The 115,451-nt window shown below is 43.8% G+C and overlaps 5 protein-coding genes and 3 long non-coding RNA genes across 28 annotated transcripts; 3 read left to right on the top strand and 5 right to left on the bottom strand.

Moving 5' to 3' along the window:
* Window positions 1-1,217: 1,217 nt before the first annotated feature.
* Window positions 1,218-21,232, bottom strand: LOC125184832 (uncharacterized). Its single transcript, XR_010827550.1, has 3 exons — window positions 21,182-21,232; window positions 1,592-2,346; window positions 1,218-1,354 (listed from the first exon to the last, which is right to left on the bottom strand). It is a non-coding gene; the product is annotated as an uncharacterized lncRNA (long non-coding RNA).
* A 918-nt stretch (window positions 21,233-22,150) lies between these two features.
* On the bottom strand, window positions 22,151-33,500 carry LOC106044894 (uncharacterized). The gene is given in 10 exon segments (NM_001371812.1): window positions 22,151-22,535; window positions 22,831-22,980; window positions 23,609-23,722; window positions 23,901-24,010; window positions 24,711-24,864; window positions 25,555-25,788; window positions 26,232-26,438; window positions 27,715-27,939; window positions 29,701-29,802; window positions 33,451-33,500. Coding segments are annotated over 9 exon segments (1,386 nt in total). The 5' UTR covers window positions 29,779-29,802; window positions 33,451-33,500; the 3' UTR covers window positions 22,151-22,421.
* Window positions 33,501-34,125: 625 nt separating this feature from the next.
* On the bottom strand, window positions 34,126-42,337 carry CZH18orf54 (chromosome Z C18orf54 homolog). Of its 7 annotated transcripts, none has more exons than XM_066988996.1 (8): window positions 42,133-42,335; window positions 40,951-41,272; window positions 39,720-40,493; window positions 38,428-38,578; window positions 37,559-37,667; window positions 36,096-36,227; window positions 35,165-35,238; window positions 34,126-34,502 (listed from the first exon to the last, which is right to left on the bottom strand). In XM_066988996.1, the coding sequence occupies exons 2-8, from the start codon at window positions 41,258-41,260 to the stop codon at window positions 34,400-34,402; spliced, it is 1,653 nt and encodes a 550-aa protein (XP_066845097.1). In that variant the 5' UTR covers window positions 41,261-41,272; window positions 42,133-42,335; the 3' UTR covers window positions 34,126-34,399. The 7 variants fall into 7 exon arrangements, 5 of the variants coding, with proteins under 5 accessions (XP_066845097.1, XP_066845095.1, XP_066845099.1 ...); XM_066988994.1 differs by having other exon boundaries at window positions 40,936-41,272; window positions 42,133-42,334; XM_066988998.1 differs by having other exon boundaries at window positions 40,317-40,493; window positions 40,936-41,272; window positions 42,133-42,334.
* Window positions 42,338-42,392: 55 nt separating this feature from the next.
* Window positions 42,393-50,129, top strand: STARD6 (StAR related lipid transfer domain containing 6). Of its 6 annotated transcripts, none has more exons than XM_048079778.2 (7): window positions 42,393-42,448; window positions 42,888-42,981; window positions 43,134-43,183; window positions 45,957-46,083; window positions 47,436-47,553; window positions 48,967-49,060; window positions 49,439-50,129. In XM_048079778.2, exons 2-7 carry the CDS (start codon window positions 42,892-42,894, stop codon window positions 49,590-49,592), a joined length of 633 nt encoding a protein of 210 aa, XP_047935735.1. In that variant the 5' UTR covers window positions 42,393-42,448; window positions 42,888-42,891; the 3' UTR covers window positions 49,593-50,129. The 6 variants fall into 6 exon arrangements, with proteins under 6 accessions (XP_047935735.1, XP_013050608.2, XP_066845101.1 ...); XM_013195154.3 differs by lacking the exon at window positions 42,393-42,448 and adding an exon at window positions 42,449-42,561; XM_066989000.1 differs by lacking the exon at window positions 42,393-42,448 and adding an exon at window positions 42,449-42,561 and having other exon boundaries at window positions 49,218-50,129.
* Window positions 43,190-45,916, top strand: LOC136789146 (uncharacterized). Its single transcript, XR_010827968.1, has 2 exons — window positions 43,190-44,010; window positions 44,376-45,916. It is a non-coding gene; the product is annotated as an uncharacterized lncRNA (long non-coding RNA).
* On the bottom strand, window positions 44,095-62,014 carry POLI (DNA polymerase iota). 10 transcript variants are annotated; one of them, XR_010827961.1, is made up of 13 exons: window positions 60,538-60,838; window positions 59,670-59,795; window positions 58,819-58,983; window positions 57,923-58,075; window positions 57,065-57,301; window positions 55,963-56,141; window positions 55,567-55,658; window positions 53,972-54,105; window positions 52,679-52,881; window positions 50,733-51,535; window positions 50,131-50,403; window positions 48,025-48,101; window positions 44,095-45,549 (listed from the first exon to the last, which is right to left on the bottom strand). XR_010827961.1 is itself a non-coding variant. In XM_013195152.3 (11 exons), exons 2-11 carry the CDS (start codon window positions 59,704-59,706, stop codon window positions 50,268-50,270), a joined length of 2,139 nt encoding a protein of 712 aa, XP_013050606.3. In that variant the 5' UTR covers window positions 59,707-59,795; window positions 61,999-62,014; the 3' UTR covers window positions 49,998-50,267. The 10 variants fall into 10 exon arrangements, 6 of the variants coding, with proteins under 6 accessions (XP_013050606.3, XP_047935727.2, XP_047935729.2 ...); XR_010827962.1 differs by having other exon boundaries at window positions 44,095-48,101; window positions 50,131-50,276; window positions 60,538-60,837; XR_010827963.1 differs by lacking the exon at window positions 48,025-48,101 and having other exon boundaries at window positions 50,131-50,276; window positions 60,538-60,837.
* MBD2 (methyl-CpG binding domain protein 2) lies at window positions 60,946-93,734 on the top strand. The gene is made up of 7 exons (XM_066988999.1): window positions 60,946-61,272; window positions 71,240-71,399; window positions 77,578-77,715; window positions 86,144-86,234; window positions 86,973-87,150; window positions 91,653-91,793; window positions 93,252-93,734. The coding sequence occupies exons 1-6, from the start codon at window positions 61,160-61,162 to the stop codon at window positions 91,780-91,782; spliced, it is 810 nt and encodes a 269-aa protein (XP_066845100.1). The 5' UTR covers window positions 60,946-61,159; the 3' UTR covers window positions 91,783-91,793; window positions 93,252-93,734.
* On the bottom strand, window positions 93,554-106,508 carry LOC106044925 (uncharacterized). Its single transcript, XR_010827969.1, has 5 exons — window positions 102,617-106,508; window positions 102,055-102,195; window positions 99,923-100,028; window positions 97,179-98,040; window positions 93,554-94,412 (listed from the first exon to the last, which is right to left on the bottom strand). It is a non-coding gene; the product is annotated as an uncharacterized lncRNA (long non-coding RNA).
* Window positions 106,509-115,451: the final 8,943 nt, after the last annotated feature.

The raw sequence follows: 115,451 nt of genomic DNA, 5'->3' as shown, positions 1-115,451 counted from the left end.
GTCCGTGGGGTCGGACACCCGCCTGCCTCCAAGACACCGGTACCTAGTACTAGCATATTTTAGCTCTCAAATCTCTGCCTTAAAAATAGAAACGCAACAGGTGGGAGAGGCAAACAGGTGGCCAGCGTGGCACCTGGGCTTGTCGGCTCTGCGCTGCTGCTGCCAGCGATGCTCCTGGTGCCCGTCCCGCTGATTCGCAGCACTGCACAGCCCGGGTGCTGCCCCGATGGGCAGAGACATGCAGGAGCTCCCGCAGGAGGAAAATCCCGCATTTAAACCCTGACAGGGCCGAGATAGGTCGTGTTCAGGGGAGGTAGGGAATTTCTGCAGGGCTCAACGTCCTTCAGAAGCGGTAGTGCTGGTCTTCAGAAGGGCACATGCTGTAATACAGACCCAAAAAAGAATTGGAAACGATTCTTGGAAACTGGAATTTGAGGTTCTTGTCCTGCTCAAATACATAGGAATGCTCCGCCATTATCTTTCTCTTTCAAATTTTGTCTTTTCAGAGATAGCTGCAGGACTTGGGTGGCTGCCTCTAACCTTTCATGATCCTGGGAGGATGTTCCAGCTGCAGTTCCCTGCACCCCGGACCAGTTTCCAGCACTTGCAGCCACTCATAAATCTGTTTAAATGGTTGCTACCATTTGCTGGGATTTGTTACTGGCAACGTTTCAAGATAGTGCTGTCGCTACCAAGAGAAAAAGGGTTTTTTCTGAACAGCTTTGTTCTTTGGGCAGCACAAATCAAATAACCCATCTCACCGATGGCACGCACATCCGTTTAGAGAGGACCTTCCTGCAGCTCAGCTGGGCACGCCGGTCACTCCGTTTAGGATCAGTCACATCGGTGCCAGCACTGGCTGCTGTGATGCTCACAGACGGCTCGTGGCTGCTCGGTTTGCCACTTTCCCCGCTGGTAAATACCCAGTGCTCGCAGAAAGGGGAGATGGAGGCGCTGGCAAGCACCTCCTCGAGGCCTCGCGTCGCAGAACTTCGCACCCACGCGGCGTCCTACAGCCTGGCCTGCGATCAGCGGCGGTGCGGTTTGGGCACACGAGCCATTAGGAGCTGCGCGCTGGCAGCTCTCTTTATGTCACTGGAAACATTGTGCAGTGACGGAAGGTTTCGGACAGAAGCATTTCGCCGAAGCAGTTGCAGTTTCTAGATAGGCTCTCTCTTCATCCCCACTAGGCTGCTAAATGGCAAACCAAAGGATTTTGGTTGCGTTTCTTTTGGGTTCCTGAAATTAAAGGCGAGTGTCTTGCTCAGTAACCTCAGCTTCCTGCTTGTTCTTCTAACAATTCAAGCTCAGCACGATTCGCAAGAACAGGAAACGTGCCTAGATTCTGTTCTTCCTAGATAGAGAAATTTCATGTGAAACAGCAGTGGCTAAACAAGTACTTTGAGTTATTAGAATAAACCATACAAAATTAATAACGAAGCGGTGGTATTTCCTGAATCAACCTCTTTTAAAAGAGGGCTGGGTCTCCTTTGGAAATAGCAGCAGGATGTGGTATGTAGGCTCGCCGTGACAAGCATATTTGCCTTAGCTGCTATATTGCACCACAAAGAGAGCAAATATTTTATCTCACCTGTTCTCCCTGTGCCCACAGAGGGGACGAGCAGCAGCTGGCAGCGGCCACCCAGCCCTGCATAGCCTTGGTGTGCTCCAGGAATAAGGAAGAGGCTGCAGCCAACTCTCTCCCCCCTGCTTTTTCTTTAATTATCCCACAGAGTTATTACTTATTCAAGTTTCTTCTTCAAGGCCTGCTCTGCTTTGGGAAAAAAAAAATAATAACGTAATAAAATCATTTTAACTAACAAAACTGGTGCATGCCTTTAAGTAAGCTGTCTGAAACCAGTTCTTGCGGCTCAGTTGTGGTTTTTCACAAAGTATAAGCAGCATTTTTCCTTTTACTAACGCAAGCTATGTTTATGTATACTCGACCTAATTAAACCGCGACAAGCTTCTCATGCAAATGCCCTCAGCCTGCTTTATTCTCGCTCAGCCCCCTCGCGTGGGGCTGGAAGGACAGAGGCACGCCGCTCCCTAACGGGGCCGGAGGACAGCCCTGGGACACCAGATGTGTCCTGTCACCTTGTGTGCGACCCGTGGGGAGCCTTGATGTACACGAGGCTGTCCAGCGGTCCCCAAAAGAGCTGTCAGTGCAAGCACTGGTAATTAGTGAATGCAATCAGGCAGGGGTATGTCCAAACCGAGTAACTGCTGCAAGCATATTTCATATTTTCTCGTCCTGCCCTTGACCAAAGTACTGCCTGAGTTGTCCAGGTTCTCCGAGAAGAAACTTGCTGTGTTTTAAGTAGTATCAAGCCTCCTCTAGCTCGCCTACATTAAGAAAATAAAAAAAAAATGCCAGTCTAAACTGACAAGTACTGCTCTAAGCCATTTTTAAAACGCCTGTTTAATTACAACGGAGAAGTGAGATACACGACCAAGGCGAATCTGGAGCAAAGAGTTGACTTAACAACACAACGGCAACAAGTTAATTAGATAAGGCGTACGTTGCAGATTTATTTAATGACTAAGCCCTGTATATCCTGCTTCCTCCCCCATTGCCCTGCCACCCACGTCCCCTCCCAGCTGCGCCCCGTCCCTGCAGGCACACCGGCCTCCTGCTGCTGCCCGCCTGGCTCCTCCGAGCCCATCTGACCTCGAGTGTTTTACCCTAACCGCACATTTAATCCACTGTATCCATTTTCTGTTTGTAGTAAGTCAGCAGGATATGCTCATATTTTCTGCCCCCTGAATGGGTGGCCAGGGATTAATTAGTTAAGAGTAAGAGGAAAGAGCGAGGCCGGTCAGAAACCAATATCCTCTTCTGCTTGAAATGGTGTTAGAAAGAAAGGCCTTAAGTGTTATTTTATTATTATTATTGCTACCAAGGTTTTGGATTAAGATTCATTTTTCATCTAGAAAGTTGCCCCGTATTTTTTCAGACCCAGAACATTTTATTTTCCCGTAACATCGTTACGGCCAGCGGACGAATACTTCGATTTCTGCCAATCTCCAGTGGAAGTAATCCACATTGCTTTTTAAAAAAATCAGATCTCTCATTTAACTTTAAAACGCACGCAATGTTATTAATTCCCCGTGTTACAATGTTTTAAATATTTCGTGTGCCTGGACGTTTAGAAGCAAGCCAAGATCGCTTCGGTGTTGCAGACGCTGGGTATCGGTGCCTAAATAATCGCGTGCATCTGCACTGAGGTATTGGTGGTGAGAAAAGCCACGTAATAACAAGGCTCGTGCTGGACTTCATCAGGCCCTGGACTCGGATTTCACCTTCCACTTGCTGCAGAAGCAGCGATCGCTAAGTGCTGACCACTCTGAGACGCCTCGTGTCCCTTGCCAGTACCTGGGGTGGCTCAGATAGGGGAAAAATGCTCCGAGTTGGGCAGAACTGCCTCGGTATCCTACCTTCATTTGCGCCGATTTATTACAGCTGTATAATCACACGCTATCCGCAGGGGTTTCTTTTCCCCGGCTTTCCTCTGGACATTTTCACGTTATCTACAGAAACTTGCAAGAACAGAACAAAACGTGACAGCAAAATGTTTCACGCAGGCATGAAGCGCATCTCTTTTGAGCAAGCAGATCCTTTCTTCCAATGGCACTAGCTGCAAACTGGCTTTAAAATTTGGTGGCATCCCTTTGTAAGCTCAGAAAACAGGCTGGTGGAGAGCACGCTGCGTTGTGCGCGGCCCCCTTTGGATCACATACAAACTTCCTTCGCCCCAAAGGCTCTCCTCCTCTCGTTACGTGCAGCACAGAGAGGGCCGAAGAGCTCCGAATGAAATTAATCTGTAAAAACCTAGCAGCCGAGCGCTGCTTAATGCGCTGAGCAAATCTAATTTGCCGGGCGCTGCAAAACAGCGTGGAACGCTGAGAAGGAGGAGTGAGTGCTTTATCCCTGCTGAAAAAAAAATCAGCATTTTGTTTTCCATAAAACCGTCACAACCTTGAGAAAAGCTCCTGGCTGCGCCCTGCCGAGCGCGCGCACGGCTGCAGAGCCCAGGAGGTGCACCCAGAGCCCCTTCTCCTGCCCAGCCTGGGCCCTCCTGTGCCACAAATCCTGTCTGAAGATAAAAGTGCTGCTTCTTGCACAAATGTCGTGCTGGCAGCTCAGCATCCCCCTGGAAGGAAGAGCATGCCCAGGTCGGGGATACGTGGTGAAGGGAGGCATGAAAATAAAGCGTGGGCCATGCAGAAGCAGCGCTGCTCGTTATTTCCCCTCCGGCCACAGGCATCGTTACAGGGAGGATGTAACAAATCCCGGTTGTTCCACTTTCCTCCACTGTTGGCCTCGATTTTGAGTACAAAAAACCGATCCCCCCAGCCTGCAGATATCGCTGGTGCTCCCGCTGCGTCGCCGCACGGAGCTCATAGCCCCACGAGCAGCACAGCGAGAGCAGCAGGCACTTCTAACTACTCCGCTGCTGCCTCGCGAAATCCATTTTCTAATATTTCAGCAGCTGTCCCAACCTTTTATTAGTTATTTCCCATTTCTCTGCCCTCTCCTTTTCGTTTTCTATCCACAGGTTTTCACGTCCCAGCGTTCTTGCTGCCAGCACCTGGAGCACAGACAGCGTTCAAGGCTCTACGCGGGGTGATCCCGTTCCCTTCAGACGGCGAACATCTCTTATTTCCCATGGAAACATCGCTTCCAGTTGTTCCTATCCAGATGCCATCGCAGGCTCACTCCGCAGCCCGGGGGGCAGCCCCGCGCCCCCAGGCCGGGTGGAGGAATAACGCCCGTCCGTGCCCTCTGCACGGGCTCCGGCACAAAAGCACATTTCTTCCATGCAGAAACCAAACACGGGGAAAACAAACAAACACACTCAACTACCTTGTTCCTTGATCTGGGGGTGCGATTATACGTTGACATCTTCCTCCTCGCACCTGCCCAGCAGGAGATGGAGGGAAGAGAAACTGGGAATGAACGCGCACGCCGATATCTGGCTCCCGCTGCTACCCCAAATTTTCCTGCTGCAAAACAAGGCTCGTGGCACAGCTCAAGCCTCCTCTCTGCGAGAACCCGTAGCTGCAGACACACGATTTTCTTCTCATCTCTGGTGCCCTCACAGCTTGGCACATGCTTTTTTGTTTGTTTGTTTTTTTTGTTTTGTTTTTACCAGTAGACATTTCTTTTTGTTGCTCCTCTGCTTAGGGGATCTAATTCTCAGCGTTATGCTGTATGCATGCTTCAAATCCCTGAGATCAAGGATATATCTAATAGACTCCACCTGCTTGCTGTATCAGTCCATTGTGGAGGACCTCAGCTCCATGTGCATTTAGTACATAAATCACCATTTATTATTTATATGTATTTTTTTCCACATTCTCACCACAGTCAGCAGAGCACCAAGGAACTCCATGTTAGGGCCTTTTTGACTCTTCGCATCCTTATCTCACCACCCTTTTCTTCGAGATGCCTTCTGTTTAATTTAAAGACGCTTTCCGAGTTAATCTCAGAGCTTCGCATCTCGTTTGACTCTTTTTTGTTGTGATTAACAGCCCCGAACCTGCTGCTCCCAGCGGCTCAGTCACGCTGGTCTGCTGGACGGTTGGGCTTGCTCGCTTCTTTTAAAGACCACCAGTGAGGAACTCCTGGGTATATCCTTTGGGATTTGGGCAATTTCCCTGGGTATTCTTTGGGATTTGGGAAAATTTTATGACTTGTGAGCAGAGGGAAACCCTCAGCCTCCAGGTATCAGACTTTTCTGCGTCCTCAGTGCAGCTCTGCGCTGGTTTTCCCTCTGTAACCGCTGACCTGCTGGGGGGAGGCCAAGGACTCTTTCTAGGGGACCACAAAGGGTAACTCCAAACCCAGTCTAGTGGAAGGAAGCAGGAGGTAACGAAGTGATCTGTTCCCCAGGGAGACCCTGGGCTGAACAGGCTGGATTCACCCAGGCAGGGGAGCCACGTACCTCCTCCCGTCCTCGTCACCTGAGCCTCAAAGCAGACTGAAAACAAACACGGCAAGCTGAAAGCGGGTCATTCAAAATGCCAAATTATTCTTAAGAGTTACTCATAGTGCTTACAGAGTGGTACAATACTACCTTATTGTACGATGTAATTCTTACAGTAAATATGATAAAATAGGAAAAAAATGATTTCATAATCAAAAAGAGGAAGATATTTCACTGATGACATTAAAATGATGGAGGAGTTCTGGAAAGAGAACAGTTTGCAAATTCAGTGAATGTTTCAGGCAGCTAACGCGCGGTGCCGGCTTCTTAACCACAAATCAGCCTAAATAATAGCCTACACATTGCCATCATACACTTACACACCCCTAACATTAAAATCATCTTGTCTAAGCAGGGGGTATTATCTTTTGCACACCATAGGGCATGCATTAAATTAAGAAATCAATGCTTGCTCTGATGGCACCGACTTCTCTTAGCTACATTGTGAAATGCTATCTGGAGCACACCGCGTAGAATAGACCGAGGATGCAAACAGGGGTGGGCATTTGTATCCAAGAGAATATGGGAGCTAATTAAACTAAAGGCTGTATAACAGGGAACGTATATAATAGCGCTGTCTGAAGGAGAAAGTGATCATCTCAAACCAAGTTTTCCAGTTCCACCACCTGTACCTGTTGCTATTCATCTGCTTCCAGAGGCTGGAGATGAAAGCTGTGTTTGTTTCGGTGTTAAGCAGGTTGCCCAGTCTGCCGAACTGTCTGGATTATTTTTACATTTTATACTTGTGAGAATGAGCGACCGAACTGCAACGAAACAGGTTTCATGCTGCCTCTGCCTTGCTGACACTTTCCCAGGGATCTGCTCCTCCTCCTCGTTCCCATGAAAAGCCAGGGATGTGCTTCGGGTATCGCATCAGTGGTTCCTCCCTGTAACCTAAACCTGGCGGTTTGTGTACAATTATCGGCCGTTTCCAGCACAAACGTCTCGTTTCAGACCTATAACGAAGCAACGAAGTCCTGCAGGGGGAAGAGCGCTTAGCACCTTTGGGAGGGAGCTGCAGCGAGCATCTTCAAGTCGAGGTGCCAATGGCAGGACTGACAGTGCTGCACACAAGGAATTGCAATTAGAGGAAGATTTCCTCAATTTTTTGACATACCTTGGATATAAAGACCCCCCCGTGTCCCCCTGTTAGCACGAGGGATAGGGCAGGTGGCAGAAGCCCCGGGTACAGTTTGGGATCACAGGCTGTACACCCCTGCAGGACAGGGGATGTTTTTCAAGGGGTACAGAGCTCTCGCTGCCTGTTTTTACGCGCACACACCCAAATAAGGCCACGGCCTTAGCAAGAAGAGCAGCCTGATGGCACGCTGGTGCTGACCCCAAAGCAGGTAACATTTATAAGGCATCGATTTGCAGCCTGGTTTTAAGCAGAGGAGCATTTCATTGACAAGGAAGAAATTAAGAGCAGTTCAGCAGGCAATGAAAAGCCGTATGCAGTAGTCTGAGAAGCAGAAAGCTCGGTGATTTATCTCCAAACCAAATGAGCATTCGTTATCCAGAAATATAAGCATCTGTTTGCAGTGTAAGTAATTCCTCCCTCCCACTCAAGTGACAACCGGGTGCCCCCAGAGCAGGATGGATGGCCCCGAACAGATCCCTTTATTGCTTTCCCCCAGTTTCTGCCTGGGAAGCGATGGGGAGGAAGTTATGAGGCAGAAGGCGCTTGGAAACAAAGCCCGATCGGAGCAATCCCGTAAGATAAATGAGCATTTATCTACCGTTTAGCTTTCTGACACGCAATATATGTCTGCCTACATTACTCCAGACAATCATTTTACCAGTCTGATCCCCTCCTATAAATCTGCCGGGATGAGAAAAGTTTATTTGCCGTCTGCCACCCCGGCAGCCCTCGCTAACGGGGACGAGAGCGGCCGCTCACTTCTCCCACAGGAACCCAAACTGGGGCCAGGGTCCCTGTGGCAGGGCTCCCCCGCGCTCCTTTGGTGGGAGACAGGTGGAAAAGCCCCATGTGGGTACGGGTAAGGGACGGTGGAGCCGTGCCTGGGGGTTCCCATTCATCAATAAGGCCACAGGTATGGTCCTACCCCTGGGTTGGGGCAATCCCCTATATATCGGCAATCCCCTATATGTCAGGGCAGGCTGGGCCGGAGGGGGTTTGGGCAGCCTGGTCTGGTGGGAAGCCTCCCTGCCTACATCAGGGGGACGGATCTGATGATCTTCAAGGCCTGTTCCAAGCCCTAACCATTCAGGAACCCGCGATCCTGTGGGAACAGAGCTTTGTATGGGAACAGAGCCCGGGAGAGCCCTGTAACCGGCGCTGAGCACTCCTGAAAAGCCTCCGCTTCGGCACGAGGCGTACCGGGGAGGTGACCGAGGGGCTCTTCAGCGGCGGCCTGCTCACGGCTCAGATGGGATTTGTAGAATAACCGCTATTAACGGAGCCGCGCTCAAAAGCGGCGCGTGAAACCCCGGGCTTTGGGGAAAATGTTGCCTTAGCAACAAGTTCGCAGCCTGCTCGCGCCCAGGAGGAGGCCGCCGCTGTGTTTACACGCAGGTTCCCTTCGCCGGGCCACAAACACCGAGCCTGACGTCCCCCTGAAACGCATACCCACGTGTTTCGACCACCACGCGCAGCTTGGCACAACCGCAGCCCCCTGCAGGAGGGCTCCTGAGGGGCTCCGGCGATGGTGACCGGACCCAGAGCGGCCTGGGGAAGGGGCGCAGAGCCCCAGGAATATTTTGGGAACCGGGGCTGCATTTCCCGGGCACGTTTTGAAACTTGTTTAAACCTCCTTTTACATACCTTACTGTGACGGAGCTCCCTCGAACGCTTAAAGACCAGACCCTCGCTCATCTGATCTGCGATCGCACCGTGGTTCAGCTAAGCTACGGCGTGAAATACGCTCTGGGAACCGGCTCACAGGAGCAAAACGCAGCCTCGAACACCTCCTGCGAGGACTGCCGGTGAAACCTGGGCTGCAGCCCCTGCAGGCGCGCAGGAGCAGGGCTCTATTTCACACCCAGCCTGCGTGGGCTGCCCGCATCACAGCACCGATTTCAGGGGACACCGAGCTCCCGGCAGCACCGTTTCGTGCTGGCATGGAAAACAACGTGAGTCAGCCTCTAAATCACAACTACTTCAATATTAACTCGGCCGTGGATAAGCAGGGCCCCTGGCTAAAGCACCCCCTGCAGCAGCGGGGCTCAGCGGTGCCCTCGCCAGCCCCGCAGGCATTGCTGCGCCCCCTCGCCGTGCCATCCGCTCGGGTAATAACTGAGTGTATGAAGTGCTGAATCCCAGTAGCTGTGATATAATAAAAGGCTCTGTAATGATAAATTTAGTGAAGAAAGTCTGAGAAATAAAGGTTTCAAGAATGCCCCCCTCCCATTTCTTAATTTTAATTAAGTTCAAACACTATTTAAAAAAAACCCTCTTATTAACTTTCAAAATTAATTCTTCGTAGCTTTATTTCTTTCCATTGACCTTATGAAACCCAGAACATTAACGAAGCCCCAGGAAAGATGCTGAGCATCCTCGGAGCCCCCTCAGCTGGCATCCAGAGGGTGGCATCACCCGCGGAGGCAGCAGGAAGGGAAGGAGCCCCGGGGGTTATTCCAGCAGAGATGGAGCCACGCTTCCTGCTGCTCAGCACCACGCTGAGCCCACCCGGTGCTTCCTGTGGGCACTCACACCGGGGCAGCATCCAGCCCCCAATCCACCAGCACCAGCTCACCGGCGGTCTGTAACACAGCCACACTGGGAACGTGGGATCCACGGCACAAAAATCTCCGCTTTTGAGGTTTTTGCTGCTTGAAAAGCAGCCTACTGGAGACGCAGCCGCGGTGCTCGTCTGCCACGGTTTGGGTCAGAAGGGACCTTAAAACCCACCCAGCTCCAACCCCATCCCACTAGAGCAGCTTCCCAAACCCCGTCACCCTGCAGGTGCCATCCCCAGCCCTGAGAGGCCACAGCAAGCCAGGGCTCCTTCTGTTGCCCCCTGCTGGGTACCTCTGTGCTCTTACAGCTGAGGCTGGTTCAATATCTAGAAGCATTTTAATGAAAAAAAGCCCAGTTCCTCACGCTCGGGTGACTTCAGGATCTGGGGCTTCAAGTAACTTCTGAGATCCGTGCCAAAATCGGGATTCGGGATCACATTTACCGGTTCAGGTGAAAGCCTCCGTCAGATAAGCTCATTTTTAGCCCGGTGCTTCTGCAGCAGCCTGAGAACACGATTTATTTTCCCTCTTTCTCTCCCGTTTCCTTACAAAGCCCAGAATTTGGGCTGGAAGGGATTGAAGCCCGTGCGGTCCGAATCCCTGAACCTAAAGCTCAAAAAGAGGAGCCTGCTCGTGGAGAGATGTGCAAACAGACCCGAAGGGCACACCTCCTCTGAAAGCCAAGTTCATGGCCCCTCTCACTGCCTGCCTGCAGCCTGTCACCCTGTTTACCCAAGCACCCACTCCTCTGTATCTCATAAACATTTCTACATAAGAAAATCCCATTTAAAATTACCTTCCACACAGCGGAATAGAAGCACGGGTTAAACACCGCACGGCAGTGAATCGATTTCTTTTCCCCCTCGTATCTTTCTCAGATGAGAAACTTCGTATTAATCCGAGCTAATAAAATAATGTTAAAGCATTCCTTCAGGAAGCAAAATAAACTTAGCAGAGATGTAGCTAAAATTCAGATTTTCTGCTGCCTTCTGCTGTTTTTCCAAGCTCTAAGCGATAATTTATTGTGACTATATAAAACATTAAAGCCAGCACATGCAGCACTGCCCCGTTCCTAAGGTCTCAAGTCTGCCAGCCCCTAATTCCCACCCCATTGCGAGTCCCCCCCAGGGCTGCTCCCCTGGCACAGGGTGGCTTTGGGTGCACCAGGGGAGGTGCACCCAAAAGGCAACGCCTTTTACTACTTTCTGCCCATGAAAAATTAATCCCAAGGGGAATTTCTCTTCAACTTCTTTATTATTTAGTAAAACGCCTTAAAGACACAATTCCGGGTGCTGTAATTTCCCAACTTGGTGGCTCCTCCCCGCTTTCCCGACTCACGTTACGGGTGCCAGAAATTCCCATCCCAAACCCAGCGACGTCTTTTTGGCATTGCCGATAAAGAGAGGCAGCTTCTGGAAAGCGTGTGAACAAGCAGGCATGGTGACAAACAAGACCTACATTTAGCTCAGTCCCTGGGCAATGCCACGGGGCCCAGATATTTCACCTGTGCGTGCGGTGTGAGCACAGACGCCCTGCAGGCATCTCCCCAGCACGGCTGGGACCGTGTAGGGCCCGGCCCCACTGCACGGGGCTGCTGCCAGAGCTCGGCAGGGCCCAGATGTGGGTCCCTGCAGCTCCCAGCTGGCCCCCTGCACTCGGCCACCAGCCCGCTGTCACAGCTCGCCACTCACCCGCGGCTCGCCAGCAGCTTCGGAGCCCTCCTGGCATCCATCCCGAGGCACCGCCTTCCTCTTCAGCACCAAGATCCCCCGCCGGCCCTCCACATCACAGCAAAACAGCCCTGATTTGTAGCTAAACACCTTCACCCAGTGAGTCAGAAGGCCACATTGCAGCGTGCCCTGCCAAACAGCCCTCCCGTCTCCGCACTCAGCGGGCCGGGGCTGACAGCATCGCCCAGCCAAAGGATCCCTTTAATTAGCCGATGCGCAGTGAAGAGGGTGGCATGTGACATCTCTTAGGGACTTTCTGACATTTCTGGAGGATTAGCAGCACCTTAATTATTTAAAGCCTGCCATTTACTCCCTGCCCTACATCGCCCCAGTCAATTAAAACGCACCGAAATGCCAGCAAGGGCATTTCAAACCGCTCCTGCGCATCGGGTCCCGAAGGATGATCACAGGCAAGCGAGGGCACATACCCAGGGCTATGCCGGGCCACAGGAGGGGCCCCAGGACCCATGTTTAAAGTAAAGGGCCCCAATTTCCAGCCTGGGCTGCAGGATGCATCCTATATTGCAGCAGCAACCATCGCTTCTGGCTGGGCTCGGGCAGGTTTTGGTGGCCAGGAGCAGAGAGATTCACAAAACCATCGGGTTTGGGGCAGAGGAGCAGAGCTACAGCTCGCTGCCTCCCCGTCGATCTGCATTTGAAACACCAAAAACTTCAGGAGCTTTTTATGAGGAAAGAGCTGCCCAAGGGCTGCGTGCAGGTATCACTCACCCCACGGACTGAATAATAAAAGCATTCAAGAGCATTGCATTGTTTCACCTTGTTTAAGCGAAAGAAAGGAAAGATCTGGGGAAATCCAGGAGTAACGATCACACCGGGCTGTCAGCTCCACTTAAGGAAGGGGAAAACATTAATTTTTTGGAAAACCATCCCAGTGCTGGGAAACTCCCAAACAGGATGCCCAGAAGGGCTGGGGGACCTCAGGGTCCCAACCTAATGACATCGTGGACAAATGTGAAACAGCCCTAAGGATATTCCAAAGTAACGCACCCCAGATAAATCACTCACCCACCTTTGTGGCTTTCTAGCCATCAATATGCGGGGGGAAAAAAAAGATTGGGCATGATGTTACGGTGTTTGTAACCGCAAGAAGAGATGTTACTCTGAGAAATGTTAACATTTTTTGCCCTTTTTTTTTTTCCCCCTCTGGTGTGAGGACACCCGTTTATGTTGTTTATTTCCAAACCAGGGCAGAAGGATGCCGAATGGTCCCTCGGGATATGGGGGCTGCATGCTGGCTGTGGGGTCCCAGGTGGGAAGCCCAGCCCCATTTTCAGCCCTTTTCCCTGGGAGGAACCCAGCCTCAATACAACTGTGCTCGTGTTCTGCTCTGCCAAGACACGAAGCGCCTTCCCCATGCTAGGGCAAACACAGATTGCTCCTCAAAGCTGCTCTTATCTCGCTGCGATTGGCTTTTTTCAGGGGGAAAAAAAAATGCAGGACCTGATCCAAAGCTTGAAAGCAGCGTTCGCTGCCTGCTTGATGAGAGAGGAGCCCTGGGGTCCCGCTTTCCCTCTTCCTTTCTGCTGCTGTGTGTAAAGGATTTGTGGCAGGAAGAGGGCTCCAGGCAATATTTCGATCCCGGAGGGTGCGCCCTGTCGGTGCTGGAAGGGCCACAAGGGCTCAGCAGAGCCCTTTGCCTGCAGCTTCCTCCGCAGCCATCGCCACCTCCCCGAGCTCGATCGGCTCCAGACCTGGCACAGCCAGACCCGAGGCTCCCAAACACCTGAAGATACAAAATCTTCCACAAAAATTCAGAATCTGGGCCTGGAAAGCGATGAGTAAAAAAATAGGCGCACAGTTTTTCCACTAATTACTCGAGAGAAGCCTTTATCCTGGTGGGTTTGGCTGCCGTCGCTCGGGCCCTGCAGCAAGGCCGCAGCACCAGCCTTTGAGGACCCAGCGGCTCGTCGTGGGTGGCAGCTGCAATTAACGTCCAGCTAATTACCAGCATGAAGGAGGAGCAAGGAAACCTTGCTGCATCCAGTTTCAAACCCTGCGCGGACGTGATCAGAGGGAGGGTTGGGACGGATAAACGCCGCGCGCGCTATTTCGGGTCGCGCAGCTTCAAACGCCGCTCTTCTCCAGCCACATCGAAGGCACCGTGAGCTTCTGGCAGGTGAACCCACAGCCGGTGCCCGCTGTCAGGGGGCTGACACTTGTCACAAATTCCCCCACACGACACAGACAATGGATGCTGTAAAAAGCTGGACAAAAAAAATCTGTTTTCTAATACCTCTTCCCTGTGTACCTAGGGGATACGTGGCAGCACGCGGCATCTGCTGCTCGTTTTCTCAGTCTGCCTCTCCGGGGAGCTGTGCCGGGTCAGCTTTATGCCTGCTGAGAGCATAAAGGTGGGGAGAGGAGGGAGAAAGGGAAATGCAGCCACTTCAACAGCGATTGTCAGCTGAATTACTTCCTTTTGTACACTGCTGTGTGCTCTCAGCTGAGGAGGAGAATGGAGAGCAGCTGAGAATAACTCGCAGCACTTGTGACTGACAGACAAATTAATAGAAAAATGGTCTTTGTAAAGCAGTTTCGTCCTCAGAGGGGACCTCCTTCACCACACTGAACAGGGAACGAGCTGCCCAGGCCACGTGCTGGGTGTGAGCAAAGCAGCACCCACCCAAACTCTCCCTGTGGCTGCACCAGAGCTCACAGCCCAGAATAATCCTGGAGCTCTCACGGAGAGCAAGGTTTGCTTTTAGAAGGCTAGTCCTGAGCAGCACCGTTCGGAAAACACCTACGAAATGGTGGAAGTGAGCTTCGTCAGGTATTTATGAAGCAGAAGGTTTGCGTGCCCTGCCAGCCCCTCGCTCCTCGGTGCCAGTGAGAGCAACCAGAATGCCTGCTGCATGCAGGGCAAAGCTGGTTTGGGCAAAAAATATGCACCTCTCACAGAGAAAGCCCAGTCCCCAGTGCCCTCCCCTGCCCTGCAATTCTCTCATCATTCATAAAACTAAGCCATTAGCCTCAAAACAAAAATCCCCTCTTTGCAATCCCCTCTGGTGTCATCTCTCCCAGAGGTTTGCACTGAGCTAGGAGCACAAAACCAACAACTTCATTAAATAAATATGAAAGCTAGAAGTATTAAATGTTAAATATTTTGAGTATTTTTTTTCTTTTAAAAAAGACCAATCTCTGAATTCAATTCATCAGCAAGGAAAGGCCAAACTCGTGGGACTAAGAGACTGAAGAGGATTTTGCATTATTACATCCCTACAGCACCAGGGAAATCATTCTGATTTCACCGTACCCTCTCTGCACAAAGTGTTGTCTCATGAATTTTTATTACCAAGTAGCACACTCTAATCTGAATTTTACCTAGCCATTAAATTAACATGGAAACTTATTCACTGTGTTTAATCGGGGGTTAAAGTATATCAGAAAAGCCATAAATTCTCCAGTCTGTGTACCCCAATCCTACTGATATTCTGCTCAAAATTAGGAATTATATACTTGTGTCGTAACACATACAAACAAAATTTGGTGGAGTACTGATGGTGTCCAGGAAAACGAGCCAATTGATTTTTCTATATGCAGAAGGTGCCATTACTTATACATTGCCCAAATGAAATCATAACACATGTTGCTGATTAGTGAACAAGATTACCACCAGTTTCCTGCTTTATCACGAGCTTTAGTCTTTAAAAATCGACATTTCAAACCAATCACTTAATAAAATTAGATTTCCTCCGTGCTCGCAACTGCAGACTTCAAGCCACTGTGCTGTTTCTGGGCAGCCGCGCATCCCCCGGACCTGGCCTGGAGCTGAGCTGTGCCCCCAACAGCACGTTTTCCCCTGCGGAAACCCAAAACCACAGCCAAAAAGAGGGCCAAGAAACATCTCAGCTGCCGGCACACCACACAGCCCCACGCTCTGCCTGCGCCAAGCAGGCAAAGGGAAATTGCAACCATCTATAAAAAAAATGCCAGCAAGGTGCAGCAGGAGATGAGCACATCTCCGTGGCTCAGCAGGGACTGCACAGGGAAGGCTTTGCTCCTGCCTCATCCCCACAGAATGAGGAACATGGCTTTGTTTCATTGTGCTTGATATATATATATATCTTTTTTCCCCAGTATCATTACATTTCTCTCAAAGCTACTGCTCTATTTTTAGAAAAGGCAGCACAAATGTTCATCCTGGAGTCTTCTCTTTCTCTTCTTCAATATGCTTGAATTTCAAAGAATAAGTGCGGAAAGGTGACCGTAGCTAACCGGTGCCCTTGAGAAAAGGCAATCCTCCCAGCAGGGCTGAGACCTGCCCCGGAGGCAGCTCCATCTCCTGGCTGCAGGACCCTCACACCAGCACCGCAAGCCACTGGGGCTTGACACAGCCCATGCTATGAAAAAGCAGTTTGGTTTTATTTTTATTTTTTTTAAATACCCGACATTCATTTAAAAGCAGCTGCAAATGCTTCTCTCTCCAAAAGGGAGCAAGCACCAGATCTCATTATTTTTAAGTCATCTTTTCTATAGCTTTGCAATTAAACTGTTTACCTGAAAATCTACATGAAACCCTGCCAGCTGTGCCTCCCTCAGGTGGGACATGCTCACCCTGCCCATGGCAGCCAGCTGAGGACTATCAGAAGCTTTTTGTTTTAAACTTCATTAGGTTGCAAGTTTAAATTCAAAATATTTCAGTGCCTTTCTAATCAACACACGAAAAAAAGCTGCAAAGAAAGATTTTGCCCTAGAAACTGATGTGTTCGTAAAAAGTAAAGTATTGTAAGGTCTCTTAACGGGCAGAAAACTGGGTGGTACCTGCAGCAAGCTCCCTCTCCCAAAATACAGGCACACCTGCAGGCTGTCCGGGTGGTTTGCACAACAGGCTGGAGCAGAAGTGTTTCAGCTGAGGTGGCCCCGTTAGCTGGCACCTGCAGAGCCAGGCTCCAGCTCGGCTTCACAGCCTCCCCAGCTGCTCAGCTTCTGAATAACGAGAAGAAAATAGACAGGCCAGTCTCCAAAACAATGTATTTCTGCAGAGAAGTTTACTATTTCAACATTTTCTTTGATCTAGAGTGAATAAAACCCCAAACTTCTAGCTTGCCTGCCACAGAGATGGGCTCATTTTAACATCCATTCTTCACAGCGGCATTTCTGTGATGTACGCTCACGTGGTCATCCGCAGGCAGGTTTTTCCTCGTATTTGGGTGCTGTTGCCACCCCCGGGGCTCCTGCCCTTGACTCACCCTTCCTGGAAGGGTGGAAGTGGCAGCAGGGGAAGGGGAAACAGCTCGGGGCAGCCCCAGCAGTGCACGCCCGGGCCACATCCACCGCCTGCTTCTCCAGGAAAGCAGCGGGTGACACCAAGGAAGACCTCACCTAGAACAAGGTCAGTGCGGATTTTATGATGGACTCGGTCAGGATTTCACCCAAGAAGGAGACAGATGCAGGCAACGGTGCTGCATCCCTTCTGCACGTAAAGCATCCCACCGAACCAAGGCCAGGAATTGCAGAGAACAGTGACTGTCCTGAAGGCCGTGAAATGCCTCCTTCAGTTACCGAGTCCTTGAAATATCTGCTGATTTTTTGACATGTAAAACCCTCACAATTTTCTCTCGGCATTTTTCAGGCGAACAGCTCTGAAGCAGCCACTGATTACAGGCTTTAATGATTGAGGAGTCTCATTAAGGCAGATCCATAAGGACCAAGCTTCACCTCAAGGTTTATTTGGCAGTAGCACTTGAACACCCTCTTTCCACTCAGAAAACACAAAAACCAGCATGTTTCTGAACCAGTAAAAACAGCTGGATTTTTTTATACACAATCCAGACGTTTTACGTACACACATCCTTAAAAACACACCACGAGGAGGAGCACGCAGGACTGAGATTTACAGAGCAGGGTAAGTTATTAAACCATCACATATCGAGGCCTCTCGAGATCCTACCAGGCTGCCGAGGGATTTTAGCTGGTGGGATCTCAACAGAAACATTGCAGGTGTTTGGATGTGTTCATGTGGGCTCACAGAAACGGCACAGGTCACTCGTTATAAAGGCAATATTTGTAAACTGAGACTATTTAGGTGCGAAACATCGGAAAACAAGCACAGGAGTGGGGCTACAGCACCACTGTGTGAATACACACGAACTCTGAAACTTGCTCAGAGGATTATTAAAAAAAACGTGATATATTTCACGTGCTGCACGAAGCAGCGGCTGGTTTACGGCCGCTGGAGGTTTATGACCACGGGCTGCAGCAGTGCTATTGCACCCTTGGCTGTAAAACCCAGCCAGCCCCGGCAGGACAGCTCAGGAGGAAGACAGAGGGAGAGGGGATTTCCCCAAAGGGGCGGCCCAGATGCCAAACCCTCCAGACCTCACATCCCCCAGATAGCCACGAGCCCCGTCCCAGCCATGCCGGGGACTGCTGTCACCTCTGGGAAGGTCTGAAGCCAGTCAGAAAACCTCAAAAAGAAAGCAGTTTGAGGAAGGGGGTTACATTTGGGGAAACTGGAAGGAAGCCCAGCTGCCCTGGGCTGTGTTTTCCGCACGGGGCAGAGCAGACAGCCCTGAAATAAGGATGTGAATCAGGCTTCTCCTGTGACCCCGGCACCGCAAGACCCTGAGTCAGGGAATTGGCGTCATCGCCTCCCGGCGGATTTTAAGCTTTCTTCTCAAGGGCAGAAGTGGCTGTGCAGTGCAGTCCTGCTGCCCCCGCCCTGCCCTGGGCTCCAGCTCTCGAGAGCACCCTCGGGTTGCCCACGCCTCCATATATCACATCAGTCGTCCCCAGCGTGAGGCTCTCCCTGTCAAGTCCAACCGCACCACCTCTTCTCTGGACCCTGCCCTTAGGGTTGCTTAGAGCTTACCGCTGGTTACCACATGATGATTTGTCTTAAATGAGCCACGGGATGACTTACTCTGAATGAATTTCACTCACACACTACCAACCACTCAAGTGTCACACCCATTGTAGTAGTGTTCCTGATTATCACCCAAACACGACAAGACCTATTCTATTTCATATACCCACACAGTTTCTGTACAAGAAATATTTGCCATAATTCCTATTTCTCCCAGGGGCAGGATAACACAGCCTTTATTCTTCAGGTATTGCTGTTCCAATCAATGCTTTACCCGTTATTTTCAGGGGACACGTAAGGACGGACTTACGGCGCCTGAACAGCACCTCTAGTTTCAAGTGAATCGCTGCAGGGATATTCTGAGAAAGTCAGAGCTGCCAAGTTCCCTTTCTCCCAGCAGCTAAACCAAGATATCTCCCCGGGTTTCGGTCCGGCAGGACAAGGTGCATTGCACTGCTGTGCTGGAGATCCCAGAGCAGCCCACGTGCTCAGCAAGCCCGCTGTTTTCCTCTCTGCAGCGAGCACACCTCCAGCACCCGTGTCCTCAGCACAGGGTGCCCTCACTGTTCCCATCCGTCACTCCTTATGTGCAGGACACGTCCCGATGGGTAAGTGGCAAAGCCATACCACAAACAAAAAGCAGGCACCGAAACTAAAGGACTGAGCAGAACGCTCTGTCTGCTTGTGTATCTTTTTGTTGATTAAAGCAAAGCCCTCAGGCAAACAGGAGTTCGAGCTAACGGAAACCAGAACCAACAGCGAGGAGCTCCCTGTATCACAGGCAGTCTCGTGAACTTCTGCAATTCCTATTGCTTCCAGCCTTTTTAGTCTTCAGAGCCGAGCTAAGAAGCTTGGTCCTAATCTCTTTTGATAAAGCTCATCACAGATGGTTAGATGCGTTTCAAGCCCAGCTCTACCACGTCAATCCAAGAACCTCTCGCTGCCATGACTGGAAGTTTTTTTTGGACAGCATCTAGCTGATTGTCCTCTGGGTAAATAGGGAAAAGATTTCAAAGAGATGAAGAGAGTTCTGAGGTAAAGCTCGTATTTAGGAACCAGACCTCACTGCATTTTGGTTAAATCATCTCAGGCCTGTAGTATTTGGGGAGGGAATCTAGATAGTTTGCTAGTCAAAGAGAAAGCAGGAGAGGAGAGTATGTTCTGTCACCCACTGAATACATCACTCTATCCAAGCATTATCTGCAGAGCTGTGATATTAACAGCCTGGAACGATAACAAGAATTATAGAGCTGACAGCTGGCCAGCACTCCACAACGCACAGTAACAATTTTATATTCTGTCAGACAGAGCTACCTTATAACCTCAAACATCTCAGCAGCATCTCATTGTGCTCCTTTCTCTGAGCACCTAACGCTCCACCTTGCGCTCGTATCTCAAATATTGTACGAGCAGCAGTTTCAGACCCTAAGGGCAGGATGAAACTAGCAGGCGCCTGGATCTTTACGAGGTCTGTAGAGAAGGCTCTCGGCTCAACGTTAATGAACGCTCCCCGGTTTAGGCAACTTAACGCAAAATGGGGATCTGATGCTTCTGCTCTGACCCTTTCTTTGGATTCTGATTCCAAGAGGAAAGACGAGAAGTGTAATTTAACATCGTACTGACTCCGCCACAGTCAGCTGAAAAATGGCTGGATGTCGACCTAAAGGTTGACTGACTGATACCTAAAGAAGCTATGGAGACAGAAATTGGGTTATGAGTCTTTGTAAAAATTGATAAATAATTAAAAACAGTCCATCAGTAAGACAACTGGTGAAGTAAGTCCACCTGCATACACACTCACAGCAAAAACCACTTCACTCTGCTGGAGGACTGGTCTGCAATTAGTTGACCAAAACTTAATCAAAGTTGAAAATAAGCCTGAAAACATGCTAATTATTTAGTAAAACAAACAAAACCGTAGCATTCCTCAATGCTAGCCTGCCTACGAAGCACAAGGGCACTGCTACAGCAGCTGACTGGGCAGTAATCACTGCCGGAAAATGCATTTCACAGGCCGTTAACCTGATGGATTTGGACATGCAAAGCAATGATCGCTTCATTACGGCATGATAAATGACAGCCATGCATTTCCCTTCACGGTCCTTCCAAGAGATTCTCCAGAGAGCATTCGCTGCACTACGGAGCGCGGCGTTTCAGGCGGACTGGCACGAAGCAAGGGAGATCGAGTAAGAGGTTCGCATCCAAACAGGAAAACACCGGGAGAGAACCAAATTTCCCACAGGGCTCCAGACACATGCCTACAGAAGCACTGATACCTGAACACACTACTTGCGTTTCTTAATGGAGTAGTTAGAGCTAAATAAGTTGATGAAGCACATGAAATAAGCACTTCCTTCAGTTTGGATACGTGGCACACACCCTAAACCCAGTCTTCAGAGGCCTTCTAGGATTTGAGGACTCACAAAGACCAGTTTACAAGATACAAATAGGAAAAAAAAAAAGTCACATCTTTCAACACTTAAATGTTTTTTCTGTAACTAACATTATGACCCTCTCCTATTGAGGGGTCACAGTCTTGCTCTACATCGGGAATAACAACAAGCAAAGGGCCTGAATCTATCAAAATAGTATTTTAAGGAGCAGCTTGTAGCCAAACGCATGAAATAACACCAACAGGCAAGCCAAACCACTCCAACAGCAGGTCAAACCCAGCCCAAGGAGCACAGAGCTGAGAAGACAGACAGAAACCGGGCACTGAAATAATTAGGGGGTGCCTGTAAGCAGCATCTGAAAACCACGCGTTGGGACTGCAGGGCTTGTGCAGGCAGAGGTACAGCAGACACCACAGCCATTGTGATAAGAGACCTCAGCTTTCAGCCTCTCAGAACAGCAAAAAAAAAAACACGACAAGAGCCACATCCCTGTTCCTTAGCAGGTTACATTCCCCCACCCGCCAAGCAGAGCATCTCCCCTACCTGGTGAGGACATGAAGAACTTCCCAAGGAGCAGCTGAACTAAGAAGCAAGCATCCATCTAAACCTTTTTCTTTTCAGCTGAATTGCTTTAAACCAGAGCCCTGGGCGGATTGATTGGTGGCACCTGAATGACATTATTCGTAATGAGCAGAGCCTGTTGCTCTCCTAATGCCTGAAAGCAGTTAATGCTCTAATAATTAGCCAGGTCCTTGTCTCCTTGGGTGCAACGTAACTCAGAGTGTTTGGGGCCTCATCTTGGGGAAAGTGTAGCAATGTCTGCAATAATAACTTAGTAAACCACCTTAATCCTGATTTGATTTGAGCCCCAAGAACTAGGCGAGTATTTCCTGAGACAGGGACCGTTTCCCTGAAAAAAGCCCACACCCTAAACCCCAAGAAATGGAGAAAGATAGCTCTGTCTCCCTGCTGCAGCCATCTCCTTGGCTATAATTACCTAAATACTTACAGATGGAGAGCGATCCCGAGGGTTACAACACAACGGCATAGCTGCCAATCTGAAAAGTCACCCTTGCTTCTTTTTGGCCTGCCTGCTTTTTGTGGGGCTCAACTATCCCCAGCCTTTGTGCGGGATGCATGGGTGTCTAGCACGGAGCTTGGCTGCTGCTGGGTCCGTGTTTCTGCTAAGAACCTGTCCTCAAATATCCCACGAATCAATCCTCAGAAAGCAGATTGGTGGCAAAGTGGGGAAAATAAACTAGTTGTCTTAAACGCTAACACAGAGCTCAACCGAGGGGGCTGAGAGGGAATGTGAGGTGAACGCACGATGAGCTCCTTCCTGCAGCCGCTTCTAGACGCAGGGCTTACAGCGATGCCTGGTGTCCCGCGGGGCAGACAGAGTTGGGTAAATGTGCTGTATTTGTGCAGATGCTGGTAGATAAAGTGCTGTCAACGTGACAGAAAATCAACGTAAACTTCGGTAATGCGAGGAAAGAGATAAAGCGGGATAATGGGTTATGTACAGAACAAGAGGCAATTGCAGAGGTAGAAGTTAATTTAATACACGCTCAAAATACATCGCACTATAAATAATACATGATAAAAAAATACAAAGAGGAAAAAAAATTAAAAAAATTAGTAACCATAAATTCCGTTTTCTGAACATCTCTTCTGGATAAACAGTGAGAAAGGTGCTGTACACCTCAGAAGGTACTGCCAGAAACACAGCAATTGTACAAAACATCCTTGGAGCCGTTAACTGCTGAGACCACTTGTTGGCAGTCTATTTTTTAGACTTTGGGAACTTCTGAAACTCGTCCTGTTCCTTGAAAAAAATCTGAGCGAGGATATGGTCTGCTGTCGCATGGAAGTAGTCAGTCATACGAAGAGTTTCCAGCTATAAGAAAAAAAAACCACAGTGTTTGAGAGAGAATAATCATAGCTACCGGGCTATTTTTACAACATTCATGATATGAAATATTAAAGTGCATCTCAAATGGAAGATGAAAACCAATGACTATGAAAGTATACAGCTAACAATAAGCCTTACACTGAGCTGTTAATATCACTGGATGCCTAGGTTAGAAAAATACAGCCTTGCTCTGGCTCCTCGGATGCAGAGCTGCTTAAAGCGTAACATTACGTACAGTTGGGCTCTTCTGACTCCTCCTGCCCTTATGAAGTTTTCTCACCTGGTCGCCTGTGCTGTAGGCTAGAATCAGAAGCAAGTCCTCATCACAAATGCTTTTAAGGTAATGTTGGGTTCCAACGGGGAAAAATATAACATCTCCGATGCCGATGTTGAAACTGCTGACGGCCCCAGAGGAGGTGATAACTCCAGCCTATTGCAAGGAAAGCGGCAATGTTCAACAGCTACATTCAGTGCACTGTTAGTGGATAAGCACGCAGCGACGTCCTAGCACTGTGCTGCAATCAGCTCGCGCAGTGTCGGTGCTTTCACTGAGACTCTAGAAAGGTAGAATAGGCCAAGGCGAATTCCCAAGTACAAACGCCTTGCGTTATGGGGTCTCGTCATTCTGTCTCAGTTGCATTTGCACTTCAGATTTAAATTGAGTGAAAAACAAATAATAAAATCCTACACTCTAGTAAGCTTTCTCTTTTTTCTCAGAGGAGCTAATTCAAAAGTATGGTTTTGTTTTGTTTTGTTTTACTATTACTTTCTTCTCCCACTATTCGGTTTGAATTCTTTTCAATAGCATGTATGACTTCTGAAGAATTAGCAAGGACAAATTCTGCTCTTTGTTCAGCTCCACTTTGACTAGACAGGCTGCCACAAATGTAACCGAGAGCAAAATTTATATTGAAAAGGAATGTGTGGACGCTGAAAGTTTTGTAATAATACTGATTGGAGTATTATTAATAATCGGGGATGGGAATCCGTTATAAGATCCGTAATTGTTATACAGCCAGAACTCCACTGCCTTGCCCCTTACTGAGGTAAGGAATTACCTGTCCGCAGCCGCTGATGACATAACCCATCTCGTTAGCATTGAAGTGGAAATGAGGCTGTCCCAGCTGATTGCTGAATATCCTGAGAGTTGCTAAGGTGAGGGTATTTTCATGCTGAAAAGCAGAACACAAATGTTCAGAGTCAGTTACATCCCTGTTATACATCACATAGCAGTGACGAACCTACACAAAATGCATTCCGTGCCTTATTTTTAGGTAGCTAAGTGCCCTATTTATAAATACCTTATTCAATGCCTTATTTTTAGGTAGCTATTCAGCTGAAAGCACGTACCTTGTTCAGTGACTCACTGAAAATTTTCTCTGTTTCATTCAGCCCGGTGCTGTTTCTGCGGTAGCGAGCCCACTGGAAGATTCCTCCCGGAAAATGATATTCTCTGGACCCTTAAGACAAAGACAACTAAATGAGCACTTACAGCAAGGTTTTGTTAACATTGTTAGGGAACTTCAGGGAATTACTACGTGCTAAACTCGAGGCCGCGAATCTTGTGAGCCTCTAGAACAAAAAAGAAAGCCCGCTTAGCTTATCTACCTGTCATGCACTAGGCACTATGCAATCTCCTTTATTGTATGTTTGAGTAGTTAGATCACCACAACGGAAACCGCAGACTAGAACTTTTCCACCCCAAATTGCTACCAATACCAACACATTAACTTCCAGTATATTTACATGTTACCTTTCTGACTGCGTATCGCTGTATTTCGTAAGGTGCTGCTAACGCAGGGGAACGTTTTGGCCCACGTGCGAAGAGCTTTGTCACACATCTCTTTCTCATGATCCACCCAGTTGTGTGTAGACTTATGGACCTAGATTTGATTTTTAGGCCTTCTTGAACAGACTGTGCTACTTGCAACTAACTTTTGCCATCCATGTTCGTTAGGTGCTCCCTGGTAATCGCTACACCCGGGTTGCACAGAGGGATGTTTAACAAATTATTATGACTCCCTATTCTTTCAATCTCCTTAAATTATCATTTCTCTATACGCTTTTAAGTCACATTTCGGTGAAATGTTTACAGATCCCCTTCTCTCCCCTGTCTATAAAGGCAGAGAGCTCTTCCGTACCAGGTTCTTGGGTGCGTACCTTTGAGGTTATAGAAGTACTGCCACACCAGGTGGTCCGGAGACTGCACGTAGTCGGCACTTTTCACGAGCTCATCCAGGTTTGGAGGGAGGTTAACTGCTTGATCTTCCACTTGTTTCTTGAACGTTCTGATGAAGTTCACTCCACCTCGTGGCTGCGGGACACGAAGTGCATATAGAGTTGACGGATGCACAAAAGCAAACTGAGGAATTAGAAATGTATTTCTCCAGATATTTCTTCACCTCCTTGACTGCCTAGTCCTGCCAATGCTTTGTTTTGCCCCTGTGCTCTGCCCTTCCTTCTCAGGTGCCACAGAGATTTGGAGCAGAAGAGTAACTCGGTCCATCTCCCATCAAATTCTTTCTGTGTGGGAAGATTTATCACAGTTTTGTGGTTTGAACACAGAGATTCCTCAGACCCAGAAGAAGTTCTGAGGCTGTATTCCTGATGAAGGAACACTACCAACTAGTTAGTTCAGATGACCTCCGTTTTAACAAGGAGGTGGACTTATCTATACTGTCTTATGAGACGTTATTTTACCACAAGATTCATCAAGGGGCTGTTGGGAAGTGAGCTTTGGGCTTCAGTACGTCATTTTCCCTGCCATCTTTGTAAATGTGGAGGCTCCCCCGTGAACTGGGAAGACGTGAAAAGTTTATTTCTCCTTGCGTGTAAAGGAGCACACAGGGTGGCACAACGTTGGGCAAAGGACAAGCGTACGTCCCTCCACACTGGGGGAACTGAGGAGATGAACTGAGATAAGGGGAATTCTCCCCCAAAAAAAAGGACTGCCGTGCTGAGCGCAAGAAGACTAGACAGAGGCTGGTTATCCCGGCGTACAGACCTTTAATGCTCTTGCTGCTATATCCTCTGGGGTAGAGAAGAATGCATCGTCTACATCCAAGGTCTGAAGTTCCTCGTGTGTCGTGAAAAACAGCAAGAACAGGCAGTCTTCTGTGCCTACGTTCTTTATCCAGTGCACGGTGTTCCTGGGGAAGAAGATCACCTGGCCAGCTGTGACATTGTAGGTGGTAACCGTGCTGTCGTCCGCACCAATGACTCCAATCCAGGCAGTGCCCTGTAGCACAGTTGGAATTTAACAATAGGAATGAAAACTTGCTCATTTAATCGACATGATCCAAAATTCAAATAGGCTCTTAGGAGAAAACAGAACCTGACGCACTCGCCTGCAAGCTTTTGTGAAATTAAATCATAGGATCACAGAATGGGTTGGGCTGGAAGAGACCTTAAAGCCGGGTTACGTGCTAACTATTAGCATTAACTAAGAATCATTGTTCTTAGAAATACAACTAATAATTGAGATATATATAAATACATATACTTCCAATGAAAGATGATTTTGCATTCAAATAAAGTTTGTATCTTGAATTTTTCCTCACTGTGAGTTTCTATTTATCTTTTTTAATTTTTTTTTTATTTATTTTTACAGCTATGAAATTTGACACTAAGGTGAAATAGAGCAAACAAAGATTTCAAAGATGCAGAAATAATCAGGAGTACCTGCTGCAGGTAGCCGTGTTCGTTGGCATTGAAGTGCCAGTGGGGAACCCGGAGCCCTTTGCTTTTGATCCGCAAGGTTCCAAAAGTCATTGAAGAGCGATGGTTATTGATACTTTTTCCAAATTCCATTTCTTCATCGTTTTCGTATTCATTTACGTCATTCCTGAATCTTGCCCACTGAATTTCGCCACCGGCGAAATTAAACACCTGTAAAGTGAGTCAAAGTGGATAGTTTTATCAGTTGTGGACCGTGGTAACCAAACAGTCCAAATGTATTTTAGGAAATACTTGATTTGAGCAATACTGATGAGACCCGTTCCTTTTCTCAGTGAGGGTCCTTGCAGTATGTATTTTAGTCACTTCTCACAATCACTTACATGCTTTCTCATGTCATGACGGGATAGTAATGTTTGTACAAATGAGAGATACATAGAAATATCAAGGACAAAATTATCTGCTCATCTTCTTATGTCATTCTGGAGTCAGATTTAGGAAACCAGTTGCATACATGCTTAAACTTTTACATTCAAAAGGCTTAGAAAATTTCCTGAGTAAGATATTTTTCCTGCATTTCTACATTCGCAAACTATTTACGCAAGAAAATATTCCCTTCCCAACATTTGTACTGCCTCTAGGATGTGTTTTGTATTTGAAAGAATCATCTTGCACTGGGGAAAGGCATATTGAAAAGGGTTGCTCTCCTCTTAAACACATTGTTTGTCCTTTTGTTTGCATTCTTAAACACATTTTTGTTTGCAAATATATTACATAGTTAAATATAACGTATAGGAGTACCAGAATGGCTGTCATCAGTTTAAAGTGTCCAGCTACCTAATTTATCCTTTTCACTCTTTGCTGAGCAAAATTAAATTAAATTTTTAAATTTAAATTAATTAAATTTTTAATCAATCAGAAATTATTTTTATATAACAATACAAGATGGATCTTGTCTTTAGTGTTTGCTCAAAGGAGACCTTTCGATAAATATCAAAATACACTTGCAAAAAGAACTGTATAATTCCTATAGCTTTGTGACATTGTAAAATTAACGTGTTAGCTCACTGAAACAAGACCACGGAATCCATTTTTCTTGCAACATAAGAATTTGTTTGAATCCAGTCATAAGAACTAAAGAGTTACTGTGCTACTCAGGTTACATTAAGATTTGATCTTTCTGTTTATGCTTCACCCAATTTCACACTCTGTAGTTTGGGAATCGCACTTAAAACAGTTGCCTTCTCTTGCAAGCCTTATCTATTGGAGCAACTATTTAGCTCTCCAAGAGATGCTCCAGAGATGCAAAGCACCTCCGAAAGCTGTTGTATAAAGCAGTGAACCGCTGTTAGGAAGTCTGGGTCTCTCCTCACCGATTCTAGACTGGTCCCCTATTACTTAAATAAGTAAATTTTTTAGATAAGTAAATAGGTGACATGAATTCACTAAACTTCTACATACGATGCTAGAATATTATTGACCAGTTTACCTTTGATTTCGTCAGATGATTCAGGAACTGGAATTTGACATCCACGCTCTTCTCATCTGGTTTTGTGGAGCTTGCCCCATCATCTTTCATGCTGACCTCTTTCACGATGCCGGTGGTGCTCGTGTAGACCAAGGACAAGACCAGCACTCCTATCGCGGTGGTGATAACGCAGGCCAGCAGACAAACTAGAAAGATTTTCATCAGCGACCAGCTGCCTTTTCTTTCCTGGCATCAGCAAAAAGCCCACCGAAACAAAACAAAAGCAAAGCAAAACAAGAAGCTTTATTAGATCGAACACAGGGGAGAAAAAAATGTGATAATTTCTTCGTAATCGTAACAGCATGCCTTGCAGAACCACGCTTACAGCCAAATCTCTGGGCCCAGTGCAGGGAAACCTCACAGCACATGTTACAGGGCTGCTTCTTTCTGTCCCTCCATTGTTTCACCAAGTGAAAACACGTCTTCATCAGCCGGGGGTTTTACAAGCACCTGAAGTTTTTTTCCCATTGCTGTTTCTGTTCTGTCCCTCAAAACACTGACACCCGTAGGATCACCCCACAGCAACCCTTCGTCCGTGGGGTGTGGGAGGAGAAATGCTCGTGGCATCGTTTATTTGCTGTAAATTACCTCCGGACACACAGGCCTTGGGAGGGGAATGACAAGGAGAAAGAAGCAGCTGGGCACACACAAGCACAGGAGCTTATGGAAGGCCAAAAAAACACTAAAAATTGCTCTTAAAAAAGAAGCCACAACTGTGTGCTGTCCTACTGGAGGAGTTCTGGCACCACAAAGCATCTCCTCGATGAGGATTTTCAGTTTCCTGCCCCTTACCGTTTTTTCTTACAAGCTGCAGGTTCAGATGAATAAAAAACCACATTCCCTGACCCAGATTTTTAACCTCCAGCGATTCTGGGTGCACAGGTTGATCGACCTTTAAAAGATTGATTTTCAGATGGTGAGGGCCTGAAAATGAGCTCTGAAAGCTGATTCTTTCAGCTGGACACTCAGAAGTGAAAAATCTGAAGGTTGCCCTCTGATTTTAACAGAATGACCTCTTTCATGAATCTATTTGACAAAAGCTCTGTACTAATAAATTTCCCTTACCAGTGGAAAAGTGCTCAAAATACCAATGTATTTTACTCAGTAATAATCCTTTCTTCAGTTTAAATTACCCCTTTTTTCAAGCTTGTATTCAATTAAATATTACAACAGTAGTACACAGACCACAGAGTTTCATCAGAGAACAAGGCTTTAGACCTAAATGCATTCAAAATCCTCATTTTCCAGGCTGGAACGACCTTTAATTTACGGCATTTTCACAGCAGTGGCACCGATACAATAATTACTTTTAATGTAGAAAGAATGGCGAGCGCAGAGCATTCAGCCTCAGCCCAAGTGTGTGGAATGAGTTATGTTGCGAGGAAATCACTGGTTTTGCTGTATTTACAGCCGGGAGGCAGCGCTGGGCGGGCTGCAAACAAACGCAACGCCTTTAGGAGCAATACGCCAGCTCCTTCTCCACGAAGTTCATTCAAATCCCAAGAAGCAAAAGGTTTAATGAGAAAATCACAGAGAGTGAATTTTCTCAAGGGCAAGAAAAAAAAAAATGAAATAGTACTCAAATGTGTAACTCGGAAGAGATACTAAAGACCACCACGAGATGTGCTTTTAAGTAGCTGTTTTGGTTAAAATCAAGGGGGAATCCTCCAAAGCTAATTACTGTGTCACAGGATAAAGAATTTAGCTATTAACTTCAGTGAGGCCAGGGAATTTTGTCTCGCTGTCCAGCTCCTGGCACGTGCACGTGAGATAGGACATCGTAAAACCTTGGCAGCAGAAGCCCTTGGGAGCTTTTGGTTTCCCCAGGACCTTCTTAATGGTATAGGATGGGGTCGTATGGTGAACTAATAAAAAGTAAGGGCTAAACCTTCAAACCGTCTCTGCTAATAACGTTTTGATAAGACTGCAAAAGAAACGGACTGGTACCTCTTTCCTGGGCCATTCTTTCCCTTTTGAAGGGCTTTGTATTCTCTCTCCGTGCATTTCGAATGCCTGGTTATCCATTCCGTGAAGCCGAGACAGATCAATCTACAAAGGACGAGAGACACATTGACACGAAAGGCTGTTAATTCCGACGTGTGCTCGTTTAGGTTGCGTTAAGGCCGGGGAAGGGACCCATTGCCTCTGCACGGCGGCAGCGGCGGCACTGAGCGCAGCGCCCTTGTGCAGCGATGCGCGGCAACACAGGGACGCCTCGCCGAGCTACGGCAGAAAGGCCTGACACAACGTGGCGGCGAGATGAGGCTGAACCACCAAATACGTGGAAAAAAAAAAAAAAAAAGCAGAAAGGAATCATCAGAGGTCATCTGGTGCCCTCGCTCAAGGACCGAACGCGGCGCTGGGTGGTTGCGTAACCTACTTTTGCAACAACAAAAACGGCCGAGGTCCCCAAACTCCTTTGGCAATCCACTTCGCTGCTTCCATATTCTTATAATTGAGAAGTTTTTCACAAGGCTAAGTCACTCTTGCTGCAATTGCAGCCCGTTACGGTTACCCTCCCACCGCGGGCCCGACCGCGCAGGAAGCGCAGCAGTGCGTCCAGCCCCGAAATCTCCCTCCGACAGGGCTTTAGGAGATGATAAGGGAGGGTGTAGCTGGGCTACTACTCCTGGGTTACGCCTCTCCCGCTTTACTAGCACCCGTAACTGTTGGGTGAGAGATGCTAGAGGGAATAGCCTCTTTCCTTTGGATTTCGTTCTGTGAAAACCCATGACTTTAAGTCTTTCCTGAACCCGTTTACATTCCCTGACTTAATAGATAGGCTGCTTGCTGGGTAAGGGAAAAAAATAATAGTAATAATAATAATAATAAATCACACTTCTCTGTTCTAAACAGACCACTTAATAGCTCCATTAAGTCCTCCTACATTTCTGTATCGTGGGTTTGGAGCAATATCACCATGACACACGCATTCACCTCTCCAAGCTGGAGTCCCAGCCTTTTTAGTCTCTCCCTTTTAGGCAGTTCTTCCCTCTCCTTCATCGTTTCAGCATTTCTCCTTCAGACCTTCTCCAACTGCACCCCATTTATGAAAATCATGAATAGCAACAGACAAACCTTGTTAACCCCAAGTACTGTTCTCCAACCATCTCAATGATTCCTTAAAAATAATTTAATATAGACCATGATTCTTTGTTTTGAGACACATAAGTGCTAAATGCTGTTAGCCTGTCATAAAAGGAAACTAGGTTTGTGTGATACATTGTGTTTATAAACACTCTTCTCTTCTCTTCTCTTCTCTTCTCTTCTCTTCTCTTCTCTTCTCTTCTCTTCTCTTCTCTTCTCTTCTCTTCTCTTCTCTTCTCTCTCTTCTCTTCTCTTCTCTTCTCTTCTCTTCTCTTCTCTTCTCTTCTCTTCTCTTCTCTTCTCTTCTCTTCTCTTCTCTTCTCTTCTCTTCTCTTCTCTTCTCTCTTCTCTTCTCTTCTCTTCTCTTCTCTTCTCTTCTCTTCTCTTCTCTTCTTTCTTCTCTTCTCTTCTCTTCTCTTCTCTTCTCTTCTCTTCTCTTCTCTTCTCTTCTCTTCTCTTCTCTTCCTTCTCTTCTCTTCTCTTCTCTTCTCTCTTCTCTTTTTCCTTTCCTTTTTCCTTTCCTTTCCTTTTTCCTTTCCTTTCCTTTCCTTTCCTTTCCTTTCCTTTCCTTTCCTTTCCTTTCCTTTCCTTTCCTTTCCTTTCCTTTCCTTTCCTTTCCTTTCCTTTCCTTTCCTTTCCTTTCCTTTCCTTTCCTTTCCTTTCCTTTCCTTTCCTTTCCTTTCCTTTCCTTTCCTTTCCTTTCCCTTTCCTTTCCTTTCCTTTCCTTTCCTTTCCTTTCCTTTCCTTTCCTTTCCTTTCCTTTCCTTTCCTTTCCTTTCCTTTCCTTTCCTTCTTATTATTCTTCTTGGCATTAATGCCAAAAGGGACAGTCCACTGACCACAGGCAACTTGCGTAAGACCTCTTGGCCATGGTTTCTCTTTTCTAATCTGGACTTTATTCACCGCCCCTCGGTGGTATTGCTAGCTGTTTGATTGCTGTTAATGATTTAAGTAAACACTGTATCTTCACGGACATAATTTATTAATCTCTGCAGGAAACTCATGGACCAGGATTTTCCCAGGTCCTCCTTTCCGTCAGTAAGGGACAAATAAGGCGAACAATAAGGAACTTCGGTGCCACTTTATTATCTTTGACAGTTCTTCCTCCTCGTCTCTCCTCTTTATGCTCTGGACATTCCCAAAAGCACAAAAGTCAAAGATGACTCATGGTTAGGTACAATTCCACCTATTTCCTTGGTGCTTCCTTCTTGGAGACCATTGCAGACTACAAGCCAAATTATATTTATTTTCATTGCTCCGTGTAATGATGTCCTACAATTATATTCCGAATATCTGTACCTTTACGAACATCCGAATTCCTGAGCACCTTTTTCCTAGACTGTTTTCACGGGATTTTGCAAACAGCCCTCTGAATTTATCGAAGTTGCTTTTTCCTATTCTTCCTCCCTTCCATTCTAAAAACCTTTAAATCCTTTAAATCTTTAAAACTTGTACTTATCTTCACATTCTGATCAAAACCTGACATCATCATAGCCTAAAAATATCCTGGATACTCTGTGATCAACTTATTTTCTTCCCAACAGGTATTTGGTTAAATAACATCTCCTCAAGGCAAATTATTCAATTAGTTGTTTACAACAATGTTCTTTCCATCTTATCTTCTTGGTTTGGTGGTCTTAATGGCGGGAGCTCAATGTAACAGATTTTTTCTCCCTTTATTGTCATCAAGAGACTTTCAACAGATTAGCTCCTTTTATTTTCTAAACTTTGATAAAAAGGCGAACACCCGTAGAGAAATGTATTTTCCCTCCCCTTTTCTTTGCACTGATAACACATTCTTTTGCTGTCATTCCTCGTTAGCTCTAGTTTCAAGCCGTCCCTCCTAAGTTCGTAATCCTAAATTTAAAGAGGCATTTCTTTTTCTGTCTGCCTGTCTCTCCTCAGCAGTCCTTTCTATTCCGTTCTGTGAAAAGCTCAGCCATTCGCGTTGTTAGCAGCAGGATAGAGTGAACTGGAATTAACGAAAAGCTTTTCTCCTTTCTCTGTGAACACCAAGTCCCTCGGCACAGATTTTTTCCAGCTGTAAACCTGACCGAATATTTTGAGTAAGGAAAGAAAAATGAAAAAACGTGGCAGATCACGGAATCCGTGATCAACAAGAAAGAAAATACATACTACGATTTTCAAGGGTTTCACAGTTCCAGATATGTATATATATGTGAGATTTCATAAACATATTTTGACAAACAAATACAAACGCTTGATAGTGTAGGAGTTCACCTGGTTACACAGGAAAAGAATTAATAGTGACAACTATTATTATGCTGTTGGTAATGAGTGACTGCAGGGTTCGCAGTTTTTCAGATCCTTCTTTTCAGACCAGAAGGGGTATAAACTAACCAGACTACCCCTCAGCTGGCAGTCTTCATGATATCTGGACCCTGAAAATAAGTTTTCCTATACCAGCATCCTTCCGAATCAGTGTGAACTGATGCAGAGAGGTGCCCTAATGCGAATGGGCTGTTCCAGAGGAGAACACAACTGCAGCATACAGCTGTTCCATCTAAAGACCTTCCCTTGGAAGGACAAAAATCCCAGAGACAAAATTCCCATCCGTCTTCCTCCCACCGTGCCAACCCGCTGTCTTACCGCCGCTGGGATCTTCGCAAGGTCTCAGGGCACAATACTTGTCCTCATCAAAGCCTCTGCTGCCCTAGCTCGGTTTTACTCATGTATATATATACACTGTAATTCAGGAAGTGCCTTCTGCAGAAAAGATTTCCTGTGTATGCAAATACATACGGTCACGGACACTTGTGTACATCTTCATCAAACACTTCTTGTAACTTGCTGAGAAACGGTAACATTCCTTCTAACAAGCCCTGCTAATTTATTATTTCCTCCAAGTGCCGGACTCGGGCTTTCTGCCTGCCTTCCCCACCCCGCCACTATCGAAACAAAGATTATAGTTCAATAAAATGCCTTTTCCCTGATGTAGCCTCCAGGAAACAAACACCTCTGACAACTTGGAAATGGCAATTACTCTTGTTTGGTACTTGATTTACAGATTCATTTATTGTTCCTGAGTGGTAACTTCGTTTTAGCTTAGAAGAAAACAAAATTCCAGCTATAATTGCAAGTGCATCGTGTATATATCCTAAAAGTTACTTTTTCTGTTGATATATAAGCAATCAAATCCCTCTTTAAAATACTCTTTAGTGGCCATAAAGTTCTGATAAGAAAATAAGAAAAAATTGAATAGGCTGTGTAACAATGATAACCAGAACTGGACAAACAGTTTATTTATTGTATTATTTTTTAAAAAAATATAAACACGCAGGGCTTCTTCCATGAAATGTTAACATTGTTTTAATTCCGTATTCTTTTAAAAGTGGTGTCTTATCACATGTTGTTAGATCCTGCTGGAAGCACTAATAACTCAAGGTTTGAAATAACTCATGAAAGTAACGAACATGTACAGAAATAATGAATAAAATATTGTTTCAGAACAGGCACTGGTCCACCTTTCAAAAAAAAAAGAACAACGTACAGGCCGACAAATTATTTAAATTATACAGTATTAAACTATTCGTAGATATCAGCTTTTTTCTTCTTTATTTTCTTGACGATCATCACTTTGCTCTTGTTTCATATTGGTATCTTCAAGAAGACTCTTAAGACGTGACACATGGTGTAAAGCCCTAAATTATGAATTATGAAGACTTTAATAACAGTGTGTAAGTATTTACATTCAACACAAAATTATGTTTTACTAACAGGTTGCTTACTAACAGGTTGCTTACTAACAGTTTATCAGTTTGAATTGTTTAGAAACAGTTCACATCATCTTGTCTAACTGTCCATTCATTCTGTTTTAGAAATTATAAAACATATTAAGATTTTCTTTAAGAAAAAGATGAAATACTTTTTGGAACTGGAATTTTAAACACGTCTTCTCAAATATGGCCACTCATGCACACCCAGTTTCTATTAAATTATTACGGAATAGGTATTTAACACGGTGATAAACGCTAACATCATGTTACCAAAGAGCATACCCGCACTAAAAGTTACTGTATTTTTACATAAACCTTTTAATTTCACATTACAGTAGAAAACTACACTGCAACACTGACTTTTGTTGAAACAAATGCTCTGCGTAATCAAAACCTGTTTTCCATTCTGCCTTTTCCCAAAGTTATTTCTTTAGTTACTTACGACGTCCCAGTAAGATTGTTGTTAATTATTCATAATTTGCTTATTCTTAACAGTTTTCAGATCACACAACAACTCTCAGCTAATTTGTCATTCTTTTTCTCTACTTTCTGAAAACAGTGAAAAGTCAGAAAATCAGGTCACTTACTTCCGTATAGAATTAGTAAGAGGGATTATCTCGCTGTCACAGAGTTTTAATTCAGCGTCTGCTTTTTCAAAAAGCTTAAAACAAAAAAAAAAAAAGAAATTGTAAACTGAGGAACACACCCGAATGTGACAAAACATTTTTATAGCGCATTTCATCGGAAAGGATTACCAACAACTTTACAGAAACACGGAGTAATTCAGGAGGGGTTTAATCCAAGTTTCCTATGCAGCTATGATGTTACAGAAGGTTGCTCCCCCCGGCCCATTCCTTCAGCCTGCCTTAGCCATATGCACGGAGAATTCACTCCCTACCGAGTATAGGACATAAACTTTAAGCACTGTATATAAGAAGCATTATGAAAACGTTACGAAGAAATAAATCTGTGAAATCATTTTGAAACGAAAGGGACACAGAATACTGAATCCCTGATGCCAAAGCAGGCGAGGATAACGCATTTGAGAATGACCTTTTTTAAAATGTGGCCCGTCCCACTGAAAGCCTGATATTAACTGGGACATAACCAGAAGACAGCGTGACCAGAGCACAGCAAGTGGCTGCTCTAGCTGTTGCTGGAGCAGCAGGTGAGCGGGATGTGCTCCCTTCGGGCAGGATGCTCTGGAATGTCGCCATCTCCTGGATAACCAGAGCTTTCTGCAGCTCTGTTGAAGCCAACTTGCTCAGTCGAGTTGCTGGTCAGCCACAGGTTGCCCCAGCGGAACAGGACGCAGAGACTCTGATTCACAACGGCAGCAGCAACAGCAAAAAAAAAACCAAACACGGGGCTTTAGGGCACAGCAGTTTGGATCTTGATGCAACCTGGATGGAATCTGCTGGCAGCGTTCTTTTGAAACTGACTGGAAACCTAGGCCATAAAAGAATGTAAACAGCACATCAATACCGGCAAGACAGTACAAGGAAACTGACTACTTACTTTTGCAAACTCTTCCTTCTGCCCAGCCGTTTCGTTCGGGTTTAAACTTCCCTGAGCTGCTTGAAGCTTAAACAACATTAGCTTCAAGGCTTCCAGGGGTCTGTGATTATGGTCTCCAGAAAAGAAGTTTTCCTAAACCAAAATCCAAAGAATTTGTTGACTGTGCACTTAACAGTAACATTTGTTGATCAGTACGCATCAAAATTCAAAAAAGTTTTGAAGTTTCCCTCAAACAGCTTAAAGGCAAATTTGTGAGTGTTTCTCTCTGCTTGTTCTTTACAGATCTATTAATAAATTGCACATATATGACACTGGATCATCTTAATTTATGCCACTGTAGAGTTAGTGAAGTCACTGTAAATACGTACATTGTTAGGAAGACCTGAAGCAACACAGAAAGGTCTCAGCCCTGGCTTGTGTAAAATCATCCAAGAATATGATGACTGTCAGTGTCAAGTCCTTTTAACGCTACGGCAGCAATGCTAAAACATCTTCTAACATAACTGACAGAGCAAGTAAGCATCATTAATGATAAGCATAGATTTATTCATATAATTAGCACCTACGTGATATCTGCTCATTCAATAATAAAAAAACAAAACAAGCAAGCAAAATAGTTCAAGGTGACAAACTTTGGGGGTAATCTAGAAATACTCGTGCCCAGAAATGAAGCCAAATTCATTAGACAGAATCATTTGAATTACCCATGCGGATTGTTAGGTTCTGTGTCAAAAAACCCCATAGCGAAATAGACGTATGTGCCACTGTGGAATAAGTTAAAGGATGATGCTTTGTTTACTGCAGGATGGGAAAACAGAATATCAGAGCAGTTAAGATTCAAGGACAGAGGGCAGAAAGTAAAAGAAACATACCACGACATAAATTAACGTTATGCCTTTGAACTAGAACAGCGGGCTCGGGGCTCATCTCCCTAGCTGAGTAAAGGATAATAGAAATGGAGAGGGTTCATATAATTAAAATGAAAGACTGAACAATATTAAGACTGCCAAGAAGGTGATTAACATGTAAGAATGGGATTAAAATAATGAATAATCTAAAGAGAGCAAATTCAATCCGAAACCCAATTCCAGTGCAACAGCATGAATAATAATATATTAATTTACCCCTTGAACTTGACTCATACCCAGCACAACATCAGCAAGGTTCTTAAACTGGAAGCATTTAATAAATCAATAACAAAACCCTTTCTTCTTTTACTTGAGGCAGGAAAATTACTATTTAAACAAAATATGGAACGTAAAAGTAAAACTAAGTGTTAGACTATAGGATTTAATAACTTTAAGAATTCATCATGCCGAAATGTGACTAAATTACGTCAGTTTGACTTTCTACTTTGTACATTTTGGAAGAAGGAAACCAATTTATAGGTATCTCCCCTTCTAATATGTACCAGCCTTACACATTTTGGGCACTCTAAGCAGTAAACACTCAATTTTACTGACCTTGTTTTTGTCATCTAAACAGTCTTCCAAGAATTTATGAATGATGTCCGCCTTGGGGAACGGTAGAGGATTGTTTTTGTCCTCCCAGCGTGCAGGCGCTGGTGATTTGCTGCACCGACATGAAACATGCAATGAATAACAACAGGTTTATAATCTGAGAGAATTATACAGTCCGTTTGATGAAAACAGACATACCGCATAAATGCAACACTGAAGGGCACTGAATAGTCCTGTCAGTGCTGTGGTGACCGTGAGAGAACCACACTACTACTTTTTCCAGTTTTGCCAGTTTAATCGAATCCTGAGTAGCCATAAAAAGCGACTAACTAAACAATAATGATAATAAATTAAAAAAAAAACAACTAATTTTTAGCTATAATATAGTATACGGGGGTGTTTTTCTTACATCTGCAATTCCAGCATTAATATTCAACACCTGACGAAAAATAGTTATTTTAATAATATTTTTAGTAATAGGGATGCTGCAGATTGAGACTGTTGCTCACCTGTTAAATATAGCTAAAATTATTTCATTTTTCATTTACTGTTAAATTTACCAATTTAAATTCCACTGAATAATTGTTCTCTTAAAGTAAATATCTTTGTGTATCAATGATATATAAAATATATTCTTAAAAGGCAACAATAAGTAATATTGACAGCACTCTTTGCAAGACAGCGCAAAAGGGAAAGAAGTGCACTAATCTCCTGACCTCAGAATATCAAATATTTAGCACTACAAAGGAAATCTAACAATAAAGCCTTTATGCACATACCGTATTACCATTATTTATAAACTATACACAAAAGCAATTAAATACATAACGCATTTTCCCGAACAAAGTATTTCGTAATCTGTATTTACTTACAAAGCACCCGGAACATTTTCCCATGATCTTTCTGCTCCGAGTATATCGGTTGTAGAAGGACTGCCATCATTTTCCAGAGCATTTGACGAGCCTTCATTTAAGCTCTCCAGATCTCTGTCAGCCTTCCAGGTAAGCAGCTCAAGTTGGTCTTCTAAAAAGCAAGGACAGAAAGCCCTTGAAGAGGATTAGACACATTATTTCCACACTACTTTTAATTTTATGTAATACTCAAAATTACTATAGATAAATTATCACTGGAAAAATCTCACAGATTGTGTAGCCGCAGCACAACACCTTTGCTTATGTTGGTATGGCAATATAAAATATGCATCAGCAGTACCAAAAAATTGTTTCTAGGTGGGAGAATGTTTAAAGTAATCAAGTGTTTCTCTTCCTACATAAAACAAGTATCACATGCTGCATTCAAGATTATTTAATGTTTATATGCTTTCATGCTGTAGAAAATATAATTAAAATTTCTGTAGAAATTTAATTAATTCACCAAACAAATATTATTTATTAATCCTGCAAAAACTTAAGTTACTTTTCTTATTTGTTTGTACAGGTTCTTCTAACAGCTGTTTTTACAGACACCTGGGAGAAGAAACACAAACATATACGTGCGTATCACATACACAATCACATACACAACTCACATTTTAAAGTAAGTTGAGACAAGCACTAATCACGACAGAGACATTCTCATATATTTTTATGCCCAACTTTTTCATGATTGGTAGAAAAATTCTGTGTGGGAAAAAAAAAGGATATATGCATGTATTCGAAGTCCATCATGCATATGTATTGGAAAGGTGTTTGCAGATATTTGCATTATCTGGCATTTTGTGACTTTGAATTCACAACATTAATAACATTTTAACTTAGCTTTTCCATCTCACCTCCTGGAAAAAGGAAGAGATCAATATTTGCGCTTTGCATAACGAATAAAAAGCATACACATCATATAATTTAATTTCACGCTAAAATTCTATTCAAATATTTATGGAATTACTGTTTTTATCTTGCAGTAAGGGACCAAATATGCCACTGTAATAAATACTCTTTGCTGTAAAAGGAATGCTTAAATACTCATTAATATATGAGAATTTACAGTATAAAAGCTGTTCGGCTTGGTCATCTACTAATAAATGCTTTGAACCACTTGTCAAAGATGGAAGTAAATAAATCTGCTGTACAGTTCAGACTAGCATAACTAGAGCTTTTGTTTTAAAATGAACATGTCTTTATTAGCTCACCCTCAAAATTCAAAACCAATTGTGAACGATAGTTACCTCCGAATGACTGTTTCGTGTGCCTTAAAAAGGAGTTACCAGATTGGAAGAGTGCATCTGGGCTGTCATATTTGCAACTTTCTGCTACTTCGTTATCACCTGTCAGATCCAGGCAACCATTTTTTTTAAGAAAACCAGAACTGTCTTTATCTACGGAGCATTGTTCTTTCAGGATCTCAAAAACCTGTGAAGAGGAAGCTTTGCCTTGTATATTAGAATTGTGTCCATCACTTTCTTTAGTCGCAGCAGAGAAAAGGTTATGACTCTTAAGCCAGACTGGGTAGTGAAAACTGGGAATACTGCTTATCCCTGATACGCTTAAGTCAGACTTCTGACTGGTAAGCCACCTCGGATAGTTCTCAGCAGGAAGAGAGGCAGAGTTCTCAACAGATAAGGCTCTGGAACTTCCTTTAGAGGAGACAGAGTTGTACCTGTTACGTGTAAACGCATTGTATTTCCTTTTACTGAAGTGTTTGTGTACATTTTCATTAGCATCAGCCTTGCCGTTCTCCTGAAGACAGAAACCCCTTTCAGCACCAAGTGACACGGTGTGGTAAGGGCAGACAGGTTTCTTAAGTGACCATCTGTTCCACTCACTATTTTGATGTCTTGATTTAAAAGGACTACTCGGGACGCAGGGCAGCGATCCGTCTGCTGGAAACGCTAAGAGATCATCTGTCGCAAGACTAATCAAGTCTGGGTCACATTCCGTCTCCCTTCTACGGGGTGAAGCAAGAGAACTTAATCCTATGGGCTCATTACAGTCATCCAACGCTGAAAAACAAAGACAGTTTACATGAATCGCAGAACTTCAAGCATACCAGAATGACACATTTGTAAGATCTAATAAATTAAAACTGAATATATTATTAACCAAAGGGTACTGAATTCTAGTTCTTGCAAGAATGGTTCCATTTCTAATCAGAATATTGATAAAAAAAACTAGCAGTCAAAAGTTACCCCACCTTTCATACTACACATTTACAGTTTGGAACATTTTCTGAATTCAATTATGTGCACCACAGAGAACGACAAATATCACGAGCCATGAACAAGCATCATTTATTATACCACAAAGACTTGCAGGCAGTTGTACAGGGAATACTCCTTCACCAAAACATAGCTGGTATGAGACAAGGAGTTGCAAAACCACTGACAATGGAGGAAAAAAAAAACAAACAAAACAGCAAACTCCGAGACTTGTTAAAAGACGTACTTGCAGAAAACACACCGTATTTTTCTTTGACATGATGCTTCGAAAACTCAGCTTGTTTGGGAGTACTTTGGCACAGGCAGATTTTTCCAGTGGTTATTTCTGAAGACGTGAGACTTAGATCAAAATCTTCAATATAAGCTTCTAGAGCCTCAGATGCAGAGCTGTAAAGCTTGTCCTTGTATTGAATCAAACTGTTTGAGCACGAATTGCTGCTGCCAGTGCTTGTTAGAAGAAAAGATACTGTTGAATCAGGAGAGGAGACGCTGTGTTTTTTATTAAGCTGGTCATGGTTTTTATCCAGATTTCTATTAGAATCTTCACTCATTTTTTAATCAGTCTAAATGGAAAAAGAAAGCCCAAGTGACCATCTGCACTGAAACACGTTCTCAAACCGTAATGGATCTAAGATTTTCTTTTTTTAGTTATGTAAAATGTCAGTAATTTTTAGGAAAATAATATTTAGCTATTCAACTTCCTGCTTTTCAAGTAAGTTAGTCGTACATATGCGTCACGCCTAGAAAAGCAAAAGGCAGAAAATAAAGCCTCGGGGGAAAAAAAAAAAAAAGATAATAGGGAAAACTTCTTGTATACTGAAGCTTTAGCGGAACATAGAGCTAAGAGGATGGCAAGGAAATCCAGCTCCTCGCTAGTTCCCAAGGGCCCTCAGCATCCAGCTTTTGCAAGAACTGTGCTTCATGTTGCTGACATTCAGCAAAGAAATGCAGGAATATCATAACCTTTTATTTCAGAACCAGCACAACGGTGGTACTCATGGAAAACAATAGAAGTAGCCTAGTATAAAGAAGAAAAAAAGCTGAATGTAACTGAAGTAGAAATGTATTACTCCTATAGATTGTTTCACACAGCCAGATGTACACATATACTGATATAATTTTACAGGCCACAACAGGAACTGACAGAGCATCGGAGTGCTTAAGATTTCCCCAATCTACACCATTTAGTCACTGCTATCCAAGCTGACTTTGTAACCCCCCAAACCATGGACTGAAGTGCAGGCTGGTTCCAAACCCCGCAACCAAGACCGAAACTTCCTTGTAAGTATCATTCCTGCGAGCAAAAGCCCGTTTGAAAAGCACGTTAGCGTGTTAGAAGGAAACAGACGCTGCGACAAGGCACAGGAATTAGTAACTTTATTACGCAGAGCACCACAAGCACACGCCGATCACCAAGATTTACACGGAAAGGAGTAGCGGGGCCCTGCAGCAGGGCCGGTGGAGGCCTCCCGGGGCTTCTTCCCCAAAAAATACCGCCGGTGCCCCTGCCAAGCCCGGGACAAGCAGCCCCGCCGGCCGGAGCCGAGCCCCTCGCACACCGCGGGGCCGCGCAGCCCCCTCAGCGCCGAGCGCACCCGCACAAAATGGCGGCGGGCAGGCGCGGCCCCATGGGAGTTGTAGTCCGAGGCGGGCGGCGGGGCGGCGGGGCGGGGCGGGCTGGGACTACAGCTCCCGGCATGCCCCGGGGCGGGGCCGAGCGCGGCCGTGAGGCGGGTGAGGTGAGGCGTGAGGAGAGCCCGGGGGGGACGGGTGTGAGGAGGGAAGGAGGCGAGGGAAGGAGGCGAGGCGGAGCGGGCTGCGAGGCGTCCTGGCAGCTCCGGATCCCCGTGTGGTGAGCTCCGTGACGAGGGGGACACCCGACCTGTGGTGACAACGGGTTTGGTGGCAGCGAGGTGCGGGCTGGGCGCTGGAATTGATGCGAAAGTCCCACCCCGAGCCCCGGTCATCAGGAGTCCGGGCTGGGAAACGGTTGTATGATGTCGTTTTAATAAACGACTGGCTTCGTTTCTGAATTGGAATACGATGGCCAAGAAGTTCATCTGATAGGAACGCTCAAGGTTTATTAAAGCCTTCGGAAAGAATAGACAAGCGAGCCCTTACTGCCCTTCAGGGAATGCTTTTATTGCATGCCAACAAGTTGCTTTTACGTTTTTGCAGATAAATGGACTATAAGAAAATCACGGATGAAATTTCAGAAAAAATCTTATCGTACAGCCAGGATACTTCAGGATGGAGGGTGATAAAAGTTTCGGTAAGTGAATACTAGTTAATACTGTTTATGAAGTTATCCTTATTAAACACATTTTGTTGCAGAAAGTGTTTAAAACTTTGTTTTGCTTTAAAAAACTAGCAACTGATGGAAGGTAGTCTACTAACTTTTTATTTTCTTTTTCTCATTTTGAGAAAAATGTTACAGTTTCTTCAAAGCCTTCAAAAGAGTATGCGGGAAATATGTAAGTATTTGCATTTTGTTTGTCATTGTAACGAACGCCAACATCTGTCTCGAGCAGTGACGCCCAGATCTAAACAGTGACACCCAAGATCTAAATGGAAAAACTGATCGTGTTCTGTCCCTCAGGGATGTGTTTAGTCTTGTTAACTGCAGAGATTTTGCACTATAGTTGCCCTGAGTCAGCAGTAGCGCTGGAATAGAAGAGATGCATTTCCCAAACGATTTTAAATGTGCTATGGAAATTAAATATTCTATAGCAGTAATTAATATAGGATAAGTAGACACCTATTACTACCTTTTAGCCTGAAGTTGGAAGCTGTTCCTGGTGGAATATCCTGTTCATGCCGTTATACCTATCAGCAGGAGTTCCCTTTTCTCATCTTCACACTCGTGAAATCACTGATACACATGTAAACACACTAAAGCTCTCACGCTGCTTTACCTGTGCCTTTTTCTTTCTGGCACTTGAAAAGGAGTTTGCTGTACTGGGAAGAAGAGGGTCTTTTAGTCTCTGAAGCAGCAGCAGCATCTGTCCATCCTTCTTTTGAGCTATGACTTCAGTGCTGTTGTTGAGCTGGATTTGGCCCAGAGGGTGGAATTAGGGGAGGTGGAGTAACCTGATCATATAACTTGCTGACGCTGATGGAGTAGACTGTGCTTTTTTACATTCATCCTTTCTGCTTCCTTACCCCTCTCCAAGCTCTGCAGTCCTTCCCATTTATGCTGGCTGTGGCACTCAACTGATGGCTGAGACAGATCATTGAAACAGGGAGAAAAGAAATCTCACTGAAGAGAAGCATGCGAAAGGGGAGTAAAAGGACACTTACGGTGTGTCCTTAGCTTTTTTTTTAATGCCTAATGGGTATTAAATTATATTAAATGTCAGTTTAGACAAAGAAGCAGTAGGGACAATATGAATCCAATTATTTTTATTCAAATTTGTAAGTTCTCAGTATGATGAGATGTTTCTGATTAATGGCATTCTAAATCCAAAGATTGTGCTTGGCTTTTTAACTCCTTCTGAAGCATAGAAGGTATTCACTAGAGAATGCAATGCTGTATTAATAGTATTACAAAAGAATTACATTATAGTATTATAATGGAAAGTAATATGTCATTAGAGTATCTTAAGAGTACTATTATCTTAATAAGAAATTGAATAGTTTGGAAGTGGCATTATTCTTGTGTTTCAGATCTTATTCCAGTGCAGGTGGATGTGAAGGACTGAGAATATGGTAGCTTGGAACTCAGAAGGATGCGCCTGACTTGTATCTTTCGGATGAAAAAGGCATCCTGCAGTCCCAATCAGGCATGTAGGCAGGCAGGAGAAGCAGCGTGGTATGCTTTCTGCCACTCGGGCAGGGAGCCAGGATCTCTTCCGTTTATTTTCGTAAATATCTTTGTCACGTTAACAAGCTGTATTGATCTCTGGCATGTCCTTTTAGGAAGGAATACCAGCTGTTTCTAGAAGCAAAAATAGAGCTGTTCCCATTTCCAGTTTGACATTCAATATTTATTAACCGCGTATCACAAATGCCAGTTTCTTTTCTAAGTGGCGGGAGTAGGAACAGTTTGCTTTACTTGCAAAGAGAAGGCAGCATGGAATCTGGTAGCGAAAATGCAGATTCTTGCTTTTCACATGGGTGAAATATTTTCAGCAGAGTTCAGGGTAGCATTAAGGCGACTGCGCAAGGGTGAATGGGGTCTCTCTTGATGTTTTGTCTCCTTTGTCTCCTAATCAAACTTTGTAGTTGTTTGATTAACGACTACAGAGCTTAGGAGAGAAGATATTACAGGATGCAGGCGAGAGTTGCTTAGGATACCGGTAAACATCAATTCCTGGCAGCTATGGAAATAAAGGGTGTATTCAAATACTAAATACGATTTCAACTGGCCCCGCCATGGTTTACATTCCCTGTTTTTGAGTAGACATTAAAATGTTTTCCATCCCCGTCAGACCTGTTGTAGTTAGCGGAGAGGCAAGTTTCCGCAGCAGTCCTTCACACCCACGCTGTGCACTCGCTTCACCGAGGCAGTAAGTGGTGCTGAAATGTCCGTTCGTTCTTTCTCGCTTCCAGTCGTGTGTTGTCAGGGGCCGCAAATCTGATAACCGCGTTTCTTAAACTCTTTGCCAGCAGTATCCTTTGAGCTCCTTTGTCTCTGTGCAGCATCCTTAACCTTTGCGCTCGATTGCTGTCTGTTAGTGATTATCAGAGTGATTCACCGTTTCCCAGAAACCAGGTGTGTGAACTACCCGTGCTAGGGAGCGTTTCCCAGCATTAGAGGAGTTTCCTATTTCCTTGTAAGAGGCCGCTCTTCCCCGCTCCGAACTTTCCCTTGAACTTCCCAGAGTACTAGGAACAAAAGCTGGAGAAACACCAGTGTACTGGTTCATAAGCAGTAAGATTTGCAGTATCAAAACGGTTTGAAAGTATTTATGTAGAAAAATATAAATTAATAGATAAATCACATTTAAATTAGCATGTTCTTACCTAATAGCTGACAATAAATGATGCATTTGAGATGTGTGATATTAATTTGAGATGTGTGGTATTAAGAATGTGATGGTCTCAAAAATCAGCTACAAATAATAATAATCTTTTTACTACTTGCATTTTAATCAAGCGCAATCACGTTTGTTGTCTTTACCCTCATTATAGGCTGGTGTTCCCACCTTCTAGACGTTTATTATTGTGTAACCTATTTTTCTAATAAATGTGAATTTAAAAACCTGTTTTTTTTTGTTTTGTTTTTGTTTGTTTTACGAAATGTAGATACCGTGGAGAAGGGATAATTGAGGAAGTCCCTAGTAAAATTATTCCTTTTATGTATCTTCCTGAATATCGAAACAAATGGGACAAAGCATTAAAATCTTACAGTCTGTTAGAAAGCGTTGACCAGGTAATGCAATTGTTTAAAATACACAGCTTTTATTTTAACTATTTTTGCCTGAATTGTGGTGACTAAAAAGATCTCTTTTGGGATGAAGAAAGCTCTTAATATGAAATCCGTTCTGAGTTGGTCAGAACTTTTTCTAAACCTGCTGCTTATGTGAAATGGATGTGTACATCGCTCCCCTTAAGATTTAAATATTTATTATGAAGTAAGAGGCCAAGAATTAAGCGGATGGAAAACATCAGAAGTCTCCACCAAGAGCAGGGTGAGACAGAATCATAACAAAATTTAGGGAACGCTTCTCTCTAAGCATAGTTTACACAGATTTAAAAGAAACAAAACAACAAAAAAACAACTAAAACTCAAAAACCTCTTCTGGCCACTGTACAAGCTAGTGTGCTTCTCAGGTAGCACACAGAAATTTGGGAAGGGGTGTAAAATAGGGGGATTTAAAAGGTAGGTTACAGTTACTTACATGCTGCTGTAGGAAGTATGAATGAAATCACACCAGGGAATCTGCAAATCAAATCCTTAATTTATGCTAGCGGTAACAGAAATTATCAGAAAGCATTTCTTGGATTTGACTGGGTGCTGTGCTTATTTGGGTACACGAGTTGAGGGCAGAACGTAATGATGCTGTACTAGTGCTGCGAACTCCTCTGTGTTCTGAATTCCAGTTGTCTGGGGCTTTGTCCCAAGCACTCTGGAAACCAGGAGCTTGAAATTCCTCTGGAAAATCTCAGTTCTGTACTAGGGGACCTCTGTAACAACTTGAGAGAGATGGCCCTGCGCATCACGGAGGGTTCTCGCGGCCGATGAATGAATGACTCGAGTACATGAAAGTACTCACTAAGCTGAACAAAAACATTTTAGCTTTTATCTAACCCCACTTCCCTCTGCCTGTATCTGCCGGAGCTGATCAGGATTGGGATGCAGTGATACAGCCATCCGTTCTCCTTCGCTTTTTTCTTTGGAACTGCATTACTGGCTTACCTTACCAAATAAATTACACCTTAAAATGCATTGTACCATCTAGCACGTGTATTTTAATGCAAATAGGTATGCTAGCTCCACAGATACTAAACGTGCATGTTTTGAGTTTTTCACGCAGTGATTTTCCTGCTCAGATCCAGGCCTCAAGGACGGGTAGCGAATCCCCCCACCTCTTCTTACTGGAAGATCCCTTTTGGGGCTGTGGTGTTAGTTCACCGTTAACTAGCTAGAACTGCCTGCTTACACTAACAAGTAGAAATACATTTTTGCCATCCTCTCATTATTCATGTAATGCTTGTCAATCGAATAAAGCTTAGCTTTTTACGTATTAACGCACACAAAAAATTACATGTACTTACTTTTAGGACACGGGTATATACCACAGCGTAACGCACAGTTACGGCATGGGCCTGATTTCATCGAGAGATTTTGTTGACCTGCTGCATGTCAAAGCCTACCCTGGCGGTATCCTTACAACTAACTGTGAGTTACGTGGGACTGCTGCGTGTTTACGGATTTTGGCTGCATTTTGGAAAACCTCCTGTGAATTGCTAAGTCTAATCACAGTATACGTACTGCTCGCATATGGTCTTACTGATGGTAACAGTTCCCTCTCGTTTGTTCCAAAACGGTGTTTCCTTAATACTGAAACTATTCACAGAATCTCCTGAGCTGGAATAGACCCAGGAGGATCATCAAGTCCAACTCCTGACTCTGCCCAGGGCAAGCTAGGAGTTAAACCATTTATTATATAGCTAAAGGCGTTGAGTACTTGACAGCCCTCTCAGTGAGGAACTGTTTCCTGATCTGGAAGTCCAACCTGGACTTTCCCCGATGCAGCTTTAAGCTGTTTTCTTGCGGTCACCAGAGAGCTCAGCACCGCCCTCTCTGCTCCCCGCTCACAAGGAAGCTGTGGCTGGTGAGGAGGTCACCTCTCCTCCAGGATGAACAAACCTGGTGGCCTCAGCTGCTCCTCGCAACTCCTCCTCACATGCCCTCTAGTCCTTTCACTGTCTCTGTTGCCCTCCTGCCTTAAAAAAAAAATAGTAGCAGTAACGAGAAAGAATTTATTTCAATATAGAAGTTCAGTCTTTGTTAAACTCTTTTCTGTACTTGGGGGTCTTCCTGACCAAATACTACTTGCCTAATACAGAATTCTCAGACTGAACTTTGCTAATTCGTTCTGTAGTTGATCCTGAGTTTAGCTTTGTATACATATACAAAATGTAAAATGATTGATATTACACGATAAACAAGGAAATTATCTCACTTATTTCTGTGCTGAGCTTTTCCTTTTGTGGGAGGTCTTAGAACATGGCAGAAAACGCCCTTATTCATCTTGGATCTTTAGTGACCTACGACCATTTTTCAAGCCATGTCACAATACTTTATTACGCAAAACTAATGGAGAGTTAAACAAAACAACCCCTCCTAACTACTACTATTAGCTAAACAAAACAACCCCTCCCAACTACTACTGTGCATGTACGCAGCCAACAGTTTCCTCGTCTTCTTTGCAACTGCGTTAACTAATTAAAGACATCTGCTAACAAACTGACTACTTTGCCCTGAACTAAACCACAATTCAACACTTAAGTATGTGTAATCACGTCTCAAGGATAATCCTGCTGGTTACGCTTGCCCAAACATCCACGGAGATTTCGATGCATATTGAATTACTTGCACAAATATTTGATGTCCTTTAGGTATCTCGCTTACAGAATAAAACGATTAAACACATCAGTGAGCATATTGTGGGATCTTGCGCTATCCCATAGCGGTGGGAGTTGTTTGATGTTTCCAGAAGTTATTTTTGAGTCTTATGATTCACACGTATAAAAATAGGTTAATTTGCCTTTTTTTTTTTTTTTTTTTTGTGTGTGTGGCAACTTGTAGCTATCAGTGTGGAATATTCCAACTGCCCTCCAACTCCCTCTTGTGTCCGAGGCCGTAACAATCCCTGTGGGTACGTGTGTTCTCCCTTGCCTGAGTAAGTATTTAAGTGGCATCTTCAGTTACTCAGTTGTCCTCTAAATACAAAGCTTAAATCTACTGAACCCAAACAGCTTTATTTATTTATTTATTTATTTATTATTATTATTATTTAGACGGTTTTATTTTGGGCAAACTTTTAGATTTTTGTGCAGATCAGTTTCGTGACTCACGCTACCTCCTGAAACAACTGAGGGAACCTCGTTAGACTCGATAGCTGAATTTAATCTTCTAGGACCATTCGTGTATCCTCCGTTTCTTATAGGAGTAATTTCAACAGAGACTGACTGTAACTTGTAAACATTCGCACAGCTCAGTAAGTTTCAGAGCAGCAGTAACAACTGTTAACTGAAGGATTTCGCTCCCTTCATCACAGGAATCCAGAGCACTCTAAGCTAGTCGTATTTATTCAGCCAGAACTAGGAGGAATGCTTCCTTGCTCTGTGGTGGAGACAGCGTTACCTACGACTCTCATAAACTTAATCACTGAAACAAGGGCTGGACTGAAAAGCTTTAAAGACCGTAATTAAACGGAAGTGGAAAATAATATGTGCTTAAGTCATGTGCATTTTTTACTTCGATTCATATTTAAAATGGAAGGTGAAGTTTATTTTAATGGTTTATGTGGAAACGTGTAAAGCTCAACTTCTCTGTTAAAATAGTGAATGCTAGTTTTCTCTGCTTTTGGGGAATGGTGCAAGAATCTACCCTGAAGTGCCATCGAAGTAGACGATGTAGCTTTCACTGTTATCAGGCGATGTCTTGTAATATTTTTGCACTTCTGTTTGCAGTCACATGAAAACTTGGTGATGTAAATTACAGCAATGTTAAAATGCCAAATGTCAAATATTTTGCTATAGCTTTGAACACTTTGATAAATTCTTACCTCAATTACGCACTCCTGACTGAAACAAGCGAAGATCTTGTGTACTAGAGACTTTAAACATGTTTATTAAGTGTGCAAGTGTAATTAACAACTATATCACTGTTTTGGAATTAAATATTTGAAGGAAAGACTGATGAATATGATTATACAGCATCTCATTAAAAGCTGCTCTTTATACTCACTCAGAGTTGTCTGTCATCCTCTGAATCCCGAGCTCCAAAACCCACCGTGAGTTTTTGAATGCTGCCTGAAGTCCAGGAATGAGCTGGTTTATGTGGAAGTAGCATTTCCCGTTACTCCTGTAGATTTTCCAGTACTTCTACATAAGCTTAAATGGCAGGAAAGGGTGGCAGCTAGGACAAGAGCAATTTCTTTTACAAATCATCACAGAAGCAGCGGTGCAAATTAAAAGAAGAGTGTGAACATAGCTTTCATCTTCACTGCGTGGTCTCCTCCTGAGTTGTTAGAAAAAATTAATAGCGTGCATAATACAAATCACTGACAAGTAAATTCAAAATTTCTCCCTCTGGTCAGCGTGTTAAGGTATTGATAGTGAATATTAAAATAAGTTAGCATAAAGTAACATCTTAGGACAATTTGAGATTCATCATATAAATGAACAGAGAAGAAAAATAAGACTAACTACTACTTAAGCAGTCAGCAGCAGGTTTTATGTCAAAATACATTTTTAATACTCACATCTTTACAGTAACTAAAGTGCCTTCCAGTGCTGAATCCTACAGCGTTACTATTATGAAAAATGTTTCACTGTGGCTTAAAATACCTTAGCAAACTGTTAGACTGTGAGGAACTCGACGCCGCATTCTTTCTTCCTCTATTTGTTTTAGGCCTTTCTGGAGGTTTCTCTATACAAGATTTGGACACAGGTTCCCGACTCTTCCATTCAGCTAGTAGTTCTTCTTGCACATCCGTAGGCAGTTCATAAAAAGTCTTTGGATCGACACTAGGAGGAAGGACAATTCCTACTTTCTTGCTGTCGTTTTTACCCTCGGAAGTTATTTCAAAGGCCTGCTCATCTTCATCCAAGGCAGGGACACGCGGAACAGTTTGGCTGGCAGCAGCTTCGACAACTGACAAGTCCCTGAAGCTGTGAGAGTCAGCAGGGTTTTCTTCCATACTGCTGCCTGTGAGCACGCTTCGAGGATACTCGACAGAGCACCTGGTGCTGGAGCTGTGTGTCCAAGCTGATTCTGATTCACGAGCTGATGAGAGGTGTGCACTGTACCCTGCAGAGTGCTCATCGCTGTTCAGCCCCTTAGAATTCGGGGAAGCGCTCTGTACCTCCTCTGTAAAACGTACTGGTGGCTGACCCAAGACATTCTCAGCAGAGATCACTTCTCCTGCTTTTTCAGACATAATTTCTTTTTTAATATCCTCTGGAAGTTCCCTGAAGACTTCCTGGTCAATACCACCAGGAGACAAATGACAGGGAAAGTCAGGAATTCTTGCTTTTTTTGTATTGCTTTTCTTTTCCTCTGAAAGTCTCTTCGTTTTTGTAGTGCCAGTTCTGTTCCAGGTCTGGTTCCAAGAAGCACTTCCTTCACCTTGTGAGCCATCTTCCATCTCCTGTGACATAAGACGTACATAAAACCACAAGCCTACTAACCACTGAGCGCTATGTTACTAACGGCAACTCCTTCAAATTATTCCTTAATAGACAGTAATAATAATAATCAGTAATGCTTTTTTCTAATCTTATTTTCAAACACAGATCTAAACAGGTAGATTCAGGTAGGAATCCTTTTCTTAATTTAAAGGAGCAACCCTGAAGCTGTATTTTATTGCTTTATTCCTGAGCAGTCAAGAAACAGATGAGTATCAATATGCAAAATTGCTATGTCAGGACAGAAACAGTAAATTCAGGGCACAATGTCATTTTGAAGTCACTGTTTCTATTATGTATGGAAAACATCTTGTGGAATTACTTCGCAGTGTTTCCATAGTCTGCACAGTCCAGCACGTGTGACTGGGGGCTAGATGCGTTCGATTTCAAGTGGGCATTAAAAGCTCAGCAGAGCAGAAGCTGGTGCTAAAGGCCAACACAGAACCACATCTTTGTTTAATTTCTAGTCTGAACAGGGAGATTTAAGAATGCATAGTAAGTTAAATAATCACTGTGAAAGTATCTTAGTAAAAGCAACAAGGTAAACGATAAGCAACTTCAAGGAGATTTTAATCTAAGATAAAAGTTACAAGTTCTATCCCTGGCTTTATCTTAAATGAAGCTGAGATTATTTCCACCAGAATCTGTCGTACAGGAGTATGAACTCTACAATTTTCAGATGTAAAACATGAAAACGTGCTTCGGTGTAACGATACCTAAGTGGCTTATTGTTTCACAAGTGCTAAATAATGGCACATCTTACTGAAACTAAAAGCAAAAATCAGGAATTGTTTTCAGAAGATGTACATCTGGATTTCTCCCTTAGCGAATTCTGTCCTCTTCAAGTCTAGAGGGCTGATAAGCTACGTGGCTGTTCCACTCAAAACAGATTGCTTAAAACAAATTTCGTGCTATCTAATGAAAGAAAGCAAACGAGTAGCACCTGCTCTGAAGATTCCAAATAAATCTTCATTTTTATTTGATGAATACAATTTATGATCCAAAAACTTCCAAGCAGTTAAAGTTTAAATCTATAACAATAAAGACAGAAATATCTCAGAACTTTCTTATCTGCAAAGATAATTTTTCAGCATCTTTCAGCTTACCTGGACGCTTTTACCAGAGCTTGATGTTGGTGGCATCTGCTTTAGATAAAAACCTATTGATCCTTTCTTGCTGCTAGGAACATCCTTGAGATTAGAGAAGCAAACGCTCAGAAGGGTAAGATGAAATGGTAGGTCTACATTTACCATCTTTCGAAAGAGTTTCATTAGTATAGCAATCAATGGAGATATAATGTTGCTGCTTTCTGAAACAAACAAACAGTAATTGAAAAAAAAAAAGCTATGTATATAATCAAAAGTAGGTGACTGAAGATTGATTTAAATAGCAAAGTACAAGGCAATGTACGAGGCACTTCCAACTTTATATTGTGAACTTTCACCATTTTGCATGTACAGGAACAGAGACATCAATGACAATCTAAAAAGCTTAATACACGCTGCTATTCGTAGTATATAACTCCATAAATCCACTAAGGAAACCTTTATTCATCTCAAAAGATGAATTCCTGAAGTGTCAGGCTCTAAACACTGCTATAGGCTTCCAAAATTATTCATCAATATAGTCATTAAGATGTTTGTTCTGCCCTGTCAGGTATGCCACGAACTGAATTAAAAAGTTCAGGGAAATAAATTATAAATAAATTCAGGGAATAGCAATTCTGCATGCTAACGCAGCAGCGATTCAGATTTATTTCCTCTTCCTCAGTTCGGAATGAAGCGTCAAATGCATGTTATTAATTTTCTGAGATAGAGCAAAAAGGCATTTTATTACAAAATAAAATAAATAAATAAATAAGCCATTCATCTAAGAACACAATTCAAATCCATAAACCAAGCAGATTATTAATCCAGGAGGCAGACCTCCCCCAGCCCAGGACGTTTACTGCCACGAATCCAGCCAGGCCGGGTTAGAACTTGGCAGTACCCTAGATATTATCCCTGAAGTGAAGTTCTACACGTCTTTAACATATCTCACCACGATACATCCACGACAAGTAATGGAAAAGCTTGTAAGTATTAAATATAGGGAATATCATCATGAAATAAAGTAATTGAGTTTAGCAGAAAAAACAGACCAGGTATCTCAGTTTTTTCTTCTTAATCCAGTTAGCACTAGCCACTCTGACAGTCAAAAAGCACCAGACTAGCTCTTTTCAAAACATTTTTTAACTCCTGGGTTTGTTCTAATACGCATCTTCTGACTGTAGCATCAGTCAGCTAACATTTAATATCTTTGGACAACATACAGTGCTCAGAGAAGTTAAGGACCAATTTTGTGCTGCTACCATTTTCAAAAATTCTAAGCGTTGCCACTTTCAAAAATTCTAAGCGCACCTTTTCCGAATTTCTGAACGAGATGAGGTGGAATGGCACACTGACGGCTTTCCCGATTAAACCACCTATCGGTCGCAGAGAAGTGGCGGATAGTCAGTCGCACGGTGTGTGGCTGTCTTCCATCTTTGGATACCCTGCGGAACATGAATGTGTGCAAAGTGATAAGCTCTCCCAACTCCCTATTTTCCTCCGCTGATTACGTGGGGAACTTTAGGTCCTACCTGCTTCTCTTAATTACCCACAAGTTAGAATTCCAAAACCGTGTGAGTACTGTCTCTGCGAGTCTTAAAAAAAGACTCAAAAAAAAAAATGTGAAAATTAAGTGGGTTAGTCTGCAATACTGCCACATTTCAGCATTTAATACATTTAAATACATTTAGCGTAGTCTTTGCAGTTCCACACTACGTAATCCTCAGCTTCTAGTTTTTAGCTTTTCAAGAAGACTTCCCCAATTCAGGGGCAAAAAAAAATAGCTAGCTTTTGGAAGAAAGGGAAGAAACGAAGTATGATGTACTCATTTCTCTTTCCCCCTCCAAAAGCCATGGAGGTATTTTCCCTACAAAATAAATAAATAAATAAATAAAAAGATAACAAGATAGGACACAGTAATTAAAAACTCTAAAGACAGAGACTGTTCTGAGAAACATCTAAGATGCAGAGAAAAGATTCCCTGTCCAGAATGCTAATGTAACTAAATTTGCTGTGTCTGTTGTGAGACTTGCATAGATGTAGGGGGAAAAAAAGCTTTCATGACTTACAGATTATTTTAAGGCTTAGAGAGGCATGGGGAGAATAGGAAAACTATTTCTCAAGAAAAAATATCGAAAGCAACTGCGGGACACAAGGGGTTTTAAAAGTCAGAAGAAATCAAAGCATAGCAGAAGAGAAACAATCCAGTGTTGTAAGGCTATTTATCCTTGTAATTAACTGGTTTTAAACAGTTACAGGATAAAAAGGGAGGATAGGAAAGTCATAGTAGTTAAGAAATGAGTAGTGGAATCCACCTGCTATGCTGTTTTGCCTTTTCAAATATTTTGGGTTTGGATAGTGCCTGGATTCTTGAGGCAAAGGAAGGGGAAGAAGTGAAACTATTCTTTCAGTCCAACAGAAGAGTAAGTTGTGGAGTAGGAGACAAATATAAACAGTGATAACCAAGGGTCTGAAAGTAGCAACAGACACTCACCTACAGAAAGCGAAAGAAAAACCAGGGATCTTCACAGGAAATGAGAGACATTAGTGACGACGCAGTAAGAACTGCAGTGCCCGACCGCAGCAACAGAGAACAATCAGCAAGCGGAACGATGCGGAGACCTTTGTCAGAAAAGCTGGACGGCAACGGAAGGGCTGGCAGCCAGCTCGGGGGGAGGTAGGGGTGAGCCAAAAGACCAGGGGGAGAGAGGAAAATACAGAAAGACGATTCATGGATTAAGAAAAAAAAAAAAAAGAAGAAAGAGAAATTGGAAAGGCGGGTGCTGTTCCTAAAAATGCATTTTGCTCGGAGAAGAAATGTCGAGTATGAGACAAACCTAACACATGCTCCGAGTCCCTTCAACTCACAAATTCAGTCATCAGAAAGAGCTACGGAGGGCAGTCACCTGTCTAAGAGGCTACGAAGCAGTTCTTCAATTTTCTCTTTAACTTCCACTTCTGAGGAACATTTTTTAAAGGAATCTTCATCACTAAAGGACTGAAAAAACACAATAATCCCTTCAATTTTATATTCATTTCAAAATTCTGAAGAGGAAAAAAAAAAAACCACACCATAGTTCTGTAGAATTGCCTCCAAGATAACTGTGACAGAGCTCAACTGAATTTCAGAACTATATTTTATTATGCGTTATGCTAGGGAACGCATACGAAAATGCAGGAATTGTTATATAAAGTTAGCAAAATAATTGGAGTAATTTCAGTTAGCTAGCCCAGCTAAGCCTTACAGAACTCAAAGCAATTTTTTTTGCTCTCTGCTAAGTATCTCAGAACAATACTTGTACCTGAGGAGGGCCTGAGGGAGTCACAGGGGAGTCATCTTCTCCGTAGCTGAGTTTTTGGATGCGCTGAGCAGCGGAAGCCCCTAGTTCCTTCTCTAACACAGCAGATGGAAACGCCTGGAGATCACACACACTTCTAACACCCAGCGTTTCGAGACGCTTGGCGGTTTTGTAGCCAATGCCTAAGTAAAATGTGTATTAAAAATACATAGAAAAAAATGAAAATCAAAAAATATACACACGTATTCACACGCTTTCACTTTTCTGTGAATGTTTGTATGTACGCAATAAAAATATTGCCCACCCACGTAGAAATCAGCGCTGACAGTTACTTTCGCTAATGCAGTGAAGGCTTCTCAGCAACATTTTTGGTGAGAAGCTCTGGACACCCGTCCCTGGAAGTGTTCAAGGCCAGGCCGGATGGGGCTTGGAGCAACCTGGTCTAGCGGGAGGTGCCCCTGCCCACGGCGGGGGGCTGGAACTGGGGGATCTTTAAGGTCCCTTCCAAGCCCAACCATTCTATGATTCCATGAGTTTCCATTCCAGTTTTAGGATCTGTCATTAGAAAAGCCATACTGGGACAAAGCAAAGGTCCTGCTGTGCCTGTAGCCTGCAACAATGCTTGCTGGCCAACAACATAGCGGCAGCGTAGAATAATTAGGCAGAGGACTTCCCCAGAATATTCGACCAGGCTCCAAGAGACTGTTTAAATAACTCTCAATAGGTTCCCAGACAGAAAATTAAAGGCAAACAAACAAACAAAAAAACACAACCAAAAAAACTTTTGCATGTAAAACCTAGCGTCAGTCAACGTTCAAGCTTCGGTAAACTAGGATTTAAGTATTTTGAAGGTATCTTGTAAAGCGCAGCAACACATTCATGTCACAATCAAAAACGAAGAAGACCAAAGTCGTTTTGTTCCTTCTGCTAAACAAAACAGCTTATTAAAAAAAAAAAAAAAAGCACCCTAAACATACACCTCTACATCCCCCTGCCCACTTAGAGGAGATAGATTTAAAATTATTCCATTTATCATCTTTGCATTACTTTTTCTTATTATTTTAAGGGCTGTCAATATGCTCGCCACCTATAGCACCACACTTACCAGGCACTTTTTGGATGTGATCAAGGTTGCGCATCAGATCTTGACAGCTTTCAGGCAGCAGAACTGTTTGCTGGTTTGGTTTGAAGGTCCCAGACACCAGCTTAGACAGTAACTTGTTACAGGCCACTCCTGCGCAGCCTGTGAGGCCGAGTCGAGCGTGCATGGCTTCCCTGAACTCTTCTGCGATCTGCGATCCAATAACCAGTCTTACGTGCGTTGTATCACGTAAATCGATAGCTGCAAAAGGCAAGCAAGCTGCGTTCAGTGTCTAAACGGTCCCTTAGTTGGTTCTCTAATAAGATTTGGGCATTTTTTACATTCTGTTACAGCTGTACAAGTGCTATCACTATGATTTCAGCATCCAAGTTTAACCACACTCCTCCCCAAAGTCCCGGTAAAAGACGTTGCCACTGTCTAAACCAAGAGCATGCGGTCAAGGATAAAGAATGTTAAGGGAGCATTTTAGACATTAAATACAATATATTAATAGGTGCAAAAGTATTTAACGTTGCAGATTCTTGTATCAATGTAATAAAATGAGAGATTTCAGAATCTTTGATTTAGAGGGCTGCCCTGACTTCGCTAAGAATAGCTTCAAGAACAAGAAAAAAAAAACAATATAAGGAAAATCAGTTCTTTATAATGATTGTACGTGCTTCTCTGCCGCGGAGATTTATTTTATGTACAGTCTAATTGGCACACCGATTCACACTTGTGATATGTCAACTCTCAAATACAAAGCGCAGAGCAAGACACTTTTCCAGCTGCTCAGCTTTGGACAATACTTAGAGGCAGAAAGATTCTTTTCCCGAATGTCACAAACGTTGTATTTTTCAGCATGCAGAACGTTATACTCACCTTGGTTGTTGTACACGTGGCCAGACACACACACTCTGGAACATCCACTTTGTTGTAGCTGGCTTAGCCTTTTCTCGACAATCTCTGTGATATCTACAAAATTTTCGTCAAACCCGAGCCTTTCCACTAGAGGACAAAATTCTTCCAACAATCCTAGGAGGAAGAGATACCCAAATTTAACATACAGAATGCTTGCAAGAAGACAGACCCCATTCTCTTCTGGACAATAAGGCACTGAATATACATTTATTTATCTATGTATTTACTGAATAAATGAAGAGCAGGTGAAGAAGAAAAATATTTCTCCATCCCACAATTGTCTCCGTCACCTGCTTTTCTTCTCCTCAAATTTCTTTCCTCATTTCTTTACAAAATGATAGCTCTTAACCTCTGCAGTACCTTCTTCAAAGAAAATCTGCTTCTCAGTCAGACTGGCTTTCACATTTATCACTATTTCACCTGTTAAAGCTGCTAGTAATAAAAAGCAGTAATAAGTGACAACGCAGACATACCATATAATTAAGAGATTCTGAAGAAGTTTACCAACTTGAAGGTTTCAGGATTCCGTTCTCCATCATTTTACATTCGGAAATATGTTAATGAAATCAGTATTTAAGTAAGAAAAAATGTTCCTCAAGAACTACACGGCTATAAACCCAATGCAGCATACAGATCCCATAAAACATCAGTATGATATAATGCCTGACCCAGACTGCAACCAAGTTTAGCATCTTATTTTATGAAATATTGACATTGATGACCATAATTATCACCATAGTAGGAGGCTCAAGAACTTTTAGAGCAGCATATAGCGGTAATATTGCATACATGTGCATGCGCACACAGGATTTAACCGGATGTGTTTGTCCTGTACCGAAAAATTGTTAATTTTGTACCTGTAACCTTGTATGACATTTCCCTGTATGGAGTTAGATCTTCTCCGTTAACCAGTATCAGCTGAGGACACTTTTCTTTAGCATCTTTCACAGACATCAGTTTCTTAACTCCAAGTCTTCTGGCTTCATAGTTAGAGGTTACTACTAGGGATTTCTGCTGCACACCTGAAAATAAGGGTTAAATGTTTTTCAAAGTCTCGGTTTCTTGGTACTTCACAGAAGGCCGGAGTACTTTCATGCCACTGCGAAGACTACAAAGCACAGATTTTGATCAGAACACGACATTATAGAATAAGCAAACAATCCCAAAAGTTTTACTTCACTAGACTGCAAGGACAGATCTGTTGATTTAGATTAGCAGCTGGTAAGAACATGTTAAAACCTCACGTTTTCCTCTTACCCTTGTCCCTTTTCAGGCAATTTTACCCATGAAAGTGACCTTTATGTATGAGTTAATTTAAGATGTGCACCCTCCACCGATCGTAGCCATTACTGACTGCCTTGCATTCAGGCTCAGCTTCTGGATGGAATAAAGCGTGCTTTGAGCATGACTGTGTCAAACGGCTCACCCGTGGAGCTCAGCCCTCTCTGTGCCCACATGCGTTATGAACCAGCCTCAATCCCCAGAACTGTTCGGACGTGTTGGCGAGTGCCCACGCTTGCGCTCCCGAGGATTTATTAATCTCGTAGTCACCCGGCTGCACGGAGCCGAGCCCGCACCTTGCTCACTGCGGATGTGGTTACAGCTGCTGGGTGACTGCCTGCGTGTCACCGTGCAGCCCTACCTCCTCGGTTTGTCCTGCCTGAACGCAGACATTCCCCAGATTAATCAGCAGCAAAGTAACTCCTACCTAGAGGCTTGTCTCTTAGCTCAGGATTACGGACCATCTCTACTTGGGCATAGAAGCAGTCCAAGTCCACGTGCACAACTACTCTGCACGCCGCGTTTCTTGCTGGTGCCCACTTGCCGTGGCCTGCTGCAAGGAGAGTAAACAAACAGATTAAATATTACTAGCCGCCTTCAACGCGATGAAAGGTTTTAGATCAGTTTATGCTACTAAACATATGACGAGAATATAAAATCGATGAGATTTATATTAATTCTAGCACCGTGTTAACTCTGGGGTCAGTTAGGAGGGTAAGTCATCCACAGCAGCTCAGCTTACTGCTGGGCGTCTTCCTGTTTTCAGGTGGCCACTTGGATTTCTTTTTTCACTGGACTACATTAGTACATAGTTTAAGCGATGCAGTAGCTGTTCCCAGTGGAATATTGAAGTTATTTTGGTATATTTCTGTCAAGTCATCTGCCTTTAGCTCAGTTCTAAGCACAGTAGCAGTGACTCCAAACCCTTGTGGAGAGTAACCCTTGTCAGTTCCACAAAATTTGGGGTTAAGGATGAGGCTAAGCGAGCTGTTCCGAGAAGCCTGGGGGACTCGGACGTTGAAGCCTTTCCAGGGGAAGGCAAAGAGGGAGGCAAATCTCCACCTGACAGGCAGCAAGCCCAAAGCCGCCGGGTTAATCAGTCCCTCAGGCGGTCCGTCAACCAATTAATCAATCGATCAGCCAACTAATCAATCGAACAGTCAATCAGCCAACCCATCAGTCAATTAATCAATCCATCGGTCAATCAGTCGAGCAATTAGTCAATCAGACCGCGCCAGCCCCTCACGCCACCTCACACCGCCCCCCCTCAGCCCCCGCTCCGGGCCCCCTCTCACTCGGGGCGGGCGGAGCGGCCTCGCGGCCCGGCTGCGGGCACCGCCACTCTTCCTCCTCCTCCTCCTCCTCCTCCTCCTTCTCCTCGTCGCCCTGCCCGGCCCCGCCGCCGCCCCGGGGCCGCGCCATGGCCCGGCGGCTCCGCGCAGGCCCTAGAAGCGGCCGGGCGGCGCTCAGCGGCGGCGGCCCCGTCCCGCGGAGCCGGAGCAGGCGGCGGTGCCCGCGCGGGGGCGGGGAGGGCGGCGGCGGCTCCCTGGGCTCGGCTCCCGGCCCGCTCCCGGCGCTGCCCGCGTGAGGGCGGCGCTGTCCGGCCCCCCCCCCCCCCCCCCCCCCCCCTTCACCCCGGGCCGGGCTCCGAGGCCGCGCCCCGCCCGCGGGGCCGCTCCCACCGCCCGCGGGGCCCGGCCGCGGAAGCGGGCGCCGGGCGAGCGCCCCGCCGGCTGCGCGCGCAGCCCGCGCTCCTGGCGCCCAGCAGCCGCCGCCGCCATCGCCAGGGGGTCCCGGCCCCGCTCCCGGCACCGGCCCCGGACCCGCTCCCGGTCCCGGTTCCGGTCCCGGTCCCGGCTCCAGCCGCTGGGCTCCGGGCGAGCCCCGTCCCCCCCGGCCGGGGCCGCGGCGCGGTGCATGGAGCGGCAGGGCAGGATGGACTGCCCCGCGCTGCCCCCCGGCTGGAAGAAGGAGGAGGTGATCCGCAAGTCGGGCCTCAGCGCCGGCAAGAGCGATGTCTACTACTTCAGGTAGGCGCCGGCACCGGGCACCCCCGCGGCTGCAGCACCCCCCACCTCCAACCCCCCCCCGGCCCCGCCACCTGCCGGGGAACCGGGCTCGGGGGGGGCTCGGTCCCTGCCCGCAGCCCCTCAGAGGCCGCCGACCGGGGGGGGTCGGGCCCTGGCCGGGCCCGGAGCGGCGGCTGGAGGCCGGGTTCCCTTCAGAGCAGCCGGCCCCGGGGTTTGGGGCACCTCCCGGGGTTTGTGGGCACCCCCCCGGGCCCGGTGTCCCCTCAGGACCGGCACCGGCCCCTGCCCGAGCCCCTCAGGCTGTCAGCGTGCCAGGAGCCCCTCGCCTCACCCCGACCCTGAGCTGCTGTGGTGCCCAAACTGTGGGGCAGAAGCAGGGGGGAGCCTCCCTCAGCCGCCTGTGGGGAGCAGGAGCCGTAATTTTATTAAAGTTGAACGCGTGCGAGAGCCGCCAGCCTTCCCGCTGCAAGCGCGCCTCGTAGGGAAAGCAGGAGAAGCGCCAGCACCCTCGGTTCGTTCCCCCCTCCCGCCTGCTTTTAGAAATGTTATACGGATAGTTGTTTTCTCGAGGCGGCGATAAAAGAATCAGGTCTGAAAGCGTGCTCTTAGGCCGTGCTCGAGTAGGTCCAGCCCGCTGCAGAGCGGAGGAAACCGCCCTGTGCACAGGCTGGCCTGCTGGCCGCAGCTCCTCTATTTATAGCTCGGTGAGCATCTGACGAACCGCACCTGAAACCTCTCGCTAACGCTGCTGCCTCTGAGCAGCCTCAGCAGTCTCCTTTTGTTGCAGTGAATGGACTCGAGGCTTCCTCCGGCCAGCTGGAGGAGGGAGAAGGCAGCCTTGCTCCCTCGCGCATCCCGGCTGATGGAGAAGTCGGCTCCTGCCAGTGCCGAGGGTGGCATCACTTGACCCATCACGTGTTGCTGCGAAACACCGTGAAATGTCCGACAGAGGCGTCCCCGCGTGCGGAGGAGGAGTAGTGCTTTTCCTCGAGCCCTTTGAACAAATCCAGCCGAGAACTTTTTAAAGCAAATTCTGCCGTCTCGCTGCCTTTGTCTTCCGGCCTCGCTGTCTGCCTCTCTGCGTCTGCTTGGCCTTCCTTCGGCGCTGCCTCGTGAAGCCTGGCTCAGAGGTTGAACCCGAGTCCTGCCGCGGGAATCCCGTTTTCTGGATGGCTCCTGGCTTCCTGCAGACCGTTGACCTGAACTCGCTGCGTAGGGCCGCTCTTTCCAGAGTTAAACGGCAGGCTTTTCTCGGGCTGGGCACTCGCTGCTGACTCTGCTAGAGTACATTTAATGTAGAAAGCCCAAATAACTTCAGTTATTTGCTCAAAGTGGGCTGTTGGAAAAACACTTGGCTTCAGTCATGTGTCCGTCCCGCTACAACGCGGGGGTGTCAGTTTTATACGCCCCAGATTCTTGACCAAAATATACGGAAAATACGTCCTGGCAGTTCCAGGTTTTAGTTCTTGCTTCGCAAAGAATGATAATGGAACCTCATTAAGTTCATTAAGGCACTAATGTTAGCTGCTTAGAACTAGTTAGCTGACTAAAAACCTGAGGTTTATGGTTTTATGACTTCTTAAGGCTAGAGGAAAAAAAAAAAGGCACAATAAAAAGGGATTGGACGAAGCTTCATTTACGGTGATGGTCTAAATAATGGCAGTAATTAAGAAGAGCTCTTGCGAGGCTAATACATGTTGCAATCTACCTGATTTGCATTTCGAAACTCGCTTGTTTCGGGACTGCTTTACGGTGCTTTAAGCTGACACGCGTTAGGAAGAGGTGAATCAGTCGCTCGGACAGACTGAAACGCTTTCAGTCGGTTCTGCTCGGATGGTTTTTGCCCCTCGTTCACGTACAGCCTTGAGTCGTACTGACCTTGCCGATTATCATAAAAAAGCTATTAAAGGAGGGGTGTGGTGGAAGTAGCTCACAAGTACTGTGCGAGATCAAACCGCGGCTTTTAGGGTTAGCGTTAGCCCCTTCTGTGACGATCTGAGCCTTCAGATTCTGCCGCTGCTGAAAATCCTGCTAAGGAGCTCTTTAACACTCTTCGGTTTAAGATGCAGGGCTGTAATCTGCTCATCACTGACTCCGGAATTCTGTCTTTTTAATGTGGGAAAGCGGGAGGAATAAATGCTTCGCATTTTAGGACGCCTTCCAGCATGGTTAGCAGTGATGCAGATCTTCTGCCAAACAACCGCAAAATTGAAACTAAAAACTTACCAGGCAGCTCAGAGCTCAGAGCTTGTTGATTTCACTACAGATTACAGGTTTGGAAAAAGAAGTAGTCATTTATGTCTGGAGAAATAACTTCTGTTCAGCAACAGGCCTACTTCTACACAACCAAAGCGAAACAAATAAAAAATGTTTTTATGGCTGCAGGCAGGACTGGCATAGGAAATTTATCTTCTTTTTTTTTTTTCCATTCTGTTATAGCTATGAGGCAGATTTCGGCATCGCTGTGTTTAAAACAAATGAAAACCTGTTTTGATCCAGTAAAAGCAGAGCAGGCCAAATACATTCGAAAGGGCTATGTCACTCCAGCTCCTTTTAAAAAAAAAAAGAAGTGAATGTTAATAAACACTGTGATGCTGAAGTACGTAGGTGGGCATACAGCGGGCTTTGCCTGGCGTGCCTCAGAGGGACTAATATTCCCTAAAAGCCTGCGCAGCCAGGATTTGGCACGGCCGCTCGAAGTTTAATATTACACTTTTTTGGCAGTCGCAGGAAGCGGTGAAAATATACGTTGCGTTTGGAGCGTGGCATCGCCAGGGTGATTTGATCGAGGGTCCAGTTGCTTAATTATACGCGGCAGTCCAGCCAGGTAGATTTCTGTGTGTGCTGGGCAAATTTCTGTGTGTGCCGGGTAAATTTCTGTGGGTTTCTTCCCAGGAGGCTTGCAGGGGTGACGCCGGAGGCCTAGGATGGCTCGGGCAATCCTCGCTAAGGGCGAGGCAGGAAAACCGAATTCTGCTGGAGCTGAGCGTAATGGGGAGCTTCTATATTTAGCGCTACAAACTTATTTGATCTAGGCGACGCCGCATGAAAAATCGCGGTGCTGAATGTAGGGCACATGCAAGCGGCGCGGTGTTCTCGGAATAAACGCTCCCGTTAGGCTTCCATCTAGCTGGAAGAAGGTAGGAGTTCCCTTACTGACTGTCTTTTTTTTGTGATAAAGTGACCCAGCAGCAGCAGAGGCGAGCTGGAAGGTAGCTTTTCTTCTTCATCCTCAGGAAGAGTGAGTCCCCTCTCCGAGCAGCTCGCCTCTCCGTGTCATTTATGACATCCTGCCCGTATCTGCGGCGCGATAATCTGCGTGTTCTCGCTTTGCCTGCAGACAGGATATTGCCTTGAAGGCTCCACATCAGATTTTTTTTTTAAATCAAGCCTCCGTGCTTGTGTGAGCCGCGCTGCCAATTTGTCGTAACCGTCGTTATCTTCTTGCAATCGAAATTAGCCGAGAAACTCCATCCACAAATAACATTTTTGTACCTGCCTCTCCTTCGTTCTCCAGGTCCTAATGCTGAATTGAAATTGGCACCACGATTTTTTTTTTGAATTATTTATTCAGAGTACCGTGAGGTAGGGGGTGCTGCTGTCCTGTCGAATACTCAGAGCTGCTTCCTGAGTCCTGCCAAAGTGGGAATTTTGAACAGGGTGTCTCAGCTTCTGCTTTAACGACCCCTTCTTTCTGCCGGCGAAGTCTCCGTAAAGTGTGTAACCCCCTCGGGCATTTACCTGTCGAAAAAGGGTTCTTAAACTTGGCACGGAATGACTTCTTTCACAGCGCGTTAGTATTCTGGTTTGGTGCATTTGTTCTTCGTGGGAAAAAAGCAAGCAAGAGCTACCCTTCTTTTTTTTTTTTTTCCCTAGTTGAGATTAAAAAAGCTGAGTAGTTTGACACGGCTTTCAGTGGGTTCTAACAGGCTCTTACGCTTAACTACAAAAGCTTTTCCAGCCTAGGTGTACCCGTGGGGCAAACAGACATCCCTTTGAAGTTTGTCTTGTGGTTTGACAGGAAGATAAACGCCGGAGAGTTTCCAGTGACAGCGGGATTAGTTTAATTCGGTGCTGGTTTTTTGAGGGCAGACCTTTATCTTTAAAAGCGAGCAAGACGTAACTTCCTGAGTGATGCTCTTGGCTGCTGAATTACGCTTACGTTATGTGTAGGTTTACTGTTTATTTTGCTGCTTCCAGAGGTAGTTAGGACGTAGAACAAGTCCTAAGAGTGAGGTCTAAATCTTGAGACCGTGCTTTGCCTTCTGTGCAAGAAAAAAGTTGCTGGCGTTAGCAGTTTATTGATTTCTCAGTGCTTTTCCTGTGTCGTCTTCTCTCTGCAGAGCATCCCCGTCATGGGATGGGCTTCATCGAGGAGAGCTCTCAGTTGCTTTCTTGTTCTTCTGACCTCTTTGGAAACTCTGCATCTTTGCTCGTAATCAAAACGAGGCCAATGGTGGTAGCAAACACGTTAGCTCAGCCTTCGGTCTTCGTGTTTTCTCTGATCATCTGCAGGTTTTAGCGTGAAATATTACGGTGACAATCTCCCCTACTTAAATTTGGCGTAGCTGTTCGAACCGCGCTGCCTAAGCGGGTCTTAGTATGTAAAACAAGTTTATTTTCTCAGTGGGGTGAATCCGTCCCCGGACGGAACAATACCGATGGTTATTACCAAGCCGTCGTGGTAACTGACTTCATTTTACGAGGGCACGATGAGTCAGGCCTCGGCAAAGCAGCCGGTCAAGTTGTTCAGGAAACGTAGGAAGGGAGTCTGAAAAACGAAGCCAAAATGTTTTCAGGAATAGAAAATTGAACAGCCATCTAGAAAATAATCTTTTAAAGCTCGTCGCCATCGATTGCTGTTGGTGATTTCGTGTGGCAATGTAAACTGTAAGGACGAGTGTGTTTAAAAAAAAAAAGTGTTTTCTTGCAAGGAAGATTAGATCCCAAGTTCTGAACTCCCTGAAGGCATGAGAATGTGTTTTACTTCACCGTTCATATAGTGACTTCTTTACCCAATCTTTGAACGTCTAGGAGTGCGTGTTTGAGCATTTGCACTCAAATCCTCGAGGCGAGGTATCTTCCAAGGATCGCAGAGCAGTTTTTATACGCTGGTGGGACAAATCTTTCACGTTCCCTTTAGAGGTCAGCTACCTAGGAGGCTCTAACGAGCAGCTGTCCAATATTAGGTTCCCTTGAACGTAAGATCAAACGACTGATTTTACTGAGGGATTTCTGTGGTCTTATTTACTATTACACCGTGAAACGCTCAGATATACTCCCAGTCTCCTTCCTTTCCTGGGCTTCATTCCCATCCCGCAAGGAGTGACTGGGAGAAATGCTGCGCTTTGCTTTACCTCTGTTAGGTAGCCAAATTAAAACATCATTAATCTGAATCTGAAAAGCGTTTTGGCGTTTTTGTTCTTCTTCTTTGGTGCCCGGCCGCTCCGTGCTCCTCCAGGTCGGACTGCAGGATGTCAGAGTGGATCCTGAAAAGCAGGAGCCCTTTAGTTTATGGCTACTTGGGGTAGCTCCAAAAAAAACGAGACTTTTAAACCCCAAGAAGACGACGTGTTTTCCCCGTTACCATCTGGTGTTGGAGCATCGAGCTTGCTCCGGTTGAAATTTTCCTCTAAAATCTGTTGGATGGGGAGGGCTGGCGTGTAAAAGCTCAAAAAAATGAGGAAGTCTGCCAGCACTCTTTTTTTTTTTGAAAGCGACTGAAAACAGAACTGTCTGCCAAGTTTAAGGTTATTGTTTTAATATACAGCACTGCTATCTTGCCTGTAAACTTGCTGTGCGTTTTGAACTGTGGGGGTGGCCGGGGAGAGTAGCATCAAGTAGGCTTTGCTGTACAATAAAATCCAAGGTAACTTCCTTGTATGCGAATTAACTTGTTCTGCTGCTTCACAGGAAACATCTGTAAAGTGCCTTTTTCTAATAAAGTTCCTTGCAAGCTCATTGTTGAAGTTAATCGCCGTCAGCCCGCTAAGAACTTCAATTTGTCTAGCATGTAAATTTGCACAAGCGCGTAGCTGTAGGTGAGGTGTAGCGTGCTTCATTTAATCTCGTAGAGAGCGATCTGAGTCCTGATAACGTCACCGAAGGAGTAGTTCATAGATGTTCCGCATCACCTCTTTAGAGATGTGCTTTTAGTCGTTAACCGATGATGCTAAAAACATCCCAAAATGTTTACTTTGAAAGGATGAAGAGCAGATGCTGGTACGCTTTTCAGATATGATAGGCCCAAGTCTCTCAGGTACACTAAATATAATTTGGAATAACTTTTCTATTTGGAAATGATATATAAAATAATTTTTCTATTTGGAAAAAAGCTGAGGAACTTCGAATTGAGGTTGACAAGTTATTAAAAAAGCTCTGGGAAGTTAATAGGTAAGACTACGTATTTGTAACTTTTTTTGTTAATGCTTACAAGAATAACAGTCCTAAAACCATCCGTTGTTGAAGGTGTATTTGGAGATACATGTGGAATTCCACGTGTATCTTGCGACTCTAAACTGTCTGAGCGTTGGGTTATGCAGCAGTTTGGTCAGACCAGAGGCTCCCCTATGTCTCAGCACCCTGAAAGAACTCTTTCGCTTCTTTCTCTTTGCATGAAAGAAGCGTAAAATTAATGTTCAGGACACTTCGATGAGGGCAGACTGTACCGATTTCCTCCACATCTGGGTAATTTTTCATTAAAATAATGTAGTGATCCATTTTTTGACTCTTCTAGCGGTTTAAATTCCCGGCTATGTGAACTCAGACCAACGCGTTTTAAAAATCTTCTGAGCAAGGGTGACTTTGAAGTCTGCACTTCCTTCAGCTTCCTTCAGCATCCCTTTCAGCCTGACTTCCGAGGTGTCTCCAGAGCATCATCATCATCCAGAGGGTCCCCTCTGGGAGAAGAAAGCTTAACGTCCATCCTTCCACCTTTCTTTTCTACTGAAAACGAAGTTAGAACTTTTATTTTCAAAAGAAAATACCGTTTCGTAGTTCCAACCGAGATGCGTGAGTAGCAGGCTCGTATGCAGCTGTTTTAGCCCAAATAGATTCTGTAACCCCGCTCGTTATCGTTAGTGCGTAGCAATTACTTAATAGATGTTCAGATAAAGCTGCTGCAAATAGGCCTTCTGTTTGACGTCTGCCTAACGGAGCTTTCTTCGCAGGTAAGAGAAGTGAGGCAACTTGGCAGCAGGAGCAGGGTAGAGGTAATCTGGGAGCGATTCGGGAATGAAGGCATTACTTCAGTGGTTTGACACTTTCAGTTTAAAAAATATATATATATATTTTTTAATATTTCTCGCCATTTTGCAAGAAGACTTGTTCCGAAGTCTCTTTGTTTCGGATTATTTTTTAATTTGTATTTTTTTTTTTCTTTTAGCTTTTAATCTCAGCCCAAGTGTGCGTTTCTTAACGCTTAATTAAAGGTGAAATGAGGTATTTTGTTAGCGTACTGCGGTTTCTCCCTGCTAATAGTTTCAGTGTAAAGTGGTGGAATTTGTGCTGTGGATCGAAATAGCTTTTAACAGCAGCCCTGCCAATGATCCATGCTGATGCTGATACAGAATATTGGAGCGTATGCTCTGGTTTGCTCTTGCATTACTGAACAAAACAAACAGAAAAGCCCCCCACAATGTTAAATGTCTAAAAAATAGAATTTAAGAATGTTGGATGCGTTTATAAATTCTACTGTCACTTGGGAAATCTGTTTTCAGAGTTCTCCGGGAAGAATTTGTAGTGGAGTTAGGCTGATGTCTGCCCGCTGCTGGAATTTTGGGTTCCTTCGAGGTGTACGTGAAGCTTTTCTCTCCAAGGAAACTGAAGAAGAAAGCTAGTAGAAACAGTGCTATCTTCGTGACAGTCTGTTAGCTTATCACCGAGCAAAGAAGGTGGTGATGTGGGAATAACGACAGATAAAACGATTCTTCCTTGGTACAAAAATTAGGATATAATGGAAGAAGGTGTTAGGATTTCCAGTTTCTCCATCTTTTCAGTAGTGACTTAGGTGTGGGTTAAAATGACAGTGTGTAAGGGTTTTAATTCAAAAAAAAAAACACGTTTTGGAACAGAGAACTTAATCATAAACTTCAGGATTTGCTTATAGTCGTTGTTTCCCCTTTTTCATTCAGGATTTTATGAAGGATGGGACAGCAGCTCTTACCAGGAGGCTTTATTCAGTGAAGTCGGAGCAAGCAGGGACGTTTGGCTAGGCAGCTGGTGCTTCTAGACAAGGTTTTATCTTGGATTTCTCTCGCAGGTTTCTGAAGAAGACTGAAAGGCAATAGATCAGATTATTTTAACAGGGAACTTAGTTGCCCCACGAGGGACTTTGCTCCTTGTCTGACCTGCAGTGTAGGATTTCTCCTGCTCTCAGCAAGCTAGGGCGTTCATCTTCACCATCTAAAATACAACTCAAGCGCGTTGGGTTTAGTTTGGCTCCTAGGACAGCTTCAGTTCTTGGCTTGCAAGAAGCAGAAAAGAGTTTTGTGGGGAGCGTGTGTGTGTGTGTTGGTTTTTTTCCCTCCCACACCCATCCTTGAGGAGGTTAGCTTTCAGATTGCGATCTGTTTCAAGTCTTTTTCTCCCACCCTTTACCTCTTGTTAATTATATCTTTCCATATTTCTGGATTCATTTAAATATATTTTTTTTAAACGTTTGGCTTAATTAGCTGTTTTTCCCAGAATTCAGTACGTGTTCTTTTGTGTGGAAGTTCTTGCCTCGAGGGGTTTTTTGAGCTGGAAAAAAAACACAACGCTTCGGAGGAAAAGTGAAGACAAAAATCTTCAGTAGTTTTCTGCACAAAGTGTTGTGGAAAACGCTCTGAGCTCAGTTAACCTCTTGCATGTCACTGGTGTGGAAGCTTTTTGACACGTAGGTCATTTCTCTGCAGGGAGATTTGCATTAGACCATCAAATGGCTGTTGACTTTGTGCGATAGGTATGCGGCTGTTTTCACAACCACGTACTAAGAAGCTACCTCCAACCAGGGGTGCGGTTTGAGTTTCACGCAGCAGTTTTTCTGCCACCTTTTGAGTCTGGGGGCAGCGCCGTTGTCCCTTAAGGTGATGCAAACCCTGTGGCTTTTAGTCAAACTGTATCAGCGATGACCCGCTGACGAGTCCGTCCACGGGAAGCCTCACTGAGGTCGGTGAAAATCTGCAGAGGTGAAACGTATCCGAGATGAAATGTGTAATTCAGTGCGTGTGCATCACCGTCCTGGGTGCTCGAGCTGCAGGGAGAGAAAATTCTGTAATGTAAAGAGGGGTAGAAATAGCACTTCGTAGGAACACTTGAGAACGTCTCACTTACTCAGAACTTTATCTGGGAATTTGGGGTAGTAGCAAGGGCGTAATTTCAAACGAGTACGATTTAAATAACTTCTGTACGAGCGGTTTAATTTATGATGATGGGATTTACCATACGTACAACTGCAACTTTGGACCTGCTTCATATTCCGCACCATCCTGCTTGCTGCTTGCTTGCTTGTTGCTCAGGTGCTTCGCTGGCTTTGCTCACCAGTGTAAGTGACTGAATAGCCAAGAGATGTCACCTCCAGTCTCAGTTCTGCCTGTGTCTTTAATCCCCTGCTGTTTAATAGCTCAGAAGGGTTGCTGTTCAGTCTAGGCTGACCTTAGCAATCAATTTAGACCTTGCACATGATCTTTACCTTTTGTGCAGAGAAGTTCCTGCCCTTGGACGCAGCCTGACATGCCGTTTCTACTGCTTACGCTGAGTCTGGTTTAGCCTGACACGTAAATTGAAACGTGTGCCAAGGATGGGATTGGATATGTGCAGGGATCGGGCAGGTGTGCCATCGCTAATCCACACATCAATGAACGTGCCACATGGAATAAAGATAATGGAAACGTTTTGGATCTTTAACAAGGCATAAAACCTGTTGTAAGAAGTCAAGGTTGTATCCTCTTGTACAACAAAACATACTAAAGTGTTTTCTTCTTTTTAGTCCAAGTGGTAAGAAGTTCAGAAGCAAGCCTCAGTTGGCAAGATACCTGGGAAACACTGTTGATCTCAGCAGTTTTGACTTCAGAACGGGAAAGATGATGCCCAGTAAATTGCAGAAGAACAAACAGAGACTAAGGAATGATTCTCTCAATCAAAATAAGGTTTGTTAGCAAATACTGTGTTTAAGGATATCCTAAGAATTTCCTTTCCTGTAGTTCATTTAGCAATTTCTTTTCTGCTTAAAGCAGCCTGCTTCTAAGTTGTACGTGTATGTTTTAATTTTTAGTAGTGGTAGAGATGGAAAATTTTTAAATAGAGGGAATGCTCTGCTACTACCAAGGAAATACCAAGGTGATGTTAAGTATGAAACAAAGGTCTGAGTAACTCAGAGGTTGGCTAAAGGCTATAAAGAGCTATAGTTCTAGTCATCTGCCTGAGTAATATTCTCAATGGTAAAAGTTAGGACTGTTGACGTCAGTTTCTTCTGTGGAAGACTTCAAAATTCCTAATTCCTATGTTCATCTTCCTGTTCTGAGATGAAATAGTTCACATTTTGAGTACGTGCCAGGAAGCTTGTTTTCTGAGGCAGCTTATTTGTCTGTACAAATCCGAATGTCCGTTTGGAGCCGAGCAAGGCCAGATATTTTTCTGCTTGATTGGGCCTTTGTCAATTGATCGGATTGTTCTCTGATTGTCTTAGTTCTCTTTGAACAAACATCCCCTTTTGAATGCCGAAGGGAATATGTAAGGTAGATTAAAAATGAAAGTCTGAAGTGTAGAGGATTAAAATAATGGATATAGCATATAAGGACAGGACAAGTAAATTTATCAGACTCTCAGATAGTATATTCCTAAAGAAAATATCGATACCTTGTACAACAGTTCTCAAAAGTTCAGAAGGATTTCTGTAACAACCTGCAACGTTTTTCTTTTGGAAGAGCTTTATTCTTTGAGATTTCGTAATTTACAGTAGTGTATGAAAATGCCTAACAAGTTATAGCTGTGTCTTGTGCACTGTTGTTTTTGGTCATCTGCCGCTTGTAATTTGTGAACCAAACATTTCATGCCGATTGCTTTTTATTTAAATCATGCCTTCAGATTCTTTCATTTTCTTCCCACAGACGTGAGGCTTTCAAATAATACGACTATTGGGGCTACTCCAAGGGAACGTTTTGGGTGGGCAGTTTGCATGAGCAGAAATTACAAAATTTGGTATACAAAATCTAGACGAGACTGTGCTAATTTTGTATTGCTGTGATTTAGATTGCTTGTATGCTGTTTGCAGTAACTCTTAACTATCAGATTAGAATCTATAATTAACGCTTTCTTTTTTTTAGGTAAATAAGACTTATTATTTGAAAGTGAATGAATGTGTGGCTCATGAGCTTTCAAGAATTTCTGCAGTCTCTGCGATAGTTAAAAATGGGACCTCAGCTTAATCCTGAAGTTTCTGCTTTCTTCCTTCCACCAGACATTGTGAAAAACATTGGTTGTGGTCGTCTTGTAGTCCGCCTTGCAGCTGTGCTGCTAGAGGGACCATAAACGAGAGCCTTGCGTAGGCATGTTTATGTATAAACTTGCTCATATTTTATGGGTTGTTTGTTTTTGTACAAACAACTCACCACGAACGTTTCTAAACTCTTTGGCTCCCCTTCTGTTACAAGACCGAATATCCAAAATATACTTTAGCCTTCCTTCTGCGACGTGTCTAGACGGTTAGATTTATGCATCTGGTGGATGGAAAGGCTGTCTTGCCATACCTCTAGCTTTGGAGATTCTCATCGTTAGCAGCCTAGAGCTCAATGTCAGAACTGACACGTGAACCTCTCCTGGTTCAAATTGGAACTGAGGGTAATACATGCTAATAAATGCTTTCCAGTTTTGACATTCATGTGCAACAGTGTAAATGACACACACACTCTGCTAGCAAAATTGTACTCTCTAATCTTAGTAGTATGCATTCTTATCGGCCTTTCTGTACTGAAAATAAAGGCGTATATTTGATAGGTTGAGCTACTGTAGGACTACAGGAGTTTTGCTTCAGCCTAAAATAACCTTCCCGCTGTTTTCAGTGTAACCATTTTTTACCTTTCAGTTGCAGATTAAGTTATTTATTTGGAGTGTTTTTGAAGAGACAATGAAATAAGGAATACAATAGATACAGAATAGAATCATAGAATATCCCGAGCTGGAAGGGACCCATAAGGATCATCGAGTCCAACTCCTGCTGTGTTTATAAGAAAAAAATGTGCTTATTTTTTTATTTTGAAGGGGAACCATAATAGAGGCTACTATTTAACATGCTGTCTGATTATAGATGACTTCTTAGATTATAGGATATGAAAGGCTAGGAAGTACATTACTGAGGTTTTAAAATGTTTTCATGATGGGGGCATATTGATGCTTCTGGAAATAGTCTGGTATCTTTTTGAAGACCTGAAATTCTTTTGGAAACTGTTACTGGAGAATAAATAAGGTGCTTCTAATGAATAAAAATGAGCAGGGGACACCGATATTTCTGCTGTTTGATATATTGCTATCGTTCCTAGGGCAGGAAGAGGTTTTTGTGCTAGTGATCAAGCGATGCAACTCCCACAGGTTTGTGTTTCTGGATGCTGAAGTTTTGTAGGTGTGCTCAAAGCTCAATGTGGTGAACTTCAGGTGGTGAACCTGTGCCTGACCACTTGAAAAGTGTAAATCAAGTCTTTTGGCCGGAAGGCTCGGAGTTCCCTGTGCTTCGGGACAGGTGCTGACTGTACATCAAGGGATGTTTGCTGCTGCTTCCTTCCTCAAGACGGATTGGAAGCTCTTCCCATGTCAGGGACGAATTTTGTGTATGGCGAGTTTATGGTTTGTTGTGAAAAAGAGTTTCTCTGAACATCCGTCGTTTCCTGTTAACTTAGGATGGCTTTTCCTTGTAACTCAGAGGATCTGCAGGTGCTGGAGATAGATGGGCTTAGCAAGTTTCTGTCCTAAGGAGTTTATTTGTTGTTCAACACTCACAGTGACTGTTTTGCGAGGAGATCAGCGAGCCCAGATGTGACTGTGATGAGAAAGGAAACAAAGTAAGACAGTAACGAGTGTAATTACAGTGCCTGGGACTTGATCTGTTCTTTGTTTAAACAGTTTATCCTAATGACCTTTTTCTAGTGTGTTGCTTCGATTTAAAAAGCATATTGGACATCTAGTCCTTAAAATGGCATTTCCTGTGTAGTTCATTACTCATCAGGGTTTTGCTTTAATTCTAAGGGTTAGATCATTAATGTAGCTGAGTTTTTTAAGTTCTCACACTGCCTGAAGGAATTTCCTTTTTTTTTTTTCTTAAGCTTAGTTTAATGGGTATATTTTAAAATTTCTCTGTGAGTCATATTACAGGACAAAAGGAACCTGTATCTTTTTTTTTCAGGAGCTTGAAACTAAGGCCTTTGCTCCGGAAGCGTTAGCTAAGCCAGATTTATCCCCCACGTTGTGGATGGCTCTGTCGTATTATTGTTTTTGTAAATTTTCATAGCTGTTTTACCACTAATACTGAAGCTACTGCAGAGAACGTCCCGGAGGCACGGACTTCAGAGGTTCACGTACGGCTTTGAACTTGATGTCACAAGATCAGGGAAAGCGAAGCTGGTAGGATAAGTAAAGTCTGTCACGGTTCTGGTCTAGCTCTGGTTGGCGATTCTGTGCTCATCAGAGCTGCTTTAAATATTAAAAAAATACACGGGAAAAAGTCTAACATTACACTTCATTAGACATCAGTTAGAGATCCTGTCAGAGGGTTCACCGTAGGCCCCGTATTTGATAGGAGGGACGTATTATTACGGTTTTTAGCAGTAATATTACAAGACGTGGGGACTGGCTTCTAGCTGTGAGTTTATAAATGAGAAGCGATAGATTCCTGCATTTCTGAGGAAAACTTCCATGGGAATTCGTGATTTTAGCATTGTTATATTTAAATGAGTTAACTGCGCTACCTGGAAATGAAGAAAGGGGACCTATAAAATCGCAAGGTGTTGTTAAAAGAGTGGTAGGAATAGAGACAGAAAGACTTCCACCGAAAATAATATGTTTCTAGAACTCTTTCAGAATTCATTTCTGTGTTCTAGCATACTTTTGCTGCTCTGGAAAATTGTTTTGGCTTTCCTGAGAGACTGAGTGAGTCGGTATTAAGCAAAGATTCCCCACATGCTACAGGGCGAACTTAAAAATGAGTGTGTGAATTGAGTCATAATGTTGAATAGCTAGGAAGGTACGTGGTACTCTTGATAAATCACCTTCTTTGCCATCTGGATAAAAAAAAAATTCAGGCCTGAAGTACTGCAACCATCCCTTCGTTCAGGTAACACTGAGATGCCCAGATAAATATGAAGCATTACTCTGTTGCTTTTTCCTATCGATTACATTCCTTAAAATTATGTGGAGGTATTCCTTATTTTTCTATTCTTATTTTTCTACTGGAAAGATTTTTGTGAGGAAAAAGCAATTTCTTGGATTTAGAAATGGGAATTAAATCTCAATCTTCAAATCCTCAGTATTTAGATTATACAATTTGGACTAGACGACTTCATAAAAGACACTGTTAAACAAGCGTGTGCTCTCTGGTTCTTAAAAAATCATTAGTTTCTGAGCTAAAGACACATCCAGATGATGAAAGCTAGCTACTCACTATGGGTATTCTGTAATGACCTGTATAAAAATGACTTTAAAATATGGCTAGATGCTCAGGTTTATTAACCAACAAGTCTTTCCACTACACCTGTCTCACATTAAATTCTTGTATTTTCAAAATATCCCTCTTATTTTTTACTTGTTATTTTAAAAGCGTCCCTCTTTTAGTGCTTTGCTAGGTCAGCCTGACGGGGTGGTTCTTCCATCATCAAAATGCCCAGTACTTTAGCACAATTCTGTCCTTGCAAGGTGGATGGCTGATGAGGGGGAGTGTGTGAAGTCATTCTTTCTGTATGTGTGCAGTGTAACACCTATAAACCAGCAATCAAATGAATATCTTTGCACAGAAAGTGTGCAGAAAGTAATTTTCAACATGAAAACCTTCCTATGGGCAAGGCACTTAATGCCTCTCCAGGATGACACGGAGCTATGAGATTCTTCTTGGTAGAAATCACTTTAAATCATTTTAACGTGATCCTTGGATGGAGTCCGCTATCAAAATGTTCGCTGTGCAATTTTTATCCAATGATCTCAAAGCCAATTATAAAACTTCCTTCTAAGATCTGAAATACCACACAGTAACTTTTCTTCCTTTTGAGCAAATAGCAGTAATTTTTTAAAAAACATTTTTCTTTGTCAAAAATTAGATATGACTGAGATATTTTGAAGTGCTGAGGACAGCCACACAACATGAACATGCTTTTTGGTATATGTTAATTGGGAAAGTATGTTTTATAGGATATTTATTTTCAGTGTGTCTCATGTGGATTTAGGCACGTGTCTTGCCAGTGACACCCCTGGAAAATGGGTATTATTTCAGGGAAAACAAGGCAAAATGCAGAAGCAGAGAAATGTGAGTGTCTTCAGGACTTTTGGGAAATGAGATTACAAAAAGCTTTAGGGTACTGTTTTGCTGGCACAGCACTTCAAATTTGCAGGCAGGTCTTGGATAGATTCAGAAAAGCTGAATGATGCGTAGGTTGATGTGCTGTTGTCTTCATCAGTCTTAGGGGTTAGGGGAGACTTCCATTCCCCACCCCAAATGATTCATCTGGCGTTCTTAGTACCAATGCCTGAATGCCTTTCTGCAGCATCTCCGAGGGTCTGAGGGTTCTGTATGTGCCAAGATGTTACTGGTGAAGTGTTCTGTCTGCCTGGGAACCACCAGTTAACAAACCTGATTAAAACTAGCTTGGCCAAAAGACTTTGCTACAGTTTATATAGTTTTAGTTTCTTTCCAGAATAAATTACTGCACTGGTTTAAAAATTGTATTATGGAGGAATTGCTTAGGAAATCTGTGATGAGTTAAGGAGGAAGTTGTTGTCCTTTAAGACTTAGGACTCTATAAACCATTCGCTACAAGCGTATTTTCATGAAGCTGTCTGTTTTCAGAAAGTAAGTCACTTGCACAAATGACATTTATCATTTACTAAAAGGTGGACTTTGAAGCAGTATGCTTCTTCCAGAGAAGGTGAGAATGTGGGGAACTGGTCAAGTTGGTACATTTTTTTCTTTAAAGTTTGTGGCTGCAAAGGTTAGTTAAGTACAGCATTTAAGGGAAATCTTTACTCCAGAAAAAGCTTTCTTTTGCTCATCAGTAGAGGATGGTTTATCCAACGTTAATTTGTAGGAATTTTATGTATATCTTTTGTTAATTCACCTTTTTTTTTAAACAGGGAAAACCAGACTTGAATACAACTTTGCCCATCAGACAAACTGCATCAATTTTCAAACAACCCGTCACCAAAGTCACCAACCATCCGAGTAACAAAGTGAGATCCGATCCACAACGAGTGACGGAACAGCCACGGCAGGTAAGAATTAATCTATTTCCATTGTTACTGTGCAAAATTTGAAGCAAGCTGAAAATCAAAATATTTTCAGCTGTGCTTCGATTACAGATGAGCAATCTCGTATTGATGGTTACTTATGGAAATATGCTGTAAAAAATACAATTAAATTCCAGAAATAGGTCAGTTGATATGGAGATTTTTTTTCTTAATCCAAAACTTCAGTCAGATTTGGCAACAGAATTCCTCTTGAATTTCAGATACATGTTATATTGTCACAGTTAGACCTCAAATACAAAACTTTTTTCATGTGCAGCTTCTTAATAGAAGTTTCTGTAAAATATACAGTTGTCATCAAGAACTATTATCCCTTTTATGTAGAAGAGATTTGTGCAAAATCAATTCAAAATTATTTTAAATCCCTCTTTTTCAGTATAATACTACTACAAATGCAAAACACAGTAACTTGAACTCATCTTACACAAGTTCTCCTTTAGCTGCTTGTCTTTATATCAACGACAGATCACCTCTTCGCACAATGCTTTTTCAGTTTTGTTTTTTATGGGGAGAAGAGCAGAGAAGAAAAGGAAATCTAGTTGAAGGAATAATCGACTACATAACATAGTGTATATTGGATTTAGGCATTATTTTTAAGTCTGATGCGTATTTTTGGAGTCATAGTGTTGCTACCATCAAATTGAAGCATCTTATTCTGGCTTAGTACAGGGATGAGAAGAAAATGCAGAGGCATGTTCGCATTTTTGTACATTGGTATATCACAAACTTTTAACAACATTTCCTTTGAAACTCAGGCTGTCTCTAATATTGAACTTTCAAACATCTTGAATGCTGTTCTCGTTAGAAATAACATAAGGAATTTAGACTCTGCATCCTCTAAATTCAGGTGAGAAAGAGAAGGAAGAAATATCGAGCCGTATGGGATCATCTTGTTGAGATGTCTTTTAGCAAGATTTGAAGGCCTCAGCTAACCTCACTGTTGGTCCCGTGAAGTTCAACAGGGGCCATGTAAGTGTATCACGTTCAGATCTTAAAGATGCATAATTGCATGTGTCTATTGATTCTCTTCACGTTCTTTGGGTTTTCCTGTTAAACTACTACACTTTGTGTGTTAGGAATTGCCTTTTAGTCATGTCTGCTGAACCGGTAATAATCACTAAAAGGTATGAAAGTTACGGCACCTTTGTGGCAAGAGAAGTGGATGTTTGGCGATTCATATCTTGATGGATTTCAAATCCTCTCGTGCTTGCCTATTTCCTCCCAGTTTTCTTTCTTCCAGAATCTTCGCTTCAAATACGTCGTGAACTGAAACCATCTGGAACGCATCCCTTGTCTTTTGAGAATGACTATCCAGTAAAGACTTGCAGGATAGTTGGTTTTCAAACCCACCCAAGTAAAATCTTTGCTTCTTTAAGATAAGTTCTAACAGATGAAACTATAGCAAGATCTTCAAGAAATCACTGTCTGCTGATCACTGCGTCAGCATTTGGTTTTGATCAACATCCTTTTGCTTTGCTTGCAACAGTACATCTTCAGAAGAGGACACTTAAAATGCTATTCTTCTGTATTGACATACTTCATTTGGAAGAAATGCTAACTCTACTTGCATTGAATGTAGAATAGTTTATCTTATACATCTAATATTAAAGCAAGTCTTGAAATGTCTTACTCTTCTGCCTTTCCCCAAGCTAAAGTGCTGCCTTGAGCTATTTCGTTGTTTGTCTTGGTGACTGACGCAGGTGGGAAGCTTGGAGAAGGGAGAGAGTAGTTGGTCAGCGTTGCCTTTACGTAAAGCTTCAATGAGTTCTGAATAAAACTTCCACTAAAAAATCTGGAACAAAGCGATTTAGTGTAGATATTATGCTGTCAATTACTGGAGAATCTTAAGCAAATTGCCAGACTCCATAAGCAATTCCATAAGCAATTTCCAGTGATCTGGTTTCTTTACACACAGATTTCCATCGCACATTTATCAATATTTCTTTGGGTATTGGTAACTGAAGGTATGTAAATATACGGACATGCACATCTTGTTTGAAAGCATCAAGAAGTTCATTCAGTTTTACTTACTAGTTTTACTTACTAGCTGGATTGTAAATACTAGGAGATATGGTCTTTGCTTGGTTTTCAAAAAGCAAGGGTTCTTTTTTTTGATGTGATCAGTTGAGATAAAATAGAAGAGCCGGGGTGAGGAGTGAAGTTGCTGGAAAACTTTATTCTTAGTAAAAAGAATAAAAAAAAAATAAAAGAAATAAAAAAGAAATAGAAAAGAATAAAACCGGCACCTTGGAGCACTTGAGATACAGTTGTCAGATAAATGCGTCCTTGAGTTCTCTTCCAGATAAAAACTATATTTTCCTGTTATAAATGATCCTTACGTGCATCACTGCCTCCTCCTTCTCTTATATTTTGGCGTGTAAACCTCCCTGTACATAGACATTAAATCAGTGGTGGATACTTGAATGCTGAAGCACTGACTATTGCCTACTTGTATGTAAAGCTTATTCAGTTCCCATTTCCAGTGTCATTCCTCCCTTGTTTCTTCAATTCTTGGCCCAAATCCCTTAAGGGGTTCTTGCTTCTGCATTTCTAGATACACATCTCTAAAAGCCTCACTTGGCTTGTATCTGTTGTATCTCCCTTTTGAAAAGACAGCCTAACCAGAGTTCCCTGAAGATTCTCTTTGGCCTTCCTCCTTATGTAGAGATGAAAATAAACGAGCATTGTAGTTCCTTTGGCAGTCAGGAGTCTTCTTGTGACCTGGGAGCGAAAAGACATGGTTATTAGTGTTGGCAGGGATGACGTTTGGCAGCGCCTCTTCTTTAAGCAGTAAACCCTGTGGTAGTTCCTGGAAAGATAACAGTTTGCCTGGGATCTGGGTGTAGGTAAAGCTGTCAATTAGAGCAAAGGATCTGTGGCACTGCTGGTTCCATATATTCAGCGCGATGTTTAGTTGCACACAAATAACGTCACAGGGTTGTCTAAGACTTTTTCAAGCAACTGCTCTGCAAGACAGCGTCTTAAAGGCTTTCAAAGCCTTGAAGGTTCTATAGATTACTGATCATCAGAGTGGAGAACTTCATCCGAGGAGTGGCAATACTCTGGAGAATCCTGGAAGTACTCGAGTTGTGTGTGCATGTATTTCGTCAAGGGTCTTCTGATACGCACAAGACTTCTCCGCTTAAGTCTTTTTCCTCTAAGTGGTCTCTGTTCTAACACCAGTACCAGGCAATTCATGGAGATTTCTCGGATTTTTTTGCATCTAATCAAATGATCAGAAAATCTGTTAAGTTCATAAATAGCAAATCTAGGAGCCTTAATTGCAATTTCCTTCAAAGCACTTTCACATCTCTTTTTGAAGCATCATCCTGCTCAAATATATTTTAGTTTTCCCTAAGCTTACTTAGGATACGTTTCCTTAGTATTTCTGTGGGTTTGTTTTTTTTTCCTTTGCAGAGTCCACAAATAAGCCAGTATAAGAAAAAGAACCCTGTAAGATTTCTAGTGGGTCCTGCAAAGGAAAAAAAATAAATTGTTTTAGCCTCCTAAACGTTGTCAGTCTTGCTGCTTCAAAGTTTCAAAAAGATATGATATATTCTTGATAAATTTCAGAGTAATGGTTTGGATTTTAAAAAGTCAGATTGCCATTGCTGAAACTGAGCATGGAGGTAATGATGAATCAAAAAATCATGCAGCTGTATCTGTCGTGTTCATCTTAGATGATGGTGAGCACTGTCTTAAAATCACATTTTCTTCCTCCCTCCTTTATGGCAAAAAGGACTCTAGGTGTAGCAATACTTCAGGACACATTAGACTTCAGGACACATTCGTCATCCACTTTTGTATCTGGATTTGAGTATTCCTCAGTGGGGAGCGGAGCAAGTCGTGTGGTTATTTGAACCTATTATAGGTAGCAAATCTTTTATGTAATCACTTAAACTTGAGTTACTTGCCTGTCAAGTGTTCTGTACTTAATCGGATCAAATGGAGCGGTGCTCCAAATCAGACTTCTTTTCACAGACACAGGTCTGTGTCCTGTGTAGAGCACTTAACATCATCTTTGTGTTTTAGAGCTCCTTGGTTCACGTTGTTCCACGCTTACCGGCCTTTTTCAGAGTAAACACCAAGCTCACTTATTTCACTCTCCAAACGTGTAACATACCTGAGGTATTGAGTTGAGTGAGCTCAGACTCCTGAGGACTTGATTAATCACTTGTTAATTCTGCTGTATACTGTTGACCGTGGTGATAGAGAGAACTTGAAACCACACTAGTAAAATAAACTAATTTAAGTGGTGATTACAAAACTGAATTTGCAAAAGGTTCAACTCTATCTTCCTGATACATTTGGCTAAAAAATAAATCCATGAACATGCATCAAATGTCTAAAACACATCCAGCCTCCTCTTTGAAGCTTGTTTCAAGAAGAGCAAGTAATCAGTTAATACTGTGTGATCTGATTCCTCTAGTTCTATGGCAGATAGCCACCTTTAAAAACCACCCGAGGATAAACCTGACAGTATTCACTTCCTAAAACCACCTGAGGACAAACCTGTTGTATTTGCTTATAAAATAATCTGTCTTCAGGCCAAAAGTTCTCTTCACAATTGATTTGAAAGTCTATTTTATACGTAGTATACTTTGTAGATACTTGCAGTGGATTGTATTGCAATGAATTATTGAATAAGATGATAGATCACAAGCTAAATCCGACCATAGTCATTTTTTTGCAGAAGATATATGCAGCCTCAAAAGCCTAATTTACTAGAAAAATTGCAGGATGTCAAATAGATGTAATTTTATTTCCTGCGGCTGAACTTAAAAGATTAGAATCCAAAATTAGATTGGGTTGGAAAACTTAAGCTTGTTGGTTGATATCTATTAGAGTTATCAAAAAGAGGGATGGAAGGAACCTGATGAGATTAAGTTCCACCTCCCTCTCCCAAGCAAGTTGAGAAACACTGATATTTTGTTTGGCAGTTATGGGTGTAGGAGAGCCGAGCAACTCACAGGGTATAAAAAGATGAAAGAAGTTTTCTAGCTTTCTGGAGGAGTTCTCATTCATTTAAAAATCTTCCACAGACACTTTGAAAAGCCCTCTTTATAATCGTATTTCCTCATTTCATTGCTTGCAATATCATTGAGTTGAGCAGTTTCCCAAGTGATAACTTGGGGTGTTCTGGCCTCAATTAGCCATTAAAGTAGACGTTAAAACGTAACAAAATTGCATGCTTGGGTCCTCAGTGCAGCCCAAACGTGTTGACTGGATTTTGTAGACGTAGTTCTGTCAATGAAGTAAGGTTTTAATCAGCTTGCTCACCAGGTCATAACGCATCTGCAGGCGGCGTGGAAATGAATCTGGTTCCTGGGAGCTGGGGAGGTGCCAAGCCAGCTACCTGGAATTGGGACCGTGCTGTTAAACTTGCTGTTCTTCGCAGCTGTGAAGTAGATGTTAGCCTTTTCTGAGTACCGGTGCACGTTAGTAGATACTTGTAGCTGTCTAAATGGAAGAAACCAAGTCAATCAACTGAAACTATGGAATAAATACAAGCTCTGAACTCACCAGCGTCAGAATCAGTCTTGCCTTCTTTGTGTTCAGTTGATACCTCCTCTGTTGACATCTATGGAATTTTTAATACCACAAATAGTAAGTTGCAGGTGATACTTGAGGTTCTTGGTTGACTTGTGTATAAATCAGCCACCCTCCAAGAATGTTTGAATGCTAAGAATGTACGTGCTTTTCTTTTAAAAACAGCAGAATTGGAGTGTGTCCTTTCCAGCAAGGTTTTCTTGCAGGCTTCCATTGCTTGAGCAACTGCAAAGTAGACTTTTATACATTTAACTAAAAGGAGCTGCTTGTATTTGGTGGCTCTTGTAATAGAGAGGCAAATCTATCATTTCTTTGTTTTCTGAATGAGAAATAATAGTTACTTAGGAGATGATGTTTTTACAAAGCTTACAGGTTAGCTGATGGCTAGCCATTAATCACAAATAGCTTTTCTTGGAAAAGAAACAATTGTGGAGGAAGCAATATTTTATAATTCTCCAAACAAAGGACTTCAGCGGCACATCTGCAGTGCGGGGCTACCATTGTCGGGTCTCAGAAAAAACAAGGAAGCGAAAATGCCGCTCCGCCCTGGGGACCTTGGCATGGCGTTCCCATGCTGCCTCTTCTATCAGAAGAAAACAGAGTTGCCCTCGAGATAGTAAGTTTGGGCGATAAGGGATACATTTCTCGCTCTGCAGGATGTTGTTGCGTAAGAGGTCACTTTTGGCATAAGGCGTACTGACTAATTTCCTGGGAAATGGGTCGCTTGGCTGCTGGCTCCGTCTGAACCCAGAACGCTCAAGCATCGGTAAATGAAGGGCCTGGGTTTTAGGCACTTTTCAGTGTGTGTTTCCTAACGGCCAGACTTCAGGCGAAACTGAAATGGGGCCATTTTTCATCCTCCAACAGGACGAATACCCCTAAGTGACTGATGGATGCTCGGAATGGTTATTCATTCTGCATTAGTAATGAAATATCGCGCCGTAAGAATGATGAATCTTTAAATCCGGTTCTTTTCTCATTCCTTCCTTATCCTGCCCCCATCAGGATTCTCATTACTGCCTAACAGGGTCATGTTTGCTAATGCCTCTCTCCTGGAGGCACGGATCTCGCTTTTCTGGCTGCGCTGGTGCAGCCTCAGCAGGCGGCCGAGGACTGGAGCGGATCAGCCTGCCCCGCTCAGCGGGGATCGCGGTGCTCCCCGGGGCGCTCGGGCTGAGAAAAGCCCCGAAGCCAGGCAGCACACTTGGTCCCGAAGGCTGCCTCTAACTGCGAGACGGCGGCAGGCTGTTACAAAGAAGGTGGCCTCTGCTTGGGGCGGGGCACAGCGTGTGTGAACTTGAGGCTTCTTTTCTCTTTGGGGGTTCCCCGTCTCCATAACGCTGAGAGAGTCGCAGGTTAAATAATGTAAACTATTTTTAGGGCTGTAACTTAAGAGGCAGACGCTCCGCGCATCGAGCCCCGCGGGATCTTTTTCAGTCACGTGAGCGTGCACTTCCGTAGCTGGAGAATATTGCGTCTTCGTCTTGTAAGTGAAGCAACCGAAGCTTTCTGAGTTCCTAGAGACTTCAAGATGCCAAGCTAATCCAGTGATGAAATACTGAATCGATCGGGTTTCACTGTGACTTCACTTTTATGAATGCCAACGCTCGTTTTAGAGTTTAGCTAGTTTTAGACAGTCTTAAGGCACTGCCACGCCATCCACAAAGCAGTAAGGACTGCTACGAGACCTCTAGAGTGCTTTCCTGGGGTGAGGACTTAGTGGTAAACAGTAGGAGTGAAGGACTGGAGGTACTAAATACTTAAAAATTTAAAAGGAAATCAAAGGGATGTCTTGATGTAGCTAAAAACTGGGTTAGAATGGTGAAAAACTAATACAAGTGAGGAGTCAGTTTACAGGAAGCGTTTTAAGCGCTTCTAGTAAAATGACATGAGTGGCAAATGGTATTTTCAAAAAGCTGTCGAGTCAGAGACGCCAAGAACGTGTGAAATATTGCAGTCAGAGTCTGCAAAACAGAATGTGACATCTGAGAGCCCTGTCTTAAACTGAGGCTCCTGGCTCTTGACTACAACAAGGAATTTCCTCGGAATTAGGATAACTGCATGTCTGATTCTGTCTCAGGTGTTGAAGGCATGAAAAAAGTAGGTTCATAGCCTGCGGAAAAATCAAAACTATTTTGGAATGCCCTTTCCACGGGAACTTGCATAGCTACGTTCTGCGTGGTTGGACTTGATGATCTCGAAGGTGTTTTCCAGCCTTAATGATTCTCTGATTCTCCCTTTCCTTGTTAAGCCTGGCTTCCTGTGGAATGGAAATCAGCTTTTTAACTAGCTTCCTTCACTGCCTTGCTAGATAGAGAACTTTTCCTAAATAATAGGCATGGCCAGTCTGCAGCCCAGAGCTTCAGCATGTATCTTCAGACAGGTAAGGTAGGAGCGAAGAAGGAAATCCGTATCATTAAAAAAACCTCCCTTAGATCGAGAAATGAGAAATGGAAGCATGTTCCCAGCTAACAAACTAAACAATGGAAAGGAAAGAGAATGTGACTTTAGTTCGTGTACCTTCCTAAAAGTGAAAAGATTTGATCCTGTTTCTAGAAAAGAGATACCTACACAGCAACGGAAAGGGCCAGGTCATCAAGCCAGCGTAGGTTTGAGGGGGTGCAGCTACTGATCAGCTTTATTTGGTGATCTGCGCTGCTGTAATGTGCAGCGTCGCACGGATCTCCGGCAGCAGATAGGATGTTAACTTCTCCATAGCTTTGTAAGCTGTGAGGTGGCGTCCGTCTTGTATGTTGTTCTGATGCTCCTTTGATTATGAGCACAGTTGATTTCCGTGAGCTGATTTATTTCGAATTCTAATGGGGATCTCGTTTTCTTTTTGCAGCTTTTCTGGGAGAAGAGGCTACAAGGCCTCAGCGCGTCGGATGTCAGTGAACAAATCATAAAATCCATGGAGCTCCCTAAGGGTCTTCAAGGTACTGTGCTCACTCAACTGCTGTTGCTTCAGATTCACAAAGTAGTTTGTGCTTAAAAGGGACAGACTTTTTGATGCTCTTAACGAGCGTTTCAGTTTCCCGTCAGATTTAGTAAACTTCAGACTGTAAATGTGCTTCCTAACAAAATACCTCAATCTCCAAAACTCTCTTTATTTTTAGCAGTTCATGTAAACCACGCTGCAGAACTGTACTCTCACTGGTGAAAGTTGATCTAAAATATGATCAAATCACTGGTCAGAATTAATAACTTTGTTCCACTGCCTAGGAGATCTTCACGGGAATTTGGGGGCTGTAAAAATCTTTACTGTGTATTTTTCAGAATTAATTTAACACCTTGCAGGATTAAAGCAGAGACTGTGCTGGTGTGGATTATCATCATGAAGTTGCGGATAAACTGTTTCAGTACGTGACTGATAAATTTATGATGTGATCAGCTTTATTAAAAAAATTCATGATGTCGTAATTGCTATTGCAGGGAAAAAATCCAGCCAATTTTAGCAGTGAGCTGCCTTGTGAAATGCTAACTTTTATTGAAACAACTGTGTTACTGCAAAGCTGTTTTTTAAGAACTTGTGTTTAACTTTTTAGATTATACGGCCGTGTATCCAGTGGAAATCATATCATTGGTGTACGTAACCCTACAAACTGAGAGGAGCTCTGCCTCTGAAAGCTGCACGTGAAATGTGAATGGTAACTCTTTGGTTATCCTTATTTTAGGAGTCGGCCCGGGTAACAACGACGATACCTTGTTGTCGGCTGTTGCCAGCGCTTTGCACACCAGTTCGGCACCTATCACGGGACAGCTCTCCGCAGCTGTGGAGAAGAACCCAGCCGTCTGGCTCAATACATCTCAACCCCTCTGCAAAGCTTTCATAGTCACAGATGATGACATTAGGTGAGTTTTATGAAGTCTTCAAGGAAATGAAAAGCAAGCTTGATTAAACTAGATTCCTGGCCTGGGCATGAGGGAAGACGAGCACGAACATGTTTCTTGTACATACAGATTAGTTCATTAACTAGAAAAAAATGAAATCTTCGGTTTTTTTCTTTTCGTGGTGAAAATATTAATATAAAATATTCAGTAAGAAATGAGTCACAAGCCACATTTTCTTTCCCAAGAGTATGCTCTAACCATTAAGCTATAGTTCAATAGATCAATATTGGCTTTCTCCCTTCCCATTTCTGGTTTGGTCAAGTTAATTTTTTGATCTCAGTTAAAAATGAGTGTTTCAAAAAGGGAAAAATAAAGAATATTATAACATATAACTTTGTGGCTAATGCACTCTCTTGAAATGGGAGATTCGGATATGATAGAAAGATCCATCTACTCGTACGGGCAATTTTCTTTTTGTTAGCTGCACTGTTAATTTTCAAAGATCTGCACCCAGAGGGTGGTCAGGCACTGGGACAGGCTCCCCAGGGATGTGGGCAGAGCCCCGAGCCTGCCGGAGCTCAAGGAGCATTTGGACATCGCCCTCAGACACGGGGTTTGGTTTTCGGGTGATCCTGCGCGGAGCCAGGAGGTGGACTCCATGCTCCTTGTGGGTCCCTTCCAACTTGGGACGTTCTGTGATTCTCTAAAAATAGCTGCCAGCTTGAATCGTGTTTAATTTGAAGTATTCCTGGTCATATAGTGATGATAAATCTCTTTCATAATCAGAGTAAAATGCAAAATTTCATCTTTCGGTCCAGCAAACATTTTAAGTATCCTCTTTGTAAATGCATGAGTAAGAATCAACCACACTTCCATATCAGTAGAGATAAGCACTTAACATTTTTCAGCTGTGGGATATAGCTTCTGAATAGTTCCAGGCTTCTAAATGCTAATCCTGTGCAAGGTAAGGGTGTAAAATGAGCATGGTGTGGTTCCCAGGGGTGTTTGCATCTCAGTCTTGGTCTCCTTAGGCAGGCTTTTGGAATTCCCTGTAAACTGTCTTCTCCCATACAGAGTCTGAGATCATTTATCTTGAGATTGCTGATTCACAGCTTGTTTGTAGCTTTTTTCCTGACCAGCACATCATTTTATTCTTCTTTGCAGCTGCGCTATTGAGTTATCTCCATTTCTGGAAAAGGCTCGGAGTGACATCCTTGCGTCTCTATTAGATAAAAGCTTTAACTAGTTCTCTTCTTTTGGGGTGGACTGGGGAATGGTATCTTCTGAAAGAAACAGAGGGATTGCTTTTCTAGTTTCTGAAAATCCTACCTTTTGGTTTTCAAGAGCCTTTTCTCTTGCTCAGTCTAGGTTCTCTGCTGAATGAGTGGTGTCACCCAGTAGCTTTCGTTCCTGAGATTTCTCAGACATCTTGACAAATGGCCTTTTGAAATTGCATGTTAATAGGACTTCTGCTTTTTCCTGTAAGCAGCCATAACCTGCTAAATTCACCAGAGCATAGCAATAAATGAAGTATGTCTGGCAGCGTCACGCTCTGCACAGTCGTGGGTAAGAAAAATTACCTGTTAATCTGTCCAAAAGCCAAGTGGCATTTAACATCAGACGGGAATGGAGAGCAATTCAAATTTAGGGCTCTCCAAGTTGGCTTAGCTTGGAGCTAAGTACGTCATCTTCTTCAGCTATGTGAACCTTGATCCAGGCTAGTCAGCTGGAGCTTGGTACCTCACAATATTCCTCGATGCCCTGCACAAATCTTACTTTGTGCGGCAGACCAAAGCCACGAGAACTATAAAGTGCCAAAGGGAGGAAATGAGAGGATGCTGTAACAGTCTGAACTCTCCCTCAGGAATAAGAAACTTGTAACGATCGCACCCTTCGGTGTTGCAGAGAGGTAAAAACCTAAATAACCCGTTTAAGCAATGACGTAAACTTTCTGACCCCATTTCTAATGATGAGTTTAATACGGAGCATGTCAGGAAACTAGGCAGCCGAGAATTTCTGTCATTGCTGTTTAGACTTGCTGTGTCAGCAGTGGTTAATTTCTGCTGAGAGGGGAGGAGAAAAGATCTTTTTGAAGTGATGTGTTGGAAAGTTGTGTGTGGGGGGAGGCAGCAGATGCCCCTAAACCTGAATTTAATATAATCTGGCAAATGCTGTCAACATTTGAGTGAGTAATTCTCCTTTCAGCACTGCATCTCAGATCCTGGTTAGTGGAAGACTTCTGGAAACCTGCTGCTGAAAAGCTCCGGAGGATGTTTTACCCAAAAATAGGGTACATGTTACTGTAAGCACTTACATGGTGATGGTTCTTAATTAGACTCTTTCCAAAAAAAACACTGCACTTCAGTGTGCTGGAGGATCAGGGGAGAAGGTGAGTTCTTTCTCCTGATACGCAGGGAGGAGGAACTGGTGTTCGGTCAGGAACAGGTTGGTTCTGTGCATTTTGTCCCATTGAATGTGACCCCAATCCAAAATGTAAAGACAGGTTTGTGTTCCGCAGCTAAATGCTATTTACTAGAGCTATTACAATTTTTTTCTGTTTTAGTGACAGAGTACCTGTTTCAGTGCCAGCACGTAAGGAATTCAATCAAATGGAGCCTCGATAGGTTTAACGACATAGCAAAGCAGGAGGAGAAATCATCAGGGAGGCTGGCACAATACCACGGTTTGATTGCAGGCAGCGATGTCGAATCACGTGTGTCTTTAAAGCATGCATTCTTCTCAGCGCCCACCACGAAGTGATGTACGCAAGCAGTGCGGACAAAGAAAATCATTCTGAGCACTAAAGAAATCGTCTGAATGCGACTTTATACGCTGTCCTGTTGCATAAAGCAGTTTTCCACTGAGAATACGGTCGGAATTTGAATGAGGGTCTTATGAATTTCGGTGTTAGGAGGAGCGTAGCTTTACTGCTCGCTTGCTTTTGAAGACAATAGCACGACTACTGTAGGATGAGGATTGTGCCTTGGCAGGAGGAAGGCTGAAAAGAGCATGTGGCCGGGGAGCTGCTTAGCGCAGATAGTCTGAGCCTTAGTGTTTTACTTAAAGATGAGCACTTCTTCTCAGTAGCACGTTTTTTTTTTGCTGTTGGTTCTTAAGTGTTTGCTCTTGGTGGCTCCTGCGCTTTAAAAGTAATACCGCTTGTGTAAACAGAGCTGGGTTTTTAATACTTAAACCTATTTGCTAGAAGAGCAGCCTGCTCAGGACTGGAAGCGCTGCGAGCTGTTTTATGGTTATTGCTGCCAGGGAGATCAAATAGCTGGCTGACAAGTTGGAAATGAGGTAACTTGGGAAAGCGCTGTCTTCACCTGACTTTGGGAGGTGAGGAAGGCCTGCAAGGGGGAAGAAGAATCTCAGGAGGAGGCCACGTGCCCTGTTAATAGGGAACCTGGGCCCTTAATAACAGCAGCTGGTCCAGTATGCAGGCAATCAGCTGTCGCTTCTGTGTCTCGTGAGAGTTAAATACCACTGACATTAGGTCTGAGGTGGTAAGAAGGAAACTTTTTTTTTGTTTTGATTATATTTCATCTTATTTTTGGTCTCGGGATCGCTTTCATTCAATTAACAAATACTAAAGTTGCTATTGTGTTTTATTTCTCCTTTGTCACACAGGTTATAAGGCATCTTTGGTTCGGTTCTTTGCCCAGGGGTTTGAAATATCACTGTCAAGGCACTGAAAGTTAACAGCTCTGGGAGACAGCGAGCTGTCTGTGGAGGATAGAAAACAAGGATAGGAAACAGCTGGAAGACAGAAAACAATTTCTGTACCGAGCTGCTAGTTTGTTCTTGACTTCCTTTTGCTATCTCTGAGCAGACAGCCTCCTCCGAAGTACTCAGGGAGTGCTGGCAGTAGCTGCAGCTGTAGGACTGAACAGCTTTAGAGGCTGGTGCTCCTGAGAGGCTTCTGGCTTGTGCAGCACGCTAGATATCACTCCTGCTCTTCTAAGATTTGATGTTCTTCCTATCTGTCCTGCCATCCTAAATAGCTGCAGGGTGTTTGCGGCACTCTGACAAATGTTTTCCTGTGCTGACTGTGCCTGTTTCTGATGAGTTCTGGTCATTTTTAAACATATTTTTTATTTTTAGAAAACGTAGCTTGATAGAACAGGTGTATTTTCGAGTTTTAAAAAAATTGTTCTTTTGCAAAAGTTGTGTGCTCTTGGGAAAACTTCAGAAGAGGACTCCTTGTTTTCAGGTAACACAGGAAAGCTACATTTTACCTTCCAAACTAACTATTGACTCAAAATGCCGTAAATTTTCATAGACATCTGAGGTAAGATGTTTGAAATAGCTCAACAGGGAAACAAACATTTGTTGCTGCTGCCCAAAATGCATCAGTGACTAGTAGATAATACTTGAACGTGAAGGTAATATATTAAAGAACTAGTCAATGTGGGTTAAAAAAACAGTCCTGAGTCATTGTTTATCCACGTAGCATGTTCCCAGGCTGATATTATACTTGAAGGATTGACATCTCTGCCCCTTCTTCCCTTCTCTCCTTTCAGAAAACAAGAAGAGCGGGTGCAACAAGTGCGTAAAAAACTGGAGGAAGCACTAATGGCAGACATTTTGTCACGGGCGGCTGATACGACAAAAGATATAGAGGTAGAAATGGATAATGGAGATGAAGCATAAAAAGAAATCAGGTGAGTCAGGCCTCCAGGAGGCACGCTCAGATTTCCCTATCTCATCCGCCGGCGATCACTCGGCAGTCATGAGGTAGACGGCAGCGTATCACGCGGCCCGACGTTCTCCCAGCGCATTTGTTAGCTGACGTGCACCACATCAGCAGGGCAGTTTTGCATATTTAGAGATGAATATCCTCACGTTAATGCTACACAGGTCACTGGGGGAGGAAGAAAGTGGCTTTCATCCTTTAGGGTAAAAGCCCAGTCTCTGGAAACCATTGCAGGTGAATCTTTTAGGGCTTAGTAGATGCTGAAGAACTGGGGTAAAGCGATCAAAGTAATTGGCCGCCTTCTGTTCTTCGGAATTTAATTTAGTTAAATTACATAACAAGTTCCCGAAACTTTATTTTTAAATGGATAATACTTACAAATACGAATTCACGTATTCATTAATTCATGTTTCTAATGCACATTTTTATTACTTATAGAATGAGCTCAACATAAAGAGAAATTTGCTCTTTACGTTGTGTACGAGAGCTATTTGCCAGCGTTGTTTAGTCCAGTTAACAGGCCAGTAACCTTCCAAGCTACTACAATCGTTTAATTACTTTAAATTCTAGATATTTACTATCAAACTCTTAATTCCTGAATTTTTCTCCTGTAAAAGTCTAATTATGGATAACATTAAAGGAAGTCAGGCAAGAACACTGATTTAAGGTGTGAAATTTCAAACCTTTGCCATTTTAGACTCAAATTGTCAATTTGAGCTTCTTAATTTAGCGTGAAATAATTACTCTGTAATGGAGTCATAGAAGTGGTTATTTTTGCACCGATGCTGTGGTTCTCTGTAGAAATCAGTTGGATCAGTAGACCTTGATTTTTCATCAGCTCCTTGCCTATTTGCATGTACTTAGCCAGTGTGTTGTCTGTATTCTATAAAATCCCTGCTTTCTGCCCTAATGACTTTCATTATAGATTTGAACAGGGTTTTTAAGTGGATTAGTTAATGTAAAGCAGCTTGAAAGAGGAGTGTCTTTTCCTTAATAATTTTTCCCTAATAATTCCCAGACTAATTTTCCAGTCTGATCTGTTGATACTAAGAAACTTTTTATGTACTAATTATTCCATCTTTAAAAATGAGAATCCAGAAAGTGGTTTAAGGCTGTAACGAAACACTGCAGAGTCTGGGTAACGTGCAGGAGGGTGTGTGGTGAAAGAGGTTGAATGTTAAAAGCATGTCATGTTGTGGTTGTGCTTAATAAAAAAAAAAAATAACTAGGCACTAGCAGGAGTCTTAACAACTGAGCAGCTACTTACGTGGTGGTAATTTTTTTTATTACTCACTAGGAACAATTTATAACGTGCTCTTAATACGGAACTAAAGCACAGCTGTAACTGTTCAAACAAAGTCACTCTAATTGATGCAACCGTCAGCCTTTACTTCTCCAAAAGGGATTATTTCTGTCTCTCTTGCAGGTACTTTTAACTGACTTGTCCCAGGAGGAAATTCCCAAAAGCCAGAGGCACTTTTTCCTTCGGTCTTTCGTTATAAGAAGAAACGGACCCATGCACATTTATATAGCTTTCTAATAGCATTAAAACCAATGCCTTTTTTAGACTCCTATTTTTGATGTATATATCTTATTTGAAAAGCAACTTTATTTTGTGTCCTATGACTTAAAGTCCTTTTTTAAGTATCAAACATTACCCTTAATCTAAAGCTGAGCTTTTGATGCCAGGTTGCAAACCTACTGGAATTATATTGCCTGTATTAAATATTTGTTTTTGTTTTTTTTTTTTCCTGTGGTTTTTAGTAAGGATGGATCAGGAGAACAGAGTGATTTCCCAATTAAAGATTATTGTGACTCTGTATATAAACAGATTTTTATACCTATGGGTGAAAACACCTGTACATTCTTCCGTCATCACTGTAAAGATAAATAAAAGATTATATTCCAATCAGTTGAAAACTTGTTGTGTTGTGGATACGGTAAGCGAAGACAGTCCCTGCTCATATTTGGTTTGCTTGGCCAGGTGCTGGGTAGGCTGGGAAGGGCGTGTGTCAAAAAGTTCTGTCTTTGCCCAGAGCACTGCCTCGGGAAAGCTGTCTGATCTTGGGGGCAGTTGTGGATTTTTCAGTTGAGCTGAAGAACAATTGCGTTTCCCCTGAGAAAGAGGACTGCTAAAAATAAGTAGCCGGCACGGCTTCACAGAGTTCTGCTCCGAGGTCAAAGTGAAACTGCAAAGAAAGTGCCTTCAGTGCAGAATGCAGCAGGTGCTGAAACTCGCTGTTGTTTCTGTCTGCTGAGACAAAGCAGTTAGGACACCGGGATGGCCCGCGGCATTGCGGAGACTTCTGTGAAGTGAGTTGGGTCTGCGCAGTTCCTGCAGACTCAGGAACAGAGTGGGTCTGCTTAACTTCCCTGGGGGTTTGATAACTGAATTGCCTGGCAGGTCACGGTAGCTCCAAGGTTAAAGGCTGCTTCTCCAGGTCTGGTAACACATCGTCCTGCTCCGCAGCCTGCAGTGGGTGAGGTTTTCCATCACCTCCAGCATCCCTCTTCTGTCTGCACAGCATGGTTTGCAGGAGGGAAAGCAGAGAGCCAGCCCGTCTGCAGGTGCTCCTGTCCTGGGGGGCTGGGAATCAACACAAACCATCAGTTTTATGAAAAACCATCACTTTTACGAATGAGCTTCCTTCAGATTTATAATTGGGCAGAATAAAAGAAATTAATGGGTCTGGCTTTCTCCAGTCTGGCGGGAGACCAGGGAACAATCGAACTCTCTCCTCAAGAAAAAAAAGAATGGAGCCTGTTACTAGCAAGCTTCGGTGAAATTGGAAAGAAACCACGTTCCCAGCAAATGGTTGTTATTTGGTGAATTTCACAAAGATTGCTTTTCTGGGGGAAAATCTGTCTGTGCTGCAGAGCCTAGTAACATTTCAGAACACAAGGTAAGGGTTTGAGGGATACAGCTCAGAAGGCAGAACAGTGGTGAAGGCTAGTAAATACACGTTGCCACAGATAATTATTTGGACTTAAAAAATAGCTTGTACTCTGTTCTAGTTCCAAAGTTGTTTTTGTGTAATTACTGATCAAAAGCTCCTGGATGAGGATGTGAGTGGCTTCTCCTGTGTAGCTGTACAATGCAGTCTCATTTTAGGGATGAAAATACCAGGACATCACACTTAGGTGACCGCGTGCTGAAGTCCAATAAAACCCGCACAGAAGTGGCTTTAGAGGCTCTTCCAAGTTAAAATGTTTCATGTCAGAGTGGCATCAATGTTTCATGTAAGGTGGCATTTCAGTACTAAGAAGGTGGATATAAATTCACTGAGGGATCCTTGAGGAATGACTTCCTGGTTTTACTGGTATCTTTGTCTGGAAATCAGTAAGAGCACTGAGAGGGAAGGGCAGCGCTGGCCTAGAGCTCGCACACGCTCATGAAGAGGACATGGTTCTGGCTCTGAAACCTGGGGAGACCCACGCAAGGCTTCCCTGCTTCCACAGGCGGCCCTTCAAGCTGAAATGAGTCTGCCTCTTCCCTTAGGGCACCCGTCTGCTGCTCTCCCATCTCGTGCCTTGCCCTAGCTCAAGTGAGTTTGAGATTATCACTGACAGCCCTCGTCCTTCTCCTGTGCCCTTAAACAAGTGGATTATTAATCATTTTGGCTGACGGTTTAGTGCTCTTACTTTAGCTTTATCCTGTCACAGATAGATTTGACAAGTGATATAAGCTGCTGGTATGTAAAACTGAGAGCACTTCATGTGAAAGCAGGTGTCAAAACAAGAAAGCAGGAATGATTCAGTTGCTGTTTAAAGGACTTATTCTTATTTGGAGAACTCGGAAAGTTCACAGCACTCAGGGCTCTGAAACGCAGTCCGTTGTGGACACCTGTGCACACGAACAGTTCTGGCAGCCTCTTTCAGAACCAGACAACAATTTCAAACCCCTCTTTTCCTCTGTGCTCTCCTTGCAGCCACAGCTTCTTTAGAGCAAGAGCACCCAAAAGCAGGCTTAAATGCCACGATTTGCTCTTCTCACCCATGCTGCGGGTGTCTGGGACGGGCTCAGCTTTGGGTTTATATGAGGTAGGGCAGCAAGAGACAACTTTTTGTCTCTCTTGACGAGATGCTGCCATTAAATCAGTGCCACTAATGGTGGCATTTGATCACAATATTCCCCTCCTATTTTCTTTCCAGCAGGACGTGTTCCCCTGCTGGTTTATACTGAACTTTTCGGTAATAAATATGATTTACAACACGTGCACGTTAGGTAGTTGCTACAGTTCTCTAAAGGATGCGTCAGTTCCCTTCATCCACCGCATGGATTCCTGCTCCTCCCCAGTCCCGATGGAGGATTGCTTTGTGAGGGAAATATTTGAAGGTGCCTTTATGAAAACCCCACACCCAAGGTGACACCGGCAGCTTAGCTCGGGGTGCTTGAGTAAAGGGGAATCGAAACGCTTTGAACGTGTGTGCCGAGGCCCCAGGCCGCCCCCAGGGGCCGCTGCGGCTCCAGGCTCGGCGCCGCCTGCGGCCCTGTGAGGCCGCGGCCCGGCGGGAGCGGGCTCCCCTCAGGCGGGGCCGGCGCTGAGGTACCCGCTGGGCGCCCCCCCGGATGTCACCGCTCCGAGGGGACATCGTTCACCACAAAAACCGATTTTTCTTCTTTGAAAAGGAAACACGCTGACCCAAAGCGTCTCCCCCCCCGGGTGGGTTTGCTCTTTGCAAAGTTTAAGCACGCCAAATTAAAAGGTTAATCTCTCCCGAGCATGGGCTTCGTTATTTTGGTAAAAATATCAAAGTGAATGATGCAGTGCTTCCACATTTCTCCTCTACCCGGTGACATTTGTCCAGTTCTAACCAAATGCATGAAGTGATCACCCTAAACCTGCATGTGAAACACTCTGCCAGGTCTTTTTCGGTACCCGTGTGGCTTTCAGCTCCTCAGCTGGTGGCAGTTTGTCCTAAAATTTTGCTAAAGACTCCTGCCTGATAAACATCAGGGACTTTTTTCTGTTTAAAAGCACCCCTTTCTGTTTGGTGCACAGACAGAAAGCCTGTCAGAGGTCTGCCTCCGGGGTCTGACCTTCGGCTGCAAACTGATGGCTTTCTTCTGAGGCACTAGGTGCTGGCCTATGAAGTGGGAACGCTGCCCCTAAAATATTTCTGATATTTTAAACTTGTTAATCTGAGCTCCTGCAGCTGAATTTGAACTCGGAAAGGTGGAAAGTAACAAAAAGGGAAATTGCATTAGCATGAGGCTGAATGAGGAGTGATTCCCATTCTGTTTCCTCTGCTGCTTCCCTGACTAGGTAGCAAAATGCATTCAGGAAAGTTTCATTCTGAGGACAGAGGGGAAAGATCAGTCCAGGTAAGAGCAAAGGGTGTGAGCACTCACCTGGGAGGCTACAGCCAGGACAGAGCCTCGGGAAGCCCTTATGGACGATTTTAGCACGTACTCATTCCCTGTGACTGCAGCGTAAAACAGAAGTATCGATTCCTGTCCCAGGACAGATTTTAGTCTCTGAATAATTATATTTGTCTCTGGGGAAAATCTGTAGTAAAAAGTGAGCCCCTGTTTCTCCCCATCAACAATGACTTCTTCTCAAAGGTTTCCATCGAAGGGAAGGCCCTCAGGTTCGCATCCTCAAATCCAGAGATCAGCAGTTCAGCAGGCAATTTAGCATCGCTCTATTTTCACGAAGGATTCCAAATCTCTGGCAGTTTCATGGCCCTCAATCCTACCTATTTCAATCCTGAAACTCTGTCAGCTTCTGTTAAAAGTCAAGAGTTGCCAGTTTAGCAAGAACTGGTTTTACGGTGCCTTCTTGCTTCCCAGCATCCCTTAATCCACCTCAAATTACTGCAGTGGCCCACATCTGTCATTCCTGGTAATTTAGCTGTTTTATAGAGAGAAGGCTTGCAACCTCGTTGGCCTCCAGCCAAAGCACCTTGTTGGAGGTTGTGCAAGGAGAGGTGGCAGGCTGGCTCAGCACCTGATGGGCCCGATGCCGAAATCGCCGCTGGGAGTGAGGAGGTGGAGTGCCGCGTCATATTCCATCCCGTACTGTCACCTCTGAACGAGTAATACGAGGGTAGAGGTCTCTCATTCCTCAAAATGCCACCTTTCGGGTGAGATTGGGATCTCACACGAAATTGGGTGTGCTGTCTCTGCTCCCGGGCACTTTGCCACCACGCAGGGTCCCTCCAGCTCCAGCAGCCTCCTTCCCGTCTGCGCTGCTGGCACGCGCTGCTTTCTGCTGAAGAGGAGAAATAAAAATAATCTATTAAGTATTTAATAGAGGCATTGCTGTGGTGGGGGTCCAGAAGGAGCAGCATTTGGCTGTTACAATTCAACTCACTACTGATAACTTTCATCCTTAACGCAGCTTACGTCTGCAGCTACTGGAGAACATGAAGCACTCCTGGGTGCCGAGCAAGGTCAGGAAGCAAAAAAAAAAGCCCTACAACTTGTCTTCTGACTTACCTAGGGCTTCCTAGGGCTGCAGGTGGGCACAGTGGTGCCCTGAAAGCAGGCTTTGCACCCACCTGCGAGCTCAGCTCCTGCTCCCGGCCCTGCCGCTGGGCTCCCCGTGGGCACCGCCGTCCGCATTTGGTCCCGGCGCTGCGCGGCGCTTTGCGAAGGAGTTCAGCAACACCCTACAACGGCTTCGCTACGCCGGGAAGTTTGCCAACAGACTGGCAATAGACTAATTATTTCCAAAAAAGTTATTCCAGTGTAGGCCCCCTGTGGAAATTTGTTCCAGATTGCAATGATTATTTTTTCAAATTTAGCTCAATCCGCCTCCAGATGGGGAAAAAATTAATGATTTCAGATTGAGAGAGTTCACGCAGGGGTAGATACCAAAATAACTCGTAGGGAACAATTACTCCAACACATCTATTTTGGGAAATTTCCCAGAGCAGCACGGCACTGGGAGCGTGAGTGGTGCCCGGGTGAGCACAGAGCACACGGAGCCTCGCGGGGACAGCTGGACACCACAGAGCCGCATTTTGGAGGGACAAGACAAACACGACTCTATTTTTTCTTTTTTTTCCTTAATAGAAGAATGGTGTTACAATGAAAAGATTAAAATGAGAACGTGAAAAATATAAGGAAAAAAAAATAGAAAAGGAAACAGGACAGGTTTCTGGGGAGAGGAGAATTTTTACCACCACATTTACAATTACTTAAGAGCGTTGGGGTTTTACATTTCCAAGAAAAAAAAACTATTTCCGATATCTCTCATTCTGTGAGTCTCAAGCAAGATGTAATGAATATAATAAAATGTTTTGCTCTGAACCTGATGTTTGTTCAGTACTCACAGTTATGCTCATGCCATTGGAAACTCTTTGTTCCCAGCACAGATTAATGTGAATCATTTATTTGCACGGAAAAATCCCGTAGAATTTTTATAATCTATAATTGGTTTTATAGTGGTTTAATCAATAAATGTGAGTGCAGTTTTTGTAATACCACAATATAAAATGTGATTTTTAAAATGACACTTCATGTATGTGCAAAAAATATTTTTTCAATTAAAACCCGGGAAGCCTTTCAGGGATGTCTTTAGTAGGCAGTTTTTTAAAACCAAAGTTCAAAATTTAGTAGAGGACTTGAACCCTTCCATTTTCAGCTGTTGCAAGCTTATGGAACTTCAAAAATAAATCTCGAATGTCACAGATTTATTGTCACCCACTGCGGAGCCTCCGAAGAAGTGCTCTGGCAGTGCCCTGGCAGTGGGTCCCAGCCACCTCCGCAGCCGGACACCCCCTGTCCTGATGCAGGGGCTTCGCATCCCCCCGGGCCCAAAACAAGTCAGGCGCTGAAAAATCTGCAGGACTCTTGTCCCTGCGACTATTTTCACCGCGTGGTTTGGTAAAGACTGTAATTCTGCGTGACAGTTTGAATTCCAGCACTGGATCATATAGACTCGTCTCTATTTAAAGCTACATAAAGTGTTACTTTTATTTATTTATTTATTTTTCTGACACTGTCTTATTCCTTCAGCATTCACAGCCTGATTTTATCCTTCAGTACATTTTCAAGAACGGACCTCCGTGTGTGCGTGATGCGTCTGCTGTCTTTTGTCCTATTAAAACTAACAGCAGAGAGCACACTTTTCCACAATTACGTCTCACCTTGCCTTTTCTGAGGTTAAACTCAGCTGCCGTGTCCACGGAGCCACTCGCTGGCGGCATCTGTCCGCATACATCCGAGGGATGAATCCGTCCCCTAAATTAGTGACTGCAAAGAAATTGTGTGAGAGCGTTTTATTAATGAGCCCTCAGATTTCTTGCTTGATTTTATACCTGGAGTTCATGACCAGGAAAGTTATGGGGCAATAACTATAGAATTATTAAAAATGAAACGAGCTTGTGCAGTGGACTTATTTTACAGTGTAGCTTAGGGACAGGAGAACCTTACAACTTTATAAGGTTACAGACTTCAAAGTGCTTTAGAACTTTTCCCGAAGTTTTACTGTTTCATAAAAGGAAAAGAAGGATAACGAAAAAAAAGTTTCTCTTGCAGAAACACGTGATTGTCTAACTGAAGAGCTGGGCATGTCTCTGCTGTTTAAAAAGAAAAAAGAAAAGAGGGGAAAAAAAAAAAAGAGGTGTCACCTGTAATGGGAACAAGATCAGTCCCTTTCTCTTCTGGTTTGACTATGGATATTCTGCTGCTCCTACAACAGTATCTTGCACGTTGTCCAGCTGAATATTCAACTCTTTTGTAATGGAAAGCCCTTTGAGTTGGCCGTCTGTTGGCTCATCTTTCTTACGTCATAGGATTGAGTCCTCTGTTACATTTTAGAGCTACCTCCAGCCTTGTTAAAGGACCCCAACCCTAACCCCTGTGACATCTACTACTCTTCCAGAAACTATTCAAAATCCCGTAGACCCACGGGAAACTTCACCCCTAAGCATAGCCCAGGTTTCTCTTTTCTTACCTCACTCCCCGTTGGAACATCTAAATACACTTTTCTATATCATTATCACTATCGTCACTCCCAATTTTTGTGTTCCCCCTCTTCCACATACCATCAGACTACGCTGCCTAATCCGTGGCGTTTCATTACTTTGTATTTACCAGCTTGCTTTCTTTTGCTTGCAGCCTTTACTTTTGATTCGTCTCTGAAACGAATCCCCCTTCGCCATGGGGAACGGAGTCATTCGGTTTTTATCAGCATTAAAAGAGACTTTGGGAAACACTTTTTGCTGCCCAGTGCTGCTCGGATACCCTGCTGGTTTCAAAGGGAATTGTGCCAGTGTTGGTGGGGACGGAGTCTCCCTCTGCTCGCTGTAGCACTTAAATTCTCTCGAACCATAATGAAAATACAAAGGGCTGAACTACTGAGTTTCCTGAAGACACGCCAACGTTTTGTGTTTTTTTTTTTTTGTTTTTTTTTTTTTTTTCCAATTTCTCTCTCTGGATTTGTGCTTTCGAAATCCACCGCTAGGAGGAAGATCAGGGCTATTCATGTCTCGGTGAAACAGGAACTGAGAGGCAGGGGTTCAACAACTACTTTTTTTCAAGCACAGGCTTTAACTTTTGCTCCGAACAGTCTGAAGCTATTTATTTATTTTTTTTTTCTGAGAATCCGTGCAATTCGATTGGAGTGTGCTTGTCTGGGACTCAGCAGGTCTGAAAATGAGGGCTGAAATACCATTTGTTGGATGCGCAAAATGGTCAATTGTTCTTGAAAATTGTGACCCAGGGCAGTTGCCACAGCACATCCAGGAAGGCTGTATAACTACAAATTTTGACTTACACTACACCGGTGATTTCTTGCACATCGTTTCTTTATTTGCAATACCTGACAGGCACTCAGTGGCTAAAATATCTTCCTTTCTCTATCTGTTAACATTCACTACTACCAGCAATGGGATAAAATCTTGCTTTGAATGATTTATTTACATACATTTGTTCTCGTTATTTGTGTGGCTGGGTTTGAAATATTCCTTCTACCAGCGAGAACGGTTTATGCAGCAGCTTCCAGGCTCGGATGATATTTTGATGGACAACCAAGCTGCTCTTTTCAAAAGACGGTCTGAATCAGGATTTATAAAATGATGAGTGTCACAACTTGCAGTAAGAGGAAGAAAGAGGCAATTTTTATCCCCTAGAAACCAGCCTTGGGAGAAGGGACTAAAGGAGTGTAAGGGAACTTTTTCAAATGAGCAGCCTTACCAGAAAAAAAAATAATAAAAGACTCAGAAAAAAACAATAGAGTAAACAAAAGCAGAAGCTTGTATGTAAGGTTTAGAAGTACCTGGAAACACAAAGCAATTTTCATGTAGGCAGTGAAAGGCAGAGATTTGCAAAGGCCCCTGATGGTGACTGGCTGGCTTTTAAAGTTACAACGATCAGTTCAGGCAAAGGCTCCTGTCAGTCTCGAAGAGAGGCTGTAAATCTGAAAAAAAAAAAAGAAGAGAAGCTGACTCTTACTCAAATCAAGTCTCAGAGCTCCCAGTCTTCTGCAAATGTCTTCCCATCAGTAGTAGTTCAGCAGGCACACGTTCTTATAAGTAGGTGGTATTGGCTGATAAGATAGCAGGCAAGAAGCTATTTTCTGATTTAAAGATTGTTTATCTCCCCTGACAGTTTTCATGGCAGTTTTGAAAGTTTTAACAAGGTGTTTGGCATAGCTGCTGGAATTTGGATTGTACGGGGGCAGATAAAGAATGTTGAACGCTACAAATCTGAAATAACTGCGTGCATTTTTGAGCTTTTGGCTAGCGCTCGTCGTCAAGTACCCGTTCTGAATAAATGAATTTATTCTGAGCCAGCTGTGAGAACAAGTGAGGAGGGAACGGTGGGGAGGGGAGGCGTACCGAACGACATCGTGTCCCTCCTCTAGGTGTCTGTGTGCTTTCTGCTTCTTTTCCGTTGAAACCCCCAGAAGTAAGGCACTGGGTGATCTTGCAGGTTTCTTACCAAACCCCTGCCAACGTTGGCCAGTTAATTCAGGAGAAGGGGACGAGGCTGCTGAAGCGTCACGAAGGCAGAGGTGCATCAGCTGAAGACGAGGGCTGACCTCTCTCATTTCGTGTACGTCGAAACATCAATGAGAAAAAAATATCAATGAGAAAAAAATATCAATGAGAAAAAAATATCAATGAGAAAAAGCAACTACATGATTGCTGTTAGTCTGGATATGACAACAGGGATCTGACTCTTGTGGCCAAGTCTTGTTGTTGATATAAAAGTGTCAGTGGCCAAGGTATGCAGCAAAAAAGAAGCAAAAAAGTCAATAAACGTCAGCGGTGGAGCACTGGGGACCCAGCGGGTCCCACTGAGTTTAATACCTCGTGGAATTGAGCGTCTTATCTGTAAGACTGAGGTAACTCGGGAAATTAGCACCCATCACTTTTACAGCACCTAGAAGTGTTTGCAAACAGAACGGGGATAAATTCTGCAGGCAATGACAAAGGATCTCACTCTCCAGGGGAAGAGTCACTCTCCGATAGGTACGCGTGTGTTTAAAACAGCGTAATTTTGTCTCGCCTCTACTTGCTATTCCTTTCAGATCCCTTAAACAATAATGGCCCCTTACATTATTTTCCGGATTGGAAAGGACATTCATTATCTCCTTTGGCAGAATTCTATACCCCTTTCTCTGTCGCACACTTGATTATGCTGCAAGTTCAGTCTCCCACGGGGACTGATTTTTATGCTGGTGGACAGTAGTTAGAGTAAATGTTGTGTATTGCGGGTCTCAGCTAGGAGCGCATAATGGGAAGCCTGCCTAGTCCCTTGTTTGCACAGCTTGGGGACCTAAGGCTGCTCCATTAACTTATTATAACATTGAATGCTTTGTGCCAAAAGCTATTACTAGTACTTTCCTATTTATGTAATACGTTCACATTTTCATAATTAGGACGCTGTCTATCCAAACTCATCAGTCTATTCATGGTATTTATAGGACAACCAGTATCACAATGTGAAAACCATGTCTTGCATCTTGTACCTTCGCAAGGCTATTAAATGGCACGCAGCTACATGATCGGTACACATTCATCTCTGCCAGAGCAGCTCCTCTTTACCTGAGGTTATTTCTCAGGGTTTTCCATCCTTCCCAATTGTTCGTTCTTCTTTATTGTGCTTCTGTCATCAAAGACACCTGCTGAATGAGTTCAGCCCTTGTCCATGCAGCATTCATTTCATCCTCTGATGTCTCTGTTAGCGCCTCCATTTTCTCCTAGCAGTCATGGAAGACAACACCAGACTTAAATGCCAAAGAAGAAAAACAGCAATTGACAAAAAAATCTCCTGGGTTCCTTGCATCTCACTGAGTTGTCCTCCCAGAAGACGTTTGGGAGGTTAAGTCCTATAAAGATGAGGGAGACTTCCTCAAAATCACGTTTTTACCATCTGTGCTTTCCTTCCAGGCTTTTCTGTCCAGCTGAATGATACGTATATTTAAAATATCTCTAATTTACTTCCATTTCAGTAGGACCAGGACTCACCTGGACACAAATCATTTCTTGATATTGTTCCTAAACTTGTACTTTAAGTCAACAGTGATTATCTTGACTGAAAGTCGAAGACAGGCTGAAGACAGAAAAGAACAGAATGAGCACAGATTCTGTATCTGAAGGAAAAAAATAATTTGTTTTTATGTTATTGTTCAAAAGAATGACTTGGAAGCCATTTAACATTAGCCTTGAACTGGCTTCATATATAGCACATCTGATTTTATCCTTTCTAAGTGAATGCAGTTGTTCTCAGAAGGATTATGTACTGAACTGGTGAAAGAATATTCAATAATGATCACAGGGGAGCATCTGAGGGGCTTGGGGGGAAGATACAGAATATTCAGTTTAATTACATTTGTTCAATCCCACAAAGACAGCGGGAGCTTAGCACATTGGTTAAATACTTCAGAAACTTTCCTTCATTAAGGTATGCGACTTTGTGAGGGATGCTCTGGGATTACAGAACTACAGGGCAAGTAAGAACCTGGGCTGGATCCTAAGTAGATGATATTTTCAATAAATTTTCTGTAAAGACAAGCCTAAACAATAAATGAAAGGCATGAGACATAGTCACAGTAATTCACTTCATATCCCATGTGTTTTGTGGCTTCCTCAAGGCTTCTTAATTGTTCTGGTATTGAATAGCAAAGTCTCTTTAGCACGGAGGAGTAGAGTATTTCACAATGAGCAAGTTCTGCAAATTAGTGCTTTTAGCCCATGTCAGAAACCCAGCCGCCACGGGCTGGCTGCCTGAAAGAATGAGCAAAGAGCAGCAGAAAAAATGGCACAAGGAATTTTACTATAATCAACTTGATGTGAATTATTGATGGGGAATAATAATGTCAGCATTAGCTATATTAAGGCAAGAGATTTTGCTGTGGAGACGAATGAAGATGTGGATTTTTTTTTTTAATGCACCAGCAAGTATACATTATTAACAAATGTATAAATGTCTGAAAATCTGTTATTAACAACCGTATCACCATTCTGGAGTGATCCAATCCTCAGCCCCCTGACTGGGACACCACAGTGATCTTACAGCGTGACTACTGGGAATTTTACCTGAGTTTCTTTCAAGTAGACATTTAAATAGTCTTTTGGTTAAGAGTTGGTCTTCTAAAATCCTACTCTATCAAAAAATAGATTGGGATAAATGAGTAATGAAGTCATTCCGTTTAGAAGAATGGATTTGAAACGCGTTTTCCAGAGGACGCCATCTGAGGTAAGAAGGCCCTGAGCTCATCTTCACCTCAGCTCCAACCGCATCTCGGGGCACCTCTGGGGGGGTTTGCTCCACGTTTACTGCTGACTGGACTTAAACTACTCCGGATTTAATCACCCACTTGCTCCATTTATGTTACCGCAATGCATTTTAAATGCTTGCTTGTCCCAGCATGAGTTATTTGTGAGCCTCTCCTCAAGGACTTCCCCGCAAACTGCCATTGTCTTTGATGCTTTCGGTACAGGAATAGTAAACCTTGGGATGCTTAAAATCCTGTTTCTGAAAAATAGCATCAATCTAGTCTTACTTAACCCTTGCAACATGCTTTCCGTAATGGGAAACTCCGAGGTAACGCTGTTTAAAATCGCACGCCCGTGCTGCCTGGCAAGGTCTGCAAATGGCGGGGTCGGAAGGGACCCCTGGGTCCATCGGGCCCGACCCCCTCGCTCCGATCCCCCGACCCACAGCTGTGACTCGGCTGCTGACTGCCCCATCCCCACACCCTCTTCCCACACGGGCACGAGACCCCACTGGCCCCACGGCTCCATGGGGCGCCCCAGGCACAGCTGGGGGCTGCTGCGGACCCCCCAGGGGCACAGGCTGTGCCCAGGGCCCTGCCCTGCTCTGGTGGTTTTACTCAGGTGGGCAGCCAGGCTCCACCACTACCCCTATTTTTTATAGAAAGCAAACTAAAAATGCCTTCCCCCATCCACCCTCTTCCCCCCCCGAGCGGCACAGGGGAACGGGGCCTGCGGTCAGTCCCTGATATTTTGTGTGTATTTTAATGTCAAGAGCTACAGACATCACTTCTCAAGAACCCAGACATGAAAACTCTTCTAAATCTTGTACAGTTCCTTTATAGCAAACACCTTAATATGTCCTTTTTCACCACACATTTTGATCTGAATTATTTGGAAGAATCCAATATAAAGCGAAGATAAAAAAAAAAAAAAGGGAGGGAGGACGGACTCACTAATCCTTCAGCCTGCAAAATAAAAATGTCAGCTCCCGTCACAGAGAATAAAAACACCCTCAAAGATCAGAATCTGGAACAAAATTACGATGCCAATAGCCTTGAAGTAGATAAACATATTAATTACGAGTTCATATATACCAAATACACCACACAGAAGTTGGGGAGCCAAATTATTCACCGAATCAGCTGAAACCCACACAGGAATTTTCCAGAACTTCAGTCAGACCTGTTCTTCGTTAATCTATTTTCAGCTATATAATAGTCACGGGGAATCCTGCCTCCTCAGCACGTGCCCTGTTGACTTCCAGCAGGCACGTCACCTAGCCCAAAGTTATCTATGTCGCATTTAGGTTATAGATTAAGGCACTTTGTGCCTTTTCAGCCGTTCTGCGGAATCTTGTCTTCTAGTTGTTACCGCCGACAGCTACGGCGATCCCTTAGGCCTTGTGTCAGGCCTACCTCCATTTTGGGTGTCTCCAATACACCAGAGCATGCCGAACAGCAAGAACTACCAACAGAAGAGCAGCTGAATTGAGCGAACACAATCGGCTCTTCTGCTGCCAGGAACTGACATTAAACTGAGCAGAAATAGCTCCCCGGGCTCCAGTGAATTCAGTCCCCACTGAGGACTGTGAAAGTTTGGATACCTAATTTCCACATGCGTAGGCATAAACATTTAGGCGCCTTCATCTGTAAACTGAAACCAGCTCTGAATTATTATTCACTTCGATTGTTGGAAATTTACCCATAATAATGCTAGCAAGAAATAGTGATGAAATGTAACCATTACAGTGCATTACGCCGAGCGAATGAATACAAACAAGGGCTTCTATGAGCTTCGTGCTCACAATTTCAGTTTTCAGAGGCATTCCTCCACACCTGGCGCGCTCACGTAGCTGTGCAAATGGGTGAGACAACTTGCAGGGGACGCTCAGTTTTGCACATGGGGTACACCCAGGAGCAGTGGTGCCGTCCCAGGCTGCTGCAGCCCATCTGTAGGTGGAGCAGGGGATGAGACCTGTCCACCCACTGGGAAGCTGGGAGAAGGAATCCCCAGTTTCCAGGGAAAGGCACAGCAGCCCGGACAATAGGCTATCGGCAGGATTGCTGATGGGATTAGGGAACAATCCCAGCAACTCCCTGCATTATACCTTGGCAGTGCCAGAGTATTATCAGGTTTTCTATAACACCTTTACCCATCCAAGGTGGAAAAAAAACACAGTAAATCATAGCATTGCCAACAGTAAGATAACTGGATGACTTATGCCTACAATTAAGCAAAATCTCCATCCACACAAGAAATGTTTCCTCTTCTAGCTGCGATGAACTGTTAATGTTGGAAAGAGTCTCAGTGCACCCTCCAGGAAGCTCTGCTATTCCTTGTACCGACAACTTCAGCGCTGCTGACTCCACCTGCATTTCCCTATACTAGCACAGGGAGGCTGCATGAAATATATGTGCAAGAAGGAAGGGCCCACGGAGCCAGATGGACGTCAGTTCTGGGGACATTCAAGACAGGACGGATGCCAGGAGACCCTGCAATGCTGCCGATGAAGACCGTGTTGTCTACCCCACTGGCATGCTCATGCTGCAGTGTGACCTGACAGCACCATATCTGGGCAGAGGTTGCAGTCACTTTGTACTTTTGCCTGCCTTTAGTTGCCAGTGCAAGCGATTCGTACTAACTGAAGACCTAAATTAAATCAAAGACAATATGAGTTTTCAAAGCAAAGAAGCATGATGACTAATTAAGCCATTGTACCTCTCTTAGTCATTCATTTTAATAATCAATGCACTTATCTTTAACACACAGAAACCATTAACAGCTTTGTTCGTTTGTTGTCATTATGCGCTGGAACCAGAATTCATTGCTTGCCAAAACCAAAAAAGATGTTACTGATTTTAATGGGTGCCAAATCATGAGTCACTTACAAAGACAAATGATTATGGAGAAGAAAACACTTCTACAGCCGCCTCTCTGGCATCATAATGCATTTGAGATTAGTATAAAACATATCAGGACGTTCCCTACCCTCTGCCTTTGGCCCATGATGTTGAGAAATGGAAAACTTTGACTCTTTTTGAAAAAAATCACTTGTAGCAGTTGCAGGGTATGATAACCTCACAGCTCAAAAGCCTCTCTCTCAATGCTCAGGTACATCCGATTTTGGTTTATGCAAATGATTATTCCTGTCAGACTCTAATTCACCAGATGAAGTAACTGGTCATCGATCTGTTTTAGCAATAATACATTTCTTTCATGTATAACGCTGTAGATCATATATATATCACCCTGTCCGCTTGAGTAAACACATTGACTTTTGGGCACTTAAATTCTTGAGCACAGCCTTGCAGTAAAGTTGTGCTGGGCTGCTGGTTTTCCTTGTTGTTGTTTTTTTTAAAACAGAACAATATTTTAGAGTGATTTGCTTCTTAGTTACAGGACGCCGCCAATGATAATGCTGTAAATATCGTAACGGGTAGAGGCCGCTAACTCAGGAAGATGCAGGCAGCTATATAAACAAGGCATGCTTTATTACTGTCTTCGCCGAGAACGTTGTGCCCGGCTTCTGAGGCGTATTTCCAGGTTTGCTGTACGTGAGTTAACGCATGCAGTCAGATTCCCCCAGGGAGATTTAGTTGGGAAGGCATCTAATATCTGACCCGCGTTTGGGCAATTCTAAAGAAGCACCAGGTACGCATTCACAGCTGGCAACATATTAATATTTTACGTACAGTGATGGTCCAAGCAGAGCATCGTGGTTCGCATCTTTCCCTGGTAGGAACTAGTTTCTCGTCCTGCTGACAGTCTGGCTTCAGCACCGCGCAGCTGAGTACATCATTTGTGGCACAGGAGTTGTTTAAGGAGAACAGCCTTTTTTTTCTGTTTGCAAACCGTATGCAAAGATGCGGCAATTTTCTCCAAAATAACTGCTATGGAGGATTATCCCTCCCCACAATTTGATGGAAAATTAAGTGTCATTCGTGTTGGAAATAAGTTGCCTTTCTGCAAACAGTGTCTGCAGGGTTGATCCCCCTCCTTTGCACTAATAATTCTCCAGGTCAAGGCTCCAGAAATCAGTTTGCATGTGGTCTGCTAAGAAAATGATTGAAAGCTGCTCTGCTCGGACACTCCAGGTCACAGAGCATTGTTCTGTTATCTCGCTTCAGGAGGATAAGCCTGGCTCCCAAAATGGAGCTGAAAGAACAGCAAGAAGAAGAGATGGAGTTTTAAACTTGATCAAAGTGGAAAGTTGAATTTGGGTTATAAAGGAGAGAAAGATGGGCTTGGGGAAAATGCAGAGTAAGGCAGAAAAAAAAAATTAGTTGGAAAATATATTGCTAGCTATTTGTCTAGTTTATTTTATGAGCTTGGACAGTAATTCTCTTTAACTATGCTTACGAGAGCAGCTTGCCAGGAAACTAATAGACCCCAACATTTTCAACGTATTTACTCACCACAATATTTTAAATATTCACTCCATTAAAATTCTTTGTTTAAAGGGCTTCTTCCCAGGCAACTTTATTAGTAATTAAAAGACAGAATATTTTGTGAGGTTTTAGGTTTGATTTCTAAATGTCCTTCTAAACAAGAAAAAGAAATAGTTAATTATAAAAATTGGATCTCCTGCTGTCCTTTCACTTAGAACAAAGGTTGCAGGAACAAGGGCTGTTGTGTAGGAAAAAGTCTGAAACAAGTTCATTCCATTTTCACTTTTCCTTATTAATTGTATTCATTCACATATCTGGAAGTAATTACAGACAAAGAAGAGGAATCAATGAATTTAAATAATAACTATTAACTTTCTCGCTAGGTACATTAATTTTATGACAAGTCATTTGCCTATGATAATTAGCTTGGTGATACTGATGTACTTTCTTAATAAATCATAGAAAATAAATGGACTCGAAAGTAACATTATTTCAAATCAGAAATAAGGTTTTATATGCAAATGGTGAAAAATGGTGATTCTGCCAGAGCCGTGGGAATGAGGACAGGATAAAACATTAATAGGGAGAATTTTACACTGGTCTTCGAGGGTCTCGGTGTGACATTAATGTCTGGGAGGAAACGGGAACGTGTTCGCATGGCCTCGTTCAATGGCAGCCGTCTTCTTCGAGCTTCCTTCCTGGGGTTTTCAGAGCCAGAGGCGGTTTTAAAAGCTGTGAGCAGCGCAGCCTGGCTGGCCCCTGGTGCACAGGGAGCGGGATGGAGCTGCCTGTGTGGGTACCACTGCCAGCACCCCAATCCCCCGGTCCCAGCGGGACAGCTCCGCCAGCAGCCTCCGATTTCTCTTATGAAGATCCTGCTTCGCCGGGACAGAGGCTGCGAGCACCGGCTGCATCTTCCCAAGGATCCACGCAGCGGGTAAGAGCTCTGGGGTAACCCGCTGACATGTGGGGTGCCCTCCCGGCATCCCAGCACCGCGCAGCCTCCTCTCCCAGCCTTTTCATTAGGATTAATTAAACCCTGCTCCAAGCCCACGGCAGTCAGCGCCGGTATTTGTAGCCGCTGCGATAAATATTGAATCAGCTCTGGTGCTCTGAGCCCCATGGCACGGTTTCTTTTTCCCCAGGAGGGGTAAATACCGACACATACAGGGTGAAGAGAGGAGCCTGCAGGAGGAAAACCCGCTTCCCCTTCCTCGCTCGCATCGAGCATCCCACAAAGCACCGCCAGGTACTGCAGGAGGGGCGTCAGCTGGAGATGAAAGCAGCCAGGAAATAAAAATAACGCAGGTAGGAGAAAGCTGGGAGAAGCATAAAGTTATTTCAGGAAAAGGAAAGTTCGAAAACAGTTTTTGAGGTAACAGCCGAGGTTTGGGGTCGATAGAATGTGCCTGAATCGGAACTTCCTCACCTAACAAGAGGTTGGCAGGTGTTTTTTTTTTCTGTTTTACTTTTCCCTAGGTTATTTTTTGGCTTGTCTCTACAAGAGCTATTTATAAATTATACAGTGCACATGCCCTAAGGAAAGCTTATGGGCTAGAAGTGTCTGTGCTGAATTTTGCATGGCTTTTGCATTTCATTTTTTGCCTCCGTGAGATCCATGAATAAAAATAAGAAAAATGGAAACAGACATCTAGGGACTGTGAACAATCCAATCTACCCAGCTTAATTTGCTCGAGTCCAGTTACCAGCACATCGTATAAATAGTTAAAGACACCGCATCAGGCCCCTCAATGGCTTACAAGCAAATTTGAGGGTTGGTTGCTACTTCTGGCGCACGTTTTCTTTGATATACTCACAGTTCAGCTGTGCTGGTACAGCGTGTAGCCCACGACGCACGTACAATTGAGGTTAACTCTCATAAATGCCCCCAAAAAAGAACTTTAATTTCACGTGCTCGCAGATGTGGAGCTGCCTGTGACTATGACAAAGTTGTGGGTTTGGGGCAACAAAATGATCTTGCTGAGCACAAGGTTTGACTAAAGGGGAAAAGCTAGTTCTGTTTGGTATTTTTCCCTTTTATTGTGTAAGAATTAGCTAGAACGTGACTGACGCAGTGAATCTTAACGCTGAAGAGTTGGTGTGGCCTGTTTGCAATCAAGCCTTGAGAAAGGGAGGGAAAAGGAATATTAAAAATGTCCAAGGAAAAAAAAAAAAAGGATTTAAAAAATAAAATGCAGGAAATTCTCCACTTGGTGAATTCTTCATACATAGCAAAGGAAGCTGTGTTTACAAACTGCGTGCTCATATAAAGTTATTCACTCTGTCCTACTTATAACAGATCGTTATTACGTTTAAGATGTCTCCAGTTCTATAGAAATCGAATTATATAGATATCAAAGCTCATGAATTAATGTCCCAGTCAGCTGACAAAGACCTACACGCTGAATTCCAGTGTCAAAATCCCACCTTAAGTGAAACAAAAGGGAAAAATTCCCCACTTGGTTCAGTGGGTGAGGAGTTTATCCTGTACTTTGGTAGGTGTCAGAAGAGAAATGCAGCAAGTGCACTTCAACGCACCTCCTTCCCTTGGTTCACCCTTTTCTGCTTGAATATGAGCACTGGTATCTTCACTTAAAATTAGGAAGACGCTTTTTGCATCCACAGATGGAAATAAATTTTCTTCATAAATGGAGGAGCGAATACATCGAACGCTTTCTGCAAAGGAAAGAAAAGCTGCCCAGATGAACAAGCCCGGGCTGGTTCACTGACAAAAACACCAGAGAAGCAATAACACAAGGGCAGCGTTGTTCACGCTCTTCCATTTCCCTAGCAAAACATCATCCCTAGAAAGCAAGCTGCACGGCCTTAGTTTCAGGGGGCGAAATAGGATTACAAGAATGTAATTTTCACCTCTAATGGGATATCTGGCTCTTGGTAGAGATAACCCAAGCACCCCTCGGCTGACTGTGCTGGTACACCCACAGGTCACAGCTCGGTGCCGTACGAAGCCGCTTGCTCGGAACAAAGAACAAGATTGTCCCGTTAGCGCAGCGCTGAAGCCCGCCTAATAAACCAACGCGCAAATCCTTACTGCAGCTTTGCTGGTGCTGGAGAAATCAAACAGAGACGGTTCGGGTATCTGCGAACGGCTGCTCTGCTCCGTTTAGATGTCCCACAGCTGTCCCCAAGCCCAAACTAGCAGCAGGTAATGATAAATACACACGATACAAACCCAAACTGTACCGCACCAGCAGCCACCTTCACTTGAGCTATTTTTTTCAGAACTTCTCCTTGACCGACAAACAAAATTAGTGCAGCAAAACATTGTCCGTACGACAAAGAGTAGTGGCCACTGCTCCCGTTTAGTTCCTGCCATGGAGGAGAAACGGAAGGGGAAACACTTCTTTTTACCACCCCTTATTAAAATGGAAGTTAAACTTGACGGAGAAGGTCAAAGCCAGCCATGGGAGGCAATGCGTTAGGGAAAGGGAGCATTAGGCATGGCAGGTGGTTTTCATAGCTTCATGAGCTAAGCTTTTTTTTTATTTTTTTATTTTTTTTCTGTGACAGAAAGTGGTATGGAGAATTGAACTGTGCTTGTTTAGCAAAAAAAAAGAGTATTAGAGAACACTAAAAAACTAAACGAGAGAAAAAGCTTTGGAATTTCTGTTCTAACCACGGCAGCCAAGTCCTTTGCAACGCCTTCCTTGCCTGTTGTCTTACATGCGGCAGAAAAAAGGAACCGAAAATTGCTTCAACGCTAGCGTACGTCACGAGGACAGGTGTCAGTCAGGGAGAAAATACCAGGCATCCAAGTGAAAGGCTGTGGAGAGATCTAATTTGCAGAAGACGCTGCTGAGGGTGTACAAGGAAACATGAAAATCAACATATCGATTTGTTGGCCGGGGCGCCAGTTTTTACAGGTCAGAGCACAGCGTCCGGTGTAGCACGAAGAAGGATAAAACACGGAGGGCAAGTGAAAAACATGATGTACTGGGAAGCTCGCAAGTAATGGCTGCGTTGCATTTTGGTTGAGTCTGAACATGATTTGTAAAGCCACGTCTGGCTTAGGAAACTCAAATTGAAATGGGCAATTGCTTTTTTTTTTTTTTTTTAATTTTTAATGCTAGTGCTGAATTCAGACTAGACAATTATGAGCTTTTCTGCTGTGAGGAAGCTTGGAACTATCATTTTTTTAGAAAACAACAGATACCAGGTTGTGAATCTAAAGCAAATACCGGATTCAAAACACAAATAATCAGAACAATGTATTGTATAATAAACTTCGCAAACTGGATGTGGAGTAGGCGATGTATTTTGGTTCAGCGCTAGAATTAAACATCAGCAGGATGTTTGCAGTGCTGCCTACGCCAGGGCACACGTGAACCATCCCTCACGTCCCCGAAGAAGCCTCCTGTCGGGGAAGGCTGGAGGTTATTCTGTCTGTGGAAGTGTGCTCCCAAAGCCCACCTAGAGCTACGTGCTCTGGGAATGAGAATTCAGTGTTTAGTGCGTGGAAGAGTCAGTGGGATCCGAATGAAAGTCCGCCTCTGGCCTGATCCAACATAAAGCTGGACTGCAAACTTCAGCGGTGTCCATCTCTCCAAGGCCCTTAATGCTGCAGTCAAGACAATTTGAGATGTTTTGAACAGTTGCCCTGTACCTAGCTGTTCTGTTTCTAGGTTGGTTTAAATTTCAAGCGTTCTGAGCACATTGCTCGCACCTAACCCCAAAACACGACAAAGACAAAGCAGAAAACAGATATTCAGACAACCAGACTGACTTGACTGAGCCAAAAAATATCAGAGCTGGGAAAAAGAAGTCTCTCGATGCTTAGATGTAAGGTCCAGTAGGCTGTATTTTCTGCTGCTCAGAAGCTGTTGCTTTTGTTTTAAGGAATCTGAATTAACGTCTTCTGTCAGCCCGAAAGAAATGAGTCTGGGAGCACCTCCAGTTGGTACATAAATAACGGCAATTGTGCTCAAATGCAGCTTACTGCAGGCTAATTCACTATTCTGCTAGCACTTCTGTGTTTAGTTTATCATTGCTGTTGGTTTTTACTGCAGACAATATACTACCGCCTAGATGCTGGATGTTATTTAATTGACACTGAAAAGGTGGCATGTCAGGGGAATAAAATTAAAAAAAGAAAAAAAAAAAAGGAAAAGAAAAAGAAGAACTTTCCCTTTGGAGAGCTGAGCAATAAAGACTTTATGGAAGAAAAGTGAAAAGTGAATTATTTTTTAGTGCTGGTGAAAGATGCCAGCAGGCCTCCCAACTGAACTTCTCAATTATCTATGGTCAAGACAGGCTGCGGTCTGGAAAACAAGAGCTGAGACAGCTTGTTTATTCAGCCTTACAGAGAAGCTGGTGGGGAGACCTCGTGGTCTCTAGTTCCTCAGTGGGAGCTGTTAGAGTAGACACAGCCACGTTCATCTCAGGTGAGGCAACGGGCCCAATTACAGCGCAAGAAATTCCAGCTGAACGTAATGAAAACAAATTTCACCATGAAGATGGTCAAATATTGAAACGTATTAGAGTGGTTGTGGGCTCTCCTTCTTTGGAGATATTAAAAAACCAGCTGCCCAAGGCTCAGGCAC

This window comes from Anser cygnoides, chromosome Z, assembly GCF_040182565.1.
Source record: "Anser cygnoides isolate HZ-2024a breed goose chromosome Z, Taihu_goose_T2T_genome, whole genome shotgun sequence".
NCBI lineage: Eukaryota > Metazoa > Chordata > Aves > Anseriformes > Anatidae > Anser > Anser cygnoides.
The sequence above is the reverse complement of the archived record's forward strand: the minus strand, read 5'-3'. Positions and strand labels throughout refer to the sequence as shown.

Coding starts and splice junctions, on each gene's coding strand:
- STARD6 (XM_048079778.2), top strand. CDS start 42,892: ATGGACTATAAGAAAATCACGGATGAAATTTCAGAAAAAATCTTATCG. Junction 42,982..43,133: donor GGAGGGTGATAAAAGTTTCG/GTAAGTGAATAC, acceptor TCTCATTTTGAG/AAAAATGTTACAGTTTCTTC. Junction 49,061..49,438: donor GTGTGTTCTCCCTTGCCTGA/GTAAGTATTTAA, acceptor CCTTCATCACAG/GAATCCAGAGCACTCTAAGC.
- CZH18orf54 (XM_066988995.1), bottom strand. CDS start 41,260: ATGAGTGAAGATTCTAATAGAAATCTGGATAAAAACCATGACCAGCTT. Junction 40,494..40,935: donor ATACGGTGTGTTTTCTGCAA/GTACGTCTTTTA, acceptor TTTGTTTTTCAG/CGTTGGATGACTGTAATGAG. Junction 37,668..38,427: donor GAAAATGTTCCGGGTGCTTT/GTAAGTAAATAC, acceptor ATGTCGGTGCAG/CAAATCACCAGCGCCTGCAC.
- MBD2 (XM_066988999.1), top strand. CDS start 61,160: ATGGAGCGGCAGGGCAGGATGGACTGCCCCGCGCTGCCCCCCGGCTGG. Junction 61,273..71,239: donor AGCGATGTCTACTACTTCAG/GTAGGCGCCGGC, acceptor TCTTCTTTTTAG/TCCAAGTGGTAAGAAGTTCA. Junction 86,235..86,972: donor GCTCCCTAAGGGTCTTCAAG/GTACTGTGCTCA, acceptor TCCTTATTTTAG/GAGTCGGCCCGGGTAACAAC.
- POLI (XM_048079770.2), bottom strand. CDS start 60,664: ATGGCGCGGCCCCGGGGCGGCGGCGGGGCCGGGCAGGGCGACGAGGAG. Junction 54,106..55,566: donor CTTCGTAGCCTCTTAGACAG/GTGACTGCCCTC, acceptor CATGTTCCGCAG/GGTATCCAAAGATGGAAGAC. Junction 52,882..53,971: donor CGTTCAGAAATTCGGAAAAG/GTGCGCTTAGAA, acceptor TGTTTGTTTCAG/AAAGCAGCAACATTATATCT.